General features: G+C 48.5%; 6 protein-coding genes and 1 long non-coding RNA gene across 21 annotated transcripts; 3 read left to right on the top strand and 4 right to left on the bottom strand.

The window, feature by feature from the left end:
- Window positions 1–21,436: 21,436 nt before the first annotated feature.
- LOC122387832 (sideroflexin-1-like) lies at window positions 21,437–39,206 on the bottom strand. 7 transcript variants are annotated; one of them, XR_006257686.1, is made up of 11 exons: window positions 39,095–39,196; window positions 38,474–38,636; window positions 38,108–38,275; window positions 36,361–36,459; window positions 33,984–34,059; window positions 33,505–33,590; window positions 30,857–30,984; window positions 29,077–29,156; window positions 27,932–28,036; window positions 22,582–24,290; window positions 21,437–21,752 (listed from the first exon to the last, which is right to left on the bottom strand). XR_006257686.1 is itself a non-coding variant. In XM_043378383.1 (10 exons), exons 2-10 carry the CDS (start codon window positions 38,620–38,622, stop codon window positions 24,231–24,233), a joined length of 951 nt encoding a protein of 316 aa, XP_043234318.1. In that variant the 5' UTR covers window positions 38,623–38,636; window positions 39,106–39,206; the 3' UTR covers window positions 21,437–24,230. The 7 variants fall into 7 exon arrangements, 5 of the variants coding, with proteins under 5 accessions (XP_043234318.1, XP_043234315.1, XP_043234317.1 ...); XR_006257688.1 differs by lacking the exon at window positions 30,857–30,984 and adding an exon at window positions 30,656–30,783; XM_043378383.1 differs by having other exon boundaries at window positions 21,437–24,290; window positions 39,106–39,206.
- A 312-nt stretch (window positions 39,207–39,518) lies between these two features.
- LOC122387831 (CCR4-NOT transcription complex subunit 1-like) lies at window positions 39,519–70,440 on the top strand. Of its 5 annotated transcripts, none has more exons than XM_043378376.1 (38): window positions 39,519–39,925; window positions 44,915–45,415; window positions 45,780–46,220; window positions 46,851–47,036; window positions 47,412–47,539; window positions 47,718–47,905; window positions 48,203–48,372; window positions 48,594–48,752; window positions 49,006–49,302; window positions 49,544–49,694; window positions 50,017–50,208; window positions 51,092–51,267; window positions 54,326–54,453; window positions 55,443–55,632; window positions 56,077–56,406; window positions 56,619–56,798; window positions 58,149–58,262; window positions 58,469–58,582; window positions 58,828–58,962; window positions 59,232–59,549; window positions 59,827–59,874; window positions 59,967–60,023; window positions 60,222–60,413; window positions 60,985–61,125; window positions 61,438–61,668; window positions 62,031–62,267; window positions 62,553–62,704; window positions 62,977–63,139; window positions 63,422–63,513; window positions 64,148–64,430; window positions 64,694–64,933; window positions 65,259–65,405; window positions 65,568–65,702; window positions 66,071–66,274; window positions 66,690–66,845; window positions 67,277–67,526; window positions 68,839–68,971; window positions 69,334–70,440. In XM_043378376.1, the coding sequence occupies exons 1-38, from the start codon at window positions 39,824–39,826 to the stop codon at window positions 69,578–69,580; spliced, it is 7,308 nt and encodes a 2,435-aa protein (XP_043234311.1). In that variant the 5' UTR covers window positions 39,519–39,823; the 3' UTR covers window positions 69,581–70,440. The 5 variants fall into 5 exon arrangements, with proteins under 5 accessions (XP_043234311.1, XP_043234310.1, XP_043234312.1 ...); XM_043378375.1 differs by lacking the exon at window positions 59,967–60,023 and having other exon boundaries at window positions 59,827–59,931; window positions 69,334–69,596; window positions 69,695–70,440; XM_043378377.1 differs by lacking the exon at window positions 59,967–60,023 and having other exon boundaries at window positions 59,827–59,931; window positions 69,334–69,607; window positions 69,705–70,440.
- An 83-nt stretch (window positions 70,441–70,523) lies between these two features.
- On the bottom strand, window positions 70,524–93,886 carry LOC122387830 (NACHT and WD repeat domain-containing protein 2-like). Of its 2 annotated transcripts, none has more exons than XM_043378372.1 (30): window positions 93,727–93,886; window positions 90,102–90,265; window positions 88,559–88,728; window positions 87,926–88,126; window positions 87,315–87,482; window positions 86,718–86,845; window positions 86,363–86,461; window positions 85,959–86,090; window positions 85,656–85,826; window positions 85,343–85,510; window positions 85,024–85,166; window positions 83,743–83,879; window positions 83,435–83,532; window positions 83,063–83,155; window positions 78,406–78,549; window positions 78,036–78,173; window positions 77,512–77,634; window positions 77,162–77,285; window positions 76,794–76,984; window positions 75,924–76,051; window positions 75,458–75,584; window positions 74,840–75,022; window positions 74,257–74,390; window positions 73,653–73,803; window positions 73,081–73,275; window positions 72,589–72,804; window positions 72,051–72,225; window positions 71,560–71,665; window positions 71,057–71,293; window positions 70,524–70,838 (listed from the first exon to the last, which is right to left on the bottom strand). In XM_043378372.1, the coding sequence occupies exons 2-30, from the start codon at window positions 90,164–90,166 to the stop codon at window positions 70,799–70,801; spliced, it is 4,185 nt and encodes a 1,394-aa protein (XP_043234307.1). In that variant the 5' UTR covers window positions 90,167–90,265; window positions 93,727–93,886; the 3' UTR covers window positions 70,524–70,798. The 2 variants fall into 2 exon arrangements, with proteins under 2 accessions (XP_043234307.1, XP_043234306.1); XM_043378371.1 differs by having other exon boundaries at window positions 87,926–88,159; window positions 93,727–93,801.
- Window positions 93,887–97,573: 3,687 nt separating this feature from the next.
- On the bottom strand, window positions 97,574–126,337 carry LOC122387827. Its single transcript, XM_043378369.1, has 4 exons — window positions 125,901–126,337; window positions 99,661–100,206; window positions 98,602–98,682; window positions 97,574–98,267 (listed from the first exon to the last, which is right to left on the bottom strand). The coding sequence occupies exons 1-4, from the start codon at window positions 126,025–126,027 to the stop codon at window positions 98,080–98,082; spliced, it is 942 nt and encodes a 313-aa protein (XP_043234304.1). The 5' UTR covers window positions 126,028–126,337; the 3' UTR covers window positions 97,574–98,079.
- LOC122387828 (C-type lectin lectoxin-Phi1-like) lies at window positions 100,721–101,867 on the top strand. Its single transcript, XM_043378370.1, has one exon. It carries the CDS (start codon window positions 101,018–101,020, stop codon window positions 101,573–101,575), a length of 558 nt encoding a protein of 185 aa, XP_043234305.1. The 5' UTR covers window positions 100,721–101,017; the 3' UTR covers window positions 101,576–101,867.
- On the top strand, window positions 118,433–120,827 carry LOC122387829. The gene is made up of 3 exons (XR_006257685.1): window positions 118,433–118,672; window positions 119,118–119,262; window positions 119,776–120,827. It is a non-coding gene; the product is annotated as an uncharacterized LOC122387829 (long non-coding RNA).
- Window positions 126,338–126,715: 378 nt separating the features above from the next.
- Window positions 126,716–132,029, bottom strand: LOC122387826 (EKC/KEOPS complex subunit Tp53rk-like). 4 transcript variants are annotated; one of them, XM_043378364.1, is made up of 3 exons: window positions 131,948–132,029; window positions 129,719–129,994; window positions 126,716–127,581 (listed from the first exon to the last, which is right to left on the bottom strand). In XM_043378364.1, the coding sequence occupies exons 2-3, from the start codon at window positions 129,903–129,905 to the stop codon at window positions 127,106–127,108; spliced, it is 663 nt and encodes a 220-aa protein (XP_043234299.1). In that variant the 5' UTR covers window positions 129,906–129,994; window positions 131,948–132,029; the 3' UTR covers window positions 126,716–127,105. The 4 variants fall into 4 exon arrangements, with proteins under 4 accessions (XP_043234299.1, XP_043234303.1, XP_043234302.1 ...); XM_043378368.1 differs by having other exon boundaries at window positions 131,927–131,956; XM_043378367.1 differs by lacking the exon at window positions 131,948–132,029 and adding an exon at window positions 131,917–131,947.
- Between the last annotated feature and the right edge of the window lie 8,875 nt (window positions 132,030–140,904).

Raw genomic sequence — 140,904 nt, 5'->3', positions numbered from 1 at the left:
GTAATAGTTCCACAATGTCAGCGGGTGAATTATTAACTTTCGTCCAAATGAGCGCAATTCAGTTCCTTCCCATTGACAGGTCGCAATAGGCCTGGCCTTAGGTCAGCGACATCAATATTCCGAAAATAAAATTTATAGGTGCATATGCATTATCACCCTGATCAAACACTGAAAGTTTCAAAGCCATCGTTTAACCCGGCAGGCGGTGGGACTCCCGGCCACCTTCCGCGCAGTGGGGGGTGCAATTTTTGCCCCCCCCCCCTTATCTCAGAAACTTCTGGACGGATCCGGAAAATTCAAACGGCGTTCGATAGCCCTGTCAAATTTGTCGAAGGAAACCAAATTTCATTGAGCTCGGTGTCACCGATGACGCCACAGGTCAGGTCAAAGATAAAATGTTTCACCGTTCACGGGGCTTCTAGGGAAAACGCTATAACACCGAGTAAAACGCATTTTATCGAAAATCAGCGATAGGGCGTCAGTTGTCTAGTACATATGTTGCTATTAGAGGTCACTGGTCATACCAGGTCAGGTCACAGGTCAGGTCACCATAGGTCACCAAGGGTCACCACATGAACCAAACTTTACTAAGGTTGTGCGATGCATGCTTTATGGCCAGTTTTTCATTTCCAACTCAATGGTGTTTGTTATAAGACCATCAGGTACGGTTTAGGTCACTTTCTGGTGGAGGTCAGGTCAAGGTCAGGTCAAAAAAGGTCAAATTTCAAAGTTGATATTTTGCATAAAATGGGTATTGATTCGATGCAGCTCGTCACGGGGAGTCTTATGGTGGTCTTTGTTTTGCGCTACGAGGTCTAGAATGGCTAAAAATTAAGTCTGAAAATTTGACGTCATCAATTTTGAACAGTTTTTTCGCTATAACTTGGCCAAAAAAAGAGGTATCGATCTCAAATTTTGTATGTAGATAGAAGGCGGTAGGGACTATCACATATCTTCCGTTTTTTTGAAATTCCAAAAACTTTTTGGATTTTTCGGCAATTATATTCACAAAATCTATTTTTTTTATTTTTGGGGGTCAAAATCCAAACATTTAAAAAATCCGAGATAGCAGGTTTGTAGCCCTTTAAATTCTACACCTTTTATGTCTGAAACATTTTTCTGTATCTCTAAAGCTGTAGACCTGACAGCTCTTCTCGCGAAACCTTTTTTGGGTCGAAAATGGCAGAAATGACGTCACTCTGACGTCATTAGCGTCCAACCTATCATAGCCTTTGGAAAAAAAATTGGTCACAATGTGCAATAGCTGTTCACGGGAGGGTACCGAAAGCTTGGTGACGATCGGCGCAGCGGTTCTCGAGATATATCGAAAAAACTAAAGGGGGGGGGGGGCAAAAAAAATGCCCCCCCCACCGCCTGGAAGGTTAATCGGAATGCCTATGGCGAGCATTGAAATGTTTCCGAGCTCAGAGTCAGGTCACTTGACATGACCCATGGTGACCTGGCCTTACATACATGACCTGGGGGGCGTTCCACGACAAATCGACAAGTGCCCTGCACCCTCATATTTTATTTTTTGCTTAAAATTGGGCTACTGGGTTGTCATGGGCGGGGAAGCCAGCTGAAGCAAGGATTTTTTTCTTCGAACAACGGTTTCCGAGACATAGCCTCGGGCAATTCCTGGGGGTCGCGCTGCAGCCCTATGTTTGGCGGCCTATAACTCAGAAACTATTGGTTTTCTACGATAAAAACTTTATATGGTTCAACTCACAATCAACCAACAAACATTTTGGCTATCTCGGATTTTCAATTTTTGAAAATTTTGATCACGTGACCTTTTGACCTATTTTTCGAAGAGTGACCTTGATATTTTCCCCACTGAAAGTTGCTATTTTGTCTGATGACGATTAAAGCCTTATCAATTGTCATTCATATGCGAAAATAAAAAAGTGGCTATCGCCCTGCGTGACCTCAGGTCAGGTCATTTTTATGACCTGTCCATTATTACGAGCGGGAGCGACAGCGAGATCTCGAGAATAAAGCAAGATAGCGACAAGCGGTAAACGGTGCAGGGTACACACGGATAAGGTCTATAATTTTTACTGAGGTCATTTTCAGGTCAGGTCAAAGATGACGTCACAGGAGCAAAAAGGAAGTCAAAATTGCGGCACTACATACATATATATGAAGTTTTTCTCGAATAACTTTCAAGGTATCCCAGCTAGGAACAAACTAATAGCACCATCATGATCCTCTCGTCGATCCGCATCGAAACATATGTATGTTGACCTCGAAAGGTCGAAAGGTCAAAAGTTGACCTTAGGTCACGTGACCTATGCTACCACTGGGGCCCTAAGGTAAGGGTGGGGCCCCTTGAGCAGGTTTGGCCTCTCCCTTTTCAAGATCCTGGATACGCCACTGGAAGCCCCTTACGACTACTTTTGAGGGCCCTTACGATGACGTTTGGTGTCTACTGCAGGCTCGAAGGGACTACTGATTCGTTCAGGCGATTCACGTGCCCATTTATGTCACTTATGGTGCAGGGGGCATCTTCCCCAACGCCAGGGGGCATCTTTCCCACCCTGTGGGGTAAGATGCCCCCTTTCACTTCTTCAGGAAAATGCTAAATAGCAAAAAAGTTATCATATTTCTGGCACGAAAGTGTGATATTTTTGGAGAAAAATTATGTCGGCTTCCGTTGAAACTCCACGTTTTTGCTTTCCGATCGTCATTTTCGAATAATATATGACATAGCAATAAGCAAAACCCTGGGCATCTTTCCACACTCTCCCCTACCGTATTGACCACCTACCATAAATGTACCGTGTATGTACAGTCACCAGCACTTGCTACTAATCACCTCGTTTTTCTTCAGTAGTTTGAAGACCGATCAATTCTCAGTCGCGCAAGATACGTCAAACGATCCGTTTGGTCCTCCGATTTTCGAATATCTAACTTGTTTTTGTATATTCGAAGCATTTTGGGATGAGGAGCCAAAAAACCTCTTTTCTGCCCTAAAGTGTGCCCCAAGAAGTCGTAGAACCTAGCCCCGCCTCTGATCCACAGACCCCTAGTGCCATCTCTTGTCAGCCGAACAAGTCGCAGAAGTAAATAATGCCACGTGACATTTGCACACGCTACAATTACTACGCAGCTGTAGTGGGGGAAGCGGGGCGGAGGCGTGGAGAGGGACGCGATCGGTCGGCTGGGGTCAGGTCACCGAGGTCAGAGGTCATCCGCCGGAGGGTGTTTGAGTGGTTGGGCCGTGTGGGCTGGGGCCTGCGGAGTGGGGAGCGCCTGGACCTGTCTGGAAACAAGCCCTACAGCGCTGTGACAGTCGAGAATATGGTGAAGAAAGAGAGAGGGAGAGGGAGAGAGAGAGGGAGAGAGAGGAGAGAGAGAGGAGAGAGGGAGAGAAAGAGAGAGAGAAAGAGAGAGAGAGAGGGAGAGCGAAAGAGGGAGAGCGAAAGAGCGAGAGAGAGAGAGAGAGAGAGAGAGAGAGAGAGAGAGAGAGAGAGAGAGAGAGAGAGAGAGAGAGAGAGAGAGAGAGCAAGAGAGAGAGAGAGGGAGAGAGAGAGCGAGAGAGCGAGAGCAAGAGAGAGAGAGAGCGAGAGAGAGACAGAGAGACAGAGAGACAGAGAGACAGAGAGAGAGAGAGAGCCAAGAAAGGCTGGAGGGAAGGGATAAGGACGGGAGGATAAAAAAGAGAGACAGAAAAGGAAAACCAGAGAGGGTAAAATGAGAAAGAGGGCAATGGGTAAATCAGTGAGAGGGAGCGAGAGAGGAAATATTTAGATTTAGTTGCGTCAGCTTGTTTCACATGTAAAATGTAAATTTGCTTTCCATCATTACAGCTTCGGGTTGGAAATTAAATCTTAGCATCCTTATGATAAACCCACGTTGACGGGATGCAATAGCGGCGGAACACCTTCAATTAAGGGGGGGGGGACTGCCGACTTTTGGTCCTATTATTTCCATGCAACGCTCATAGGGCTAATGTTGAAACTTGAAATGCCAAAATCAAAGGGGGGCGCGGTGCCCCGGTGCCCTCCCCGTTCCGCCGCCTATGACGGGATGGGGACGCTTTTATGGTCGTCGTTGGTAGCTCGGCACTAATGGGGTCTGGGGATGATGTTGAAGGTTTCTCAAATGTTTCATAAAAGAGATGCTATTTTTTGCACAACCTATTAAACATTTTCTTACATTTGCTATGAAAATGTTAGGCCCAGTTCCTTCAAGATCAGGTCCACGACTCCACAGCTTACAACAGGAGCTAACTAACATAACAAGTAACCCGCGCCGTGTTGGTGGCATGAACTTTCCGTCGAGTGCTGGGGGGGGGGGGGGCGTTTCACGCCCCTCCGTCTAACTCGGCTCCTGGGCCACGTAGCGACACGCGGTAAGCGGCAATCGAAAGGGCGTCAAAAATAAGGAGGAAAACACTCGGTTATTTTAAGGTCAGAGCAAAGGTCAGGTCACCAGGGTTCATCAAAGGTCAAATTTTGTTTATTTCAACGATTTTCAACGCCCGACGGCTAACTCGGGAACAAATAGAGCTACAGCGCCGCGGAAAAGCGCATTCGATAGCTCTTTTAACGCTCTTTCGCCAACATGTCCTCAAATTTGACCTCAGATCAACGGTGTAGCCCCCAGAGGGCACCGCTCTGATTGACCTCAAATTTGACCTCAGATCAACGGTGTTTTCACCGCTCTAGCACGTCTCTGTCAAAAGTAAAAAAAACTGCTGAAGACCTTTTATGTCCTAAAATGACCTCAGGGGCACACACAGGGGTCACAGGTGCAATTTTCCGATTCATTGTGTCATGTTTACCTATGGACCGATGTTTGAGAGGGTGTAGAGCGAAATTCGTCCAAAAGAGGCGCATTTCAATTTCTCCCATTGACTTATACCTAATGGAGCAGTCGCAAAATTGACCTGACCCTAGGCACAGACATAAAAAAATCCGAGGTATCCATTTTATACATACTGTTACCCTAGCAATAACTGAACGTTTTAACTTTAAGTGATCGCTCAGTCGGTGTAGCTACGCGAGCTTTCGAATTTTTTTCTGAGGTGGTCACTTGACGTTACCAGGTGACCTGACCTTGAATGACGCTACGCGTCGCGTCGCCATTTTTGAGATATTCGCGAAAAACTGAGGGGGAAGGTCGTAAAAACGCCCCCCTTCCCCAGCACGGCGCGGGTGGTCGACATAGCGACTCGGACTGAACAAATGCCTTTAACGTTTCAACGGTTGAATAAGGTGAGAGGATTGAGGTGGGCTTGTATCGGATACTCTTCTGCTTGTCGGTAGTTTAGGTTGAAGTTGATTTCGCGAGCTGTCCATGATTATTCAAGAGGGAAAATTCAGCTGCACATCGTTCGGGTCAAAGTAATACCAAACATTCTCAAATTTTGTAGTAAAGAGCCAGTAGTCTGCGAATATATTCAAAAAACAATTGGAAAAAGAATACGCGGACCGGTTTCGTCTTTCAAAGACTTCTTCAGCGCTTTTTCAAAAACGTATAAGAAGAAAACTAGCACAGTGACAATCGTTTGAAATAGAATTGGATTCAGTAAGAACTAAGAACTTCATTGTCCGAAAACTGCTGACAGTTGATAGCTCAATGACACTTAGAGCCGTGCATAAGGAGGCGTGAAAACACTCTCCTCATCTCGTTTTATTACGAGGACCATGTCATGGCGTGAGAAAGGTGTTCTCAAAATAAATGACACTGTATGTGAATAAATAATCCGCGCCCCCTTGGGCTATTGGCGGACCCTACCACCTGACCGGATGGCGCAGCCGTTTCGCCTTCCACCTGAGATCTCGGAAAATTACCGACCGATTTTGAACATTCAAAGAGCGTTCGATAGCCCCACCAGGGAACTACCTTGTTACCAGGTTTCGTTGACCTAGGTGCAACCCATGACGTCACAAGTCAGGTCAAAGGTCGCATTTTTCACCGATTTAGTCTAAGGAATGCGTTACAGTCAGTTAACACATCAAATAAAAGGCATGTTATCGAAAAACATCGATGGAGCGTTGGTTGTCTAATGCATATGTTGCCTAAAGAGGTCATTGATGCCAGGTCAGTTCACAGAGGTCAGGTCACTAAGGGTCGCAATATGGACCCAACTATGCTAGGGTCGTGTGATACATGTTTTATGGCCAATTTATGGCCAATACATTTAAAATTCAATGGTGTGGGCTAGACGACCACTGGGGCCAGTTTAGGTTACATTCTGGTGGAGGTCAGGTCAAGGTCAGATCAAAGAAGGTCAACTTTGAAAGTTGATATTTTGCATAAAAGGGGTAGGTATCTTTTCGATGCAGCTCATCACAGGAAATCCAATGGAGGTCTTTGGCTTGCTCTGTGTGTTCTGTAACGGCTAAAAATTGAATTTGAAAATTTTACGTAATAAATTTTGAGTACCTACCTAGTTTTTTTTTTTGCCATAACTTTGCTAAAAATGGAGCTATCGAGTTTAAGTTTGGCAAATTGGCATATCTAGAGCAGATAGTTCTATAACATATATTTCAGTTTTAATTTTGAAAGTTGTTGGTATTTTCGGGGTGTTATACTTCTATAGTTTTGATGGTCAAAATCAATTTTTGTTTGGAAATAAGAGTTAGCAGTTTGGTAGCGCTGTTTATTTTACATCTTTTTTTATCTTGAATATGTTTCGTTATCTTCAAAACTGTAAGCGTGACAGCTCTTCCCGCTAAACCTTTTATTGGGTCGAAAATGACAGAACATGACATCCCTCTGACGTCATTTGTGACTAACCTTTCATAAGAGCTCTGGAAAAATTTGGTCACAAGGTGTAAAAATGATGCCCGGAGGGGTCTTGAAAGTTTGGCGGCAACATTTGCTATACTTTAGGAGTTATCGACTGAAAAGGAGATGGGGGCCGTTTCGCGCCGCCCTCCCCCTCAACGGGGCTTTCAGTTGCTGATCTTACAGAACTCTTGGTTATATTACAACGTAGTTGAATTGCAAGTGGCAATACGTGTATAAGCTTCCTGCCAGCGCCGGACCAGAGTTTAAACATGCAGGCTGAATTTTAACATTTAACTTTTGAATTTTTAAACCGTTCAGCTTTTAGAAGTTGTATGAACTGTTCAGCTCCTTTTTTGGTCCATCACGGCGGGCTTGTATGTCATTTGTCAACCAAAATTGAATTAAAGACTTTTTATTTGGTCTGGCTACCTCGCCAACTTCTTAACTGGATCGTTTAGTAGCTTTTGATTGGGCACTGCCCAGTGCCCACGTTGTCTGTCTAGCTTTTCATAGTCACTGTCTATGACACGAGAAGAGGCTGCTGACATCGTTTGTCGCGGTTGGATAATACCAATCCACGTCCCAGTGGCTGCTCGATCGCACTTTCCCTGGCCCACCTCTCCCACCAGGCTAGACTTTGCCCGGCACAGCCGTCTCGCCTCAGTGCCTCGGGCGGTGACCCGTTCAAAGGGGCTCACAATTCGTATGGTGCCGTGGCTCTCAAACCAATACAGAACAGTGAAACGCAAAGGCTCACTTTCCATATAAGGCGAACGGCTGATTCTGGCGCCGGGGCTTCATTCATGCAAAGGCGCCCAATCACAGCGCCGCATTTCAGTTAGTGTCGGGCGCAAAAGCTACTATGCTCCGCCCCTCCATCACGTGACCCTGCCCTCACGTGGCCTCAGTCACGTGGTGTTTCCACTTCTTGGCGCATGGCGGCGCTAGTCTCGCAGGGGCGGTGGTAGCTTGCTCCCCCGCCGTCCGGGGGTGATGGGTAGCAACTGCTGGTGACTGTACTATTGGTCTCAAGATAAGGGTCCAGGCGGCCTGTAGGTTTGATGCGGTGAATACCCTCACCCTCGCCACAGCTGGAGTGGGGGTAGGGGAGGGGGTGCGTTCGGCCCGAGTCTGACAGCGGGGTCGCTCGCCGCAGTGTGGTGTCCAGCGGTGCAGTCGGAATCAGGCGGAATTATGCCGGCGGCGGTAACCGGTCGAAGGGCCTGGCTCAGTCGCGTCTCGAGACGAGTTACCGAGCAGGGTGTCAGCGATAGATGGGAGGGGTGTGGTCAGGGCGCTGTTTGATCACGAAATCAGCATGCTGTCAGTTTGCTGGCGTTTCTCATCTTCTCATTGGTCGTTGATGAACCACAACGTGGTGTGTGCGATTGACCAATGAGAGACTAAGAGACGCCTGTAACTGGCTTCCATATATTGGAAAACCGACAGCAAGCTGAAAACACGACAGTGCATGGGGCGCGCTAGCTTTGAAGGTGGCGCTCCGCAAAAGCATAACTTTCCATAGATGAGGGTGACCGGTGTTACCTACCCCAGACTTCTTGCGATTGCTCTCAACAAGGAAACCTGAAAGCTGAAGAATAGCACACTGACACCCGACTTGATTCAAGCTGATTCTCTGGTGACACCAACGACCAATTACATTTTCAATTCTTGTCGAGTCACTGACCTATGACGTCATAAAAGACTTCACTCGGTCCCAAAATATTGCGGCTTGGCAACTCCGCCATTGCTAGGTCAACTTCTGCAGATGAATAAAACTCACAGGACTTCATATTCTTCCGAGACCTTGCAACTTTTATGTCTCGTAATTTCTAGAAGTTCACGTAAAGCTAGGTCAATGACGTGACCTCCCTCACCATCATAATTCAACAAGGGAAATATTAAAATTTATGTTGATGACAAAAACAAAATGACTTAAGGCTATCGTTTGCACATGGAGGGCTCGTGTCGCTTCACTCCTTGCAAGATCAATGCTCAACTTTTGCGTTGTGAACCATGTGCAACATCATAAACGACGTCACATAGATATTGGAGTTTTTTTTGTCATTATCCCGCGCACCGTAGACAGTGTTTACAATTGCTTCACGTGCAAAGAGAGAAAATTGTCAGCAGATGTCGTTTGCCCCATTTGTTAAACGTCTAGACGTGTAACCACGACCACGTTCCGAACCGCGAGCAGGTAGAACAAATATTTTCAACGTCGACGATACCAACTTGGTATTTGGCGTTTTGAGGCTAAAACATTTGGTATTTTGTTGGTATTGTGAATCCTCGCTACTGTAAAAGAGACTGTGACTTTGGTAAAAAGTTGGCATTTCCCTGATATTCCCAAGTCGGCTCGGTTTCGGTATTTTCCTACGGTTCCTGTTGGTATTTGGTTTGGTATCGGTATCACGACTTTCTGTAATTGACATCACTATAGTTCGTTTTTCTTAAGTTTGCCCCTCACTGTAAACGTCTTTTTTAACACAGCACGAGAATTGCTAGCTGAATTACTGAGAAAACTGGTTGGCGCACATTGTATTGTAGATATGAATAATATTTTCAAAATAAGTTTTGAACACCGACGATTTAACGTTATGTTACGCGCCGTGCAATTTATTTATTAGTTCAGACATAATTCCTGAGAAGTCGTCTATCCCTGTAAGGCTGTAGGTATTGGCAAATACAAGCTACGAGTCTGTGAAATAGTAAATAAATTTGATCAAATTGATCGTCTGTCAAATCTGGTCAAATCAATGTGCGCCAACCAGTTTTCTAAGCAGAGGCCTCTTGCACCAAACTACCTAGCTAGGTAAAATCGAAAAACCGGTTTCAGAATAAGCTAATCAGACGGTGGTAAATTTGTTTGCAATAGCCCAATACATAATCCTACAGGTGCTTGGTAAATTATACACGCAAATTGTCACATATGAGTCTTGGATTGGGTATACGATGCAAAATAATCCAAGCATTGGTGCAAGAGGATTTTGGTGCAAGAGGCCTCAGGGCATATTTTAACATACTGACTGCGTCCCATTTTGGGACGCAGCCCCCTGCCTTTGGGACGTAGCCCTCGCGAAATTTGGACCACTGCGTCCCACACTGAAATGTCACGGTTTCAGCGGAAAAGTGCGAGCAAAAATAAGTAACATGCCTCGGTCTTTTACTGTGTAACGGATGTTGCCTCTCCAATTGCTTTGTGCCCTGATTTACTATGTACTATTTACTATGTACGAAGTATTGACGAACGAGCTGTTCAAGATATAGCGATTGCTTTTTCTGCGCCCTCCTAGCTGTCATAGCTTTTTAGATACCGGCGCGTTTTCGAAAAAAAAAATCGCATCAGTGCGAAGTTTGACAATTGATAGTGGCATACGGCCAGATCAGTGCCATCATGGCTGTCTGGCCATAGGAGGATCCAGAGGGGGCCACGGGGCCATCCCCCCCCAAAGCGCCCGAAAATGGCACAAAATCGACATATTTCTGGACATAATAAGAAAACAAAGGAACTTTTATGTGGAAAAGTTTGGTTTATATTACATGGTAGGCAGCAAGGAAACGAAATCTGAAGCATCCAAAGCATCCGTTCATCCAAAGCATTCATCTGTGATGGATTTTCTTTTTTTTATGTAGCTTTAAAATCCGATGATTTTTTGTCACAACTTAAGTGGTTGACCCTAAGTTACCTAATAATTCCAAACAAATAGTACTAGTATCTTCAATGCGAATTGGCAATATTTCACACGTCAAGCTCTATTTTGAATCGATTGATAGGGTTGAGAAACGTGTCAGAGACGTATGTACGAGTATCACATTTTAATCATGTGCATATTCATTTTTATTCTCTAAGCATAGGTACAATTTGGTGCGTCAAGGGAAGTCAAACACGCCCAACGCCGTTCAGGGAAACGAGTGACTAACAGCTATGTAAAATGTCATTAAAGGGACTATCCCACCTTCTAAAATGTTGTTAAAACCAGTTAAATTGTGCCCGACTTAGATTGGATGACCAGGAACACGGTTTTGGCATTTATTTTTCATTAAACATCTTAGGCTTCCCATATTCCAAACACAAACATTCAAATATGTGACGTCACAGCCCAAAATTACCTCCTTCCCCAGGCCACATTACTGTCATAAAGCTGATTCTTTTTACTCTGTAAGCACCACAACAAAGTTCAGACCAAGTTTTAAGCGATTTTTCAACGAACAAACCCATTTAAATCAGAATGACTAAACGAGGTGACGTCACACTAACGGTCGCTCCATGTTGAAGATAGGGCCTTGTACAAGGCCCATTTTCAAATGAAGGGAACGAATTTCTTCAACACCAAGAGGCCGCGGGGGTTGCAACCTAGATAGATAGTGGTTTCTGAACCTCGCCGCAAACTTGGCTATCTCAACTCGAACCCCATCTTAAAGGTGGGATAGTCCCTTTAAGTAGCCGGTCCGTTCTTTGAATGGGGATAAAGAACGCGCCACAACTGGGCGAATTTCGAGACTGGCCAAACGCAATCACAGCCCGCTCCCAATATCCCGCTTGCTGCCCCTCCACCAGCACAGTACACAATGGCACATGTATCTGTACATTATCTCACTTGCATTACATATATTTCGCTTGCAATGTGCCCTTTCCGATCGAAGCATGTGCCCTATGCCACCTTTGGGACGCAGTGAAAAATCCTTAAAATATGCCCTGTTTCTAAGTAATTCAGCTAGCAATTCTCGTGCTGTGTTCAAAAAGACGTTTACAGTGAGGGGCAAACTTAAGAAAAACGAACTATATAACACATCACTGTAATTGACATCACTATGACATACTCTGTTCCGTTTCAAGTTTGCAGCCGAAGTGCCCTGCTGAAAACAGTGCGTGATTTCTGTATATACAGCTCTAACATTTTAAGACACAAATTCTTGAGCGGAGGAGCGATCTGCCGAAGAAACTCCAACTGGGGAGTGTCTAAAAAGCAGACGAGATTAGCAGACGAGCCCATGCTCAGTAACTACTGGACCGATTTTGATAATTCTTTCACCATTCAATAGCAGGGAACTTGCATAGGTGCCGTTTTTCGTTTTTTGGCGATTGGTTCACTCTGACTGGACCAATCGGACCAAAATGGTCCAGAACCATACACCCCCTTAAAAGCAGGCGAGCCCATGCTCCGAAACTACTGGACCGATTTCGATGAAACCTTCACCATTAGACGCGCCGTGGTCTGAAACGGTGCCGTTTTTGATAATTTTTTGATTGGTCCACCCTAAATGGTCCAAATCCGTCCAAAACCCCTAAAATCTGTTGCAAACGAGCCCATGCTCCGAAACTACTGGACTGATTTCGATGAAACCTTCACCATTAGACGCGCCGTGGTCTGAAACGGTGCCGTTTTTGATAATTTTTTGATTGGTCCACCCTAAATGGTCCAAATCGGTCCAAAACCCCTAAAATCTGTTGCAGACGAGCCCATGCTCCGAAACTACTGGACCGATTTCGATGAAACCTTCACCATTAGACGCGCCGTTGTCTGAAACGGTGCCGTTTTTTTATAATTTTTTGATTGGTCCACCCTAAATGGTCAAAATCGGTCCAAAACCCCTAAAATCTGTTGCAGACGAGCCCATGCTCCGAAACTACTGGACCGATTTCCGAAAGACCGAAAGAATTATCCAAATCGGTCCAGTAGTTACTGAGCATGGGCTCGTCTGCTAATCTCGTCTGCTTTTTAGACACTCCCTCCAACTGCAAGCTTGATATGGAACAGACTATAGTCCATATATTTAAAAATGCCTTCCCAGGTTTCTTAAGCCATTGCGAACGTGAATACTGGACAGATTACTGAAGAATTGCTAGACTCTCTTCACCTTCGAGCAACTGAACAAGATCCCAGCACCCCTGGTCACTCTGCAGTCTGCCGATTTTTCCTGCTTGGACTTCACCGTTTAACCTCAAGCAACTCAAATTGCGGAGCGAACTCAATGCACGATGGCCGGCGATCATTTGGGGCTCCAGCGGGGGCTTACTTTACGTCATTCGCTAATGAACACCCTGCATTTGTGCACGTGACCTGACCTCAGAGGTCACATGTTGATCTGACACTTTTAACTTGATTGTGAATCGCTGGGTGCAAGGCTTTTAGCTTAATAATGGGCAAAACGGCGGCGGGGTCCCCCTCACACACACACACACACACTAGACCCCTCTCGGTATTCAGAAAGCCGACAGGTCCGACGAGGAATAACGGATACAACGACAACGAGATACGTGCACTCTTGAAATATGTTTGTTACGTGTGGATTTGATTTTTGAGAACGTTTCCTTGTCTTGTCTACAAGCTGAAATTCGCTAATCAGCCTTATGCATTACCTAGCTGCATCGCTTCGAGTCCCATCAGTGGGAATGGCTTCTACACTCTACACTATTAATGCTTTCTTGGAATGATATCACGTTTGATAGAATTATAAAGCGAACTCATAGCGAACGGGGCTAGAGCAACACTTAACATATTGTTTAATGGTTAACCCCACCGGAGGTTTAACAATGCAGTTATTAAAATGAACTGTTGAACACTTGTTCAGCGCCATAAATGAAATTATATGAAACAGTAGGAAATAAAAAGTTATGAAGGTTGAAATATGCAACACCTAAGATAATGATGTAAATAGTGACGTTCTCGGCGGTATGCCGATCATGACAACATTAATTGTTATGTCCTAAACAAATTGCCACGTCTCGCAGTCTAAGGTGAAACTGCAATGAATGATGCGTGAGCTACATGGTCCGGCACAAGTTGTATCCTAAAAAAATGTTCTCTCTAAGTTACTACATAGGGGACAGCGATTCTCTTTAGCGTTCAGTTTATTCCCCACGAACTTACATACGAACGCAAATTTGCATGTTGGCAACTAGGTTGTGCAGTAAGTACGGCTGGATTTTTTTATCATGCCCGTTTGAGCTGTAACGACAAGGCGCCGAGGTTGGCCGCCGGCTTCTGTTTGTCCAGGTCCTGCTGGACGACAGCTCGAAGTTCGTCGATCAGGATGAGGTCCGGAGGGCAGCCAGCTAGCATCTCTTTCCTTCAGAAGTCTGGCACGTTCAATTCGCACCACTGCTAGGCCTTGGCAGAGCGATGAGCTGGCGCGCCGTTCTGATTGAAAATGCATGTCAACATGTCATTGACCATGCGTTGGCTTAGTATTGGGCCGAAGGTAGGTAATGAGCCTTGGAGAGCTCTTCCAATAGCGTCTCACGGTCCTGTTTGGAGATGTGATAGCGCTTCAGCGCGAGCCGCTTGGCCAATTTTGTCGCCAACTACTGGCCCCTCTTCCCGGTCGCCTTTTTCAATGCGATTTCTGTAACGTTTGAAATGGTAGGCGCACACCGGCAAACTGGAACGATCAGCAACACTGCCAGCAGCCGTATGCTTATCCCACCAACACCGGACTGTGCAGACAGTTCGTCTATAATTAAGGCTTGCAAACAAAAGCAACAGGCAGATGTCCCAACCAGTCAGCAATGGCACGCTGTGTCAGTTCGGCCTGGAGCATGCCGGCTGTCTGTCTGGTTCAGCTCCCTTGATAGAAATTTCAGACATTCACGTAGCTACGCAGCCGTTCAGGTGGACAATCTCTGTGAAACTGGCCGTGGCTCGGTGATCCGTGACCCGAGGTCCGTTCGTCACCTCATGTTCTGCGGCCAAGGACCGTGCAATACAGGAGTGCAGCCTGAATCGTCATCCCTCAGGTGTGGACACGATTAGGAACAGGAAAGTGTTGTCATAGGTAGTGGACATAACTTTTGCCGAACCCTATATTGTCGCCCTGTAGTGTCTTTCATTGTCAGCGAGACGCTACATGGAGTTAAAATGGCGAGCGGCCCTCCCGCCGGAATGGTGAGCGTCCTTCTCTGTCAAACGCGGCGCTAGTTTCCGCCTAAGCTCCGCTGGCCCGCTCGACCGCTATGTCATGCGGCACAGTCTACAAGTACAGGTGACCGGTCGCGAGATCGGAGCTCCGTAGCACCGAGCGAGTGTGGCGAAGGCGGGGGTATTCACCGCATTAAACCTACAGGTCGCCTGGACCCTTATCTTGAGACCAATAGTACCTATGTCCCGGTATTGACTTCGTCGCGGCAATATGAGGTAGGTAGGTAGGGGAGACCCGGGAGGTATGGGCCCCCTGGAGGTATGGGCCATCGCAGTTTTGGAGAAGTGTTGCGTGTTTTTACACATTTGACGGCGTTAACTGGTAGCAGCCATTCCATTATACAACCCACGTGATTTTCAAAATCTTCCTCAATCTTCTTTGGCAATGAGCGGTGATAAACTGTTTTTGCCCTCTTCGAGTTAAATACGGTACATACAGAAAATTCATGATAAATTTGAACCAGGCTTGTTTTATGATGTCAGACCATCGCTAACATAAAGTTTAAACTTTAAAGTATGGAAATTATGACTGGATAGACAATTTGAAGCTTTCTAGCAAGATTATGAGCTGAGATGCTACGCACATTCTGGCGTCCTAACCGGGAGGTTCGGGCCACCCACCCCGTTGATCCTAAATAAATAAAAACATGCTTTCATTGAATGTCCCAGTCAATAGGTTTTAGTTTTGTCGCGCAAGGTCGAAAATTTAGTTTCAAATTTCATTCGAACAGAAAAAATATTATTGATCTTATTTCATGGTGCATGATTGAGTTAACCAAAATACATATGTGCCCAAGTGACCTTCATGAAGTAAGCTGTTGGCCGCTTATGCGGTCCCTGGGCTCTAAGAGAGATCAAGGTAGATAACAGCAACGAGTATTGTTCTCATTATCGAGAAAAGAATATGAAACATAGCGCCGGCTCATACCTCCCGAGCCATGGCCCATACCTCCCGGTCTATTTTGATGGATCGAAAAAGCACATGATGTATTGAAAGTTATTTCGAGACAAAATAGTTGATCCCCGATGCCTAATATCAGGCACACGTTGCAAGCGAAAGGCAATTTCACGTACACAGAGTGAAAAACCGGGTCTAGCCACTGCCCACTGGAAGAAAATTGTCTTTTCACAAAACCGGTCCATACCTCCCGGGTCTCCCCTACCTATGTTACCACTGAACAAATAGGAACAAGATTTAACGGGCTGTAATCTAGTATGGTTCATCTAGTATGCGCAATGTCAAGCATCTGCATTGGTGAGACATTTTCGACGATTAGCTTTGCTCTCGTGCGTCTCGGTCGCAAGGATACCTACACCCTCGTTGATCGTCCTCTTCTGGCTTCTCGTAAGCCGTAGGAACGCTTTGAAACACAGGGGGACAATGGCCGAGAAAAAGTGTCTAATACCAGCTAATAACCGGATGCCTCAGTATTGCACATACGCCTACTCACACTAAGGAAACCAGTGCCGCCCCCCCCCCCATTTCGCTGTCAATTTCTGCAAGCCGTAATACAGATCATATCACCCTCGGGAGAAAATTCAGGAGCGATAGGAAAATTTCTGTCCCCTTTCGCTGCCCCAGCTACCGTTGGGAACACCACGTGGATCACGGGTGGGGACAAAGGCTGCCGCCATCCCCTGCGCACGGGCTCAGGCGCGCGCGCGCCCAAAATGCGCGCGGGTATTTGGTGGGCCGAGCGACCACGCGCGGCGGCCAAGGACGCTCCGCGCCGCCGCCGCCGCCGCTGAGCTCGGCCCGGGCTCCTGCACGGCCCCACCGCCGGCGCCCCTCCCCCTGCCCACTATGGCCACCGGCGCGGCGCCGCCGACTGATGCGTAGTAGCCCCGAGTACTACAACCACTTGCGGTCCACAGATCAGGAATGCATAGTAGGAATTGCAAAAGGCCTCGCCAGAATCGTAGCGAAAAGTGATACGAATAAATTGTTGACAGCAGCAACTCAAAAGGCTTCTCTCTGCGATAAACAGCAAGGGGTGGGAGGACAGTTGCCGTTGCTATCGCATTGTTATAAATATCCCGGTAGCTGGCGGAGCGGCGCGGCGGTCCGTCGGTGGCCCTCGGCATGGGGCCGCCCACGGGGGCCGGGACGCGCACTTGACACTACGCTCCGGTGCGCGGGGGAGAAAGTGACCGCGAGTAACCCCGCCGACGGCCGCGGACGACGCTGCCGGTGCGGAGAAATCGCCACCTCGGCCGCAGTCGACTGTCGGAGGCGACGGGCGGCGGTCGTCCGGCGACACCCGTCCCTGCCCCGGCGGCACCCGTCCCCCCCCCCCCCCAGTCCCCGGGCGTCTGTGTGCTCCCCCAGGGGCGTCGCCGACGGGGGGGTCGGGGGGGTCGTGACCCCCCACTCTTGAAAACTGGGGGTGTCGACCCCCCCACTTTTTGCGATGCTGAGTATGCTTTTTTAGCTTTTATGTCAGTGAAGCAGGCGTCAGCAACACCAACAAATACATCAGATTCAGAATCGCTTCAAGAGCTCCCTAAAGCCAATTAGCCAATTACCTAAAGTTCAATTAGCTGTGGGCGGGGAACACCAGCACAACAATATTTTTAAGTAGCCACCATTCTAGTACCTTTTTATCCCTCAAAGGATTGGACGCGCCAAAACTGCCCCGAGCTTTCGTCTGATCGTTTAAAAAAAAAAAATGGTCGCAGTCGATTCGTCGGATCAGTACCTAACTACAACTACAAACTAGCCTCAGCCCCATGGCTATCGTCACAACTACTGTTAACGCCAGACCCCTTGAGACCCTAATTTTTCGCGATTACTTTTAAATGCGTGAAGGAATTTCAACCAAGCTCAGGACATGGCCGTTTCAAGACAGGCCGAAACTTTTACAATTTAGATATTTTATCGCCATTTCAATATTTCAGGCACTTGTCATTGACTCGTAATGTTAAATTTCGAGCAAGATTTTCATCCGGTGTGTAGAGGCTATCACCAGTCAGTCTGTGATACGTTATGACGTCACAGCTAAGCCCCGCCTCTGTGGTCTTGGCCTGCGGCGGTTTCGGGCCGGCGCGCGGTCACTCTCGCTGTGGCGGGGAGCGGGGACGGGCGACGGTCGAGCGGTGCCGAAAGCCGGCGGAGTTGTGCGTAGCGTCTTGGCTGACAGTGCCCAGAGAGCGACATGATGACTAAGGAGTCATAAATGCTCAATGCGCATTGCTTCTACAATGCTGATATGTTCGCTGATATATATATTTTTTTATAAGCTGCAAATGACGGGCAGATGGCATATAACTGACATAAGGTTAGGAAATATTCACCTGTATTTAAAGCCTATGCCGTTGCAGATAATGCGATAATGGGAAGTCGGATGTCACCAAGTAGCTGCCGATTTGTACATCGCTATGCAACCATCGAACAACGCAATAATAAGTTAATTGCCTGAGCTTCACATCATACGGCTCGCTCGTATTTCAAACAGATACCCTACATCGAAAATCGTATTTGTTAGGAATCGTTAACGTTTGTTCGAAGCACGGCTGAGTAGTAGGTTGAGGAGTGATGGTCCTCTTGGTCCTATATACAAGAGTCAACAAGAGCCTAACATTTACTTGACCGTCTGCTGCAATTGACTCATAGCACGTGAAGCGTCAGCGAAATTCATAGTCCTTCACAGATGGCAGGGGTGTCGTTTGTACAGAGGTCGCTGATGGGCACGGGTCAATGCCGCAGTCGTGGGCGGAGCCTAATGTCATATGACGTAGAAAGCCTCTATCCAGGATGGAAAAACAGTTAACATTACGAGTCAATGACAAGTGCCTGAAATATTGAAATGGCGATAAAATATCTAAATTGTAAAAGTTTCGGCCTGTCTTGAAACGGCCATATCCTGAGCTTGGTTGAAATTCCTTCACGCATTTAAAAGTAATCGCGAAAAATTAGGGTCTCAAGGGGTCTGGCGTTAACAGTAGCTGTACAGTGCACATGTAGGGGAAAGGGAGTCAGATGAAACCGTCTCGGGCTTTCGCAAAGAAGTCGCGCAAAACGAGCCGATTGCAACGAAACTTCCGGTGCGCTCGTGTTAATCACCTACTTAAAAATAAATCGATATCCGTGATTCAAATAAAGATGACCTTGGTTCACTTTTTCATAACATGCTTTTAATTTAGGTATAGGATAGTTTTGGAGCTGATTTTGAACTTAGCGCCCATCTGAACATTTAAGAAGTAGTTGTGTTGCTTATACATATGTATAACATGTTAGGAAGCAATCGGTGGTGGTCATCCACTATTAGGTACTGGTCGATCTGACCTGACCTGATCTACCCCAAATGCATGGAGTCATCATCTTCGTTCAAAACTAAGATAACATTCGTAATCAGAACCTCGAAAAACCATCACAACTTACATTCGCAAAGTTCTAGCAGGTCCCGAGTTTCCCTACGTATTGGCGATGACCTGAGTCCTGAGATGACCCGAAACCTTGTAAATGGGTATCATCGGCTTTCTCTCGTCACGGGCAGCATGCTCTTTTTTCCGCAAACCTCTAGATCGATCAGGGGTCGAAAGCATACATCAGCGTTACTTTAGTATACGTTATAAGTTAGCGTGGGAGCCCACCAATAGAAGGGCTACAGTGAAGCAGAAAACATATTTGATAGCTCTTTCAACGCTCTTTCGCTAGCTTCGGGTCAGATTTCATCTCAGGTCTATGTTTTGCCCATAGAAGGCAAACAGCTAACTGGACAGATTCTGCCGAAACATTTGCTTTGCAATAACTTTAGATTCCGTGAGTTTGTATGGTATTTACATATGTTGTCTTGTCACCACTGTGTTTATCTCTTTGAGACGCGTCACATGAGTTAAAATTTGACCATTCAGAATTAACGTTAAAACGACCTCAGGTCAACGTTATGTCCAGATCGAAAAAGGACCTCCTGCTGCATATGAATGGATCCGTGTTGTTGAGCTGAACTATGAACACCTTCCAGGTGCTGTCATCGCTCTACCGCGTCTTCGTCAAAAGTTGTAGAAAAAAAAATGCTGGTGGCCATCGATGGACATTTCCACTAATGACCTTTCGAGTCATCACTCGCCATCAGTTGCACCCTGTCCCTGGCAATGATGAGCTGATTTGTCATGGCTCCAAAGATATTTTGCGTTTCTGACGAACTTTTTCAAAGCAGGGGGCATTCGTGCTTTTTATAATTTCTCATTATTTTCTAATGATGAGGTCACGTATTTGACCTGCCTCCAGATCATAGATGTAAATCCTCAGCATCACCACCCTTGTGGCGCAGTTGGCAAGTGCGTTCACGTTTGGGGTGGGAGGTCCTTGGATCAAAGCTGACCTCTGGCAGCGTTTTCCTCGGCCGGCTCCTACCCAGGAGATGGCAGTAACTGGGGAGTGTTCGCTCGGTCGTGGGGATTAACGCTGTGCCAGCCAGCGCCCCCGGCCGCAGGTACACGGGCCTGATCCGCCTTTAAACAGATCCTTCGGTCCGGTGACATGTCCCGAGGGCACGGCCTCGCTTCATGTCCCGGAGCAGCCCTCTGACCTGCCGGGCCCGAGAAATCGGGATAGCCCCAGCGTGCGCACCAGTGCGGTGCCACCTGGGGTGCGTGACAGGAAGCGTGCGGTCAAGGCTGTCCCGCGTAGCGGGTGCCGAAAACGATTCGTACCACTGCCGTGTATATAGTGTACTAACCCAGTATGAATGTGTGCTACTAACGATAAAAGCCCTGGTCGGGCACCAAAAATATTAAAAAAAAAAAAAAAAATCCTCAGCATCATGAATTGCTGACACGTATAACCCCATACATTAGGTATACAGTGTACCAAATTTCGAAGTTATGGGAGAAAAGCTACAAGAATGGCGAGAGGGGAAAGTTTGATAGAGGTATACCGTATAACTGAACTTGACATAGCGACCTGACCTTAAGTGACCAGTGATAATTTTTACGCAAGTGATGTAGGTAGGTATACCTACCTAATAGGTTATACCAAATTTCGCGGCGCTGCACGCCGCTTTGTTACACGCGCACACATGCACATACGCACGCACAAAACTGGCAAGTGTGGCAAAAAAAAAAACACCCCTACCCATCGGGTGAAGACTAGAAACCCGACCCCCCCACTCAAAAATCCGTGGCGACGCCCCTGTGCTCCCCCATCGCTACTATAACTCTCAGCGGCGCTGTGGTGCTGGGGTTTAGCGACGGCAGTAAGATCAAACTTGAATAGAATGGTTATCGCATATCGCATATCGCACGCAGGCCTCATTTTTATCTTGGGGTACGTTGCTACGACTCGTAACCGTTTCTTTTTTTACACAGCCTCAAGGTGGTCGGCTAAAAATTCACCCATACTCCCAAGCCGACACAAAGGTCGCATGTACAGCCCTCTGCAGACTGCGTGGTAGGTATTCTTTTTTCGACAAAACCGAGAATAACGCGAATACTATGCTATCGGGCACTCGGAAATCGTAACAGCAAGATGCGCGAGACTCCGCAGCTTAGATTGGCGTTATCACCGTATGCATTTTCCATCCAGTCTGGCAACGAAACCCATAAGTTTATATTTGCCCCCAAAACGAAATTTTACATTTTGTTGCCACACAAGGCGTATGCTTTGTTTATTGATAGGCCCTTTCGAAGGAGTGGAGCATGGCGCATCTATTTGCAGTGAGTTTCGACCGACTGATAACATAACTTTTGAATTATTATCAGTTTTGTCGGAAAAAGAATACCTACCACGCAGTCTGCTGAGGGCTGTACATACTTAAGAGGCAGTCGAGTTCCATCGATCCAGATGTATTATTGCACCATTAGATAATCGACACAGATGGCAGATGGAACGCATGGCACGATGGAATACTAATAGCTGACGTCTACAAAATGAACTAACGGGTACATATCGTCAAACGAATACTTCCGCCGTGAGCGCTCCGCTGAGCTCTAGCCCGGGTCTGAGGTTGATACTGACTAAATCATGCATATCATTATATACACATCACCATCAACATGGAACAATCGATAGCATTTCCAACGTAATAACTGACGGATTAACCCTATTAGTGGCAGGCTCCTGGCTACCCCATATTAGTGGCAGGGGGGGCTGTTTACGACCCCCCCCTTGATATCTCGAGATCTAACGGGCCGATTTTCAAAATTCAAACGGTATTCGATTTCGCTCAACGAGATCTACATTTCTAAAAAAAATAAAATTAAAAAATGTCAATAGGGGGGTAGAGGGGGGTAAAAACGGGCAAATTGCAGATACATTTTAGACTGTTTATCACGGCCAGGTTTCTGAATCAATCTTAACGCAACTTTTGCCGATCGATAGAGAATGAACCAGGAATTCACATGGATCCTAAAAATATGCATTTTCAAAAATCATAGGCGGATACCATTGAGATTGGGGGTACACAAAAAGTATAGTAAATAAGGTTTTTGTTGGTACTGTTTCTAAAAAGGGTGGCAATGGTTTTGTTATGTTACAATTTTCTTATGAGAGAACGACTAAAATTGTATTGGTCATGCATAGGCGGTGTCAGGGCACCTATGTTGGGAGGTAAAAAATAACCCCCTTTTTGGACGCCTGGATCCGCCTATTATAGCAAAAACGTGTCAAAAGAGGATGCACAATAACTTTGTATATGTTATCACATGATACCTTTCATTCACTGTTCGTAAAACTGGTGCAGCATCGTGATCTTCGCCCAAATGACTCGCTTCACGAATAGGACCCCCCAATTCCCAGTGCTCTGGAGCCGCCCCTGGTAAAGTTATGAACTTGAAATTTTCAGGGAATGTGCCCAATTTAGTTTTAAGAAAAGTCAGAAAATTTCAGCATCGTAGCTTCAGCGGTTTCGGAGATATTCCCGAAAAACCTGAGGGGTGGATAAAAACACCCCCCCCCCCCCTGCCACTAATAGGGTTAAGACGAGCATCCGTCGCGGGTTTAAAAATCGCACGATGTGATATGAATGCCACCTGCTCTCGCTCTCAAATTACAAGTTGCGCATTAAATGAGTGCATATTGTACGATGCACATTGCACATATCAAAGAATGCATTAGCATTACGTTATACGTTTGCTGGCAGGTTTAGGCAGTTTTATAATGAATTCAGCGTCGAATTCCCACATTCCTGAGCTGAAGGTCCACAAAACAATCGTTCAACACGTCACGAACAAAATGGCACCAATCCTGACCTTCCGAAAATCGAAAACTAGACAAATACAAACCCAATGCCCAGGAGCTTACATCCAATCACTCAGTCAGCATTAGTCCATCCACGTCACCCACAGGCTCCCGCCACGCAGTACAGATGGTCCGACTGCGACACACTGCCACAATTACCGAATCGTTACAGCACAAGCAGCACAGCTAACTACCGGGGTGCCAGAAGCCCACGTCCGCACGAGCGATATGCTCCGCGTCCAAATTCAGGGATTGGGGTGTACCATCCTGCTATGGCACACTGGTGAACTCTACACACTCGAGCCGGTTATGTTCCAACTGATACACACCAGAGGCCGGCTAAAGTAATATACTTTGCCGCTAGACGAGCCATCGGAAGACTGAGTGCGTGTGCGTGCTGTCTAACCAGATCATTAGTTTTTAGTTCCCCGCCGGAACGACCAGAATCAGATCTTATACATTATGCTGACTAGCCACCGTTTTCACATGTCGTTTTCATCGTGCTTTTAGCACCACAGTGTTCATTTCCGTGTTCTCTCCGTTCCAGTCGATGCCCTCAGTAGCTGACCCTGTCTCTCGCCGCGCCACCTTCCGCCGCTGGGTCGCCCGCCACCACACCAACAGTTTCCGCTCCTCCCCCGGCGCCGTTCCTCAGAGGACGTCGCAGTCCTCACCAGCTCATTCAACAGCCCCGTCAGAGCGCTCCGTATTGCACAAATTCCGCGACACCCATCCTGCTCCTGAGCTCACCCACTAGTTCCCGCTACATCAACGCCCGGTTCCAGCCACAAGCATGCCCATCGGATGTGGCATTCAACACCCGAGAACAGCGACTGAACCAATCGTGAATCGCACCAAAATTAGACCATGCCTGAATATGTCATGGTCAGAGCCTTTGAAAGCCTACTGTGTGGGTGCCGGGTATCTTTACTCGGTCTACTTAAGAAAACTCGGTCTCTAAGAAAGTGCTTCACAGAGAAGCACTTTCTTGTGAATAGCTCCTCCTTATTGTCTTTTGATCGATTAGTGGGATGATTGGATTATCGGAAATGCCATTTCTGATTCTGCTCTATCGCAACACTAACAAGCATCCCTATGACCGACCAAGCCATCACGCCAACGGCCCCTCCTAGAATATGATTATATGGTATAATCCATCACATTTCCCGTCCAACTATACGCCGAGCGACTATCACCCTACGTAAACATAAGCACACCCCAGCCGGCTCCACCTAGCTACAGCCTACGCGGTGCGGGGAGTCCCACTCATTTCTCAGCTGCTCCACGAGTTGACACATGCACCGGGGCGCTGTTCAGTGCCAGGACACTCTGAGTCGGGGGTCTGACCGGGTCAGATGGGGTGAGCGCCGGAGCCGCGGCCGCGTCTACAGGCCCTTGTTGTAGTAGACCACCTTCGGCGCGTTGGGCAGCTTGTTGATCGCCTCCTGAGAATGAGGAACAGACGGGAGTCAGGGAAAGGGCTGAGGGGGAGCGGCTCGCCGGCCGTATTGTAGACACATATTGATGAGATTAGTGTCGAAAGGCGTCAGGAGGCTGGAATATACATGACACAGAGGTCCAGCATACATATTCGGCCATTCGTTAAGACTAAACGCAAACAAGCCAAACATGCTAAGGACATCGTGGAGGCCGGCAAAACAAAGCTAAGTGTGTGAACAACATGATTCAAGATCGTTCAACAAATAGTTCTTCAATATGACATGGCTTTACAATATCACTGATACGTCCGATATTCATCCGAGGCTCAATGCCATCTGAAATATGTAGAAGTGACTGAGTTGTGTTCTTGTTTGGTCATAGGCCGATTTTTTTTTTTTTTAGGTCAGGGAGAGAATGATGGCATTCAATGGATGAGCGAGAGGTCAACAGAACGTTAGAACTTCTCCCTAGCCGGGAACGACATCTCAAGTATCTCCCACGAGTAAACACATTGCACGAGGCCATCTTCTCGGTACCCGTTACTAGGATAGCCATCATTTCGCGCCTGTGTTTATTTGTATGCATGTAAACTGCACACCGCAAGGAAAGCGGGATGGCCGGCCGGCAAGGCGGCCATATAAATGTAAATACTCAAGCGTTTCAATACATACTGAAACCAAAGCCAAATGAAAGGACGATTAAGCTAAATCAATGCGCGATATCAGAGATGCAGGAAGCCAAATGGCGAGCAGCTAACTAATAAATCCAAGGTTAGATGATGGCGTTATGTTTCTAAAAGTCCCGTTTCCTTTGAGCGATTTCATTTCCACTCTCCAACTAATGAGACAAACTAGCAGTTGCACAACTCAGGGAGAGACCAGACAAATATAGCACACAAAGACCGGAAGGTGAGCATACGATACAATCCAGCAAAAGCTCCGGCAAAAACCAGCCAGCGGCTGAGCGAGTGCTATAATAATGTGTATACTCTTACAGGGTTATTATTAGTCAACCGTCGTCGGCGCTAGCCGAGCACAGAAAATAGTTACAGCACCAGACCATCCCATTAGATAACACCATTCACAGCACCTAATGGCAAACATATCCGCACGGTTCACCGCGGACTCTCGGAAAATCACCACCACTCGGTCCTCCACCCTTCACTGCCGCCCACGCAGCTCCAAAGTGCCCTCATTATACGCCAAAAACGCTCTCAGGCGTGCGCCAGGCCCCACGGCCCCGGGACGGGCACCCGTACAAAGAGAGCCAATATTCTGCCGGCGTCACCCGATCCGGCCGGGGTTCGTGCACGGTCGGCGGCGGGAGGTATCGATCTGTCCGTGAATCGCCGGCCGCGCCCGCGGAGAGATGAACCGCGCACGGTCGTCCGAGGGCAGCCGCACGGCGGGACGTTTTTGTCCGCACGTAAAAAGCACCGGCAAACGGCGTGGTGCTGCCGACGGTCTCGGTCAGTCAGTACGTCAGGTGCACGGCGGACGGTGACGTGAACTGACCCGGCTGCCCGGCTGATCACTACCCACACACAACGACTGCTAGAGCCCGTCCAGACGGGTCACAGGCCGGACCGACAGTGACGTATGACGTATGTGGCCTGACGATAACGGCCAGTCACGATAGTACACACGCACTCGAGCAGAAAGCAGCGGTGTGATCCGTGCTCAAACAGGGCTCAACAGTACAGGCTCACGACCCTCATACGCTCCGGATTTCTTTACCAACGCTACGTGTGCGTAGACCCAGACTGAGAAGCCTTGTAGTTAGAGTGGAGGGAGAGAGGGGAAGGGCGCGGCGAACGACCGATGTGGTGGCGTACTGGGGTGGGGAGGAGAAAGGAGGGACGAATAAGCACCGGCACAGCAACAGCCAACAGCGTTATCGAGCTCGCTGTTAGTCAATGGTTACTGGTTAGGGTATTTCCCGTCCAGTTTAGCGTGTGGCGGTAGAACTGGTCATACGACGCGTCACGACGTATCACACGAGGCCTGCGGGGATGGGTGCTGATATGAACTGAGACGGGGGAGGGGCATGACGTCATGGCTTTTATGACGGCTGCTTTGACAGCACAACTGCTGACGACAAATCGGCCAGACGAGATCGTTCCACAGCTGCAGTTCACGAACGATAAATCGAAACCAGAGGCAACAAAAAAGATGGAAAGATACGACACCGCCCATAGCACAGACAGAAATGGAGAAATACCCATAAACTTCGCACTATTCCTTCAGCCTTGACTAGGACACCATGCCACTACATTTACGGTTATCTCTGAGCTCAGGTTGCCGGGACACTAACCAAAGTCGGTCTGACAGACTGGGAGAGCGGCTTCCACACACCACTGAAATATTTACCGGGCTGTCAGCCTCAATGGCTGATGTCGGCCAGCCGCCGGGCCGGTGATTGTACCCTGTGCCGACCCTGCCGGACCACCCCCTCCCCTCCCTCAGCTGCAGTCACGTACCGGGCCGTAGCCAGGCAATCCCTCAGCGCTGCACCGCTGGGCCCGCCGAGCCGCCGGCTTCTGAGGTCATTAGTTCCCAATGAACAAATGATGCTGGGCTCGGGCTGTGCAGCTGCCGCCGGCCAGCGACCTCTGACCGACTTACCGACATACTGACATGCGGCCGACATACCGAAACACGTCCGACATACTGACATATGTCGTCCGACCTCTCACCGACATACGCCCAACATACTGGCACAGGCTGACGTACCGACATATGGCCGAGATGCAGACATACGCCCGTCATACCGACATACCTTCGACACACCGAAACAAGTCCGACATACCGACATGCGTCCGACATACCGACACGCGTCCGACATACAAACCTACATCCGAGTATATACTGACATACGTCCAGCATAACGACACATGTCTAGCCGACCACGATCGCGACCAGCGTGATCGGATACACACCGCCCCGCGGGGACCAGCGACATCGCCGGACCTCAAAAACCAGACAAAACAACGACCCACAACGGGCACTACCACACAAGTCCATTACCCGTCAGCTGATGCAGCCAACAACTATGCACTGGCTTACCGGTGCATGGTCACCAATCAATGGCCAGTCGGTGACCACCGACCAACGTGATCGATTAATGACAACCGACCAATGACCAGCCGGTGGTGCACAAGTGATCATCGCTCAAAGGCCGACAAGTGAGCAACGAAAGTCAGCGACTTATTAACCACCAGAGAACGCCGCCCAAGAACCGAACATTGTGACCCGCTGACCCTGGTTGGTAATTTCCATGTGGTAAGGTAACCACATAGGCTATTTTTGACAGTTTTACGGAAGCGTTATCATCAGCTATGCGGTGAGCCGCTAAGGAAGCAGCTGCTTTCAATTTTTATTTCTTACTTGCGCTTACTGACTTAAACAATTTTAGTTGTTATCGCTCTGCGCTATTCTAAATCCTGACCCAATCCTTAAATAAGAACACTGTGCCACATCTCGCGTCTAATTAATGAAAACCGCAACGGAAAATATGCAAGCGGTGTAATAATAAGATTATTACTTCAAACAACTCCCTCTGAAAGCGATGTCATGTAAACAATGTCGTGGCATGAATACGATGGCATATGATGAAGTTCACGATGACATAAATAAACAAAACCTACCTGCACCTCCGGCTCCAGTCGGGTCACGTCGACGGCCGACTTTTGCGGGAAGAGCGCACAGCACAGCGGCGTGGCGAATGTCAGGAAGAACCCGCACAGCAGCACCTGCGGGGCGGGGGTAGGTGAGGTCAGTGTCAGTCGGATGGGAGGGGGGGGGGGTGAGGCCAGTCACGGGGGTCAGATGGAAGTCGGCCTGAGGCCAGGTGGAGGTCGGTCGGGGTCAAGCGGGAGTCAGGCGGAAGTCAAATGATTCATGTGAGGATAGATGAGGTCAAAGTCAAACGGATATCGTATGGAGGTCAGATATGGGTAGCTAGTTTTCGAAGACTGATACACATCGTACTGGAGCGATGGCGGACACCCACATAAACATTCGGAGAAGACTAATACGAGACGTACCGACGCCATCCCGAAATGTAAATATTGTCTTCGCTCGCTGGTACTCTATGACACCCCACCAACATATTTATGGACTTAGTTATAAACCAAGCCATCACACAAACCACATGTTGAGCCTACTTATTGGAAACCGCGGCGGAAAATATCATACAAAAAATGTAATAATAGGGGTACCTACTTTGAACAAAGACATCTGAAAGCAATATCACGTAACCAAGGTTGATCCGGGCGAAACATGACCCCATAGTCCGAGAATAAAAATAAACAATATTGTTACATGTAACGACAACAGCAGCTGACAAACCGATACACATGGCCACACTTACTGACGCAAACAGAACTAGGAAACATTTCCAACTCTGGCGTCACCCTTCCCTCGGATACGAACTCAAACAAATATTTCCACCCGAGAACTCTGTCACAGTTCACAGTTGTCGTGCCAAAGTTTTGCCAGCCTCGAGAGTCCGCCGTAGCTGATCTATAACGAACAACACCGGGCACTTCGGGACTGGCATCGCGCTATCTCACAACACAGCTGGCTGGCAAAGGTCATCAGGCAGTGTAGGATAGGAGCATCATCAATCGACCGGCCGACCATAGGATAACCAAAACTTATATTTAGAAAACCTCTTTCGTTGGTAGAATGCATACATCACATTTGACTTGGGTTATGAGGACAAACCATTTGTAACATTAACCTTCATTATGACGGTCTGAACATGCCAGTCACGGCGCAGCTGAATTACCTGCAGCGGCGCGTTGAGGTAGGGGAAGCGCTTGATGAAGCCTCTCTTCTCCAGCTTAGTCATGATGATGGGGATGCCCACTGTCGACACACAGGGAGGGAATAATATCAGCTCAGTGCTGACACACTATACACACGTGCGCTTGCATTGATCGCAACTCGAAGATCGTCAATAAGCTGGGAAGTAGACCACGGCAAATAAGAGACAAAGTAGGACGTGTTGTAATAACATATTTCATACTTATATATTCATGGCAAAGGCAATTAAACCTGCATGAGCTATTACAATTTGCCGATGATGAGAACTTTCGGAAGCTTGAATGCTGCAGCCTACAGGCATCATCTTGTGTTCTCTGAATCGAAAATAGGAAACGAGACCCCAACTACCATCGGTAAATGCAGACACGCGATATCAAAACGAGTTCAGTAATCGAAGCACACATAAAGCAAAACTTCAGGATTAGCTATGAACGTAAACAAGTTCACACCACTCAACATTTAAAGAATGACGCATACCTGTCGCATGTTAGCACAAGACGCAATTAGCAACCATTGCAATACTGAGCATACACGGCAACATACAAACCCATGGATGAATGTCAATTCACAAAACCTGTTTTATGCTTACAAGCACATATATCACGCCATTATACAAGGGATACGGATGCATCCTAAAAACGTGCTCTAAGGAACAGCTAGTCATACACCGCAGGGCACTGTTTACAATGACTGTTGGTCGACTGCTGGACAAATGAAACATTTTCATTAACTTGTCAACTCAAGTTTAGAAGCATGAAACACACGTCTATAATTATATAAAACCCTTAGAACAAGCGCATTTGGATGAACAATGACCGCCATACACCCCAAATTATATAAACGAATTTCAAATGGACTGCGAAAAGCGGGAACGGTTGCGCAGCAGCTCCCATAATTCACGAAAGCTCATAAACTCCAAAGACACAACGGAACATTGGCATATACTATCAGAATGTGTGGAATGTGTGGTAAGTAGTAACTGATGTTCACGGAAAATCAATGAAATACAACACGATATTGCAAAATCATCTGATAAATGAAAATCTAAAACGATAGGCGGACTTGATGTATCCAATTCACGATGGTCTGAAAACTCGATGAGAAAACTCGTTGATCGATAACTTGACACTAAGTGAACGGCATGAAGCCCATGAACGTAACAGCTCATAAGGAAGACGCGGAAGCAGATCTTATGAAGATGAATTGAGCTGCTAATAGTGAAACGTAAAATGAGCTTAGCTAACTTAGTTAAAATAAGACTAAATCTCAAATACCACAAACGAAACGATGCCAAGAAAGCACGGGCTACAGGTAACATACATACATATTTCAACTAGCAGCCAAACCGACTAGCAACCAAACTGGGACATTCCTCACCAAACTCTTAGCTATCACAGAGGGACACATCAGAAGCGTGCTTCTTTTGCCACAATCGGAAACCAATATCAGCATGCTGCCGGATGGACCACCACAAGATCTCACGGCCCCGGTCCCGGCGCCGGGGCCGCCGGGGTTCGGCCCGCACTCAGACCGTCTCCTACCCATGGACGGTATGGCCATCCCGATTCTGGACACAGTCACCATGGCGATGGCCCATTTGGCCACAGACGGCGAGCGGCCCACGCACCGGCCCTCGGCGTCAAACAGCTGGATACCGTCGGCCATCTCCCTGAGGGTCGGGCGGGGGCGGGGGCGGGGGCGGTCAGTGGGGCGGCAGCGGCGGCGCGGAGGAGCACACTCACCCATTCCGGGCGCGGCCATCATGATCCTGCTGACCGTCACCATGCCGATGGCCTCGCGGGCGACCTTTTTCGACTTGCCCACGCGGTTGCCGTTGTCGTCGGTGAGCGCGATGCCTTCACTGAGCTCCCTGAGGAGGCGGCAGGTCGCTGCTCCGGTCAGACACGGCTACAGAACGCCAATATTCCTCTCAGGGACATCACAAAACGCTACAGTTATCTTTGAAGATCCAACGGGTCGTTAGAAGTTGTCTCAGGGATGCTACGGGGCACTGCAGTTCGTAATATCTCAGGAAACATGGCGGGGGCGAGCATCGCGACACTACTAAGACACTCGCTTCCGGTTGTGTGGCGGAAGTGGCAACTGCCACGGATCATCCATGACGCAACATACAACGAAAGGGCACAAAGGTTTGGTTAGATAGTCGACAACAGAAGTTACCCAAGAATCCCCGAGAACATGTGAGTCAAAGTGACTCAGTCTGACATCCCGTACTGGAACTGCCCCGCTGCGGCATGGTGTCACTGATAGGCGAAGTGGTGAAGGTCGAGTAGTTATATTGGGAAGCGTGCCGTATATGCGCCTAACAATAAACCCGCGGCGTAGTTATGCTACAAAAGGGGAAACGGCACGTGTACTATGCAGGCATTGGAAGAACATAAAAAATGCATGAAAAAAGCTGATAATTGCTTCTGCCCACCCCATAGCGGTGGGGAAGGCGGGAAGACAATCTTTCCCTGATAAAATCAAATCGATTCCAGCATATGTCTAGTTAAATGTCTCAAAAAGTATGCATTTCAGTTCATGTATAAAACTTCACTCCTGTATATCTATATCTATAACTGCTTCAAGCTGCGTAGCTATCACAAAAAAAAATCCCAACATCAATCACCTTCCGCACTTCAGCTCCTATAAATATTCGTCTGAGCAGTTTGCGCCATGTCATGTAGAGTACCAACTCGAGCGATCAGCACGCGCGCCAGATTTGTCTGAGCGCCGCCTTGGCCGCCGCCGATGCGATAATGGCGCGCTGGCGGCACTAACGGATGTGCCACTCGGGCCAATGGTGTCTACCGCGGCGGGTAATGGCCACGAATCAGCCCCAAGAGCGGCGGATGGGGCACCGCTACCGCACTCGTGACTGCACGGGGCGCCGGGATGGGCCCACTCACGGTGACACTGAAAAACCCGCCGGCCGGGCCGTGCGGACGAACCCGCCTGCTGTCTTATGAATAAAGAGACAAATTGGTGGACGGGAAATTAAGCGCAGCCGCGGAGATAATGATTCAAACGGACACAGCGTAATGGTAAAAATCGTACCCATCGTACGGACAAGCCTCTTAGCATCATTTACTGCCAATATCGGGCATCATGGATGAAGGTATCTTGCATACTATCATTGTTAAGATGACGATCTCTTATTTATGTGGGCAATCTAGGCATATAAACCGTATCGAGAGCTAATTAAGGTACGATTTCAATTGTTTAAATGATCTCACCAATAATCTACATTCTCGCTGGATGACTTTGGTGTGATGGCGGTAGGAGGCGTTCAATCTTTTTCCGGCCTCTCGGTCCAGGAAACAGGTAGTGGAATGGTCTTCGCGATATCGTGACGGTCATATCCAGCGGATTAAGGCCAAAGTTTGGGGCACATTTTACACGAATTCGCGGCTTGAATGCCACATTGATTTCGGAAATAGTGATCAGGCGAGCAGCATGCTGGGGATTTCGATGAACCTTTCAAACTCGACTGCTGACGACTGATTCAATTAGAAGAATGTGGGTTGTAGTTATTGTTTCTTATCATCATGGTAGATAAGTTCGTTCGTTCTAACTTCATTTGACCGATCTAATTCCTTTCATCACCACACTTAGGAAAATAAATAAATACTTACATAGCCGCTACACATCCAAACGGTAAGATAAAAGTAAAACGTTCGCCAAATATACTCCGATCATAACGCTAGTGGCGAAGGGACTCTATAATCCACAGCTCCAACAATGAAGATTTCGGGCCGGCTCTAAACCGGATGTTACCTCGATCATCCGCAGATGCCACTTTCACATAAAGAGCCATGATGACGAGAAAAGCGTTTTCTTAGCTGAATGAATGATACTTCAAAACTCAACAGCATCTGATAGGAGCATCAGCTAATCAGCCCCAAGCTGGACAAAGAAGACCATTGTTCGAAATTGCGGGGCCACAAAGCTATCCTTAAATGCATTCTTTCTTAACGATCTCGCTCGTAGATTGCTCTGTAGCAACGGCTTATTGACTTTGGAAAATGATGAGCAGATATTAAACCGCATCTACGCATCAGAAGCATTAAAAAGCACTCGCGTAAAATTTTGCAAAATATAAGCGAGCATGGTATAAAAATATCGCAATTAAAGATAAAACACGAATATTATGGAAATATCTTTTTTTTTTACTCTAGCACCCACGCTGATGCATGTATATCAGAAGGCGTCCAATCAAAACCCTCTTCACTGTTTTATAGACGCCGAATGCACAATTTTAGGCATAACAATAATAGCACTGCAAACCACATAGCAACCACATAAAACGACAGGGCAAACGACAAACAGAGCAGGACTCGACCCTGCCGACGCCGGGTGCCTCGTGGAGCCGCGGCGCGTGACTTACTTGGACCTCATCATGGGTATGTTGACGCAGTTGGCGGCCGCTACAGCAGCGAACGGCACCAGTTTGCCGACCAGCGGCGGCGCCGTCTGCGGAGGGGACACGAGGGGAGGTTACAGGCGGGTCGGCGGCACTTGAAGATACATCAGCAGCCAAAGCTGGACAGAATCGCCAGAGCGGCGATGGAAAACGCTTGGTGCATATTACAGTACATGCTGGGGATTGGGAAGCTACATCAATAGCAACTTAGTGTTTTATGATGCATAGAAAGTGCTCGTTGCATTATTCGTACTTAATTTCTCCGGTGACAGTATATTCTTTTCCACAACCCTCCACCATCACGTCCACTTGCAATAACAGTAAAAAATTGCGGAGCTGATAGTTTCAATCAGCCATGCCCAAACCCATGCACACTACACAAAACAATAACCCATTGCAACAAATCAGAATAGCCGCTCCCTCCCCACACTCCCGGAGCGCACCTTAACCAGGCTGTTGAGACCGAGTGCCGTGGTGAGCGCTCCTCCCGTGGCCAGCACATAGGATGTACCCAGCTGCCTGTGAAGCAACGTAGTGTGTCAGGCATAAGTGGTACATCATTGCCGGTGTGATAGATATACCGCAGTTGGCGATAGATATAAGGCGTGACCGGTGAATGGTCATAGGCGTATCCATGGATTGCATGGAAGGTTTAGATATTCGCAAAAAAAAAAAAAAAATTGGGAAACGGATTATACCTTTGTGGAGGCGAGTGTTACCACTATTTAAACTACCAATTCGTGACATTGAAAAAGTCCCATTTTCCGTTCTGTTCGCACATTCATGTACGCAGCAGTGACGTAACGTGGCAGTATTATCGACTCGACATACCAGTCCGTGCGCACTATGCAGTTATGCACTGTGCAGCCATACACCGCTGCCCTTATCGGCGTGACGCCCAATCCCGGCGCAGCACTGCCCATTACCATCGAGCCGTAACACGCCGCCGCTCACTACTTCGTTCGTCGTGTAATGGAGGTAATAGATGGCCCCGGGCGCTGGGCGATCAACCGGCCCGCGCGGTTGGCGGCGGATCATCGGAAGGTTAGGCACGATTGGCAGCGGTGGTTGATCGAATATGGTTCGGTACGAGAATCAGGTACGGTATACGCGTAAACAGCTATTTAGTCTAACGATTGATGCTTATGATGCAAACACAAAGTTTAGAACCAAGTGCCGATCAATGCAGTAGAGAAACAAGATAAAACCATTCGTGCATACAAGCCTGAAGTGGGACGCCAGCAAATCATTTATGAGAAAACGGATGGGCGTCAAACAATAAAACCGCAAGCTATACCAGCAGACACGAAACAGTCTTAACCCGCGCACCGACGGGGGGGGGGGGCGGATATCCGCCCCCCCTGAGGTTTTTCGCGAATAGCGGGAAAACCGCGGCGCGTAGCGCCGCGAAATTTGGTATGACTATAACCTCATCAATTTTACACATGGTGTGCAAGTTTGAACCTCCTACCTTTTAAGGTCAGGTCACCAGGTCACTTTGAATGACCCAACCTCAAGTCACTTTTTTGCAACTTTGTCACCGTGCCAGAGCTACAGTAGATGTCGGAGGCCTTTGAAAGTCGCAGGATATTATTAGGTCATTAGTAGCTACAATTTGTATATCTTGGAATTTTGATATCGGTGACCTAAGGTCAGGTCAATTTCGCGACCTCCCCATTATAAGTCAATGGGGGAAAAATCAACTCCCTGTTTTTGCCACTAAAACGGGTCGGAATGGCCCCATATACCATACATGACTTCATATACGATCAACCTTCACTACCTTGAGGTCTGTTTTGCTGTTGGGCAGCTGTGAGGTCATGTGACGTCATCAAAGGTCACCAAAGGTTTTTGGCCAATAACTCCGTACAGGAACAAGATACAGACGCGTGGATGGTCTCATTGTGTTCAGCTCGTCAAGACGCATCGAATGATATACATGATGACCTCGAGGTCACGTGACCTGAGGTCAACCTTTGACCTTGACCTTTCGAGGTCAACATATATATCATTCGATGCGGATTGACGAGAGGATCACGACGATGCCCTTAGTTTGTTCCTATCTTGACTAATTCGAAAGTTATTCGAGAAAAACTCTCTCCGTATCTAGCGCCGCCATTTTGACTTTTTCGACCCCTGTGACGTCATCTTTGACCTGACCTGAAAATGACCTTAGTAAAAATTGTAGATCTTGGCCGTGCGTATCCGATGCCGTTTACCGCTTGTCGCTATCTTGCTTCGTTCTCGAGATCTCAGGGGGGGGCGGTCATCCGCCCCCCCCCGTCGGTGCGAAGTTGGCGCAGAAGTCGGTGCGCGGGTTAAACTGACCATAACCGCCTATAAACCTGGGACCGATTCGCGTTGGCGCACTAAGGCCCTAGTGACACTTGATTTCAAGCAGGGTATATTTCAAGCGTCACTATGCGATTTCGGTTCGCGCTGAGCCACTAGCCGATTGGTGTAAAATACCGCTTAGTGTCACTACATTCAAGTGTCACTTGGCCGCCTAGTCCTACTAGCTTCCTAGTGCGCCATCTCGAATCGGCCCCTGGTCATGCAGGCATGTTGAAGGCTCTAGTGGGATGTCATTCATTGCCGGAAATTGACAGGAGTGTCAAGCAATAGAACTGCAAAGTATGTCAGGCACGTCTCGATTGTAAAAAACGAAGATTTTCCAACTGTCGCTGCGACAACTACGTAACAGAATACAGCGAATCTGACAGCTGTGCCTAAACTATATCTTTGCCCCTTCTACCCACACTTGCATACATGTCACCCCAAATAGGTCGCGCGTCCCCGAGGTCACGCGAGGTCACTCACTTGGGCGAGATGGGAGAGTCGCCGCTGCGGTTGGTGTAGTTGACCAGGGCGTTGAACGACTGGTTGACCCACTGCCAGAACACGACGGCCGGCGTCGTCCTGCAAGAGGGTCAGCGTAACTCTCATCACCGGCAAGCGTGTAATTGCCGACACGGAACGACGACTGATGGCACGGTGCCAGCTTGCCGAGCCCATGGCATATTGATTAGGTTGAACCTGCAATTATATGTAGTACCTCAAGCGGTAGTCATGGTCGGCCGCGACTCGTGCCAACCGAAGCGGCGGGATCTGTTTTCCGGGAGGGAGCGGAGCGGTGTACAATGAGCAGCTCGTGCACACTTGGTGCACACCAACACGGTCACGCGATCGTTTTATCACGAAAGCCGTTAAACAAACAAATCTTACAAAAACCATCCGTTACAGAAGAGGGCCAGACGAATCTGCTCTCATTTACCGGCGTTTCGGCGGTAATGTGATTCTATCCGTCTGAGACGGGCCACAGAGGTTTACAGCGCACCAGTTAAGGGTCATCTGGGCGCCTGTTTCACGCAGAACCGGTCATACGACGGTACCGTTCGCCGCAGAGGCGGCTGTACGGAGCCCACACAGCGAGACCGCCAGCCTGTTTCACGCGGCACTGGCCACACGGCGGCGGGGCTGACGACTGCACAGACTGCCGTACGGGGCCCACGCAGTCACACCGCGTGGGTAGATGCCCGACCAACGATCCGACATCCAAATACAGCTGGTTCCGGTGACTTCAGCGCGGCACAGCGGCCGGCCCGCCCGCGCCGGTTCTCACTCCCCAGCTCGGCTAACATAATACGCTTCGGTGCAGCAAGCTGGAATTACGCGCGTAGGAAAGATAGAACCCCTCTATCACTATCTCGAGAGCTGTTGGTATGATTCGAATTAGAAAACTAACCTGATGGCTGAATGCTGATACAACGTCAACATTATTACAATGTCGAACGAATTATTAAAGTTTATCATGCCATTGCTAAGAATGAGTGAATCAGAGAAATATGTCTATGGATGGCAACACTTTCGGTTGTCAATTGAAAGCCTAAACATAATATCCAACATGGGTCACACTCTGAATCAGATTCAATCATCGTGAATACTTTCTGATGACTGATTCTCATTCTGCGGTGGGGGGAGAATTCATTGCAACATAAAAATAGCAAGACCTTCGTCTAATACACTTCCTCCGGCGAAATATGTTTGGTAAGTACGTATCTATTTGGATTATCCCGTACTATCGTTCCGAACTATAATGCTCATTGCTCACTGAATATCACATAAATCAAAGTCCGCAAAGCGATGTAGGTACTACACACAAAAAAAGCATCATTTCTGGATCACCAGCATGCATCCTGCTTTAGCGAACTTTCGAGGCACTTTGATGAACTTCTAACCGAGCGTGACATTGGTGCAGCGCTTTGTGTGTTATTCCAGTCAGCTTCTGAGGTTTCATCGAGTAGATAACAGTAACGTTACGTTTTTTTCGTCGATTGAGATGCACATTGCACTGTCCATTCAAAAAGTTTATCTTGAATGACTTGAATAATCAATTTTTACAAAAGAAAAGCATAAACGTAGTAGCCGTACTTTTTTTACGGAACTGCATTCTACTGCTACCTAGCCTTCATAATTATTTCAACAAAACATCTGTGGATGGATACCGTCAACTCTCCAATCTTCTCACCACAGTCAGGCCCCTTAGCATGCACGGCCGCCAGCTCACTTGTAGAAGGTCATCATGCAGCCGGTGATGGTCATGTTGCACGGCACCTGGGCCGACATGCGGCCGATGAGGAGCATCTTCTCGCCCGTGTCCGGGTGGAAGGCCGAGTCGTAGAGCGTCTTGGCCCGCCACAGCTCGTCCTCAGACAGCTTCAGCGGCTCGCCAGCTCTGATCGGGACAGGAAGAGTGGAGTCAGCCCATCGGATATGCCCATAACACTCAACGAATAAAGCATTTACCGTCATTGTACTGATCACTGTACGGCATAACAGAATTATAAGTCATGCCACCTCTTAAGACTAACCATCCCTAAAAATCCAGCATTCAGAGCATCTCATCACATCTGAGTCTGACGGTGTCACCCACCTGTAGCGGCTGATAATGTCCTTGGCGGCATCCAGTTCAGCTGAGGTGGCGAACACGTTCAGTGGATTGGTGATGCTGATAAAGTGGCGGGCACGGCCCATGTACGTGGTCTGGTCCCATCGTGGCGACTCCAGGTTGATACGCTCCATGGCCACCACTGAATCTGCAAAATTGGTTCATGGAATGTTCATTTCATGGTCAATGTTCACTTGAAGTTGTGATAGCCGAATCACTCTCAACGTTCAAGGCAAAGCTTGAAAGTCATCCAGACTGCAAAGCAAGGAAATTTCAACAAGACGTTATAAGCGCAAGGGCATTCCACCGGTGCACAGCATGATGCGGAAGTTGAAGAATACTTATTCACTGCGAAGAGGTGCCGACTGCCGAACTGATTTGGAGCAGAGTGCGCCCAGCATGGCATGGTGCTTAATTACAGTAAAATTTGTGAGCTTTGTTTGGTGCACACTGGTCCATATTTCTAGCCTTGGTTGTATGATACAATTATTTAACTAAATAATGATATTTCATCAATAAAAAACAATAGAAAAAAGAAATGATAGTTCAGACAAATACTTTTTGTGTATGAATCAACACCATAGCTCAGTCGTGCACAAAACTTACTGAAAACTTACTGCAGGATAGACGTAAATACTTATACAAATATATTTTAAAATAATATGGAATAATTACTTATATTCACATCCGGAAGAGTAGCGCTTTCGTCGCAAATGACAGCAAGAAGAGAGGGTGATTGAACATTCATCCTTGAGTAAAATTCAGTGACGTTAATTATAAGATCGATTTAAAATTACTCCGTAAAGATAATTGCTTTCATGCATAACCCGACAATAATTAATCGTTATGGATGAATATATAAACACTATTTATCAATCCATTTTTTAAGCAATCAAGTGCAACAATTATGAGTTACGTCATATTTATCGGAAAAGTAAATGAGAACTTACCAAGAGCAAATAGCTAACCTTAATTGTGCGCGTCATGAAAGCCGCAAATATTTCCTTTCATTTCCGTTGCCGAGCGATTCTGTTGACTTTCGAGCGTCGACGCCATTTTTTCGCCTGCTGTGCTGGAGGATTCTTCGATGAGAGGAATTCTTGGGAGCTTTTCATCATATCAAAATCGGTGATTGAAGACGTTTTACCTATCTAATAGCCAACATGACCTGAAAACTGGCGTTATGTGTGGTGTTTGCTGTAGGTTCGAGCTTTCATTGGGACATCTGGCTCGTATGCTACGCATCCCGCCGTGGTTTCATGTTGTGTTAAGTAAGGAAGTGTTTAAGGAGACTTCCTCAGTAGAAGTTTCCTTTTTTGACGCCTTAATGGTACTATGAACCTGGATTCTTCTTCTTATGCACTGATTCAGATCAGTAATATTGTCGCAAATTTGACAAAGAAGAATTTCAAAGTCTCAAGTCAGGAGATACAGCAGGTGAGTCAGGCTAAAAAGATATAAAAATCAATTTTTTATGCTTTCCATCTTATGGAAATCAGCATGTGTCATCTTTTATTGTAATCTGAATTCCAGTTGCTAAGACTGTGGAGTAGGTAATTACCTAATTGGGTAAAGTGATCTATATTTCACTTCTGGGAAGAAATAGGCGCTCTGGTTGTTAATTATATCAATGATGCATTTCAACATGGATTTTTCATCAACCAGCGTAGAGGCATCGTAACTTTGATTCCAAAAAAGGGAGAGCAGTCCGAACTAAAAAATAAAAGACCAATATGTCTTCTGGACGTAGTGTATAAATTGGTAGCTAAAGTGATAGCTAACCGGTTGGGGCTTGTCGTAGAGAGATTGATATCACCAGAACAAACTGGCTTTGTGAAAAAACGATACATCGGTGAAAACTTGCGACTGGTGTCCGATGTGATAGAATACTGCCAAATGGACAAACGTGAGGGTCTAATTATTGCTTGCGATTTCCAATCTGCCTTCGATTCCATAGAACACGAGTTCATCATGGAAGCTCTTAAAGCATTTAACTTTGGGGATAATTTGAGAGTGGGTACGCCTTCTTTATTGTAATGCTTCGTTAACAATAATGAACAACGGTCACATATCCCGATGGATCGATTGTAAACGTGGGACGTTTCAAGGATCTCCCTTGAGTGGGATTCTGTTCGTCCTGGCGGTTGAAATATTGGCCATTAACATAAGAAGAAACCCGAATATACGAGGGATTACTACAAGTGGGATAGAAGTAAAGATAAGTCTTTACGCCGACGACATAACACTGCTTCTAAATGATAAGCAGTCTAGCGTACAAGCGTTGCAGACTATAGAAAATTTTGGCAAAGCTTCAGGGCTACAGCTTAATTCTGACAAATGTCACGCAATGTGGCTAGGTAAGGAAAAGGAAAGGAGAGATCCAATAGGAAGGATACAAGCAGCTCGCGAAATAAAAATCTTGGGAGCGTGGTTTAGCGCGTCAGAGAATTGTTTAAGAAAAAATACTGAGCCCGTTACAGAAAAGATTGAAAAAACAATTAATATCTGGAGCCAAAGAACTATCACCATTAAAGGCAGAATAACAATTGCCAGAACATTACTTGCCTCGCAATTAGTCTACCTCAGTGCTTTTACGAAAGTTCCAAGAAGAATGATGTGTAGAATACAAAGTAAAATCATGAAATTTGTGTGGCGAGGTAGGCCACCAAAAGTAGCCAAAGATACACTGGTTCAAGAGATCGAACATGGAGGGCTAAGACAAATAGACATAGAGGCGTTTATGATATCGCTAAGAAGTGCATGGACGTATGTACACAAATCAGTCATCAGCTTGGTGTGTGATATTGCAGGCAAGGATTGGTGATATGAGCGTTCGTGATTTAATCAGAAGCAATTTAAGCATAAGAGACATTAAAAGAATGAACATCCCACATTTTTATAAAGATGTTTTAATCCTATATCAGGACTACAAATGCAAGGAGGTAGAAAGCGTCAAGTCGATACAGATGGAAATGATATGGTACAACCGAAATATTCAAGTGCACAGAAAGACAATATTTATTCCATGCTTATACAGGCACGGAATTAAGTTTGTTGGTGACATAACAAGAGAAAATGGCTCCTTTATGAGCCTGCAAAATTTAAAAGAAAAACTGCCTTCTCTGCGATTAGACTTCCTAACATATGAAACGATACTGCGAGCAATTCCAAATCACTGGAAAACGATCCTTACAAATACAGCGGTCAGAACCTTGTCCCCTGAAGAAAGAAACGAAGATCCCATCATTCGTGTGAACGATCGCGAAATACGCATAACCGAAGTACGCCCCCGTCATTTATACAGATACGGAATGCCTTGTAAAAAGCCAAAGGCAGTTAAAAGGTGGGAGGAAAGAGGATATGACAGTATGGATTGGGAAAAGTTGTTCAAAATTCCGTATCAATGTACCAAATCGACTCAGTTGCAGTCTTTCCAATATAGAGTATTGAACAGATACATTCCGACGAGAAGATATTTATGCATTAGACAATTGATCGACAGCCCTTTATGTCAAGAATGTGGCTCGCAAGATGATTTGGAGCACTTCTTTTACGAATGTTTCACTGTTCACCATATCTGGGATAAAGTTTTTGAGGGTCTAGGTATGTCTGAACACAATAACGTAAAACATGTGCTTTTTGGAATAGAAGAGGGCCGTAATGCAGTAAATCTTATAATCTTGCTTATCAAACAATACATCGCTAATTGTAAGCTACGGCACAATCAGATAAAACCATCCTACGAAGGGGCTCGAGCCACGGTTGTTCATCAAGTGAGGGTAGAAAAACATGCAGCATTTGTCAGTGACACCCTTAAAGCCTTTATTGAAAGTGGCAAAACATATTCTTGTGCAGGGACATACATAGCATGGTGATGAATCGGTAAATAAGGATTACGATGCGTTTCAATCGGCACAGACGATCGCACAGTGCATCCTTTTGTAGTATGCATTGCTTAGTATGCTCCTCGCGCATCATGTGTATCTTGTATCTTGTGCTATGCATGTGAGTTGAGTGAGCTGTTGCTGATAAAATAAGCAGCATATGCGCACTGCCCGCCCCTAACCCAACCCGGCTAACCGGAGGCCGGCACTATTAAGGGTCGGCCGGCCGGCCGGGCGCGCGGCTCGCCAACCTATCAGGGTGACGGGTCGCGGGCCCGGCCGGCGGCCTGGGGCATCGCCCCAGCGAGGACGGGCATGTGTGTCAATCGCGGGGCGATGCGGGGCGGGGCAGGAAGGCATAGGTGTATTAAACGCAAATGGAAAGTGAAACAATAAGGTGTAAGTGTGCAAATATCGTGTGATTGTGAAAATATATGAACAAGTTGGGGAAAAAAAAGTGATCTATATTTTATCAATGTTGAGTCTCAGAGAAGGTTTTTACTTGTCTTTTCTTTGGTGTGGTGATGCACATTTTCAGCCTGGATGGTGTATGTTTTTCTCCATCTGGTATGGCTCATTGCCTCCACTGTTTTATCTTGGTAGCTGGCATGTTATACACTGTCACTATGACAAGAAAAGGTAGTCTTAATCCAGGCTTTGCTTAACCTTGTACAAAAACTGTATTTTACATGTCAAGCCTTTTCATCCCTTTCACACCTGTTTCAGATATGCTTTGAATAAATGTGATGCTTGTCATTGTCTCAACCTTAATACATAATAAGTCTATAAGTAAGGATGTGAAGAAATCAAGGTGGTGGATGGTTGGGCTATACCTACTTAAGTATTTTTACATAGGCAAATTACCTAACAGTGCAACTATTTTCATCAATAACAGCCTTGACACTTATGTGTCTCACTTATGTTTTTTTTTTAAGAACTCATGTTTTTATAAGAACATAAGAACTTTTGCAAGATTTTGTTTGAATGATGTTCACTGAAGTCATTTTTGTTATATCATATCCTTCTTCAATAACAGAATGTGTTGACTTAACCATTTAAAGACTGGGACAATGGAAACTATTTTATTCTGACAAGCCTTTTATGTAATTGGTCACAGCTCCCTTCTTTTGTGCCTTATAATGAGTAATATTTTGACTGCTATCAGGCTTGGAAAGATTTGTGCTACTTTTGCCACTCAAGCAGAATTTGAAGGAATAAATCCAAATCCCTAATATAAAACAGTACAGGTCGATACTGAAATATTTTCTTCACATGTCTATTCTTTATCCACCATACCTTATAGATATACCTATTGATGATAATTTGTCAATTCAATCATCCATATACAATCCAATCCAATCATAATAGGTATCAATGAATCATTCTAGATGTCTCTTGCAAAATAATTGGAAGTTGATACTTTTTATTGAATTCATCAAGTTTCCCTTCTAAATGTTCCCTTGTAAGGTAGGTAGCTTCTTGAAAAAAGGAGAAAGAGAAGAAAAATGTGCATCTTGATGTACAGTTGAACTCCTTGCTAAATACACTATTTTCATTGCTACAAACACTTAAAGATTGATTAATTTTATTTGTTTTCTATAAGATTAGAACTTTGTACTGTGTCTGCTAAGAGCTGTTAAATGTTTATCAAACTGAGGTGTTGGTTGTTAGACAACCTAGAAGCTTTTCATTTCTGTCAATGAAATTGATTACTTCTACCACCTATTAAGAAAAATGAGATGCACATCAGAGCAGGATATTCTTCACTGAAAAATGATCTTATGTCAGCTTAACTTACCTGACTTATGTCAATCTCAGCCTTGCAAATCTCAGCTAAAATGAATAGATCTGAAATATTATGATTGTCTGTAACTAATATGCTCTACAGATCCAAATTTTAGATCATTGGGGAAAAAATCAGCATGGAAATAGATACATCAAGGAAGTTAGATATGGTTTCCAACTATTGCTGGTGACAAATCCATGATTGATGGTTTTGAAATTTAGAGGTTCACTTTTCTGAAAGCGATTTTGCTGATGCTTCATGCTGTAACTATGTATGCTATGAAAATGGATCATTGCTATTTGCTGTGGTCATTCAATTGATCACTAGATCAAATTTAACCCTCCCTTTCCAAGGCTCGCCATTGGTACCTCCGCCCCTGACTTCACGATTGTTTGGAATGTTGTGGTGAAAGGATACTGAAAGATGGCATACATGCCTTTGAAAATGTTTCTTTTCCTAGTCATTGGCTTTAAATAGGTAGTTTTAGGTTGTTGTCATAACTCTTAAAACGAGATAAATCGTCATAACTATATCGATACATGATCAGCTCTGTCGCCGAAACCGTTAAGCTTTTCCCGACTTAACAAAATCGTTCGTTTAGACATGATCTTCGCTATTCCCAACTTCACAATATAGTTTATTGATACATGACCTCCCACCCAATTTCACGAAAACCAACCAGTACTGCTGTGTCTGTGTATAGTCGCGTGTAGCAGAAATACACCGTTTTTGGCACACCATGCCGCGTGTCCTCAGCTGGTGGAGGCTCACGGCTCGGACGCCCAGATCCACCTGCTGCGCTGCCTGTTCACACACGTCGACTGGGAGGCCGGAGGCCGCAGCGGCGGCCCCACCAACAAGGACAACCCGCAGCTGCAGCTCCTCCAGCAGCTGTGCGCCAGCCTCGCCACTCGGCCCAACTTCGTACACACGCTCTGCTACGCCGTCGACCACCGGACGTTCCGGCGCGGCGGACAGACGGCTCGGCTGCTACACGACCTACCGCGCACGCTCAAACTCAAAAAGGCCGAGGAGGTAGCGTTCGCCATCGCGCTCCTGCACTCGCGTGACCCGGAGACGGTCAAGCAGGCGGAGCAGTTTGTCCAGCAGCGGCTGCCGGAGCTGGTCAGGAACTACGTCGAGTCGGCCGACTGTTCGGGAGTAGCTGAGGAGGGCGGTCTACACGAGTCGTCCCCGGAGCTGCTGCACCGACTGGTCTCTTGGCTGCTGTACGCGCCGCCTGAGCAGCTCGACAAGGTGAGGAGCCGCGCCCACCGGGGATGTCCCATATCCACCGGGATGGCGGCTTTTGGCTTAGGGAGGTGTGATTCCTAATGCATATGGCGATCGCTATCGCCTTATTGATTCATGTAGAGCTGATCCGAGTGCAGATCTAATGTTTAACTTTTGCTTATCAGTGTGTAGTTGTTTGTGATAGCTCTATCAGTCACTTGGCGTCCTTTTCCGTTCATGAATTCCGGTTCCTGATTTTGAACCCCGTTGCGATGCACGTTGGCGGTGAACACAGATAAGGTTTGTGAGTCCCCCTGATCACCGATGACCAGCCCCGCCGATCGCGGCCGCCCGTATCAGCGTGTGTTCGTGCTGCTCTCGTCGACAGGCTGCCGACTCTCAGGAGGCTCTGGTAGAGGCGGTGCGTAAGGACCTGCCTCGCGGCGTGGTGCCCGCTGTGCTCGCGCCGCTCATCTATCCCGACTGCGCCGACATCCCGGTGGCCAAGATCGCCGCCGCCACGCCGGCCGCCATGGCCGCCAACCTGATGGACAGCTCGCTGGCCGACTTTGTGCTCGAGGTGGGCTACGTGCTGTGCTCCTCTGTGGAGGAATGCCGCCGCCACCTGGTCAACCACGGCGCCTCGGAGCTGACAGCTCCGGCCGTGGCCCGCTGCCTGGGCGCCATGGCCAAGACGTACACGGGTCTGCAGGAGCAGATTCCCATCCAGAGCCTGCAGTCGCCGGCCTCCATCTGGGCGTCCGACAAGACTACCGACGGCCCGCAGACCTGGAACGTCGAGGTGTTCGTCCAGGCCGTCCATGAACTGGTGAGTGGGAACGGGGTTTCCGTCAGCCCATGTATGTTGACTGTATTTGTTTATTTAGTTATTTGTGTCTGGTATGTATCCCATCACCGATCTTCATAACATATAGCATTATCAATAAACTTTTTTTTCTGAACGAAATTCGTTCGTAGTCAGAAAAAAAAAACTTGAAAACGTTCATTGGTCTCATATCACGTTTCTGGCAACTCGCGAAACTCTGTCTTCTTTGTGGGGTTCATCAGTGCTGGATAAGGCTCGTTGCCTGTCCGTGGCCGACTGTTGGCTCGATAAGTGGGGTCGCCAGCTGATAGCCGGGTCCCACCATATGGACCCGGCTGGCACGGGAGTCGGGACAGACGTAAACAAGGTCTGGACGGCCGTGCGACCCTCCGGCCACCGACCATGAAACCCGAAAACAAAAACAAAGGGAGACGTGGGACGGACAAGGGTACCGAGTGTGACGGAAAACCGTAACCGTTTTTTGCTCTTGCAGAAAAGGGATGCAATTTTCGAGGATATTTCCCACATCGGTGTTTCGTGCACTTGAATGGAATGTGGGTGGAAATTTGTGTAGATACGAGTAGAGATCCCCCTCACCCCCACACCCACGTTAACCTCGTTTTCTCTCGTCAGACTCCTGCGCTGCAGTGGAAGGAGGTGGTGTACCACCTGGACCACCCGGGCTTCCAGGTGAAGGACCGCACGGCGCTGCGTCTGATCACACAGGCGCTCCAGCTGGGCCTCCAGCTGCAGGGGGTCGGCGCCGACTCGTTCCCCGTCCAGGTGCTCTACCGGGTCTGGAAGAACGCCGACAGCCAGGTGAGAGCGGTCGATGTTTGTTACTTTGTTTGTTTATTTGTGTCTTAGGGCCCGCTAACGGTGGAGTCACTATTCGCCCAAGGCATAGAGAGCAGAGAAGGAGAGGAGAGAGGATGACGCTCGAAAGTCGAAAGGTTACGGCTTTGACGTGTTGAGTGGAAATTTCGTGCGCCCGATAGCCCGATGAGTGGAAGTGCCCGATAATAAATCATCTTGTCTACTTGAAACGTGAAAGTGAAAGTGAATAGCGGCTAGGCATACTTTGGAGATTGTAACTTTACCTTCACTAATTTAGCAATAATCATTGGTCTCGCTCGCTCATGTACTCACTTCTTGGCGCTCTCATCTCTAACTTTGCTCGCCTTTGTCCGGCAGCTGTCGTACATTGACCAGATCCTGAAGAACCCGGACGTGTTCTGTCTGGCCGACTACCAGTGCTACATGGTGGACGTGTCGCAGCTCAAGGTGCCGCCCGAAAAGGACAACAAGGAGCTCAACACATGGTGCGTTAACGCTGGAGGACCGCATGGAGGACGTCATTTTGCATTGTCGCTTTTATCTCACTGACCAGTTGATAACCACGTCTTCTTATGAAGGTGTTTTAAGAAGAAGGTGGGGTGGTCACTTTTTGCCCTTACCATTCCGTCCTCAGCTGTAACCCGCCCCTGTCCTCTGCCGCAGGCGTTGCACGGAGCTGATGCAGCTGCTGCTCCACCTGGCCGAGAGCGGGCACACCTGCTTTGTGCAGGAGCTGCTCAAGTACCCGCTGCAGCACGGACCCGACATCCTGGCACTGAACCTGCTGGCGGCCGGCAGCAGCTCCCACCTGGCGCAGGAGCTGCTCTCCAGCCTCTTCGTCGTGTTCCTCAGTGAGTTGACGGTCGGCCGGCTGGAATTTGATGGCACCCGCGGTGATGGGAACTTTGTGTTGGGTTTCAAGATGCAAAGTATCGGGCAGGTCTTCTGTGGGTACTTAGCGTTTTCTTCCGCATAAACGATGTCTTATTATCGTTCTCGATAATTAAGTTGCAAGTCCCATATAATCCGTTATTGAGAAGTGCGTAACCAGCTCAATCGTCTGCCACAGAGTCACATGCCCCTGCCGCGCCGGGTGGTATCACGTGTTTGCCGTATTTCATATCTGACGATGTCCCCTGCCCCGGCAGACGGCCACCACCCGAACAGCGCGGCGGTGCTGCACCAGGCCTGGCACACGGCCACAAACACCAGCGGAGTGCGCACCATGCTGATGCATACGATGGCAGAGTGGTACCGCCAGGCCGAGAACGACCAGGGGCGCCTCTCGCGCATACTCGACGTGGCCCAGGACCTCAAGGTGTGTAGGGAAACGGGTTGAAGGGGGAATGTATTCGGTACTTTGCACTGACTAGCTTTCCAAATTAATTGGTGACGTACAACGCTCATATAACTCGTTTAAGGTGCTATTCCAGACGTTATAGACAATTGAAGTTGGTTAACAGCGACGCACCACGACTTTATCATCCTCATGGACGGTTGATTCATAAACACTAACGGCGCCGCCTCCCTCTCTGCCAGGCGCTGTCGCTGCTACTCAGCTACCAGGCACTGCCATTTGTGATCGATCTCGCCTGTCTGGCCTCGCGCCGCGAGTACCTCAAACTGGACAAGTGGCTCTCGGACAAAATACACGAGCACGGAGAGCCGTTCATCGCTGCCACTGTCAAGTTCCTGCAGGTAGGAACCAACTCGATGTGACTGGGTTGACTCGATGTTGGATGCTTTCCGGATTATTATTGTAACACTTGGTTGAAATGATTAGAATTGTCTAAATTGTTGTTGTTGTAGGATGATGATTTTGGTACTGATCGCCAATTCACTTGATATGCTGTGAGGTTATTATGATTTAAAAGTGTCTCCACTGGCACGTCTATTATAGTCCCGAACTCCGTAGTATCGGCAGCTGACATCTCCCTCCCCCGTCCTGCAGCGCCGCGTGCCGCAGCTGTCTGGCGGCCCGCCGTCGGAGCTGGAGCTGCCCCCCAAGGCGCCGCTGCCGGCTGACCTGGTCACCACCGTACTCAGCGTGCTGCACGCGCGCGTCAACTCTGCCGGCGTGGGCCACGAGCTCAGCGAGGCCATCCTGACGATGATGGGTAACGCCAGCCAGCTGCTGCAGCTGGGCAGACAGCGGCCGCCGCCGCCGGGCGTGGCGCGTCCGCCGCCGGCCGGGCCGCCCCGTCCGCCCGACCCGAGCCCGTTCGGCGCCGGGCCGCTCGGCAGTCAGGTTAGTGGGCGCCGCGAACAGGGCGGCAGACTTGAGGGAGAGGAAGCCGCGAAAACTGTGGTGACTGCTATTCTGTTCATTATTTTCAGATGCAGCTCTGAATATACACGGCGGTCAGACGAAGCGCAGTGAACCGTTTTAGCCTTTTACAGCTCTCCGTTTGAGACTGCGGCAGCCTTCTGATGACATTATGTCTGCGTGATTTTGACTTAACCTCTGCCCCTCTGTCGCCCCGCCGCAGCTGTTCCCGTCGTCTGCCGGCGGCGACTCGCTGGTGGGCGGTCTGACGGCCACCATCTCCGGCCTGGGGCTGGGCGGACCGGCGGCCAGCACCCCGGGCGCCTCCACGCCCAGCGCCGGACTCGGACTCAGCTCGCCCTTCTCGCTGCAAGGTAAGACTGGAATCACACGCAACTCTTAATTGATCTACGTTTCTCTCGCATTGTAGACGTTGCAGATGGCCCCTGGTCTGAAACCGGAATTCCTGTCATCACAGTTCTCAAATATCATTGTTTCGTAACAATGGATTTTCGACTCATGAGATATTCAAAGTCCGAGTTGGTGAGCCCTAACAATAAAATTTATTTTCTCGTATGTTAAGTAGTTGAACACATTTGATGCTCACATTTTTTACCGTGCTAATGGGTTTATTACCTATCTTCTACATCGACAGTTCAGCGTGCTGACAATGCCCCGTCGTCTCTGTCCCTCCAGGCTCCGCAGCCGGCTCGGCGGCGGCCGTGGGAGGTGCGCGCAGTGCCGCCCAGGCGTCTCTGCTGGCCTCGCTGACCCCGCCGGCCATCTCTGGCCTGTTCGGACCGGGCGGCGGAGGAGCAGGGGCCGGCCCGAGCACCGCCCAACACGCAGCTGCCGCGCTACACGGCGCATCGAGGACCGTGTCTCACGGTCAGTGGGCGGACGAGAAGGAGACGGGGGACGGGGAGGGCGTCTGAGATACGTGGTGGCTCGGTTCGGGGAGGGGTTGATACGCACAGAGTCATACGTTTGAAAACTAGTAAATATCGACCAGACAGGAAATTGTTCCAAGTTTAATTTTTAACTGTTACTTAATTTTAACATCACACGATGCCGTTCGAGATTTTCGTGATTGCGAGAATTTAGACCTCGTTGCATTGGTGTGATTTGTAGTAATTTGGCGGCTTACTATCCTTAGGTTGATTGCGCGATTTGCTGTTACAATTTAACGCCGTAACCCATCACCAGCTGTTTATGCCGGGGAGTCGCTCCGTCTGCGGCCGTCCGCGTCAGTAACGTTATCTCTGCCCGGTATCGGTCTGTGGCTCGGCCGGTGTTGTGTCCCGGACAGGGTGGGATAGCGCCACCTGTGTGCTGTCCACACCAGCTGGCTGTGTGCGGTGGGAAACACCAGTGGCCGGCCGGCAGACCGGCGGCTAGACGGGCCGAGTGTGGGTGTGGCGCCGCGGCGGGCTGGTGCTGTGCCATCCATATGGCCTTTAGTTCACTGGTCACTTTCTCCCTGTTTCCTGTCCATGAAGCTCTGATGCATTTCTTGGCTTATCTGTGAGATCTCGTATGACGCTTTCTCCCATGTTCTCTTACATAACGAATTTCCTATCTCCTATAGGTACCTGATCTCTGTCCAATAAATGTGCCATCCACCATAACATAATGCTTTGATGCGGTTTATCCAGCGTTATTCCTGCCATCACTTGCAGTCCCTCGCAGCGCTCCATCCTCTTTTACAGCTGCATCCCGATCGTTGCCCGCTCGTAACCGCCCTGTGTTCTGTCTCACCTCCGTCCTGCAGCCGACGTGTCTCCGTTCCCCAACGAGTCAGCAGGGGCCCTATCCAAGGAGGTGGAGGAGGAAGCCAACAGCAACTTCCAGCGCATCTACAACCACCCGCCCCATCCGACGCTCTCCATCGAGGAGGTGCTCGACATGCTCAAACGATTCCAAGACAGCAACGTGCAACATGAACGGGTGAGTGGTCAGGGGGTGAAATGGCGGGCGAGGGTAGGGGAAAGGGGTGGTCAGACTAGGGTCTTATCTAGAGAAGGAGCCTACTTCTTAGGACAATGCGTAACCTCCGAAGCGATTATGAATTTTGATTCGCACCGTAGCATGACTTTCTGTTTGATTGTGTACCTAGTGAACTTTCAGCGGAGTCGCTTTCCTGGCTAAGCAATATTGACCATTAGCTTGACATTATTTTCCTCGTGATTGTTTGCAATGCACGTCAATGCTAGCGGATAAAATGACCACGACGCGTAACACCGGCATTGTTCGAGGTTTTCCTCCGATACATACCGCCTTTCCGACTCGTTTGGTGTTGACGGATGGAAACTATGTTGTAACTCGGAAAAACAAACGCAAAATATGTCTTATCCGCAAACCTCAGTTTGTATATTCTACCCACTGTAAACACAGCGGGTCAATTCTGATTGCCATGTGCCAGTGGCACATCATTTTATTCCAGCTGGGTCTGCGTGGCTTGATTCCAGCTGGGTCTGATAACCTGGGTCTGATAACAGACACCGTGATAAACAGTCACGTTTTCTTCGATACCTTGCATTGACATGCTAAACTGGAGAGGTATTCCCTGCTTCAATGCATTAGCGAACGAAGTTATTGTCGCTGTGGGGTAGAGGTGGCAAAATGTGGACCCGAGGACCCGGTCCAAAGAACCAGTCTGGACCCATATGAGTCCAGACCGGTTCCTGGAACTTTTCTGTGACGGGTCCAACCGGGTCCTACCATTAACTATACATCTTGCACACTACACATTTTCGCAAAATATGAAGTGAATGTTTCTTTGCACACAGTATCTCATGAGTATTCCCAGTGGGAAATAGGCTGTTTTACATGATGCAACTAATGATACCTACAAGTAGTTTGTATTAATTGACTTTTGGGGAACGGGTCCAACTGGTTCCGATTCCAACTAAGACCGGGTCCGACTGGTTCCAGAATTGTCCAGCCGGGTATGGTTCGAGTCTGGTTCCCAAAATTTTCATCTTTTGCCACCTCTACTGTGGTGTACTACGCAGTCGTAAAAATGTGACGGTTGCTATGGCGACAACTGTTTTGGAACTGTCGCGGCCAGCCTGAGCGGAGGTATAATGCATAAGTTTATTCAAATATTTGCTGTAAAGGTCGATCACTGTTAATATTAGTGCAACAAAAATGTTAAGCGTCATGTCGCACCATACGCTAGCGGCAGCGTTGTCGAGGAGCACCGCAAACTGAATGGCGAAACTCTGACGGCTATGGTTGTGTCGCGGCGAATATCATCGCAACAGCTTTCTGCAACTTAACTTCGTCATAACTGTGGGGAGCTTGCGGGGAGAAATTAAATCGGAAATATTTATAAATTACAGTCAACTGAATGGCGGTATTTGGAAGCCGAATTGCTAAAACAAACGCATATCATTATTTGTATCGCTTTGTTTCCGAAAGGAGGCTATCATGACGTGCCTTTCCCTTTGGGTAGGTATCGTCCAGTCATGTGCTTACCTGCCTCCAAACAGTCACAAACTGCACACTGAAAAATGAGTCACCCGGCTCCCCTTGGTACCGTCAGCGCGTTTGTCACAGCCTTCCCAACGATCACACTGCCGCCCCTGCATATCGAGCTGTGTCCCAGTGGACCGGCGCTGTCCGCTCGCCACCGCACTGTGGGGACCTTGCCCCTCCTAGCACGACATTACTCCTGCGACCGCAGTCAGCTGACCGCCGCGGCGCCGGGCAGCGCGGCGGAGCGCTGAGAGCCGCGCGACATCTTCTGCTTTGATGTCTCGTAGTAGCTGTTTGGGCAAAATTGGGCAAAAGATAAGAGTTGATTCCAATGCAGAATTTATGGGAGAATATTTTGATATGTGTTTCCACACTTACCACCGCGTATCAAACTTTGTAAGGCTATGATTTGCCGAGTCAAATCTCCGAGACAAGTGGCATAATAACATTTTTCGTATTTCATTCAAAAATCATACCTTTAGATTATTTTTCGAACTTTTCATGCATATGCTCATATTCCTCATTGAATACAGATTATAAAAACATGTCGCAACATAGAATTGGTGCTTGATGAAACGATTGAGCAGGCGTTTCGTTGTCATGTAATTTTTCGCCTTATCCTAGGAGCACGGTGCTAGTCAGCGCAACCCTTCACTTTGTGACATATTTTGATGTTTAAGTCATCATTTTTAAAGCGATTTAAGGTCGGATTCGGATACACTGGACAATTCTGCGTAGAAAGGATATAAAGAAAGTGGAAATCAAAATACTCATATTTGTCACTTATATCGTGCTAGGATCGCTAAAGTCCCCACGGTGCACCGGTTCCGGTGTAGCGTGGCCGGCCGTCTGGGAGGGGTGGGGTGGGGCGGGGACGGGCCGGTCGGTCAGTCGGCGTGGGACTGCGGTGCCGGGGGTCGGGTCGGACTCGGAGCGGCGACCCTCTCAGGTAGGATAACTAACCCTCTCATGCCCTATCGTAGCGGGTGGTCTCGGGTTAAAGATCGATCCCACCGGGATGAGCCGTTATCCCTGTCACCACGTGTTTACCCCTCCCCCTCCCGATTATTCGGAACACGTGGTCTGTCCCGCTATCTGGGGAGGTGGGGGGAGGGGCGCTGCGGGCTGCCCCAGTGCCCACGTGGCTGGCACACATGACACACCTTTCCCTGCCACGGTTTCCGTTAATGACAGGGATCTGTGGACCCAAGGTCGACCGGAAGCGCCGAACCCCCCCCCCCCCTTGTCCCTCCCCCGTCTCCCCACCTGGAGGTACCGCTACGCGGCGCCAGCTGTTTCCAAACACCGCGATACCACGTCATGGATGAGATGACCACGTGATACCAACGAACGACACACCGCCATGTCAGTTGTTTGCTGACGCCGACGGGGCAATGACGCACCGTGTTCATTCGCAGCGTCTGCCTGTTATATGCTGCATTTCTGATGACACACTGTGTTCATTTGCAGCGTTTACGTAGTGTGTATCACACCAGCGCTAACGACGAGCCGTGTTCGTTCGCAGGAGGTGTTTGCCTGCATGCTGCGGAGTCTGATGGACGAGTACAAGTTTTTCCCGCAGTACCCGGACAAAGAGTTGTACATCACAGCCCAGCTGTTCGGCGGCATCATCGAGCACAATCTGGTCACAAAGTGAGTGGATGGGAGTTACGTGGCGGGGTCAGTGTGATGTAGTGCAGGCGGCTAGGCGAGATGCGTTTACAGGCGTGTTATTCTCGTGTGACTATCCGTCTTCGATTTTTATTCTCATGGCGTGGTCAAATCAATGAAAAGATAAGATTTATGAGGTTTGCGCACAGCATCGATATTTCCTTGTTCGTATTTCGCTCCTTCATTTGGTGACTAATTTATGCGCGCAATTTCTGTCGGGGTAAAATTATAGTGCCAAGTGGAGCTATTCATTCAAACAGAGTCTCGGACCTTTCCGGCCGAAGCTTGTTTTACCATCTACACCCTCTCACAATGTCGAGCCCCTCTGAGTCACTGTGGTGTCATAGCGTGGTGTGTGCTCAGACGTGTTCTGACACGATCCAGGCTTACGGTATCAGCCACACGCTGCGTGTTGACGTAGCAGCCGGGGTGGATCATGTTTGCGCCCTGCGCCCTGCAAGTCAGCGGTCCCCTCATAGCCCGAGTCATGGGCGGCGGCGGTCGATCCGTGCATAGCGTGCAGCCGGTGCGGTTGATGAGAAGGGTTTGGTATTGATGATACTCGGGTGATTAGGCCTGAAATCGTTCGGCGATACTCGTACATCGGTGTATCGACGGCCGGTGAATGTGTACTTCGGTAAAGTGGGGTCAGTCTGTAACCCCAAAACGGATGTCATTGTACTAGACCGGTGTAATCGTGGAAAGGTCTTCGTACTAAAACTTTGCCCCATGAAACGTCACCGACATTCAATGATGTTATTTTTATCAGTGAATGGCAGAGTGTCAGTTTTCTATTGCCCCATCCACTTGGTCTCAATCATGCGATGTTTACATGACCTATCATCACATTTACTGTCATCTGTCATGCTGCGTCGGATAAGTGTGCAGGAGTTCAGACTCTTGCAGTCCCGACCGGCTTTCTCCCACTAGCCCCACGCACACCCATCACTCACGCCGCCGTTTCGTTCCAGCTACATGGGCCTGGGTCTGGCACTGCGCTACGTGCTAGACGCCGTCAAAAAGAAGCCCGGCTCAAACATGTACAACTTCGGCATCGTGGCGCTGGACCGATTCAAGCACCGTCTGCGCGAGTACCCGCAGTACTGCCAGCACCTGGCCACGGTGGAGCACTTCGGACAGTTTCCCAGGCACCTGGTGGACGTGAGTGGCGAGGGACGGTGGTGGACGTGGGAGGTCTGCAGGACTTGGTGAGGGAGCATAAGATGTGAGAGGAGAATGGGTCAAGGCCGAAGGGAAGCGAGCAGACTGATGAAGTTGTGGGTGAACTGGGCTGCTTCTAGGTGCCAGAGAGCTGCAGGAGGTCCGGTCGGGAATCCGGGATAGTTCACTGGTACTGTGAGGCTTTATGACGCCTTGTGGGAGACCTTACATCAGGGGGGGGGGGGGGGATTATTCAACATTTCGCTGAAAACGAACTATGTTATCATTGCTTTAGTACTTAAGCTGTAGCTGTTGTATCTCATTCCTAGATGGGCCTGTGTTATCTTTTTTGATGCTGCGTTTATAATCCTCGACATCCCAGTTTGTGTTTTACTCCCGTAATTTACTCGTCTGACGAATATCGTTCCTCCATTCTCTCTGCAGTACATCGACTGCGGGATGCGCTCCCAGGAGCCGCTGAACCGTCCCGAGGGTCCGGTGCTGCCGCCGCACCTGCAGGCGCTGGTCTCCGGCTCGGGCAGCAGCGGCAGTGCGGCGCCCACGCCGCCCGCCTCGTCCACTCCGGCACCGCGGCCGTCCTCAGTGGCCAGCAGCGCGGCGCCGCTCGTCTCCGGGAGACCCTCGATCGCCAACACGACCAACATCGAGACGCTGCTGAGCGCGCTGCCCGACGTGCCCATACCAGTGGAGGCCGTCCAGGACAAGGTCGGCTTCATCTTCAACAACCTCAGCCAGCTCAACCTGCAGCAGAAGGTGGGTGATGTGACGCTACCGAGGCTGATGGGCTTCTTCAGTGTGGCCTGAGGGATGGCGTCACTTTAACGTGACGGCATAACAATGTTTGACGATTAAACTGAGCACTATTGACCTTCACGAAGCTTATTTATTTCACGTCGTAGCATTCTCTGCGCTGTCTTCATCGCCATCAAACGCTCACCCCCCCCCCCCCCTCCCCCGTTTTTCAGTGTGAGGAGCTCCTGGACATCATCACCAAGGAGCACTGGCCGTGGTTCTCTCAGTACGTGGTAGTTCGCCGGCTCAGCATCGAGCCCAACTTCCACACGCTCTACGCCAACTTTGTGGACGCCACCAAGCGTGCCGAACTGATCGATACGGTCGTCAGGGAGGTGCATAGGAACATCCAGGTCAGTGAGGGCGGCGGGCGATGGGAGCTGGCGTTCGGAAGGGGTGTTCGGTGCTAGAGGAAGATCAGCTGGAATGTTTGTGCGGGCTCGGCTGTTTTTGGAGTAGGGTTGACGGGATGGTAGCTATAGATGATTGGTCATCTTTTTAACTTACTTATACAGGGTGGACCAAAAAGGATGGAAACATTTTAAACTCGTATAAAACATGTATCATTGCATGCATGTGACTGGGAATGATACCAAACAAGAGTACATTTCGTGGAAATTCATAATGGCATCACTCTCATACGCTTTCTCTCGTTTTCAGTCTCTCACAGCAGATGTTCGAAGTGACCACCTTCGCGAGACAGGCACAGAGCGACCAGCCTGGCTGCTGACACGCATAGCCCGCTTGTATGGCTCACACAGCCTTGCTGATCGCTCTCTTCAGTTCAGAGGCTTTCTGGACCTTCCTTGTAGACCTGGCCCTTGAGATGACCCCACAGTAAAACATCCATAGGAGTCAGGTCGGATGAGCAGGTAGGCCAGTTCCGACTGGCACCGCGGGATATCAGCCGGTCACCGAAGTTGTTTTCGATGCACTTGGGCGTCTTGGGCGTTGTTTTTGCGATGTGAGGAGTCGTACCGTCTTGCTGGAACCACATAAGGTCTATAATGAGGCTGCCATGCTTCGTTTGGACTCGCACTCAGAACTTCCTCAGCGCCGCCTGGTATGCGCTGTTGATTGACGGTCACGGTGTCGCCGCTCCCTTCCTCGAACCAAAGTGGACCCACGATTCCTTTTCCGCTGAGGGCACACCATTTCGGTGACCTTGCTGCTGTACAGTGACTTCTTTATCATCTTATCTCAAGGGCCAGGTCTACAAGGAAGGTCTCTGTGACCTGAAGAGAGCGATCACCAAGACTGTGTGAGCCATACCAGCGAACATGTGTGGTCGGGCTATCGCGTCAGCCACCAGACCGGCCGCTCTGTGCCTGTCTCGCGAAGGTGGTCTCTTCGAACATTTCCTGTGAGAGACTGAAAACGAGAGAAAGCAGATGAGAGTGATGCCGTTATGAATTTCCACGAAATGTACCCTCGTTTGGTACCATTTTCAGTCACATGCATGCAATAATGCATGTTTTATGCGAGTTCAAAATGTTTCCATCCTTTTTGGTCCACCCTGTATTGTGCGATGTGCATGATACATCGGCGCAAACTGACATTAGACATGTCCGGGCGCCCAAAAACCCCAATCCATCACCATCATGACATTAGACATCGGTTCACCTCTCAATTCATGACGAATACTATGTTTGTGATCACGTGATGTTATATCTGAGCCTCACAATTATCCATTTTCCCGGCAGGTACTGCTGCGTGCCGACAAGGGCGTGGAGAAGTTCAGCGACCGCACGATCTTGAAGAACCTGGGTCACTGGCTGGGACTCATGACCATCGCCAAGAGCAAGCCCATCCTTCAGGTCAGTTCCGACGTAAAGTCTGTGTGTGAAAGCTAGGGTTTCATGGCAATCCTATACCACATAGTGTTGACATTTTCATGCACTTTCTATTTCTAGTCGTCCTACGGACGATCTTTTTACAGTGGCGATTGTACTGGTCTGATATCGCTTGTGTTTTTCTCTATTCCGCTTTATTTCTTCGTCTGACCGTCTCTGTGCGTCCACAGGTGGACCTGGACCTGAAGGCTCTGGTCGTCGAGGCCTACCACCTGGGAATGCACGAGCTGCTCTACATCGTCCCGTTCGTCGCCAAGGTTCTCGAGTCGTGCGCCAAGTCCAAGGTGAGAGGGACGTTAGCCACATCCAAAATATTGCAGGGTGAGAATAACCCCACAGAGTAGTGCGAGTCTTCGGAAGGAGTCGAGATAGGATGTTCTATTGTTCATGGCTACTTGCGGTTATTGTTCAACTTACCCTATACGAGTATATCTCCAGTTAGACGTCTGTTTTGTGTAGTAGACCCTCGGCCGACTTTCTTGTTATCCATTATCCATGTCTGATCGTACCCTTCTGGTTCCGTGCTCAGATCTTCAAGCCGCCCAACCCGTGGACGATGGGCATCATGAACCTACTGGCGGAGCTGCACCAGGAGCGCGACCTCAAGCTCAACCTCAAGTTCGAGGTGGAGGTACTCTGCAAGACGCTTTCGCTCGACGTCAACGTGAGTTGGGTGATAGGGAAATTCAGGCTTCGTTTTTGGTTAATGATCTCAACAACTGTTGTTGCAGTCGATTCATAATGAAACTCTGAGGATCACGGTTGACCTCTGCATTTCAAAGCCCAAGCATTTTGAAAACTCAACGTCATTTTCAGCAGAGAAACTCTCCGTCCATGTTTGTCGCCCGATGCTCGAATCTGCGTATTCGCCGACTTTGCTGGTGACTCCCCGCATCCACTGACGGACTCTGACTCCTCCGCCCCCACCCGCAGGAGCTGAAGCCGACCGACTGGCTGCACGACCCGCAGCGGCTGCAGCGGCTGCCCATCCAGCTGAAGCGGCCGGTGCCGGCGCCGACGCCCGTACCGGCGCTGCCGCCGCCCACCGCGCCGCCGCCGACTGCGCCCTCGGTGCCGCCGCCGGCCGCGCCGCCGCCGCAGCTGTCGGCCGCCGGTGGGAGCGGGGAGGACACGACCACATCGGGCGGTCCCGAGCTGCCGCCGACGGCCGCCGCGCCGCGCTTCACTGTCGGGGACATCAACACGAGCAGCATCGCGGGCCTGGCGGCGCACATCACCATCAACCCCGCGGTACGCATTTGGAGGGGACTGGGACGGTCGGGGGCATGGGCCTGACTTACGGACGCTGCCATGGGAAAGAGGGAGCGTTTTGAATTATTTTGTTCTGCATCGCGTCTTCAGATGCCCTTTTGCTTGATTTTACCGTCGTTTTTTTTTTACATTTGCTGAGATCAGTGTAACACGTGATGCACCTTTTGTGGTTTTGTGATCGAGTCATTCTACTGGAATAATCTCTGGCCTCCTCCGAAGTGACTGCTCTGACCTGTGACCGGCGCTCTTGTTTCAGCTGCCGCTGTTCCAGACGCACCCGGCGATGAGGCAGATTGTGCTGCCGGCCGTGGAGCGCACCGTCCAGGACTGGCTGCCCAGAGCTGTCGAGAGAAACTGCAAGGTGAGTGTGAGGTGTGGGGTCGAAAACAAGCTGAGGCTGTGGAGCGCACCGTCCAGGACTGGCTGCCCAGAGCCGTCGAGAGAAACTGCAAGGTAACCTCGACGGGCGAACAGACCGCTAGAGTCGCGCTTGGATGTGAATCGCCTCCTTTTTCAAATGGTAGGACGTTGCAGAGGGAAGTGATTGCGTTGGGTGTCATCTTGACAACGGCACATTATGTTACATGTAAATGGTTCCGTCGTTTGTCCCCGACCCCACTAATAAACCCACACGATCTGTCTACCCGTCAGCTGGCTGTGAGCACAGCCGAACAGCTGGTCAAGAAGGATTTCTCTATGGACGGTGACGACCTGAAGATGCGCACGGCGGCCCACCAGCTGGTGATGAGCCTGACAGCGGGCCTGACGCTCATCAACTGCCGGGACCACCTGACGCTGTCCATCAGCAGCAACATCAGGGCCTCCATGCTGTCCATCGTGCGGGTCAGTAGCGCGGCAGCCGCGGGGGGAGTGTCTACCAACAGCAACATCCGGGCCTCCATGCTGTCCATCGTGCGGGTCAGTGGGGCGGCAGCCGCGGGGGGAGTGTCTACCAACAGCAACATCCGGGCCTCCATGCTGTCCATCGTGCGGGTCAGTGGGGCGGCAGCCGCGGGGGGGTCCATCAACAGCAACATCCGGGCCTCCATGCTGTCCATCGTGCGGGTCAGTGGGCTGGAAGACTGCTTAGGCTGTGAAGGGTGGGGTATCACTGATGTTAGTTGTCGGACTTTCGTCCCCGTCTTGAGTTGAGATGTTAAAACATCTCAACTCAAGACGGGGACGAAAGTCCGACAACTAACATCAGTGAAGGGTGGGGGTTGCAGAAAATTTGTTTGGCAGCGTAAGCCCATAGTTAGACCCGTAATTCGGCAGTTATCTTCCAGTAATGAGCTGTGTGTATTCTATTGCCCCGGTCCGACCATACCACGTCCTAGCCGGGATACTGGTGTGTGATATCCCCTCACTTACCGGACGACATTCACTGACCCTTCCGCTACCCTCCGTCCCCCAGTCGGCCACCCCGCAGCAGAAGGAGTTTATCGAGCAGACGGCCAACATGGTGGCGGCCGATAACGTGGAGCTCGCCTGCTGCTTCATCCAGAAGACGGCCATCGAAAAGTCCATCCTCGAGATCGACAAGCGACTGGCGGCGGTAAGTCGTGGTGCTGAGGTCGGCGGGTGGTCGCGTGGAACCTGTAATGTATGCTGTCTGTGCGGCTAGAGGCCACACAAAGGTTGGAGGGTGAATGATATACATATCAAGCTGGCTGTGTGCTTGAGGGAGTCCAATCATTGTAGGTATAACAGGAATCTTCTGATGAATCCTGCTCGTATTAGGGATGATTTTCGCGGGATTTCTATGATTCATAGTGCCAGGGTAGGCGCAACCAGAAGTGGATATATTTTGTCGTTTGGTTCATGATCTTATCATTTGTTTTATTCACTGTCTGTGCTTTACTCGCAGGAGTTTGAGCTGCGTAAGATGGCGCGCGCCGAGGGCCGCCGCTACTGCGACCCCTCGGTGGCCAGCTACCAGGAGGCGCGCATGCCCGAGCCGATCCGGCTGCAGCCCCTCTCCGGCCAGCAGATGAGCGTCTACGAGGAGTTCACACGCGCCGTGCCCGGCTTCGCGCCGTCCGAGGCGCCCGTGCCGCCCCAGCCGCAGCTGATGCAGATGCCTCCACGCTCCGCACAGGTCAGAGATGACTCGACACTGACGAGGCTGGGTATGAGAAGGTGGGATTTGAAGGGCGTCCGGCAAGTTGATGTTACCAGACGTGTTTTGATGAGCAGCTCCCGTGGCCCGGGTCGACTAGTTAACTTGAGACATTTTGGTTTCTTTAAATTAATACTGTGTTATGTTTTGCTTGTAATATTGTAATATTGTAATATTTTGCCCTAAGTGGTAGGTAAGTTATGTAATGCCCATCAAACGTTCAAACATTGTTCAGTTCATCAGTTCATGATCAGTTCAGTTCATGCAGGATACTCAGCATTTTAATGTTGTGACCGCCACTGCTCCCTCCTCTGACCTCGGCTCTCTCCTCTCTCGTGCAGCCTCCCCCGCCGCTGCCGCTGCGCGCCACGCAGCCGCCGCCGCCGCTCTCGGCGCCCGGTGACGAGCTGTCGCAGCTGTTGGAGAAGGTGTCGCTGGAGCTGCAGGCCCTGCTGCAGCAGCTGCACCCGGCGGCGGCCGCCAGTGCGCCCGCCCAGCAGCTCAGCCGACTGGCAGAGGAGGTCAACATCGCACGCGGATCGCGGGACGTGGCCGCACATATCCGACTGGTCAAACTGGTGAGCGGGCTGCCAGGGGTAGTGGGGGACGAGTCACGTCCGGGTGGCTGAGTTAAGGAGTGTTACGTGAGGTATTTACTATCTTGGTAAGTTTTCATAAGCACGACAATGCAAGTTTGTTACGCATAGGTTTATCGTTTAAAGCTGCTTTTCGGAAACGTTTCACCACACTTTTAACAATCGCCTGTCTCTAGCATCGATCTATAATTATCATTGTACAGTACAGAGCCATGCCTCGCTAAATGAGACCGCCTCTGACTCCACCCTCCCGTCTACTTTCCTCAGGCGGTGGACGGCCTGCTGGAGCAGTCTCCACAGGTTTCTCCCGAGGCCGAGCCGGTGGCGCTGCGCCTGCGCGACAGCCATCAGCTGGTGCTGCGCGCTCTGCAGGAGCCGCGCTGCTACGGGCCGCAGTGGGTCCAGAAATACGTCACCAGGTGAGCCCCGGGATGTGGTAGCGGTGGGGGACGTGCGATCGTGTCAGGTTTGAGCGAGAAGTTGGCGAACTACTACGGCTCTGATCTGGTGCTGGGGTGTTTGTGTTAACTATTAGGTATTTGATGTCATGTTCAGTTTTTATTACGAGTGATTGGCTTGGATGGAGGCAGCTGCTGATGTTGCAGTCGTCACACTACACTCCACTGAGTGAGCCCTTATCCGCGGTATATCCGCCGCTGACCCCGTATCCCTTCTCTCCACCGCCGTTCAGTTCTGTGGCCGAGTGGCGCGGGGACGTGCGTCTGAACGGCGACACGCTGGAGGCGCTGGTGCGCGCCCGGCTCATCTCGCTGCCGCAGCTGGACTCCCAGCTGGCGCTGGCCGTGGAGGCGGCCAACTACAGCAGCGTCTTCCTCGCCATGCAGCTGCTGCAGGTGAGAATATTCAGTCGCTATCAGCCGCGGGTGGACGAGGACCATGACGCTCCGATCTCTGGTTCGAAGGGTGAACGGAGAAAATAGATGGTGGCATATCTACAACTAAAGCCAGGAGAGCTAAGCCGAATTGGGGATGTTTATTAACTGGCTGTAGCCTGCAGAGGCAGTTCTCGTTCCAACTCTTGATAATAGATCAGACCGTCAAGCAATATGAAGTGCTGATTGTGATCTCTAGCTGTCGTCAGGTCTCGCTGACTCGGCATTTTCGTCTGTCCTCAGGTCTTCTTCATCGACGCGCGCGATTCTATCGTTACCGAGAACGATTTGGCCAACACCATCGAGGCTATGACTAAGGTGGCCCAGCAGCAGGGGTGAGTCGACTCTCCTCCCTCGCTTCGTCTCCCTCCTTTTCTCCCTCCGTTACGGTCCAAGGCGGACATGAGGACAGGTGGCGCCGCCGCCGCTCGCATAGCGGCCGGAATGTGAACTAACCTGTTTACCATAGGGGACTGTGTTAACGGCCGCCGTCGGCACCATTTCGGGCTTCTTTTTGACTTTGCAGCGCAATAAAAGGCTAATTTATAATTGAAAATGGACTAGCGAGAGTCGTTATGGAATCAGAATTTGATGCTCTACAAAACTAGGCTATTTTCATTGCGATGGCATCACAGACTACATCGCCAACCCCAATAAAGCAGAAATATGTCGCGTCATCGGTGATGACATAGCATGTTTCTTTGGTATAGACATTGAAAAGTATAACACTTTTTACTGCATCTACGGTGCGATGCTAGAGAAAATTGAATGGCCTACCTAATGGTACCCATTACTTACAATTTGGTGTAACACTTCGTCGCCAAACTCTCGTAGATTCGTATGTCCGCCTCACTATGGAGTTTGGACCGTAACGCTCACTCCATCTATGACTACGAGCGCCATACGTCCGCAGTTCAGAGTACATTCAACCTTCTCTGACCCGGCCTCCCCCCTCCCGTCTGTCGGCAGTTCTGAGAACATCGCCAACCTGCTGGAGGTGGTGCGCGGCGGCGGCTCTGGCACCGGCACCGGCTCCAGCGGCGGACACGACACGCCGTTCAGCGCTGCCGACCGAAACCCGGGCGGCCCGACGGCGCACATCCACAAGGGCATCTCTCAGGCGCGTGACTTTGACGACCCGCCGGGCCTGCAGGAGAAGACCGAGTTTCTGCTGAGAGAGTGGGTACAGCTGTACCACGCGCCCTCCTCCGGCCGGGAGTCGACCAAGGCCTTCTCACAGATCGTGTACCAGGTGGGTGGCGTCTGGGGGTGCTGAGTGCGGGGAAATGGGAATGATCGTGAGTGTGAATAGATGGGCGCCGATGTGCTACCGTGGAGTCGATGTGCGCAAAACCCCAAATCTCCCTCCTCCTCATCACCATTGAGTATGACTAATGTTCATATCTTCCTAAGCTTGTCGTATTTTACGCTTTTAGAAGACAATGTGATGTGTGCATTTCTTCTCTAAGTTAAAGAACAACGGATGACATACTTCTTCCTGTCGTCACCTTTCAGATGAACATGCAGGGCATCCTGAAGACGGACGACCTGATCACGCGGTTCTTCCGTCACGCCACTCAGATGTGTGTGGACATGTGCTACCGGACGCTCAACGACCAGGCAGCCATGACGCCCACCATGGTGCGCAACAAGTGTTTCCGCACGCTGGACGCCTTCGTGCGCCTGATCGCGCTGCTGGTCAAACACAGCGGCGAGTCGCCCAACGCCGTCTCCAAGATCAACCTGCTCAACAAGGTCGGTGGCAGTGGGTGGTGCCGGGGGCTGGTTGAGGGGTTCGGTATAATGGGTCGGTGTGACTCGGCACTGAATATTGTCGGTGAGATGTTTGTGAAAGTGCGTTAGATGGCTAAAGGTATTAATTGCAGCTGGGGTAAGTAGGTGACCCACGTTCTTTTCGCTGCTGCTGTGCTACCGCTGTTATATTCTGAATTATTTCAATGTGTATGTCGATCTGTGCTACCCTTCTGTTCGCTGTGCCCGCTTCTGGTTGCTCCGTCCATTGTCATTCACTTTGTACGACACCCTCACCACCAGCTGACGTGGTTTGTTCATCCGTCAGGTGCTGGGCATCGTCACCGGCGTGCTGCTGCAGGACCACGAGATCCGCAAGACGGAGTTCCAGCAGCTGCCCTACCACCGGATCTTCATCATGCTGCTGCTGGAGCTGAACGCGCCTGACCCCGTCCTCGAGGCCATCAACTTCCAGGTCAGAACGCGGACAGAGAGCTGTGGGGTGTTACAACTTTGGAGTCCTCGCAGTCAGGCTATGGCGAGCTTGCTTATGCTAAAATGGTGTTGATGAGATATTCTTCTGTTTTGCGTGATTTATCACGTAAGGTGTTAAGAGCTTCCTTCCCCGCTGCTGCAGGTTCTGACGGCGTTCTGCAATGTGCTGCACATCCTGCGCCCGGAGAAGGCGCCGGCGTTCGCCTACGCCTGGCTGGACATTGTCTCCCACCGGGTGTTCATCGGACGCATGCTGGCCGTCACGCCGCAGCACAAGGTACGGTGCTGTTTATGTTTGCCTCCACGGGTCGGCTCACCGCTGGCCGTAGCCCAAGGGCTCTTGGTGACTGAGGTAGCGCGGATCAAGGCCGCCACGGCCTCACCATCCTGAGTACAGAGCCCCGCGCCGGCCAAGCACGGGCACCTCAGCAGTACGTGATCGGCGTGTCCGGGCCCTCGCGGCTCACCAGGCAGCGCGAAGCTGGGCAGGCCAGGTCGCTGCACCGTTGACAGTCGATGTGATGTCTTATTTTTTCGGCAATATTGCAAGTGCACCAACTCCCAGCTTCACTTTAACTTCGACCCGCCGCCTGCGCAGTGCGCAGGCACCATTTTTACCTAACAGCACACCGTGTTTCTCGGCAGGGCTGGGGTCCGTACGCACAGCTGCTGATCGACCTGTTCAACTTCCTGTCTCCGTTCCTGCGTAACGCGGAGCTGGCCAAGCCAATCACTATTCTGTACCGCGGCTGTCTGCGCGTCCTGCTCGTGCTGCTGCACGACTTCCCAGAGTTCCTCTGCGACTACCACTACAACTTCTGCGACGTCATCCCGCCCAACTGCATCCAGGTGAGCTGCTGAGGGCGACATCGGCTGGGTCTGTCAACTTTAGATTACGTTTCACAGCCTTTCACCTATGAATTTATTCATTTAGCCTTGGTCATAGTTTTGCTCAATTTAGGCGAGCTTCTTCTCTTTAGGCTACGGTAATAGTGAGACCTTATCACGCCACTTCTCGTTCACCTTGTTAACGATGTACAGAGTCTTGTTTAATGATGCTACATGTGTTGTTGGTTTGCCTACATAGCATAGGATAGCCAGTAAAAATGCGCTCAGGCAACACATAACAAATGGGACGCAGGTCTCTAAGGAGGAAGTGGACCGACATTCTGGCCAGGCTGGCCAGGCTGTACTTCGTGTGTCAATATTCAGGCACCGTTCGAGCGCTGTCACACCTTTGACCGGTGTCTTTCCCACCCACCAGATGCGGAACCTGGTTCTGTCTGCGTTCCCGCGCAACCTGCCGCCGCCCGATCCGTTCGCCGGCAAACTACAGGTGGACATGATCCCAGAGATCCGCCAGGCGCCCATGATCCAGACCAACTACGCGTCGCTCATCCAGCCGCCATCATTCAAGAACGTGAGTGAAGGCGTGGCTTGGAGGAGGGTCTGGGGCGCTCTGGTGGCAGTGTCCGTGAGAAAAGTTTGTGATATGAGAACTAAGTGGAGTTATGGAAATCGGCGAGAACGGGCCCTACAGGACATCGTGCCTCTTGACCCGATCACACGAAGATGAGAAGATGAGATGAGATGATATGATTGAATTTAAACCTAGGGGCATTTTACTTCCCTGGTTGGTGCGCTGATGATCTCAGTTCTCTGATGATTGCCTAAATTATTTTGGCAATTTGATTAATTTCTTTCATGATATGCTATTTCGGAGATATCGTACCTCCGACACTATCCATTGCATTCGTACCGTGTTTAACAAAGACGTTACCATATTCTATCAGAACCTGACGGAGTGCGCAGCTATCTCCTCATGTAACCGATGACTTTTTTCTGTTCCAGGAGTTGGACACGTACCTGAACACGCGCACACCGGTCACGTTCGTGACGGACCTGCGCTCGACGCTGCAGGCCAGCGCCGAGCCCGGCTGTCGCTACAACATCCAGCTGATGAACGCTCTGGTGCTGTACGTCGGCACAGAGGCGATCGCCGCCATCCAGGCCAAGGGCCTGCAGCCCAACAAGCAGACCATCACGCACAGCAGCCACATGGACATCTTCCAGAGCCTGGCTGTCGACACCGACACAGAGGGTGAGCGTCTTGTAAAACTGATAATGTAGTTGTATTTACCTAGTATTTACCTTAAGTATTTACCTTAAGGTAAATACTTAAGGTAAATACTTAAAGGGAGATAATGAGCTTTCTTTTTTCTTAAATAAAAATTACTCGACATCTATACTATTTCTACTGTAGTTTCTATAAAATATGAAAATTTCCTAGCACATTTTCGTATGTGAAAAAGGTTTTTATTTTTGCAAAAAAGAAGCAGTACTTGCAGTACTTGTAACACCCACCGAAATGCGTTGTCCTTCTCTATAAAAAGTCGCAGTATATGGCGCTTTTGTTTCAAACAGCGACGCTTGGGTTTTTGTTTATGTTATCGCCTTGTCGTTGCTTGGTTGTAAGGATTCTAATTTGAATTAGAGTTAATTCGGTTTAGAATTAATTAGATTCTAATTCGGGGGTACATAGTGCCTACTCTTCTTTGTTTCCAAGTAGGTATTATTTTGCGCCACAAATGAACGGCATGCGCCAGAAACGCAGCCAAATCTTGCGATTGCGACTACGAAATTCATTATTATGGCGTCAGAGCCTGAAGCAAAAAATACAAGCATATTTATTTCAAAAAGACTTCAGGTTTGTCGAACGGTGTTATGAGAATTTTGATAACAGTACTGCATAAGTTTTTCAGTGATGCTGCAAAAGTGTTGTATCTATCTTCTTTTATTGTGCAGTCGGCGGGACCGATTCAAAATTGAGTCGTTGCTACTAAAATAGCAGCATATGGCGTCAGATGATGAACAGGAAAAATAGTTGCGTAAATTTAGACATAAACCACCCCCAAACCATGAATATCTTTTGAAGGCACTATAGACGACCATTAACTAACTAGATGTGATGAAGATCAAATGTAAGGAATACGCTCATTTTACAAAATTACATGCAAGTACCAAAAAGTGATGAAAGTACTTATTCAACGGTCATTTTCAGCGCTCCCCGCTAACGTCACTTCAAGTTGAGATATTTGCGGCAAGGTACCGAATTGAGCAAAATGGTTTTAATTTACATTATAACTTGTTGTGTTTTGTCAGAAAATGGTCCTAACTCAGATTTTGTGGAAAAAGGTCATTATCTCCCTTTAAGGTAAATGCAACTACATTATCAGTTTTACAAGTTTTACATTCAGTTTATAATGTAGTTGTGCCTAGCTTCAGGATATGTTATTGTTGACTAAGTGTATGGAGAATCTTAAAATGCTTACAGGCTTCGGTCCGGCTAACTTGAGTGACGTCGTCTTCGCGTAACATTCTGTGATGCACTTACTGTCTGTTCTGTCTCGCAGGACGCTACCTGTTCCTGAACGCGATCGCCAACCAGCTGCGCTACCCCAACAGTCACACCAACTACTTCCTGCACCTGATTCTGTACTTGTTCGCCGAGGCCAACACGCCCGCCATCCAGGAGCAGATCACACGGTCAGTAGCGCTGTCTCCGCCGCACACGGCGGGTTGTAAGGGCGTGGGATGGGACGGGTAGGCGATGGCGTTGTTCGTTGTCGGACCTCCTCTAAATTGACTGTCGAATGATGCGACAGCATAGGGTTTACTTCAGCCACAAGGTATTCCAGTCTGAGTCTGAGAGAATGTGCTTCCTGGTGATTTTAATTTTGTTCCGGCACTGATTCTTTTAGTATTGGTTATTTTGGTTGTATAATTGAATCGTGAGGTTAGAATTGTCCAACCCAGAAGACTGTCGCCTAGGTATAACGAGACTCACTAGCTTGTGTCGCTCTTTTCATGGCGTCTAACCGTGTTTCTCCGTGCCCGCTCTCGGCCAGGGTGCTGCTGGAGCGACTGATTGTCAACCGTCCCCATCCGTGGGGCCTGCTCATCACCTTCATCGAGCTCATCAAGAACCCGACGTTCGACTTCTGGAGCCACGAGTTCGTGCACTGTGCGCCCGAGATCGAGAAGCTGTTCGACTCTGTGGCTCGCTCGTGCGCCGCTCAGGGCCAGAAGGTGTCGGCGCTGCGCGCGGCCGTGGCCGGCCAGCAGCCGTCACCCTCGGTCGGCGGCGCCGAGTGAGCGGCGTCGGGCTCCTGCGTGCGGCCGGCCGCCGCCGGGCCGACGCTCCGTCCTGCCGGCGCTGTGCGGCGCGCTCCGGCCGTGGCAGCGCCGGCGGACGGAGTCGACCGGCAGGCGGCGGCAGCCGGACGGCGGCTCTGACGATAGTGACGGACGGCCACCGGCTGGCTCCGGCGGGACCGGCGGCGGAGGCCACTCCTCGGCCGCCGGGCCGACCGGAGAGCTCTGGACGGGACGGGTGCCACCGAGGTGCCCTTTCATAACGCGCTGTGACGTCTGAGAGGACATCCGATAGTTTGTTGACGGGCGTGGCGTGCAGAGTGAGAGTGAAGTGGCGTGTGGCCAGTGGCACAGACTCAGCGGTGACGACGAACCATGGACAAATCGCAACGCCACAGTTGTGTAACGCAAACCGCTTGGTGGATGGGTAGTGTTGTATACAAGGGGGCTGAACTTTGTGACATGGTTGGGAGTGTAACTGTAACATCTGTTTGTGTGTGTATCACCATATGTGTTTAAGGACAAAGTAAGCGATAACGACCTTACTGATCACTGTATCAAAGTTGTAGCGTGGCTGATCAATTGCTAGAATAAGTGAGGAGGGAACCGCGCGTATCGCGTACGGTCCCGGCGGACCGGAGCACAGCGCTGGCCGGCGGCCGTGGGAGGTGCGTGTTTCGTTGACCCGTTCGAGGCTCCGACAGCCGGATTGGTTCCGTTTTACGTGGTTTTGAGATGTGTACAAGGCTGTAGCGCGCCGGACCTCATCAACTGTGTATATCCGTGTTTGCCTGTCATCAATCCTGCTCTTGGTTAGTTTGTGTCCGCAGCTAATAAAGCAGCAGTTGCGCTGACCAGAACCCGTGTTTGCTGAACCTGCTCGTTGCAATGGCTTCAGACACAGTGCCACCACCGTATTCAGCCCAGTCCACCTGACGGCGTCGTTGTTTTGTGATTTTTATTTCAGTTCCGTTAACAGTACAACCAGTCACTCGCACAGCTGGAGACATAGAAAACTTGTGACACCGACACTGTGTGCGACAGACGGTACGGGCTCCGTGCGCGCTGCGAACTGCGGACTGCGGGCCGGCGCCGTTGCATATCGGCGTCTGCCGGCGCGCTGACGACGGGCGGGCGGCGGCGGCCGGCCGGGCGCACGGACCGGCCGCGCCGTCCCCCCTCCGACCGACGGTGGGCGGGTCACCGGCCGGCCGGCCCTCAGTTGCCCCACAGACTCTTGTCATTGTTGGTCCACGTTCTGGGGACGGAGCGGTCGGGGCGTGACTAAACGGACACGACGATCAGGCGGCTGCTCAGTTATGATAGCATGAGATGAGACAGCTCAACAGTCTGGGTTCAGAGCCGCGTCTTCGCGTTACAACACAGCGTTAAAAAAGGTTGTAAATATTGATACACAGGCCTCCTATCTCACGAGGCAATGCCAGCGTCTCCCCCTCCTCTCCCTAGTTCACTTACCCGGCCTGCGAGAGGTCGAACGTCTTGCCCTGGTTCTGTTCGCTGCCGTACTGTTTGACCTGCGGCAGCTCCAGGCCTTGGCCGTGGCACAGCGCCAGCGTCACGATGTGACTGCGGCCTTTGAGGGCGAATATGACGGCCCGCCCGTCGCCGGAGAGGTCGCAGGCGGTGATGGTCTGGTCGGGAGTGAACACGCCCAGGGAGTTGCCGGTCATCAGCTCCCAGACGCGCACAGACCTGCCGACCGGGAGATGGGGGGGGGGGTAAAGTTTGGCATGCATCGACCATCATGATCATGCAACGAGGAGGCGGGTTATGGGATGCTTTGAGATCCACAATGCAACAAATGGAGGGGGTGAACGGTCAGATGGACCTGATGGCGAGACTTGGTCTGCATGGGGAACGGATACCGGGACTCGGGAGGAGAGTTAGTGAGATTGGTAAGACTATCGGGTGCAGGACACGGCCACGGACTCCCTGATCACCCATGGCCTTCGACCCACCTGTCGCGGCCCTCGGAGTCGAACGTCAGAAACTTGTGGCCGCGGTTGTCGAACCTGATGGCGTCCGGCGGGGCCGTGTGACCCTTCAGGTTCCACCGAGTATTTCCTGCGCGACGCGGGGTCAGAGGTCAACGATCCATGCGTCACACTGGAGCTCGAAGAATGTTGCAAGCAATGTTTGCAAAAAAGGCGCAATGATGCAGCGTCATGACTGTCACAGGACTGGATCATGCAATCTCTTTGCCGACACATTTGCATGGCCAACGAAGGGTTTCTTCGACAGGTACTACAGAATCAACGCCTACGAAGCACTACCCACCTCCAAATACACATAAAAACCGCACTTAGTTTGATTACCTGTCCCTAACCAGATCATAGCGTGACACCACATATAACGAAGCACCATAACGCCCCACGCCTCACACAGCCCTCCATTACTAGATTGTCCACAATACCGACATAACGAGGCCCCCCACGTATCGTCGGAATACCTGAGATGAGATCGATTACGACCACCATGCAGTCCTCCAGGCCAACCACGATGCAGCTGCTTTGCGACGAGATGGCCATGGAGACCACGTTGACGCCCAGCTTGCACTTTTTGAACAGGGTGCCACTCTGGAGGTCGTACACTACGACGAAGGTGGGCGACGACGGCTCATCCACCTGGGGAAGACGAAACCGACGAGAGGGATGAGGTCAAATCGGTTGTTCGGCTTAGGTATGGCGTAGTGGTCACTATAGGCACTGTAATGGAGCAAGGTCATAGCATTCTGTCAAACGCAGTCTCCGAGCTAAGCCTTACAGTAAGCCATCGTGGTAAAACGTGAAACGATGTTACATTGTGACATCACAACAGTCGCGGTTTATGCTGGGTCCTCTCCCGGTTGCAGTAAAAGCATATGGGGCATTTCCCCCTCGCCGCCCTACAGCAGACGTAGCCTTGCACCCAGCTACTCACATCCGCGAGTGGGCCAGGAGTAGCACCCTATCATCGCCCTCCTTCAGACAAATCAAATCAGTACCCACCTCCCTGCAGCCGCAGCAGACGTAGTGTCCCTCTGAGGTGATGGCCGCCAGGCGCGTCACAAACTCGTGGTGCGGGATGCGCAGGTCGTACATCAGCTTCCTGCTCTGCAGGTCCCAGACCAGCAGCGGGAACGGCTTCTGCGTCTCGTCGCCGCAGACGCAGATTCGGCCGTCGTCGGAGACGATCAGCGAGTTCAGGAACCGGTCCTCGCCCACCTGGCCGCCAAGAGGAGGGATATCAGTCTTTGATGAGCATGAGAAGGAGATGCACCGATAGACTTAAATGTCCCTAAGAGTTGACCTAATGAGCCGAGGAGACGGACAGAGGAAAACGCCATTCATAATACATCCATGTAATATATCTTTTATCGAATACGTATCAAAGGTGTGCAATTAAATAAACCTGATTATCTTTTCGGAGAAGAGAGTGGCAGAGTCAAATTCGACATCTTCGGAGAAACACTCCAAGTGTTGTTTTTTACGGAAGCGTACCTTGAAGGTGGCGACACAGTCCCCGTTCTGCAGATTCATCATGTTGACGTACATCCTGTCCCTGGAGAGGGCCACCACGTGATCCTGGTTGTGCAGCCCGTAGTAGGGCATCTTCTGGTTCATTATCTGTTTCAGCTTCATCACGAACAGGCCCTCGTCGAAGTTGTAGATCTTCAGCTCACGACCGGAAAGTACCTGGAAGAAGAGAAAAACGGTATGCAAAAACAAAATGAAACCGGAAGCCAGATCACACGGGGCCGACGCGTCGTAGCCGCAGTGGGGATCAGGATTCTTAGTAGAATGAGGCATACAGGTAGGCGGCAGTTGCGATACGTGAACGATGCTGAAGGCAAGTGTACACTATAACAATAAATATGCAGTGAGCGGCTGAAGTAAATATCACTGTCTGCTTAAGCATGATCCGATAGATGACAAGACACGTCGAAGTCAATTCTAGCAGAAGTCAAACACAAAGCGTTATCAATTCACAAGACAAAAACCCGACCTCCAAGCCATCTTGCCCACCCTTCCTGGCCTTTCAATCAGTACATGAGCGAACACGCCATACGCACCAGACATCGGTACTCGTCGATCATTTTGAGGCTCTGCGGCTGGTGGATGCCCTTGAGAGTGCGCACCGCCTGCATGGTGTAGATGTTCCAGACGGCTATCTCGCCGCGCGTGTGAGACACCGTGATCACGTGGTGTGGGTTCTGCTTCGCCCTGTCGAGACACAGAAAAAGGCGGGATTGTGTGGTAGAGATGTGCTGATAAGGTACCCGGCGGCCGGCAGGGATAAATGAGCAGTGAGCGGTATGCTGCATAGTGCATAGAGCGCTTAGTTTGTGCGTGCTTAGTTGTTGCCTAACAGCAAATGGAAGGGAGCACTGACCATGCTTTACAAGCAATCGATGAAAGTCTTGCTTAATAAATTTATTAATTATTTACGTGCCACAGCCAGATAATAATATAAATGACTGAAAGTCATCCAGTGGAACATCCAAGCACCAGTACCGTTTGGTACGCTGCCCAACATAACACAAATTTACAAGCCATAAATCTAATTTTTACAACACATAGAAATGTCAGCCTTGTGGGTACAGTATCAGCTACGAGCTAGCACAATGTAATCGACCCAGCAGCGGTGACCCCCCGGGCCGGTACTGCGCCACTGACCGGTACAGCTGGTTAAAGTAGACGTTGTCATTGACGGGCGGCTCGGCCTGACCGGGCTCCTGCAGGATGAATCCCAGCGGGATCAGAGACGGCTCCGGCGCGCTGAAAGCCTTGTCATGGATGGCCTTCATCAGCTGCGGACGGACGCAGAAAAACGGTCAGACGGAGCCATCTCCGCCGCACCGGCTGCAGCCGCGGCCGGCGACAGGAGACAGTGGAAAATACCGACTGAGGCAGGCTCTGGCCGGATCAGGGTGGAGGCGATATTTTGAGCCTCACTGAATCCCGTTCGGAACGGGATGAATGTCGCTCATATGACCCCGGTGGTATACGGGTTACAGGTAGAAAGGAAAAACGTATCCTGTAATTGTCGGCCAAGAAAGGGTTTGGCGTCTTTGAAAAGATTGCTTGAATCAACGAGAAAATCCTCTTATCTTACATTAACGCATTGCATCACATGGATGACTAGCTTTCCCAGAAGACGGATGCAGTTGTCATTAAGCCCTACACCCTTCCCCGTTCTATCACAAGCCGACTGCTAATAGCCCGTCACCCTGGAGCAGCCACCGAGACAGCCGCTCACCGGGTACTGCTTCTGGTTCTCCTCCTCCTTCATAAACTGCATGAGTCGGCCGTAGAACTGTGTGTAAAACTGGCGTCCGTCGCAGCCCAGCGCGTAGCTGCTGAGCTCTAGCAGCTCGCGGAACAGCTGCAGCTCCTTGTTGTCCGGGTCCTTACTCATGGCCAGACTGACGTCCTCCAGCACCTGAGAAGGAGCGGGTCGGTGTGTGGGTGATGGTGGTGTGTTTTTGATGCTCTGAGGTAGGCTTGAGTCATCCGAGTACTGGAGGTTTTATTAATAGTGACTGTGCCATATACAACAGGTGCACACAATCTCGTGTGGCCATTTTTTTACGGGAATTATTAATTGAGTGGTTTCATCTTCCTTCTTATCAAAGCAAATTAAAGAGGCACTTTAGCACGCTCGCGAGCAAAAGTGGCGAAACCTTTATCAACAGCGTGCTTTCATACTTGTAAGAAGCCGAAAATGAAACGACCGAGTAAGGCATACATTTGCCCAGTCAAGTGACATTTAGCGAGCAAGAGCGAGCCTTGGCGGTCACAAAGAATCAGGTAAGCCTCTATTCAAAATTCAAAACGTCTGGTCAGCAGCCTCCGGTGTTCGGCACTCCGCACTCACCTGGTAGGCCGTCGAGCCGCAGAGCTTGTCGTAGACCCATTCGTTGTTCAGCACAAAGTCGTCCAAGATGTTTCCGGTGAGCTGGAACACCTGGTACGGCAGCTCATCCAGCCTGCGCCGGTTGTATCTGGACAAAACCGGAACGGGGCGGGGCGGGTTACCTTCTGGGATTCATGCGCATAAGAACAACTTACCTACTCATCGCTTGGATCAATGCTTTAATATGTATATTTCGCAAGCTCTGCGGCATCTGGCAAATGTCTACTTTCTGATTGTTTTAAATCGCCGGACGATCGGATCTCGCATAATTTCTATTTATCTTTGCCAAAAAATCGAATGAAGCTAAAACTTTGCACGGTTCGCAGCATACGGTGCGGAAACGAAGAAGCTAAATAAAGGATTAAGTTGCAATGCCTGCCGTACTATGGAAAGACTGAGTTCCCGATGCCTGTGGAATCCCCCATACCTGCTGCGGTATCGGATGGGCTGGTCCATGATGAAGCGCTCCAGCTCCAGCGGCTGGCCGTCGGCGTCCATGGCCTGCTCGCCGTTTGGCAACAGCACAGGCTTCTTTCGGCCGTTCGCCCACTTGCCCTGCACACAGACAGCAGAGAGATAATGCAGATATAACCACGGAGATTAAAACAAAACGGGTCACCTGAAAAGAAATGGTAGATCCAGGTTGGACAAAGGCGTCCGCTAGTGCGACAGGTTTACAGTGACAGAACAAAAGTATCGACTATCGATGACCGATTTCTATTCTGCAAAGAAGTCGGTTGAAATCTGGTTCCCAGTTCTAAATTAGTCAACAGCCATCCATCAATCACCACCCTCTGAGACATTGGAACTTTAACTTCCAATCCAATGCTTTCTCGGTGAACAGCGATACGCGTCATCTATGCCAGCACTTCCGACGCCTTTGTCCTGTTACTAGGCAATAAACCAGCGATTTCTGCGGCCAGTAAGTTCATTATCGATTGACCTCGAGCCCTGCGCTCCTGCATTCTATTGAGCTAATAGAAATTTCGCAATATTACTGAAACTGAGCTGCTGTAAATTAGTAGAATGGACAGTTTTGCCACTGCCGATACATTTTATAAATGCAACTAGATAATGTAGTTACCAAAGTACCTGCGCCACACAGTAAAATTGGCCCTGCAACTGTTAGAACTAGAACATTAGGTAATATAGATGAAACCCATTAGCTGTTTAATAGTCTCCGCAGTTCATGTGCCCCTTACGCTGCCTGCCAGACCTGTGTGCCGCCCACTGCCGTCACAAAACCGCTGAATTGCTCAGGAAAACCCATCCTCAGCCGGCCCGGTTGAGTTCTCACCGTGAAGTAATCAAAGAGCGCCATGCACGGAGTGAACTGCTGCTCCTGTTTGAAGTAGCGCTCGCGGGCCACCTTTGAGAACGTGTTGTCCTTCCAGGTGGTCAGGCAGAGTCCCGACACGATGGTCTTCATGAGGAACGGAGAGAGCCGAGAAGAGATCTGCGTCCACAGGATGGACGGACACCGGCGCACTGTCCAAAGCGGAAAGAGGCGCGTGATTCATCCATCAGTGTTAGCTAGAGTCTGAGGACTTTGATCAGCGGGCCAAAACAGAAAAAACTAACATTGGAACAAAGGTGAGGCCCATTATGGGCTAAACATTAAGTAAAACCGCAGTCCGAGCCAGTAGAGTAACTCAAACTTCTCACCGGGTGGCGTGTTGTAGACGAAAATCTCGTTGAGAACCTCCTCGTCACAAGAGAGGAGGTCCATGATCTCAGAGTCGCTGAGACCCTGCCTGGCCGCCGTTAAGTAGCCGAGAATTCGAGAAACCTGGGAAAAATGACGCAGTATAAGCAGCAGAAGATTATGGCATCCAAGTGTTCTAAAACAGTCAGAAAGAAACAATAATAAATACAATCATGAACGTTCTCGGTAAGCACAAACATTGAGGTCATATTTCGAGGTGACACAAGGACGTCATTACAGTAGGTATTGCGTTGAAATAACATTTACCCGAGATATACGTGGTGTGGTATGATGTGTATGGACTACGTACCGGCACGGCGCCGACCTCTCGCTCCAGCTCGTCCAGTACGACGTGAATCTGCTCCACCAGGGTGGAGCGGAGCGCCAGGTGCTCCTCGCCGCCCGTCCAGTTGCACGTGGTCATACCGACCGCCTGTGGGATAGGTAGTCCCATCAATCGTCATATAAACCATCCCACTCGTAATGAGGCCACACTCACCGTCGTCAATGTCAATATTCGCGGATTGGCGAAATCAACTGAATAATCGAAATATATGAAGAGGACTAAACCCTGGAAATATGCTACTTCCTGTCACAGAAAGATCAACTGTACATAAGGATTATAATGCTCGGCTCATAAGCGCTATAACTTTTAAGCATCTGAAGTCTCCTATAAGACCAGCGAGATAATACTCTTAGTTCTCAGAGTATACGAGCATTACTTTTATTCCACTCAGTGGCACCCGTTCTGACCGACCTGAGACAACTCTTCACTAGAGACCCACTCCTGAGCGCCTGTGACTGACCCATGCCCCTGTGAGACCATCCACTGACCTCCACGTAGAGCGGCAGTGGACACTCGGCGATGTACCGGTTCACCACCTCGCGCTGGCCCTTGTTGATCTTACGATTGTTGTCCTTCAGAATGTTGTCCAGAATGTTGGTGGCCTCTTCCGTCGTGAGAGGCCCAACCTAGTCGACAGGGTGAATGGGAAATCCGAATGCATACGGTGAATTAAGTCAAACTTCTACTCTTCGGGCCAACTTTCAGTAATCGTTTAATTTCACATAAACTCAGATGGTAATTGAAACGGATATCCGTGCAACTTAGCACAGAAGGTAGCTGCAAAAGATGCGCCATCGGTCCCGCAGGCATCGAGCTTCGAGTTCTATCCATCTGATATGCAGGATATTGTGGACCTACCTTCAGGAAGCAGGATTTGTCGTCGATCTTTTTCTCCAGATCGGCAAACTCCTCACAGTCGTCGGCCATGGTGAGGATGAGTTTGGTGTGCTCGGGCAACTCCTTGGGCACCCAGTCCATCTTCCGGGTGCTGTACGACCGGACCTGCCAAATGGCACAAACATAAAACAAACGTCAGGTAGGGAGACTGGCTACATTTGCATTTTTAGGTCGATTGGACACAATTTACATTCGCTTTCATCATGCTACACACGACCGAGAGACTGAGGATTCAATCAGGAGTGGATTTGCAGTACCTATTCTGATTAAAGATAAATTGTGTTATTTGTTTCGGCCCGTTGAAAGCGCTTCCCTTAAATGACTTACTTCAGCCCATAGCCCGGAGTAAGAAATTCTTGGTTGGTTGCTATAGTTGTGTAATTTTTCAAGCATCGGTCAACAGAAGACCGTTCCGACAAAACGTTATAACTGTAAGACCCGACGCCCAAGTTCGTGTTAGAATGGCTGGTGCGTGCTGCATCATATACTGGCCGACACCACCATCGCTAGATGGCAGCAGTAACGCACGCCTGAAGGTAGACGATTACGTGACAAAAGATCGTAAGACAGAAGATCGTATGGAAGAAGATCGTACGAAAATGATCGTAAGATAAAGATCGTATGTTGTAAAAGATCGTACGGTTAAAAGATCGTAAGCAAAAGATCGTAAAGCAATTGATCGTATGCAAAAGATCGTACGAAAATGATCGTAAGATAAAGATCGTATGTTGTAAAAGATCGCACGACAAAAAGATCGTAAGCAAAAGATCGTAAAGCAATTGATCGTATGAAAAAGATCGTAGGAAAATGATCGTAAGATAAATATCGTATGTCGCAAAAGATCGTACGACCAAGGATCGTAAGCAAAAGATCGTAAAGCAATGGATCGTACAAAAAAGATCGTAGGAAAATGATCGTAAGATAAAGATCGTATGTTGTAAAAGATCGTTCGACAAAAGATCGTAACGTTACGTTCGTAAAGTAAATAATCGTATAGAATAGTGTTGTTACGAGCGAGCGAGCGCAGCGAGCGAAGCGAAGTCTTTTGAATATAACGGGAAAATCTCAGTATGAGCGGCCCGGCCCGGCCCGGCCCGGCCTGTAACGCTTTTGAGAGGCTTATATCTCAGCAACCGCTGAACCGATTGGCCTGCGGTCTTTTTTGCTGGGTAGCCCCATCCCTTCTTCCCCGTGATTGACTACTTTTGATGCATCTCAGTGGCCGTCGTGGCACGTGCCACGTGAGAAGTCAAGGGTGTTCAAGCAGTTTTGCAAAAGTAATGATTTTGAGAGGCCCATATCTCAGCAGCGGCTTGAGCAATTGTCTTGCGGTAGTTTTTATAGGGTAGCTGCATCCCTTCTACCAAAGGTCGGATACCCTTGATCTATGTGAGTGACCCCCAATGCACGTGCAAAATACAAAAAGAAGAGGTGCCAAATGTGTTCCCATTTCAGTAACTCGGTAATTACTGGGGCGATTTCGAACCAATGATGGACAATTGACATCTTTAACTGGCCTTCAATAACAATGACTCCTATAACTAGGATTGGATTGAAACTAGGATCCTATAACTAGGAGAATTGCGACTTCGATAGTGATAACTGATAACGCGATAAACATCTGTTGATGACTCGTAAAGCGATGACGATTCAATATGAAAATGTAACAGTGCGAAGGAAAAAGTATTTTTAACGCCGTTTACTTCAGCCGCTTAACCCGCGAGTTACTGGGGGAGGGGGGGGGCGTTAAACGTCCCCACTTTTTTTCGCCGGGCCATAGCATAAAAACGGCGCGCCGCAGGCGCGGCAAATTTTGGGTACCTATAGGGAATTGATTGAAGTTTATTGTGACAAAGTTTAAAAAAAAATCAGTTGGAAAATTTTTGAGATATCGAGGTTTTAGTGACGTCATGATTTCTGAGTTTTCGACCAAAAACGGCATATGTTCAAAAAATCATATAAAATCACAGAATAGAGATACAGACATGCCGTAAACGCCATTAGACTGCCAATACCATGAACAATCAAATGGCTATCTTCGATTGTTGATTATCGTTCCGCATTTTCCAAAATCTTGAACTGAATCTTGGCAATTTCTCGTGACTACTTCACGACCATTATACATGCATTTCTTAAATTGAACTTTTTTAGCCAAACACGTACACATATGATCAAATGAATGTCACCATCGTGTTCTACGCCCCAAATTACCCATAAAACATGTGCCACAGGCTGCAAATATCAGTTTTGATTTTCGGGGATATGTGCCCACCCGGTTGACCTGACCTTGACCCTGACCTATGCTTGACTGACCCCTACATGGAGCTGACACTCTTGTAGGCCTTATATGATGGATTGTGCACCGTTTTGACAGAGTTTATGGCGAGAGGCGCCCATTGCGAATTCCCTGAAGTCCATGCTACTGAAAGTCCGATTTCAGGTGTTTGACCTGACCTTGACCCGACCTGTGACCTCAAAATTCAACTTTAAAGTACTCATCGGAAGCGTCTCGTCGCGTTCTTTCGTTTGCCGCCTCGTTCGTTTCGCTGCGCCTATTGGTTCTCGAGTTATTGGCTGGGGGCGTTTAACGCGCCCCCCCCCCCCAGCAAACGGTGGGTGGCGAAATACCCTAGCAACTGCCGGGACTATCCCACCTTCTAAAATGTTGTTAAAACCAGTTAAATTGTGCCCGACTTTATAGATTGGATGACCAGGAACACGGTTCTGGCATTTATTTTTCATTAAACATCTTAGGCTTCCCATATTCCAAACACACAAACTTTCAAATATGTGACGTCACAGCCCAAAATTACCTCCTTCCCCAGGCCACATTACTGCCATAAAGCTGATTCTTTTTACTCTGTAGGCACCACAACAAAGTTCAGACCAAGTTTTAAGCGATTTTTCAACGAACAAACCCATTTAAATCAGAATGACTAAACGAGGTGACGTCACACTAACGGTCGCTCCATGGTTGAAGATAGGGCCTTGTACAAGGCCCATTTTCAAATGAAGGGAACGATTAACGAATTTCTTCAACACCAAGAGGCCGCGGGGGTTGCAACCTAGATAGATAGTGGTTTCTGAACCTCGCCGCAAACTTGGCTATCTCAACTCAAACCCCATGTTAAAGGTGGGATAGTCCCTTTAAGCAACATTTTAACCTTCCAGGCGGTGGGGGGGGGGGGGAACATGGGTTTAGTTGTATTCACTTCAAATAGGTACCTACATGAAAACGGCAGCACATACATTCATTTATTCGGCACATATACAACGCGTTGCTTTTAGGTGTCATTGAGCCATCTAAGCTCTGAAATAACATCAATGTATGGTCGAGCTTACGACGGCCACTTACTACGCGAACACAGAAATTGATAAGCTTTGTATGCGCTGGAGTTGGGCTGCACCATGTGAATACCATATTTTGACAGTACGATCTTTATCTCATACGATCATTTGGCGTACGATCATTTTCCTTGACGATCTTTAGCGAATACGATCTTTTGTCCATACGAGCATTATGCCGTACGATCTTTATCCATTACGACTTTTTGGCATACGATCATTTTCCTTGACGATCTTTAGCGAATACGATCTTTTGTCCATACGATCATTATGTCGTACGATCTTTATCCATTACGACTTTTTGGCATACGATCATTTTCCTTGACGATCTTTAGCGAATACGATCTTTTGTCCATACGAGCATTATGTCGTACGATCTTTATCCATTACGATATTTTGCATACGATCAACTGCCTACGATCTTCTGCCATACGATCTTCTGCTTTACGATCTTTTGTCCGGTTACCAGGTAGACTGCACCGGAAGACAGTCGATATTATTGCCGCTAGATGACACTACCATTCAACGCCTGTACGTATACTGTACCGCACAGCACCCGACAGAGCTATCGCTAGATGGCAGCAGTAACGCACGCCTGAAGTTAGACTGCACTGGAAGACAGCCGATATTATTGCCGCTAGATGACACTACCATTCAACGCCTGTAGGTATAACTACTGTACCGCACAGCACCCGACAGAGCTATCGCTAGATGGCAGCAGTAACGCACGCCTGAAGTTAGACTGCACTGGAAGACAGCCGATATTATTGCCGCTAGATGACACTACCATTCAACGCCTGTAGGTATACTGTACCGCACAGCACCCGACAGAGCTATCGCTAGATGGCAGCAGTAACGCACGCCCGAAGGTAGACTGCACCGGAAGACAGCCGATATTATTGCCGCTAGATAACGCTACCATTCAACGTCTGTAGGTATACTGCACCGCAAAACACCCGAAAGCGCTATTGCTAGATGGCCGCAGTGACGCACACCTGAAGGTAGACTGCACCGGACTACAGTAAATGATTGCTGCTAGATGACGCTACCATTTAACGCCTGCTGGTATACTGCGCCGCACGTGATATTTCTGCCATCAGATGGCAGCAAGAGCGTACGCCTAAAGATATGATGTACTGTACCGGAAAGCACCATTTTAATGGCGAATTATGATTTCGAGACTGTGCAACCGGTCGGTACCTATCGCTGAAAGACGGTTGGATGCGAAATGGCAATGGAACATTTTTTATTGTGTTTCCGCTGCGTGACTGACCTGGTCGAGTCCATCTATGATGACCACCAGGGGACGCGCGGCGCTGGCCTTGCTCAGAACGCGAGCCAGATATGTGTTCAGGTCTCCAATACCCTGCAAAAGAGGCCATGTACCGGGTCAAGACAGCCAAGTTTTATGTAACATGTTTATGCATCGTGATGTTCAATGCAAAATGCATCAAATTTGCTTAAACTCTTTTTAAGAATAAACGTAAATAATTCAAAACTTATTTGAATTATCACCGCACGGATATCTTTACAACTTAGGCGCCCGAAGCGAAAACAAAAGCAATGATGAAACCCGACCGAGCCGACTCGGCTACGATAAACTCAGCGTTCCTCAGCCCGCGCGGAGTCCAGTGGACTGTCTAACCTTGCTGACGGTGGCCGAGTGCTCTCCGTACAGAACGCAGCACTGCTCGGCAATGCTGCGCAGAACCAGCTCGGTAGTGCTGCTGTCCGGTGTCAGACCTGTACCGCGGATAGGGAAGGCAGTTGCCGTAAACGAGACACATTTTCTGGATTGTGCGCGAAATTCAGAAAGTTGGACAGTGGACACTCTAGATGGACGCTTCATCACTGAAGCAATTTTACAGATGTCACGGTGCGATTTTCGTTTGAGTTTGTGATGAGCACAAGCGGTAACTGAGAGCACATTGTGTAATGTGTAATGATTCTCACCGATAAATCGTACGCTGAGCTGCGGATTGTTGAGCCAGTTGCCGCACTGTTCTGCCACCTTGGCCACGAGCGACGATTTGCCGCAGCCGGCCCTCCCGTGAAGAATCAGCGGCACGCAGGAGTCATTGTTCAGGTACCTGGGGAGACCAACAGAGCTCAGAATTATCCCATAGTCGCTGCTGAAGCTGAATTACCAGCGGACCTGGTATCCTAACCCGCGAGTTGCTGGGGGGGGGGGGGCGTTAAACGCCCCCACTTTTTTCTCCGGGCCATAGCATAAAAACGGCGCGCCGCAGGCGCGCCAAATTTTGGGTACCTGTAGGGAATAGATTGAAGTTCCTTGTGACAAAGTTTCAAAAAAATCGGTCCGAAAATTTTTGAGATATCGAGGTTTTAGTGACGTCATGATTTCTGAGTTTTCGACCAAAAACGGCATATGTTCAAAAAATCATATAAAATCATAGAACAGACATACAGACATGCAGTAAACGCCACTAGACTGCCAATACCATGAACAATCAAATGGCTATCTTCGATTATTGATTATCGTTCCGCATTTTCCAAAATCTTGAACTGAATCTTGGCAATTTCTCGTGACTACTTCACGACCATGATACATGCATTTCTTAAATTGAACTTTTTGAGCCAAACACGTACACATATGATAAAATGAATGTCACCATCGTGTTCTACGCCCCAAATTACCTATAAAACACGTGTCACAGGCTGCGAATATCAGTTTTGATTTTCGGGGATATGTGCCTACCCGGTTGACCTGACCTTGACCTTGACCTATGCTTGACTGACCCCTACATGGAGCTGACACTCTTGTAGGCCTTATATGATGGATTGTGCACCGTTTTGACAGAGTTTATGACGAGAGGCGCCCATTGCGAAGTCCTGAAGTTCATGCTACTGAAAGCCCGATTTCAGGTGTTTGACCTGACCTTGACCCGACCTGTGACCTCCAAATTCAACTTTAAAGTACTCATCTGAAGCGTCTCGTCGCGTTCTTTCGTTTGCCGCCTCGTGCGTTTCGCTGCGCCTATTGGTTCTCGAGTTATCGGCTGGGGGCGTTTAACGCCCCCCCCCCCCCAGCAAACGGTGGGTGGCGAAATACCCCAGCAACTGCCGGGCTAACATGACACGCCGATTGGAACGAAATTAGCGTTAATCCGGAAACAGGCAATAGGAGTTAAATTTCATAGATGAGAGTAAAAGAGCGCAGCTAAAGTCAGAGGCATCACAGATAACGTACTCGATAGCTGTATAATGGTTTACCTTCGGATTTTGACGAGCATCTCTGGCCGGCCGTGGAACCGGCTGAAGCGGTTTTTACACGCCAGCGACTGTTGCATCAGCTCGTGGAAAAGTCGCTTCTCCACGCCAAGGTAGGTCTTCAACTCTTCCTGAATGTGTGAAAGCTGCGGTGGAACATAGTCATTATTCATCAGCATCACGGCAGCTGTCACGATGGCGAGAAGTCAAGAGGACATAACTGCCACCTTTAACAAAAGTTCCGTTTTCACGTACCTATAGGAGTAACCACAATGTTTCGATAGTGAAAAATGTCTCCATTACACCGATGCCGAAGTCTCACCTTGGATTCGTCCTCAGACAGAACATTATCGATGACTGAAATGATGAGGGGTGAAAACTGTGCGCACAGGTCCTCCACGAACTGTTTATGCTCGCTGTGTTTCACGTCCATGCCGCCCGTGTGCCACTTGACCATAAATTTGAGCATTCGCGTTTCATCCAGCCGCTCCTGGCGGAATAAATGAGGCTCGGTCAAATATGAGCACGCTAATAACGCATCATTTTAAGCAAATTTATGAATTATTTAGACATGGTTGATTTTGACGTAATTAAGTAGCTCGCTGACGTCACTAAGCTTCTCCAACCTCACCCACCTTCAGCTCTGACTTGAGAATGTCGAGCCGTTTCTTTGATTCCGGCTCGGTGGAGATGTACGATTTGGCGTCCTCGGGAACGTTGTGTGACGGAAAGTGGGTGAACCGTCGGCACAGCCACAGACACCGCTTCGCCGACTGCTGGTTCAAAAATACTGCCTGCTTGATTTCCTGGAAATAGCGGAGGGGCAGTTACTACACATTGCATTGCTAGAACATAATAATCAACACTGTAGATAAATGTAAAACACAACACCTTTTAGACTTTTAGACCTTTTAGAATAGGTACTGCTTCCCCCTTACCTGTTCCATGACCGAGGTGAGATACTTTTCCTTTTGTTCTTGATTGAATGCCTTTCGCATGGTGTTCATCATTTCTTTGACGATATGCCGCCACTCCTTGATGGCGTCTGCCCTTTTCTCCGCTGTCATTTCCTGTGCGTACAAGTTAACACAAGACCTTTATATTATGTTCCTTCAGCGGATCATATAGATTACAGCTGACTGACTATATCAGCTGACCATTCCTTTTACTCTAACTAATGAATGAAGGCTCGGGTCAGAGAGGAAATTCAACATATCTTATGATACCCTCTGAGCGAAGCCAACAACCGTAGATCCCAACAGCCATGACTTCACCAAATGGCAAAGTTTGTTTCTGAATGAAATCGCACGAAACTAGCCCGCCGTAGCGACGAGGACCGTACCTTGATATCGGGGATCTGTGTGCTGATGGGGGCCAGCCGGTAGCACGGAGGCGAGGCGTTCTCGTCCCATTGGTACCACGTCCAGAGCAGTTCCCGGTCCTGCCAGAACACAAAAACAGCGAGCGTACGGCATCGGAATGCGGTCTTACGGTATAAGAAACATACATAGTGCCGACATTCATAAAATAAAGTTTTCATATTAAGCATATTGATTTACAACTAATGTATTCATTAGCTCAATTTAGAATGATTCATATTTCTTTTAAGCCGCTTACATCGGACATCACGGTAAGTAATGCGTTTCGCGGTGCCCTTTGCATTGCCGTCGTTCACATTGGATAGCTAGCTCAAGTACCTTTTCATCCTCTATCCGCGACACCGCCTGGTCGAAGTCCGGACCTTCGATGCACCGGGGCAGCAGCGGGTTGCCGAAGGTATCGTTCAAAAACACGATGGTCACCACATGTGAATCTTTGGCGTGACCTGGGGAAGGTCACAAGAATTTGCCATCGTCATTGCATGAAGTGAGATCGACAAAACTTTCATAATTAAATGCTTATGCAACTGTCGAAGCCTGCTGCTAAACACGGATATATTAATCGCCGGGTGTTCGACGCATAATCTCTTCTTATTGGTATTTTGTCTTGCACCTAATTTAGCGTCACAATGACGAAATTTTCATTTCGTATCGACATGCTTCATAATCCTACCAATAATCCATCACATTTCAAAAGAGCAGGCCAATAATGCTAGATGCAATCACAAAACCTATATAAATCGATTGAAGAATTACGGGCATCAAAAATATTATAGGCCGTTATATAACAGCCTGCTGTTACGTAAGAGGCCTAAGGTAGTACCTATACCCAAAACTACATAATAAGACATTAACCTCCACAATGTCTCCCGGAAATTGGTACAAAAATTGTACTTCCGTGTTCCTGGCACTCACTTTTAAGCTCGTTCAGGCAAAGCTCTTTGAGGGAGTGGTCGTTTAAATGTTCATCCGGTAGGCCCCAGTGCAAGTCGATCACGTTAAGCTCGTAACCTCTCTCGATGCAGTACATGCGCAGTTTCGGGTATACGTAGTCCATGAGTGATGACCGCTCCATTATTGTGTCTGACGGATAGAAAAAAATGACGTCATACTTCAGCCTGGAAACGTTTGGTACAGTCACGGACATATTCAGTAACATACTGCTAAATGTTCGCTTCTCTGGCAGCAGCCCACCGGAGCCGGCGCCGCCTGCCTGATGGGTAGGCTGTACCGCAGCGCTGCTAGGTGCTGCGGGTTAGTCTACTATGACAGGTAAGTTTATGTGTAGTCAATCATTCCTGGCCGTTTTCGTTGAGCGATCCGATGAATTGTTTTGATGCACTACATAGTGCATTCTCTCATCAGTGCCAGAAGAAAAGTCATTTCACAAGAAGATAAGAATAAGCATTGCATGAGTAAAATATCGCATGATTGGAATTTGGAAAGCAGAAACGGAAGATCCTGTTAGGAAGCCGAAGCATAATTCATAAAGAACGCTGGATCCGAAAGCAATCAAGTTTACTTACCTTGGAGATCGCCACATGTGTAGATGCAGATTTTCCGCGGCTTGAGGATCGGTTTGACGTAGTTGATGTCTCCGGTGACGAGGCTGCGGACGAGCTCACTGAGTTTACTGAGGTCGGGCAGGCCCGGATCGAGCAGCGGCTGGTCGGTGGACGAGGAGCTCTTGCTGACGGCCTGCTGTGTGGGCGCCGGCACGCGCATCGCTGCCGACATCAGGTGCAACAGCGCCGAGCGCGCTGAATGTTATGCGTGGCGAGCGCTGCCAACAGCCGCAGCGGTGCGAGACATAGTACAGACAGCGACCAGACAGCGGATACACGGGATACCGGGTGTAGAGTAAGTCTCAATGCCTCATATATATCTAGCAATTTGCGTAAGAAGGTACATTTTCACTTCAATAGAGACTGGCTATGCTATTTAAAAAGTACAAACGAGAGAGAAAAAACGATATCGGATGATCATCAGTTGGCTATCGCGTAATTTTTAGATGACAACACACATTGAATTACATGAGGCAGATTAAAAAGAGATGAGAGTAACTATGACATGGAGTCTGACGGGGTCGGGTCGGGAGACCCGGTCAAGTCTGGGCCCGGCCAGACCGGGGCTATCGGCCGCCGCGAGCGTCTGCTCACAGTTGTCCTGGTGTTCGGTGTCGACCGTGTCCACCTGACGCTGTCCGACGGTGGACATCGGGTGCTCGGTGCCCACGGCGGAGCCGGAGCCCCACGAGTGCAGCGAGCTGGGTGTGTAGGGCGGGCTGTCGGCCGGCGGCCCTTCGCGCGCCGCCTTCTCCGCCGCCGCCCTGCAGCGGCCACAGTGGACGGGTCAGTGCAGGGGCAGGGGTCCGTGGTCAGAACGGCTCAGACCCATATACCGGTTACAACATCTCACTTTTAAGAAAAATTACATCGGCAATTTTTGCCATTACATTGAAAAGGCGAGTGGCTACAGGCACAGCATGACGTAAAACACAATTAACCTGTGCGTATCATTTAGAACGGGCATAATAACCGAGCACACAATATCTATCATTACTTTATCTGCAGTTACGAAACTGTCCGGAATAGATAGCAGAGTGTCTATTTATTTTGTCACAGATACTAAATAATTAATGTTATTCTTTATATGTTCCTGCATTTCTCCCTTGTAAAACTGGGCAGACCGGTCATATGCAAACACTTAGGATAATGCAAAGACATTTAAGGTATAATAAGAAAAACTGATTGGCTCGCCTCAATTTATAGCATTAGTCTCCAGAATGGTATATCATGTGGCATGTTCCGCATAGAAACTTGGTTATAAAGGCGTAAGTCCGTTAAATAAAGTACTGGCTATAAGGAGACAGCATAGCTCATGAGCATTAATCGCTTCTTCAGTGGCAATTAATTGTCATTCTTCTTCATCTGAAAACTACTTAGGTTACTATCAAAAGCCATTACCTCAATCTCATTTTAATATTACGATGATCACATTTAATGACAAAGTTATAGTCAAGAAAAAATGAACATGAAATGTGTTGAAATTAGCTACTTGTCTCCTAGAAATTAGTCATGACCGTTGACATTTGGCAGTCGAGCAGGGGCAGCACGCCACCATCAGTCATCAGCCGCGGTACGACCCCCTGGACTGCGGAGGGCAGTCGGGGCGCGCCACGGAGGCGCCCCTCCACCGGACCAACATAATAATCAATGTCAACAGTTGAGCAGAGCACCAATAAGCGGGCCAGATTATCCGAAATCCATTGGGCGCCGTCTCATAAGGCAGTGTCGCGTAATGCCACTAATTCGTATGGGCGTGCGTTATGAGCCTGGACGCGGGGCCGGTCCCCAGCGCGGGAGCGGCGCATGGGGTCACAGAAACACGGAGACCGGCAGCGGGGCTGACGCAGAGGCGAGCGCCTCCGCCATCAGCTCATGAAGATTGAATAAAAACGACGTAAGTGCCGTGGATAATATCAAACTTATTTGCTTGTAATTATTTTGACTTTCTTGATAGTCATTAGATATCCAAATGTCTCAGCCGGGAAGCAACTTCTCATCGTTCTTCAATGTCTTTTTTAAATCGTGTTTACCAACATTTCATCATGCCATGACATTTCTTAAAATATTCAATTGCATTCTAAAAGAAATTTATCACAACTAAAACAGAAAAGCCACGGTTGCTCCGTGCGCTCACCTGTCTCCATATTTGTTGATGGACTCGTCCGAGGCGGTGGACGTGGTGGAGCAGCTGGTCCCCATGGCACCGACCGGTCAGCGACCACGAGCTCCGGGTGCCGGCTCGGCCTCTGCTGAGCTCACCATCACCTCAGGGCATGGTCGCGCCGCGCGCCCGGTGCCCTGCGGCGGAGGTCACACGGGAGGCCGTCAGCGCACCGCGCCTGCGGTGCCACACACCGTTCTAGAGTAGAGGACAAGTGTCTGTGCGCCGCCAGTGTTGATTTAGAGAGCGTATGGTAAATGACAATTCAGACGACCACGTTGTCTGAAGTCCTTTATCGGTCGCCTCGGCCACGCACACACGCGGTCTTTGACCTACACCAGGCTTGGAGGAACAAAGGAGGGTAGGTGTGACGTCAGCGAACGAGATGACGTCAACAGCTCGGTATCGGGTGCCCCATGGGCCCAAGTACCGCAGTGTGCAGCCGTCGACCGAGGCGCACACATCTGTCAAATCCCACCGCCAACCCCAGTCACCACCGCGTCACGTGATTGGTGTTGATATCTTTGCACCTGTATGACCACTTAAAATTGTGTAGTCACAGATAAGTGTTGTGCTGTCCTTCCAGTGTCTATGTGCATACGTTCTTGTCGGACTGTAACGCATATGTGGGCATGTGTCACCTCACCAAAAACCGGTCTAGCTGAATACAGTCCCAAAATCACAGTCCGGTTTTTGCGAGCACGAGAGCGACGGATAAATATGGTCAGCATAAGAACTGAGCAGCCCTAAGCACATAACAAATATCTAGGAAACTAATATTTGAGGTGCGAGGTATGAGTCTCTTATATTCGAGTCTCGATGGTCAGTTATATTCAAACGGTAGAGCGTCCAGAAAAAGATATCGAAAACGGACTTCATGATAATTGTTCCTGATATAATTTTATATGAAATAAAGCTATTGCCGAATCAATATAAGCAAGTACCAACCTAAACAATTTCACTTTTTCGATAACCTTTAGCAATTAACTCAAACAATAGATTTGTTATCAAAAATATTATTTTCCTATGATTAAACCAATGTTGAATCTTGCAGAAAAGTTGTATTGTAACTCCGGAAACGTTTTGGCATAGAGACTAAGATCCAAGAACTGTCCAAGAGACTTTTTACGCTAACAGTTTTATGCAACAATGCTTCAATGCCATCGTATGTAGTGTATAGTGTATCCAATTACTCTCGCTGTGCTTCTGTCGTCTACAGACACAGGTGTTAAATTTGGCCTAAAACGGTCAACTTCAAAAGTTGAACACAAGTCAGGGTAATATTCTGACCGAAAAAAGTCATTTTGTAGCTCAGTCTATCCGTATTGCTGAGGTAAACACATAACAGGTGTTTCAATGAATGGAGCATGCCTAAAAAAAATTGTCGAATAGAATCATCGAAACATGGCCAGTTTATGCAAAAGGTTTCCGTAGCTAAAGACGTACGGCTTCTTTTTATTAGCTGATAATAGGGAAGATTTAAAGTTTATTTAGTGAGACTCACGCTCGTTAAATCGGTTCAATAAATAAGGCATCGTCGTTTTTAATGACCGTCTCCTTTTAATAACCTTAATTTTAATAACGTTTTCGGGCTCCCCCACCGATGTCCCGAATCACGTCGGATTAATATATAACTTGCAAGTAGGTTTAATTGAAGCGCAGTGAGCTAAGAGAGCGGAGCGCGGGTTGTGCGCACACTGCAGATCCGATGGTGAAGTGAACCCCCCCCAAAAAAAAGACTGTACGCACACCTATTCCACGGCCTCTATCACTGGTGCCTGATGACAAACATCATGATAAAAAAATGACCTAAGGACGTCTGCTTTCTATTGGTTTCCTGTCTTCGAGCATTATGGGAGATGGAAATGATTCGTTTTCAAGATTACCTACCTACTTTGTTCGTTTTAGTATATCGCAAACCGAAACCTGAAATTTTAAGTCACAAGTCGTTTGCCGTTATTCTTTAGAATTTTAAGTCACAAGTCTTTTGCCGTTATTCTTTAGAACGGTTTGGAATCCGGACTGCAAAGAGGATATTTAAATGAATAGAAATAAGCCTGTTTTGATAAGTTATGATAAGCTTTTCTAATTTAACTTCATTAAGTTGAAAACTTCTTGATCTAAGCAAAACTAACTAGTTAGATCCGAAAACTTTCAGGTCTTCTCTATTCCCGTAGACTCGACCAGTTCCTACCAATCTGAATGCACATTCAAACGTGGCTTAAAATGGATCCGAATGATATTATATCTGAAGTCGGGCACACTTTGTCAAGGCACGGCTCTTCACACAGTCAACAGAACAAGACATTTCTGTCAAAGTAAAAAAGAAATTGCTGAACGGGTGGTGGAGACTGGAGAGGTAAGGTAGAATTAGTAAATAAGTAGGTATGAAAACTTTACCTAAATATAATACCCTTATTTATCATGGTTTACTCTTAGGACAGTAGGGAATCACCGATAGCACAACTAAGAAGCAGGGTTGTGCTCGACTCAAAAAAATTTGCCGACTCGATTCATCATTCAACTTCAGAAAGCCTTGCCTCAACTCTGACTCAAACAAGGAGCTGATTTTTCCCTTGACTCGACTCATGACTCAAGCGGCTCGATGAAAATATGAGTCGACTCAAACTTGACTCAAATTTTTTGTTGAGTCAAGTGAGTTGACTCAAAATTGACTCAGATAAAAAGTTGTTGAGCGGGGGGGGGGAGGGTGAAAAAAATCCGGAAGCAGGGCCAGAGCTTAGTTGTTAAGCGGGGGATGAAAACCTTATATATAGGAATTTAGGAATATAGGAATTATAGGAATATAACTTATACTTAGGAATTTGCAACGAATGGGCTCAGAACACCAGAAGTACATAAATAATAGATCTGAATTGAAAAACGAGCGGCAATGGTTTCATTTTTAAAAGTAAGCAGGAACTAGTCTGTATGTACTCCTGGAATGACATACACTGGAATGTTCCATAGTCCTTGTTGGTTCGATCTTAAAATAAATTGCTGGTGAAAAAGGTGCAGAGATTAGTAACAAGCCGGACTTGAGCAGTGGCTTACGAGAGCCTCGTGACTTATCGTGAATCTGAACTCAGAGTCGCCTTTGCTTCAACATTGCGGAGCTATCAGCTCATTACGAGACTAATAATCCACCCATCCCAACCGTCTCACAATTAACCAGCGACACGTTCCCGCTGATTCAACCAGTCGATAGCCGGTTATCAATGTGTCGGAGGCTGCAGACGCAACAGCGCACGGTGGGTGCCGACGAGCCACACGCATGCCCGGACCGATCCCCTGCCCGACCCCGAGACGTCGATAGTTCGGGATCGTCACACGCATCGGCGATCCACAATCATGAGCGACGGACTATAGTTGTAAGGAACTCAATTAAAATGGAGCATCGCATCTTTGTGCAAACAATGTGTGTAGCGTGTTGTTTATAAACGCCACGCTTCGCACGACGGCCAATGCAGAATCCCATCGTCAAATAAACCTTCCCACCCGGATTCAACCATCCCTCATGCGCCCTGCCCCGGTGCCCTGACCCCTGACCCGGTCACGGGCTGGGCGCCCGGCGCGGCGGCGTCAGCGTCGCCCTTACCTGGGTCGGCAGCGTGGCGCCGGCCACAGCGGCAGCGAGGTCCGGCCGGTGTCTGCCGCCGTCGCCGCCGCCGCCGCGGCCGCGCGGGCCTGACGATCGATCGGGGAGCCTCGCCCGTCGGCCGCCAGGCAGCGTCGGCGGCGAGCCGGCAGGGAGGGACGGCCACATCACCGCCGCCGCCGCCGCTCCTGCCTCCTCCTGCTCAGCAGCCGCTGTATTCAACGACTGGAATCAGCAGCATAAAGGTGCCATCCAGCAGACATTGGTTGCCGAGGGGACAGAGCCGGCCATGCACTCATGCAACAAAATTAAAGAAATTCTAACGAGACTTAGGTACTTATGCGACAGGTGTGAAGAAGGAGAACACTTTGATAAGACGGCGTTTTACAAGGCAATACGTGTATTACAACTTTTATCTTTCTTTGCTCAATTTTCTTTAACTTTTTCAGAACATTTCAGCCGTACACCCGATAATTATTTTTAGGGAGAGAGGTAAGGTCGGTCCGTTTTGATCTATTGAGACCATATCAAGACCGTAAGATGAAAAGACATGTCAGGAAGGGAGATGTATAAGATGGAGTCGCTAATTGATGCACCCCAGCGGTTTGACAGTTGGGACGGGATGAGCCCATGGCCCGTGGGGTGTGACTGGTCACCCCACCAATTAAACGGTCACCAGATGGTGACGCCATTCCGCCATTTGTCTGGTGGGATGGGCGTCAACACGAAACAGGAAGTGTCATATCATGGATCGTGAATGAGCGTTAAGTATGGATGCTCCTGAGAACGAGAGAACGGATGTGAATAAACATACCCATTCTAAATTATCTGCATCAGCACTAGTTATTAGTTAAACGGTAACATGGGTAGGTAGTCGTTAAGAGACACCGTGAGACACCGTCTATCCAGTCTTGTCATAAAGGCTAGTTAAAAATCGTGCTTCAATAAATAGCAAAGTTTATCTTATTACGGTGACAGTGGCGCGGGAACCGGGGGGGCCTGCGGGGGCTGAGCCCCCCCCAACATTTCGGCTGGGGGCTTGTAATGTATTCGAGCCCCCCCCCCCCAGCTGGAGGAATCGAAATCGGAAATCTACCAACATAAATTCATAGATTCATACATAGGCGCGGGAGCCGGGGGAGGGGGCAGTGGGGGAAGCTTGTCTCACAACTCTGGATCCGTGGGGGCGGTGCCCCACAACTTTTCATGGGGCCAGGAACCGTTGGGGCAGCTTGTCCTCCCCAAATTAGGGGTTATGGGTCACAAAGGAAAAAAGCATGTGTGAAAAATCCACCTCTTTCACTGGCTCGGCAACTCATTTGGCAGATTAAAACCTTGATTCCAGGTTGCCACTCAGCTGATATGGAATACCTCACTTTTTTGCAAATATTTTCGTTTTTTCCTTGAAAAGGCAAAGGTCTGAAAAAAATAAGTGGCCTAAAACCGGTGAGAAAACTAGATTTGGGGGTACCCTAGGTTGATCTTTATTATGGTTCAACCCCCCCGTCTGGAAGAAGTTCCCGCGCCACTGTAACATTGATGTAAGATAATCCCATAATTACAATGTAACAAATGCTTACCTTAGGTATACACGGTTGAAAACGGTGGTCATTGAAGTCCCAACACGAGCCGCGCCGCGGCGTAAAACGCCTGAAAGCTGGACTGTGCCGCATGACTCTGGTGTGTTGCGGTACAGCCTACCCTCTATTTGACGGCAAACGGACAGGCGGGCAGAGATTCCGTCGACTTTCGAACAGATTTTGGATTTTTTACAGCCAACTATTTGATGTAAAGCCCACCGCTTAAAATGTGCGTTTTTACCAATCACAGCGGATGGCTTTGACTGGCAATTTTTTAATGCGGAGTGATCGAAAGGAAGACGCCAGCAGTAAAGTTGCACAGTAGCGGCGGAACACCTCCAATTTTTGAAAGTGCGGCATTTGTTGCGCGCAAAGCAGCATATACCACCGCGTGCTACAAAACGTTTTAGTCAAACATTTAACGGACGTTCGAAAGCCTGATGACGTCATCAGATTCCCGTAATGGTTAAGAGATAGGGACCACGCTGGTCCCACCCTGCAAGTAAAGGGAAGAAATTTCTTGAACACCATAAAGCTGCGGGGGTTGCGACCAGGATAAATGGTGGTTTCTGAGCCTGGCCGCAAACTTGGCTATCTCAACTCAAAACTAATGTTAAGGTGGGAGGGTCCCTTTAAGGGGGGGGGGGGGGCACTGCTGACATTTGGTCCCATTTTTTCCATGCAACGCCCATAGGGCTAATGTTAAAATGCCAAAATCAAAGGGGGGCACGTTGCCCCGGTGCCCTCCCCGTTCCGCCGCCTATGAAGTTGCAGCTGCAAAGGTGACGATACCTACATGTAAGCTACATTCAAAGTTCCATTGTAGTCTGGCTAATCGTTCCTAAGCTTCAAAAGCAGAACATACTCATGACTGAAGCCACACATTACTTATGCTGTGGACTTTACCTTAACCCGCGCCCCGCTAGGGGGAGAGAATCTGCCCCCCTCCCGTTTTTCGCCAATAACTTCTAAACGCGTTACGCCAGCGACGTCAAACTTTCAGTACCTTACCATACATCAATGTTTCCTGAAAATATGAGCGAAATCCGTCGGATTTTTTTTTTTTTAGAAAATGACGTTTAAGTGATGTCATGTCCGCCATTTTCGCCTCAATAACGGCAAAATTTCAAACGCCGCTAACATCTTCATTTTTTAAAGAAATCAAGACGTAACAAAAAGGTTATACGTGATTTTACTTAGTCTATCAAATGGCTATCTCGGTTTTTGGAAAATTTTGGATTTTGGCCCATTTTTTAGCTGACTTTTTGGGGAAATAATTAAAAAATCGAAACTTTTGAGTGTATCGAAAAACCGGAATATATGTCAGAGAAGTGGTCTACGTGCGCCTACATACCAATTATTAGAAGAATCGGTTCAAAAATGTGGGAGTTATTCAAAATTTTATGACGTCACGACCTATAATTAAAAAAAAAAAAGTTTTTTTTTTTTGACGTTCTAGACATCGTACGGAAACAAAAATAGCACCATTCGATTCGCCGTGAAAAGCTGCATCAGATAGATACGTTTTTAGGTCTTAACAACCAACTTCAAAATTTGACCTCACTTGACCTGATCTTGACCTGACCTCGACCTGAAATTCATCCATATGTGGTCCATATCACTTATTGAGTGTGCCTATTGAATTCTAGGAATAAAATGACCAATAAAACATGCGTCGCACATGTCCTTTTCTATATTTCGCTTTTGGTGACCTGACCTGACCTTGACCTTGACCTTTGCATGATATTGAATGCAACGAATATTGTCTTGATAGCCTAAGAACGCGTTTTGGGCAATCAGTCTCAGTCCGTTCTTCGGAAACTACGGTGCAAGGCCGATACTGTAGAAACTTGCATTTTGTACCCTTGACCTGACCTTGACCTGACCTCTGACCTACTTAAGCAAAAAAATTGGGCTCTTAAGATCCGCCTTGTTGAGAGCTTTCGATTACCGTTTTCCCCGTCTTTCTACGACCATCGTGCCCCCCCCCCCCCTCCAGCACGGCGCGTATGGCTGAATAAGCACAGCGGGCGCGGGTTAAGTTAGAGTTAATATTACGTGTTACCAAAAGTGGCATGTCCACAGGCGAAACAAGCTTATTTTCTCAGACATTCGTTTGTATGAATTCACTAAGAAAAATAAGTTTAGCTTTATGCATCGGTTAGGTTGAAACCAGTCTGCACCGCAGGACATTCTTTGGATAAAAGGCATGACGACTTTTCGGATCATGCAAGGAATACGCATTATTATTAGTCAAAGTCCACATGTAGGTATAGGAAAAACAAAATGTATTCACGCGTGATACATTCATTCTGGAATAAATACTCATCAGACCGACCTCTGGGGTATCATGCCATTCATTTAAACCTGACACATAACATATCATCTTTCCCCATGGGGCAGCACCATATAACGGTGCACCCGATGAGATGACACGATAAGGCACTTGGCGAGTCATTAGGTAACAACAGTGAAATAAGACACCGCATGCATTGCTTATATCCAAATAGCTAAGACGAGCCACAACGGCATCATTCTTCCTGAATAAATACTCAACGGGTGGGAAATGACGTCACTCGGGCATATTTCCATCGGGTCCGTTCCACACCATCGTTCCCGACTCTGAGTCTCAGAAACTCCCAAATGACGTCACGTCTGGCGCCCCGGCCCCGGCAGCAAGCCCGCGCCCGGCGCCCCGTCGCTCCCTAATGACGCCTGTGACGTCACATTGACGTCAGAGGCTCGGCTCTGACGTCAGCGCCGGCCGAGGGGGTCAGTAGCGTCGTCTGCCTGCCGCGTTGTGGCGCGTGCTCTTGAGCTGGACGGTGGCGCTAGGGGCGGGTCGGTTGCCGCCGCCGCCACCGGCCGCCAGTGGACAGTAGGTGCGGGTGTGGGCGTGGTCTCCGGTCAGGTGACACAACTCACAGACGTGGCTGCGCAGGATCGGACACAACACGCGACCTGCCAGGACCGACAGCGAAACTGTGACCGGCTGTCCCGGCAGTCGTCTCGAATGTAAATATTCCAAGGAGCCGGCGAAACAAACCCAAGGAGAACCTGCGGTCTTCCAAAGCAACGGGTACTAGATGCTAGAAACCGCCAGACCAAATTAAAGAAACCGTTTAGGCCTGTCGTAATAGCATGATCGCTTCTAGAGTTCCCGGTCGCACTATGACAAATCAGTAAAAAAAAACATGTGAAAATATTATTCCAGTCTACGCATTGCGTGCGATATCGATCATATTGCATATTGCATCATATTGCATGGCAAGGGAATAAACAAAAATGATCATACCTGAAGAATCGCGAAGATCATGGGATGTGACGATTTCTTTGCTTTCCCCATTCTTTCGACAGAAGGCACATGCTGACTTTCCTGATGGCACGGAAGGTTAAGCTCGACTAAGTATATGATAGTTGGGTTGTAATTAGTCGAGAGGAGCAGAATTACGGTAGTCACTTAACATTAATTATGTACAACTCCTAGCAAAAGAGACTTATTTTTACACTTTGCGGCACATTACAGCTATCCGTTGCTATCTTTATTCATATGGAGCGTCGTTTAATGAATTAGGGTAGGTAACCACTAAACTAACCATCACCAAAATTTGTAAGGACATTTTACATACTGGTAGGAGCATGTTTGGGTATGTTGTGTAATGTGTTTCATTTAGTGAGGACTTACTTCTGAAACAATTCAGTAAATAGCAAAGTATCATTCGGCGGACAACATTCACAATCGCGGCAAGCACTGATGCTCAGAGTGGTTCAGCATTGCAGCGCCTCGAGCGCTGGCTCTATCAACTGCGGAATGCACCACTCCGATTCCCCCAGAACATCCCAGACGGAGCCGGTCACAGGAATTTCTTTCTACAATATACGGACAGCCTTTGATAATGACAAATGATAGCCCATGCCCTAATCAAGTTCAGACCAAAGCGTTCTACAATAATCGACGAAATGTTGAGGATTATCAAATGACAGATGTGACATATAATAGTGCATGTATGGGCTATGGCCTAAACTTTTGAATTCATTTTAAAAGGGGATAAAAACGCAAGAAATTACCCAACGTTTCATTTCACAATCGCACTCTAAGACCCATGACTAAGCAATAAATGCGAAACGTTGGGTAATTTCTTGCGTTTTAATCCCCTTTTAAAATGAATTCAAAAGTTTAGGCCATACATGCACTATCATATGTCACAAATCCACGGAATGTATGCGTCAGAACAATGTAATGCGTTATGCATGGAACAGATATTAGCCGTTTTCACAACGGCTATCTGATATACCTACATTTGGTTCACATTTGGTACAGATTGGTGCAGATTTGGTCGCTTGTCGCCCTTACCTGACCGTTTCGGCGCGGGGCTGCCCCCTGGTCGTTTGGACCGGGACCGCTGGCGCCGCCGACGGCGACAGAACAGCGCGGAGTCGCCGCCGGGGCCGGCGCCGGCCGCCAGCAGCGGAGCAGGGCGGCGGGGAGGTCGCTCTGCGCGCGGCACGACCCGGGGCCGCAGGGAGAGCGGTGACGGAGGGGAGCGGGAGGAGACGGAGAGAGGGGAGAGCGGCGGGAAGTCGCTGTCGGAGGAGGTCCAGGTCAGCGCAGGGGACTGGGGCTGGGACGGCTCCTGGTGATCCCAGCTGCGGGGGAAGCTGGCGCCCGGCTCCCTGGAGGAGAGTGAGGACGGTAGGGAGGAATGGACAGCTCCTAGGGGAGCGGGAGGGAAGCGGAACACGGCCGGAGGACGCGGAGCGCACTGTGGGAGCTGCGGTGGGCGGAGGTACCCCAGGACAGACGGAGAGGCGCTGCTAGTGGCCAGGGGCGGGGTCGGTGAGAGAGGGTGGGAGAAGCCCCGGCCGGTCAGGTACTCCCCGCGGCCCCGTACCGCCCGCTCTGTCAACAGAGGTCACAACAAACGTCCAGCATCGGAATATCGGATAGCACAGACTATACCTCCGTGACAACGTCAATCACTTATTTGATGCCGAGAGATGCCTTGAGTGAACTTTTCCGCCTGTATCATTCACAGTGGGGGCGGAATATCTTCAATTACGGGGGATCACTGCCGACTTTTGGTCCCATTCTTCCCATGCAACGCTCATAGGGCTAATGTTAAAATTTCAAATTCAAAGGGGGGTACGGTGCCCCGGTGCTCCCCGTTCCGCCGCCTCATGATCATTCACCATGGTCCCAGGTTTATGTCAAGTTTATCATAAAGCTTTTGACCCAGCCAGCGTTTGGACACATTATGGCTGCTAATTCAATCTCTGTCGTTTAAAGTAAACTTAGCGTCGCATATCATATTTCTCGGTCGACCTTCAGACGGCACCGCCCGAAGTGCGCGCTGCGAATGGCGCTGTGTTATAAACAGACCCTGACTGCAGTTCCTAACAAAGTTCAGCTGCTGGGCGGCGGACGAGCGGACCAAACGGACCAGCAAGCAGTCTCGGCCAGTCAGTCTCCGCCGTGTGACAGCTCAGCTCAGTTGGCTGGTGCCAGCACCACAGCAACACTAGCCACGTGAACTGAAGCACCGAATACATAGTCTAGCAGGTGAAGAAGAGTGACGGTCCAGAGAGAAGCAGACAGCCGATATAGCTGAGGCTCTGACGCTGCAATTTCGGCGTGGCAGTTGCATCGGACCTGTTCAGCAACGGACAACCGAAAACACAGCAGCACGGTGCAGCAGTGGGCAGCCGACGAGATGCTCCTCCAGCTACTGGTTAGCGCTCTGTTGCTGGCGCTCCCAGCCACTACCTCAGCCGCCGAGCTCCCTCCGATAAATGACACCCTGAGCCTCCTCCTGAGTAACCAGGAGCGGATCCTGGAGCGCCTCGCCGAGCTCCAGGCGGTGCCGGAGGAGTGTCCGGCCGGTTGGAGTCACCACAAGGACCGCTGCTACCTGGTGCCCGTCACCAAAGCCAGCTGGCACCAGGCGCACCGGGACTGCGCCCTGCTGCACCGTCGCGCCGGCCTGGCCTCGGTGCACCCGGGGTCCGCCGGCCACCTGAGGGACGTGCTGGCCGCCACCCAGGTGCGCGCCGCCTGGGTGGGTCTGACCCGACTGGCCGGCCGCGGCTCCGGCTGGGTCTGGAGCGACGGCTCCACGCTGGACACGGCCAAGTGGGCGCCGCGCTCCCCGTCAAACTACGGCAGCGGCCAGAAGCACTGTGTGCTGATGCGCGCGGACAGATCCGGCTCCTGGGTGGACGACAAGTGCGACAAAGTCGAGCACTTTGTCTGCCAGGTGTGGCTCAAGTGAGCGATCAGTGCTCGTGAATGGTCATTGGTCAATAATAGATGGGACAATGTGTGCTTCAGTTGCGTTTCAGCCTCGCCTTTTGTCACCAATCATGTCAGCCGAACTATTTCAGAGAAATATGATGTGACAAAGAAACACATCAAGAAAAAGTAACATGACTTATCACGTATCATGCTTCGAAGTCAATCAAAGTACCGTCATTTAAGGTCATTTACACCTGGCCGGACCTATTGGTTTTCTACAAACGCCCCTCTCGAGGGGGGAAATGGTTGGTCTGACCCCCTTGCCGTTTCACCCCTAATTGAGCTAGAGCCTCATAGAAAAACCGAGCGTGTGCACCGTTACAATACACAGCGATTGGTTTCCGATTTTAAGGTCTCGGGTCAACCCGTGACCTCTGAGGTCAGGTCAAGTGGCCCAAGGCACGGGCTCGGTTTTTGCTAAATAACTCCACCATAAATGGCTGCAGAGCTGCGACTTTGGTATCCGCGTATTTGCCTACCTCAGGCGCGTCGAATTATACATACGCTTTGTACACTTGAGTCAACTTAACGTGCTACACTCGGGTCAAGGTCAGGTCAGAGCCTCTCAGGTCACGAAATTGGTCGAAAGAGGTCATATCGCAAAGCATTCGATTTGACAGGTCTTTCCAAGTTCATTGGTGGCTTTTCCAGCTCAATTTTATCGGGAGTTCATATCAACAAGAAACTTATATGACCAATGAGTCAATGACCATAGACGTTATAAATAACGTCACGCAAGGTCAACAATGCAAAAGCGAAGCATCGGACTTTGCAAGGAGTCCATGGAATCATGATTCTGTGCGCTTAAGACAGTTCAAGATCATTTCCGGCGCCAAAATAACAGTCTCCATAGGGCCTGTAAGTCTCATCTGTCTGTCAAAGCCCCTCTGGCACCGAGGCCGAGGGCGTCGCTAGGTTGCGAGTTGCGACATTTCGGGACCGCACAGAGGTTTCTACTTATCACGCGCAGTGGAAGGGTTGCGAATACTACGCCCAGTGGAAGAGGGGGGGGGGGGCGGATGTCGCCCCCCCCCCTAAGATCTCAGCTCCCACTGGAGTTAGAAAGACGAAATTTGGAGGGTAGGTGTAGGCCATGGAGAACTCTGTTGTGTGTGAATTTCATGACCCTAGGTCAATATCTTCAAGGTCAAATGAGGTCAAATGTGGTCAAATCTGCCATATGAGCGATTTTTTTTGCGTTTACACGCCGATAACTCAAAAAGTTACCGGCCGATTTTCTTTTTTCTTTCATTATACGAAAGAACATACATTTGTGAGCATGTATGGTGAATTTCTAGTTAATCCAACAAACAATAAATATGGCAGTTGCCAGTTAGAAGCCTGCTAAGGGTAAGATGTCGCCGGCTGAAGCGGGATCGGCCGACGCGGGAAACGCGGCAATCACAATTTTGTGTTTACACACTCATAACTCAAGTTGTTACCGGCCGATTTTCAAAATTCTTTGACTACATATATGATTCATACTACATATATATGTATATGATTGCCTGTAGGGGAGAGAGGTCATATTGCGCCACCTTAAGGATATCGGCCTATTGCGGCTAAAGTTGACCAGCTGTCATGCTTGATGATATCTCAAATTGTACCTCAGTTATTTTGGCATCAAATTACAACTCCTAATTTGTATCACACCCATAAAAATTAACAAGAGAAAGGTTTTCCGACACACCTGCAAAGGGCGCATTTACGGACTACCCCATCAAAAAGCGCCCATGCCTCTCATGTAAAAGCGCCCTATTAAAAACAACGGTTTGCCACCTAACTAAGTAGCCTATTTGAACGTGTCAGCCCATTAACCATTTATGCTGTGAAGGCTAAGGCAATGTTAAGGTGAGCGCTCTAATAATCAAAGTGTTCAATGAAATGTGTCCCAACCACCAGATGCTGTTTCTCTGGGTTGAAGAATAGGGCGCAAATAGGGTGGGCACAATTACGAATGGAACACATTTTTCATGAGCTTCAAATATGGCGACGACAGCGAAGCCACGGTGGTGATAAACTTTCAAAACTACCATTAAACGAGCAATTAACAATTATTTTTGGTTGAATCACTATCTCTAAGATAAACCATGACACTAGCAAAGGTCGAAATAGACTGTTTCGCGTAAGAAAATAGAGGAAATCACAAAAAATGGTCTGCGAGAAAGCTGAGACACCTCACCTGCCCCCGTGGACCGGAATAAGAGCGAGTTATTGGTGGTGAAGTAAATGCATACATTCGAGTATTCATTCGAATCGAATTTTGGACAGGAGGAAGGTGTGGCGCATTTAAGAACATGGCGCAATATGACCTCTCTCCCCTACATTTCTCAGCCTTCTCACCAAATTTGACGCGAATATAATATAATCAGCGGTAAGGAGCGCGATGTAAAGACGGAACTACTATGAACGTCAAACCCCTTGAGACCCCACTTTTTTGCGATAATTTTTAAATGCGTCAACTTTCGCTGACAATATTCTGGCAATGTATGTTTCAGAAACTGCCGAAACTTTTATTACTAAGGTATTTTGACGCCAAACGATTATGGAAGGTACTTCTCATTCACTCGTAATGCTAAGGTCAATTCAGGCCCGGGCAGAGGCTTGCGCTCGGCCACACTCGAGCCCCGCCACCAGCGCCATCTGCTCTAAATGCCATCTACCAGCGCCCGCTACCGCTACCAGCTACCGCCCACCATCAAGCCTGAATGAAGCGAGAGACGCGAGTGACCGGTCGCCGGGCAAGGAGCGCCGGAGGGGTAGGGCGGAGCTTAGCGCTGACGTCATTACGTGACTCCGCCCCATGAGCGCGTAGCCTCTACCCAAACAGCAGATTTGTTCCGTGAAATTTAACATTACGAGTGAATGAGAAGTACGTACCTTTCATAATCGTTTGGCGTCAAAATACCTTAGTAATAAAAGTTTCGGCAGGTTCTGAAACACACATTGCCAGAATATTGTCAGCGAGAGTTGACGCATTAAAAAATTATCGCAAAAAAGTGGGGTCTCAAGGGGTTTGACGTCCATAGTAGTATTCTATGACCGTGGACGGAACCGTCCCGCCCCGGCACAGTCTACAATTCAGGTGCGCGTAACGGCTAGCGCCGGCCGCCGCGCCGCCGCGCCGCCGCGGCGGCAGGATGTTTGACTTTACACCGCTATTACTAGAAAAGTTGTGAACATATTTTCTTATTTCTTGCACGAGAAGATCCGCAATTCAATTTTGAACAGGTAGCCAAAATTTCACATTAATATTATGTTTGCGGCGCGAGTTATTGGCGAAAGACAGGAGGGGTGGGCGAAATCCGCCCCCCTTCCACTGCGCGTGTTATGGCGTGATACCTACTGATAGGTCAGTGACCTGACAGGCGGCGCACCGTGTTTTAACTCTGGCCAAAAACTGGCCAGGACGCGAAATATCGACTATTTTTAAACGTTTTCATTTGGCCACTATCGTGTGCAAAAATGATCAGAGCATCTTTAACGACGGAAACTTTTATTCTCTTTACTTTTGAAAACGTTGAAAATGTACAACAAAGTCAGACAACTCTCAAAAGCTAAACTTCGGCGAACAAACGCAGAAACAGTCGCCTTGCTCCACGTCAACATCTTCGAGCTTTGGATTGACACAACTACATAATTTGGGTACCAAACGATAGCGCGAACTTTTGGCTTTGTAATGAGTCATAATTTATACAATTATATTGCACATAGGTGTTGCATTTATTGATTTCCGTCAGCCCTTACATTGCCACACTTTTTTGAAAAATGTCAATGTTCTTATAGAGCTACAAAAAATTGTACGCTAGTGTACGGTCTCAGACTACCACCACACTGTGGGTCAAGGATTTGTCTACATGTCCTCAAAATTTCAGCTGCGCCTGAGTGCGCCGGTGTTGGGGGTGAACACTTTTTTGAATGAATCATGTCTGCTCCTGCTGAGCCATGGGACGGGTCCTAGCGTGCGTTAAGGGAAAATGCTAGTACTCCTCGTCACTGGCGGATCCAGGCTTGCGTTTTGGGGGGGCCAACTCATGCAGGAGCCAAACCTAGGGTACCCCCAAATCCTGTTTTCTCATCGGATTTAGGCCACTCATTTTTCGTCACAGCCCTGACACTATGAATTTTTTTTAACTAAAAAGAAAAATATATAAATGGTAGCCCACCCGACCCATGCCTTTATATTACTTTGTAAACACTTACCATTGTTTTTATCGACCAGTTAAAGGGACCCTCCCACCTCAACATTAGATTTGAGTTGAGATAGCCAAAATGGGGTCCCTGGCTCACAATTACCGGTTTCGGCACTCACAACATCGAGAAATGCCTTAAATCGGAAATATTGAATTTCAAAATTGCAGCATTTTGATTCAGAGGGGCTAATGCTTAGGAATACCCCTCTGAATGTGTGACGTCAGCGCAAATATCTAACGATTTTTAAATGTTTGACTAAAACGTTTTGTAGCACGCGGTGGTATATGCTATTTGCGCGCAACATCTGCCGCAAACGCCGCACTTCTAAAATAAAGTCGCTAGATACAGCGGAGGTCCCAAAAAAGTAAACAAAAGTAAAAGTCTAATATCTTGAAAACCGGTGAATATTTTTCGGTGAAATTTGGTAGATATTCGTTTTCGCTCTTTCTGAACCGAGCGACATCACTTTCATGCCAATTCATAAACTTTTTTGAAGGTGGGAGGGTCCCTTTAACCCTCGCCCGCACATGCCATTTTCCCATCCTAGAACGCACATGGGGGGGGGGGGGGTGGTTGCCACCCCCCCGCGCCATTTCGTTCCTGTTGGAGATAGAGCTTAGCAGTAAAGACCAAAAAGATTCTTTGGGAAGAGACGAATCCAATGATACCCAGTTTTACCTTCTCAGGTTAGCCATTGACCTTCCAGGTCAGGTCAAACTAAAAAATGTTGCTGTTTTGGGTCACCGTTGGATATCAAGTGCGCTGCTTAGCATATACCGATGACGATGCCGTTTTCTGGTGCCAAGCCAGCTAGAACCTCTTTGTAACACTATCCGACCAGAATTTTGCTGTTGAGGTCATTTCAGGTCAAGTTAGGTCAAGGTCAATTATATGTGTTTGTATGTCTGTGTGTGTCTGTGTGTATACTGATGTGTGCACCGATTGTTTTTGGGTCCATATCACATGAAATCATGATCTGAGAAGCTTTTACCAAAAATGCAGTCAAAAAACTTCACAAAAAGTAAATTCAGCTTGCCTAAAACGCAATTATCTTAGATGACCTAGGTTGACCTTGACCCCTGACCTTGACCCCTGTACATCGTCGAACAACATGTTCCATGATAGGTGGGAGGTAAGACTGGCAAAAAAGGCCGAAATCAGGGTGTCAAAAGCTCACAAGGCCCATGGCAAACGCAAGATGTTGAGAATTGGCCATTTGGGTCATGACATGACCTGAAAAACAAGGTCATATCTCCGAAACCAAAAATCACAGAAACTTGAAATTTTAAGTGGACATCAAGAAAGGATAGACGAGCAGCTATACGAAAAATCAGCCTTCTAGCTCTAAAAATGTTGAGTGCAGAGCAGAAAGACTGCCTGGGGTGGTGGCAACCACCCCCCCCATGTGCGGGCGAGGGTTAAAGGGACCCTCCCACCTTAACATTAGATTTGAGCTGAGATAGCCAAAATGCGCTTCGAGTCAGTGCTTGGGTCCCTTTGCGGGCCGGAGGTGGTAAAACAGCCCTGTCTAACTCGGCTCCTGGGCCACGCCCTGATTGAACTATGTTTCATTATCGTTTGGGGGAGGGGGAAAACGGGCCACTTTAGGCCTCTGGGAAGGGGGCATGGCCCTAAATGCCCCCTCCCTGGATCCGCCAGTGTAAGAAGAGACCATTGGAGCTGCAGTTGGGTACCTCAGACATCAGGGTACGCCCTCAGATGTATGTATAGGACTCGCATGGAGACCTCTTATGCTATAGTGTACTGAAAGGACCCAAAGGAGCCTGTCTATATGGGCTCCCGGAGATAGACGTGGGCCCTCAGGAGCCCGCCAGAGCCCCAATGAGGGATAAGTGAGGGATACCAAGTGCCTGCAATTGCATATTGCATAAGCCATAACGCCTTTACAAATCAATATATTATGCATTAGTGGCAGATCCAAGGGGGGCCACATGGGTCATGACCCCCTTGGTACCCGGGGGCACCACAGGCCTGTCAGGGGCACCACCGGCCTAGTAGGGGCACCACCAGCCCGCCAGGGGCACCACAGGCCTAGCAAGGGCACCACGGGCCTGTGAGGGGCCCCACAGGCTTGTCAGGGGCACCCCAGGTCTGTCAGGGACACCAGAGACCTGCCAGGGGCGCCGCCGGCCTCGCAGGGGCACCATGGGCCTGTCAGGGACACCAGAGGCCTAGCAGGGGTACCACAGGCCTTACAGGGGCACCACCGGCCTTGCAGGGGCACCTTGGGCCTGTCAGGGGCACCACAGTCCTGTCAGGGCCCAGGGGCACCAGCGGCCTAGCAGGGGCACCACAGGCCTGCCAGGGGCACCACCGGTCTAGCAGGGGCACCATGGGCCTGTCAGGGGCCCCACCGGCCTCGCAGGGGGCACCACCGGCCTCGCAGGCATCACGGCATCACGCAGGGGCACCTTGGGCCTGTCGGGGGCATCACGGGCCTGTTGGGGGCACTTTAGGCTTGTCAGGGGCACCACAGTCCTGTCAGGTCCCAGGGGCATCAGCAGCCTAGCAGGGGCACCCTAGGCCCGCCAGAGGTACAGCCCACCGCTAAAGTAATGTAGGGTTTTACCAAACTCAACGCAGGGCCTCGGCTAAGGAATTTTGCCTACTGGGGCAAATCGTCAGTGTGTTGGCGCCCTGCTGGGAGGGGGGGGGGGGTGTTTGAACACTTGCGGGTTTTCCTGCCGTTTTTCGCGGATATCTAAAAAACGGCGGCGCTCCATCATCTATCAATTCTACACGTGTTGTAAAAATTTCAGACCAAGGTCATTCAAGATCAGGTCACCAGGTCACTTCAAGTGACCTCACCTCATAAAAACGGGTTAATTATATTTCAAGCGACCGATGCCAGCCGGTAGCTTCCCGATACGGGACCAAACGCTGAAAATGGCAAGAAATTCTACCGTGCCGTTTTCGAGGGTATCAAGATGTCCAAAATCGCGGCCGAAACGCTAAACACCCCCTAGGGAGGTAGCTCAGGTTGGGATTTTCAAAAGAAAATCACAATTCTAAAGAATAGTGATAGTTCTTAATTGAAAAGTCCCAACCTTCGGATAAAATGTTTCAATGTATGCCGTAGCTACACCGAGTGACCGATCGCTTTAAAACTTTCAGCGATTGATAAGGGCAACGGCATGTATAAAATTTATATCTCGGAATTTTCATTTCGGTGACCTAAGGTCAGCTCAATTTTGCGACCTCTATTAGGTATAAGTCAATGGAGAAAATTAAAAACCACCTCTTTTGGACGAAAGTTATTCTAAACACTATAAAACATTGTGCGTGACTTTGACACACTGAACATGAAAATAGCGCCCGTGACCCTTGTTTATGCCCCTGAGGTCATCTCAGTTCACGAATGGTATCTAACAGTTCTTCGCGAATAACTTTTGAAAGAGGCATGCTAGAGCGATGAAAATGCCTTATGGCCGCCCCACACCGGACCTCGCATGCGGGTTGCGAGTTTGCGGGTTTTGATTTTACGGGCATAATACTCATTCATAGAGTAATTAGACTGTTCCCTTATGGTAACTTCATGAATGCAGTGAAGCCGGTACACCTTCAGAAAATTGCATATATAGTCGCAAAACCAGCACAACGAACCTAAATTTTCAACGAAAAACCCGCAAACCTCGCAGAACTCACAGACCTCGCAGCGAGGAAAATCGAAAGCTGACTCAAAATCAACTTTTGTATTGCGATGCAAGGTGGCTGGCAAGCTAAAAACATGCAGATTCGCTTGTTCGATGGTAGTGTGGGTCACTCAGCATATATTGTACTATTTAATTTTGAAGAAACCCGAAAACCCAAAAACTCGCAACCCGCATGCGAGGTCCGGTGTGGGGCGGCCTTTAGTTGTGTTTGGCTCGACGATGCAGATCGACTGATATGCAACATGACCATTTCCGGTCAGATCATGACCTTGACCTGAGGTCGAATTTTCAAGTTGACATCCAAGGTCAAATTGCAGTTAATTTGATGTGTCTTGTAGAGAGGAACACGATGTCGGTAAAAGAAAGCTCGTGCAAGGCATGAGTCAAAAGTTATTGCAGAAAAACTGTTCCCGAAAAATCGTCTATTTTGGTGGTTTTTGCCCCTTGCAGGCAAAATCGTTGACGTTAGGTCAAATCTAAGAGAAATAACCAGAAAGCATGCTAATATGGCTATCAAATGCGCTTTTCCGCGGTGCTGTAGCTCTAATTGGTTTCCGAGTTATGCGTCGGCATCTTGTAAACTGTCGATATTCGACCTGAAAATCGGAGAAATTTGGCCTGCACCATGACATGACCTTTGACCTAACCAAAAAAGAGGCCGAAGTTATTTCGTCATTATTCTTGACGCTCTTTCGAACGAAGATGGGTTATGGGGTGCAAAAAGATATGTTTGCCAATGCACGCCTATGTTTTTGGATGGAAATTGAGGGTGCAGCTCCACACCGTGCACTCCCTCTTCCACCGCCCCTGATTTCTTGCCACAAACGTCTTCAACTGCTCCCGAATTAAAGAATGTACGTTAATATTGATATATTCTCATTTTGTGGAGGTTGGGCAAAGCCTGACCACTACTGGGGCATTCCTCGACTCTACTGGGGCATTTGCCCCAGTAGTTAACATGTTAGCCGAGGCCCTGACTCAACGGTTGGCTTTGACTGGCGATTGTTTAATGCGAAGTGATTGAAAAGAATATGTCAATAGCTAAAGTTGCAGCTGCAAGGGTGACGATACATATAAGCTACATTCAAAGTTTCATTGTAGTCTGGCTAATCGTTCCTAAGCTTCAGAAGCAGAACATACCCATGACTGAAACCCCACATTACTTCTGCTGTGGACTGTACCACAGGCCTGCCAGCGTCCAGGGGCACCACAGGCCTAGCAAGGGCACCACGGGCCTGTCAGGGGCACCTCAGGCTCCCGTGCCCCCCCCCCCTTCCCCCAGATCCGCCAGTGATGCCACACCACGCGAAACACCGCCAACTACCAGCTGCCGCGCCATAAACACGTGCCAACAACAGTCTTTTTTTTAAGGTCGACTCCGCTCGCGCAACTTTTGACTGACCCTCACTGCTACTATATTGCTTCCATATTATGCTGTGGAAAGCTTTACTTCACCAAGTGGCTAAAAACCTCCATCAAGGTATATTTTCTTAGCAATTTTTCTGGCGTTTTGGGGGGGGGGCCAAACAGGCCACTTTAGGCCTTTGGGGGGGGGGGGGGCATGGCCCCCGTGGCCCCCCCTGGATCCGCCAGTGCTCCTCGTTCATTCTCTCGTCTGTTGTGACGAGTTGGTGGCCCATGGAAGGTCGCCGACCTGTGTGCGACCTGCCGTACCCTGGGGCGTAATCAGCTGACGGCACGACCCCCCACGACACGTGCCAGTTGCATTTTCATGTGTCGCGAGAAGAAAACAAAGGGTCTCCGGAACCAGAGACCAGACAATGTCGGTGAATGACAGTTGTTCATTCAAAAACTGCTAGCATTCCTATGAAACATACATTTCTTAAATATTAACAGGGGCGGATCCAGCCGATCCGTTTGGGGAGGGCAAAAGTTTCCGACCTATCCGACCACCCCTATCCGCCCCCGCACTGGGAGGATTGCAAGATAAATTTTTGATGGGATGCAAAAATTTCTCAAGGTTTTGGGCCCCTTTACTTTTTCAAGCTGTCAATCATCGATTTATAAAACCAAAAGTTAAGGAAACAATCCCTACAGAAAAAGTTATCCAAAATGTTTGCATATTTCAGTGAACCTATCAAAATCACAGCATACCTAAATAAGTGAAATGCAACAAGTTTTTTTTTTACTGGGTGATTTTTCTTATGCTAACCACCACCCGCAAGCCTCAAACCACTTTTCTGGATCCGCAGTGGACCTTTGAGAGCCCTACGGGTCCGCTCTTACAAGACCGTTAAAAAACCTCTGGAAACTGAATGATTCAATGGAGGCTCCTCCAGAAGCCTTTACGACTTCTCAGATTGAATGAGTCCCCGGCCAGGGTCGGTTCCTCAGAAGGTGCTGAAGGGTTTCAGAAAGCAGCGTAGGCTCGAGAGTCTGGAAAGTTCTCAAAGACCGGTATCGGACCCAAAAAGCCTGTATGGAGGCCCTCAAAAACCGGGATAGAGGCCAAAGGAGCTGATGTTAGTAGCCTAAAGAACCGGTGTGGAGGAAAGGGTAGGAGTCTGAGTGGGGCCTTCAGGGGCAAGCGTTAGGGCCCCAAAAGTATGTGTGAAGCTCCTGGAGGCAGGTAGGTCCCTGGAGCGTGCATGGGGTCCCAAGAGCTCGCGTGTGAGCCCAAAAATTCGGCTTCATGTCCGTGGAACATGCATGGGGATTCTTAGAAGCCGCTTGGACACATATTTGATGGGTCGTGGGTACCAAGATCGATGTAATGGTCCTAAAAGCCGGTGTAGGGCCAAGAAGTTCCGGTGTTAAGACTCTCAGAGGCCGGCGAAGGGGCACGAGGAGCGGATACAGTGTCTCAACAAGCCTACATGGGACCTGACAATCAGTGTGGAATCCCACCGTCCCACGAGCCTGCGTAAGCCCTCAGAGACCTTTGTAAGGCCCTCAAAGGTCGTTGTGAAGGGCCTCTGAATCTGAAATCCTCGCGGGCCTCGAGGCCAGCATGTCCCCTGCCTGCGTTAAGGCCCTCCAGAGGCCGTCGTAGGTTTCTTCATAGGCCAGCGTGGGCCCTTGGAGCCTTCGTTACAGGACTCTCAGAGGTCAGCATGACCTCTGAGATCTGAATCCTCGCGGGCCTCGAGGCCAGCATGTCCCCTGCCTGCGTTAAGGCCCTCCAGAGGCCGTCGTAGGTTTCTTCATAGGCCAGCGTGGGCCCTTGGAGCCTTCGTTACAGGACTCTCAGAGGTCAGCATGACCCCTGCAGTCTGCCTGCGTTGAGGCCAGATCAGAGGCCGTCGTGGGGCCCTCAGACGCCAGCGTGGGCATTTGAAGCTTGCATTGGGTCCTAGAGGTCGTCGTGAGGGCCCATAGATGATAGAGGTCGTCGTGAGGGCCCTCAGGGACCGTCTCGGGTGGAATCACTGTGGAAATCGTTGTGAGGGCCCTTAGAAGCCTTCAAGAGGACCATCAGAGGTCATCATGAAGATCTTTGGCCATCATGACGGTCTTTATAGGCCCTGGGCCCTCAGGTATCTTTGCAAGGCCCTCAGAGGCTGTGGTAAGGACATCAGAGTCCATCGTTAGGGCCATCAAGAGACCGTCACAGGTTCCTCAGATGCCAGCATAGCCCCTGCAGCCTGGTTGTGTTGGGGCCCTCAGAGGCCGTCGTGGGCCGTCTAAAGCCCGATGGGCACTCAGACCTGAGATGGGTCTAGGACCGTGTCACGAGGGCCATCAGAGGCAGCGTAACCCCTGGAGTCTCCGTGGGGTCCTCAGATGCCGTCATGGGGCACCAAACGCGGTTCGGGACACTCCTAGCCGGTGAGGGCCCAAAGACCAGCATAGGGCGCTCGTGACCAACAACTGGACGTCTGATGATCGGTGATCCCACATGATCGTTCGTTTCCCGATCACTGGTTTTTAGGATAAAATGCATTTGGTGGTGTGAGAGGCCTCTTATACGGCTTTTGGAGGGTGCAAAAAGCTATGTTTGCACTCCAATGTTTTCCATGGGTCTGGAGCTGAAACCTCTGCACCCTCTATCCGGATTTCCGCTGCCCTTGAGCACCGAGGTGACCAAACGACTTTACAACGCCACACTATCTACATGCAATCAGTTCAGGGAGTTCGATCTATTAACAGCATTCTGGCATAAATCATCAGCAGCGAGCGTCCAGCTCCTTCCTTCGGAATGGCCGTCACCGAAAGTCCTGCTTTTCGTCCAGATAGTCCTCGACGCCGTATTCAATTTTATCATCTCTATATGCTTTGGGAGGGGCAAAACGACAGTCTTGCCCACATGATTTAGCTTTGGGGAGGGCAAATGCCCATTTTGCCCTCCCCTGGATCCGCCACTGAATATTAACATTATTATCGGTGTAATTAATTGTGTATACTTATATATAGTACCTGGTCTATAACAGGAACTTTCCACCCCATGGCTATTGCAGCAAATTCATAGATGGGCTCTGGAGCTGTATGGTCGCTTCTCATGCTTGCTTGGTAGTTTATAAACATATTTTAGTACCTGATGGAGCGCAATTAAATATTCATTGTGCCCAGTTTGAGATGGGACTGTGAACTGAAAGGTGACTGTATGAGACCTGCCACAGCACGCATCGCTGATCACGATGATCGGCTTTTGATCGTCCATCACCTGTTTGCGTTCGGCAGGGTTACTATCGGCCTCTTCAGTCAGTATTAATACGTTCGATGTAGGTGGTATGGTATCATTAGTGCTGTCCAGTGTCCACCTTTATGAAAAAGTGTCCGTTTGCTAATTGCTGCAGTAATACGAGTATATGGCAATGAAGTGCTTTTACGTGCCATTGCATGGTACATAACGCACCATACAATAGGAATTGGTAAGATGTTTGGGATACATTCTACCATTTCACGTCATGCCATGGCGGATCCAGTGAAGGGCATAGTGGGTATTTGCCCTCCCCATAGCTGAATCGTGTGGGCAAAACTATCCGTTTGTCGCTCCCAAAGCTTTTGGTGATGATAAATACCTACCTATAATACGGCGTCGATGCCTATCTGGACGAAAAGCAGGTCTTTCCGTCACAACCATTCTGAGGGATGGAGCTGACCGCTCGCTGCTCATTATTTAACTCGGTATGCTGATAACAGATGGAACTCCCTGAACTGCACGCATTCATATTGCAGACGTAGTGAAGCGTTGTAAAGTCACCGGCGCGGCGGTGGGTCGGGGTCACCGAATGGGTCGGAAACTTCTGCCCTCTCCAAACGGATTAGCTGGATCTGCCCGTGAGTCATGTGACGTAAAACATACAAGACTCTGGACTTACTAAAGTGGAGACCGGGTTATAATCAAGTTGATATCAAAATATACGTTTGGAAATGTTTTTGAAATAAATATAAAGATTGTAGGTCCTACATATATGAATAAGTCCTATACCTATTAGAGTATTCAAGGTCACCTGAGGTCATCAACGCTAATTAACAAGGTCATGTCCTCAAACTTGACTTGCCTCGTCGATGAGCCTTGCTCAGACTTGCGATTACTCTAAATTTACAGATACCTAAATGTTCGTGCATTCATAGCTAGAACATGACAATATTTTTATATGTTTCGTGACACTTCTGACGTCATAAACAAGTACATAAGCATCTGGTCCGACACATTTTGCCCTTTAAATGATCGGTAGTCTCCAACGTTTCGTTTGAGCCCAAAAACATGTCTGTATCTCATATAGTTTCTTAGTTATGAGCCCTGGCCAGTTTTGGTCCCGAGTTAAAACATAGTGCGGCGGAACGGGGAGGGCGCCGGGGCACTGTGCTCCCCTTTGATTTTGGCATTTTAACATTAGTTCATGGGCGTTGCATGGAAAGAATGGGATCAAAAGTCGGCAGTGCCCCCCCACACCCTTTATTGAAGGTGTTCCGCCGCTACTGTGACCTGACCTGACCTAAAAATGCGGTTGGTGTCAAAAGATCCGCCTTGAATCAAAGGTCAGGTATGCCATGTTTCTGCCCTTTCTATCATCTGCATGCAGCATGTTCCGAGCTGTCGCGAAAAACCTGAGGGGGCACTCTCCCCCCTCGGACGGCTAGCCAGGGTTAGTTAAAGGGACACTCCCACCTTAACATTAGTTTTGAGTTGAGATAGCCAAATTGGTGGCCATGGCCTGCAAATACCGGTTTGGGCACTCACAACATCGACAAATGCTTTAATTCGGAGATATGGAATTTCAAACTTGCAGTTTTCGGATTCTAAGGGGCTAGTGCATTGGTATGCCCCCTTAGAATTTGTGACGTCAGCGGAGATCTAACGATTTTTAAATCTTTTACTAAAACGTTTGGTAGCACGCGGTGGTATATGCTGCTTTGCGCGCAACAAATGCCGCACTTTCAAATAAAGTCGCTAGGAACAGCGGAGATCCCAAAAAGTAAACAAAAGTAAAAGTCTAATATCTTGAAAACCGGTGAATATTTTTCGGTGAAATTTGGTAGATATTCGTTTTCGCTCTTTCTGAACCGAGCGACATCACTTCCATGCCAATTCATAAACTTTTTTGAAGGTGGGAGGGTCCCTTTAATTTCGGGTCAAGATTCCTAGGTAGGTATAGATAATGGGGATTAGGGTGTGTCATATCAAATATTTTTGTCTCAGATCAAGCGCTTCCGCAGATATTCCTTGTCCCTGGGTTCATTGAAGCCCATTGGCACTGTTCTTTTTTCGCTGCACCGAAAATTCAGGCGGCGCGGGCCCAATCAATTTCGATATTTCCCGTGGCGCCCGGCGTTGAAGTCTCCATACTGAACACAATGCGTACCGTAGCGCTAACACCAGCCATATGACTCGCCGTCGGCCTGTAGCGGCCAACACCGTTTGACGGTTAAAATTCGATTGCTATTTCTTGTTTAAGTGGACGTCGGACGAAACATACTGCTATCTTAATGTGTTAAGGCCATTCAGGGACCCACAGATGATCCATATAATAGGACATAGGCGGCGGAACGGGGAGGGCACCTTTGATTTTGGTATCTTAACATTAGCCCTATGGGCGTTGCATGGAAAGAATGGGACCAAAAGTCGGCAGTGCTCCCCCCCCCCCTTAATTGAAGGTGTTCCGCCGCTACTGTATTAAATAGGATCACGCTGCAGCCTTGGCAAGACTATCACGAGTGGGGCAGGGAGAATGAGAGCACGGATGGACAGAGGGCAACGTGAGCGGGGTCTCGGGTATCACCCCTCCGTCGGCAACACAACGTGTCGGCTTTCGAGTCATGTGCTGTCTCCCTGAGACACACGAGCTTGCAAAGAACGTGAGTCAGTCTGGTTTCAGCTGCAGCGTGAGCAGAAGTGCGTGTGGCGCAATCGAATCGGACTATCCGTGCCGCAGTGATGCCGTGGTGAAGCAAGGCGAAACATTTTGTTATCGGGTCTCCCAGTGTGCTGCGGGTAAATCATCTGCCTACCAACAGAGATGTAGTGAACTATGTGAGACTCTTGGCAGAGAATAGAAAAAGAGAGCAGACAGTCACTGCATGTTTACGTGAAGCAGCGGAAGTGGTGGTTGCAATGTGGTTGAGTGAGGGCATACATTACCAACGATACAAATGCACAATGTGGTTCGGAAGGTAAAGCAAGTTTACGAAAGATTTCGCCGATCGAACAAGGTGTCCGAAAGAATGTGGGAGAGACAAACGAAACAAAGTGTTTCTGAAGCGAGTCTGTTTCGTAAGCTTTTTGACATCGCCCGCTGCCGCTGTAAAGATCGGCGAAGCTTTACCTGTCCGCTTTCAAACCGGGTACCGCCAGCGGAAATAGCATTCCTTCGAGACCAGAGAGGAGTTTGGAAGATGAGACTGGTTGGTGTGGACTACGAGGAGACGAGGAAACGACGTAAGACTGCGAGCCTTAGAATGAGACGGGAGCGGAACGAGGGGAGGGGCGACGTGGGTCAAGCTGGTCCTTCCCACCTCCGTACCTATTCCAACGGCGTCAATATCGACGAGACAGGCCAGGTAGACTCGTCGGCAACGACCGACACCAACGACAGTAATGAAGACTTCACAAGTGAATTTGAGATGAAGGAATGCATCAAAGACTCAAACGATGATGATATGACAAACACTGCACTGGCAGCTGACTGACAGGTATGGTTTATCCAACCGTGCTGTAGGGGCCGTCATCAATGGTTTTTAGATGGATGTCGGTCGCGTAGCGAGCGGCGAAACAGAATTGCTGGTCGACCCGAAAAAAGTATGGAGAGAAAGATGCCGGATGAGACAAGCTGCCAGCTGCACTCGAATGAGCTTGTACTCAGGGAAGTTTTCCAGAACTTGGACGGCAAAACCAGTGGACCCGGATCATTCACGGGGCCGTTGGGCAAGGGAGCCGGCGCCTCCGTGCACCGTCTTTCTCCCGTGAAGTTCCCACCGGTGAGCGGCCCAGAGCTGGATCTGCCGGACAACATCATCGCCGACCTCAGCAGCGGCAAACTCCTGCTGTATCAGCTCACCAGAGCCGTGCGGACGGGCAACATCTCCGCAAAGGAGGCATGCAAGAAAATCGGTCCCCTGAACCATGTAAGGTAGGCAAATGCTAATTGAGTTGAATTCAGTTTGCTATTGAATGGCAAAGATGCATCTTTTCTGTGAAGCCGTTGTCTAAATAGAGGAGACCGCCTCGTTTGCATTGCTTACATCCGTATTGACAGCGTCTGTCGACGCTAACAGGCGAAGACGCGCGCGGCTGGTGTTAGTGTCATCAAACGCATTACGCCAAACATGGAGACTGCAACGCCGGGCGCCAAGATAAATCCCGAACTTCTTTCAGCTGGCGCCGATCGAATTTTCGATGCATGGGAAAAAGAACTGCACTAATGGGCTTCCATAGACACAGGGACAAGGAAAATCAGCGGAAGCGCTTGATCTGTTTCTAGTGACACACCCTAATGGGGATGTTCGGCTTATTTCCTCACCAGGTGGCAGCACTGCCTTCTTTGGACACAGAAACTGTGGCGGCGAATGCGCCACTGTGCTTTACACTTGTGGAGTCGGTGCGCGGTGTCGGTCCGAGGGACTGAATTTCGGTGAATTTGATAGCAATTGATTTGAATTTTGCTCAGATGGGTTGTGAATTTATATTCAGCAAGTGTCACAAACATGGAAAGGCAAGTTTACAAAGGACAGGAGACTTAGAAAGGCTTCAATTGACGTAGCCGAAGAGAGGCGAGAAGCCGAAGATAGACCGACTCCAAACGGTAATTCCATCGATGTAACACGTTTCCCGACATTTTTTTATGGCGAGCATAATTAAGAGTATAAAATAGTCTAACTTAACTCATAGCTGGATCTTGTATGGCCCATATGAGGTAATTCACCTCACACCTGTGTAAGTTTATGGGCATATCAATATAGGAAGTTGACCTGCCCTTTGAGAAAGGCATTAAAAGATGATACAATGATACATGCTGCTGAGAATGATGGTATAAATTCAATGCATTTTTATAAGATTCATTGCAAGCATTTTAGCAGTGTTCTTTTGTCTGATATCAAAGATATTGCATGCAAATAAAGGTTATGATGGTAAAAGACAAATAGGATCTATTTTGACACCAGTAACCAGGAGGTATATGTAATAGAACACTAAGCTACCTACCATTTATGAATTGTTACAAGTATTGATCATCCCACATGGTGTTCCAGGTGCCCAGTGCAATCATGCTTCTGGTGCGGAGTTGTCAGGATGGAGTCCGAGGAATCAAGGAAGGCAGAGGACCTGCGTATGAAGGAACCAGCCCTGTGGATGAAGATCTGAGGTGCATACAGAGGGATCCCACTGAAAGACCAGGTAGGAGTTGGTGAACAGCTTGTGCACTGCAGTATATCATCCAGAAGTAACTGATAGCCTTTCTTGCAAAATGTTTTTTTTTTTAACTCATCACCACCTAAAGCTACTCATTATTGATATAATATCTTAATTTCATCAGGTAAATAATTGTTTACTCTAAGTTTTGATTCACACTGAAGTGAACAATATTTTAGAATATTCACTCAGCTTTTTTAGCAACTAAATACGGGCAAGTTTTTTGTTGTTTTTAAAAATAAATTTTCACCTAAAATATTTGTATATGTAACTGCAATAAAAGTGCATTTCAAAATTGCAAATACTTTTCATGGGTCTTGATGATGTCACTGTATCCAGTTCATCATATCAGATTTCAACTGTGTTTAAACTGCAATGTTTTGCTAATTGCTTCAGTATATAATGTCCTTTTATCCATGCATGTGAAACATATGTATCTCATTATGACTTGCCAAGATCTTTCCCTACTGTCTTATGCCATTTTTCATTTATCCACAGGTGCAATGCTGCATTGATAAGATCCAGATTCAAGAGCATGGATGCTACCAGATCCTGTGATTTGAAGTTACCTACCAGTGTCACTGCTGCTACAAATGACATCAGCAACACTTCCTTCGGTGAAAGTTTAGAGGAGCAAACAGTTGGTACTCTGTGTAGTCAAGCAGTGGAGTTTTGCCACAATCATGAAGTTGATTAAGGTGTCAATTTTGTTTTGCTCTGGCTTCTGGGACACCTCGGATCTACATTGCAACCTATGCTAGTGTTCAACATTTCGTGTCGTAGTATCACTGATGCAAAGCGTGTTGCATCATACACAAATGAGAGCCAGCAAATTGGCAGATATTTTCTAGTGATAGAGAACTGCATAGGTGATAAGTGGTGAATGGTAGGGCTCAGCCACTCAGCTGCTTCCTTCAAAAGCTATCAATCAGCTCTAGAAGAGCTGTCGTCATAGCAATGCTTCATATGTGAAGGATACTTGCCTGAACAGAACATTGTGGATTTGTTAATTAAGTACCTCTTTATTACAAGTTTGTGCCCATTACAAGCCAAGCTTAGTTTACTTAGTTCGTTGCAAGTTTTCCAGGCAGCCTTCACACTTGTGTCGCTGAATATTAAACTTTGACTGATAGACCGACGAGATATTGTCCCTTTCGCATCAGATTGTAATCAGTCAGTCGTGTTGGTAGAAGGTACAGTCTGCCTTTAAAGTACCGCGCAAAGTGACGGTGGATCCATCAAGCCTGACCGAGGAAGGGCCTGCTATTATAATTTGAAAGTCACCGAACCAATTGACCTGGGGAACGGACGAGGATGTCATATAGAGCCACGCAGAAATCGCCGGTGATTCGTTGCCCATCATTACAGAATGAACGCATGCCGGATGAAGGGTTAAGTCAATAATCTGTACAAACTACAGGGATGTGATTGACTTATCTGACAGTGACGAGCGCTAGAGGTCAACTTAAGACCGTAGGTATGCGTTCTTGTCATGGAATGTGTGCTGTAAATCGATTGTTTCATGCGTGTGAATATATGTCTGAATGTAATAAGGTTTTTAATTTCAACTGTGTAAGTTAAAATATGTGATAACATCGTATCTTTCGTACTCCGTAGCTTTTGGTGACCATTCGATCAGCTCCCTTTCCTTCCGCTCAATGACGATGTAGTAGTTTGCCTTTCACACGCGTCATTGTCTTCCTATTATCGAAATCAACTGTAGCTACTCATTTTAGCAAAATGATGAACCTGAAAAAGACATGAAACGCAGTTTCCGTTCGCGGCGCGTCGGCCGCCGTCGCCGCCCGCAGTGTTATCCCCGGCCCGCCCGGCGCCCGGCCGGCGCGTTGTGTCCAAAGCATACCGTGCTGCCACCTGGCGAGACTTTTCGGAACTCTTAGCGCGAACATCCCCATTAGGGTACGACGATGCTCCGACGGGTAAAACGTTAGTTTGAGTTGACGTTAGACTTCTTCTTCTTCTTCTTCGTGGGTTAGGGCGCGTAGCCGTCAGGCTCAAGCGTCCAACGAGTTGACGTTAGACGACGCCCGCAGAAACCGGTAGTGTACAAATGGCCGTTGTTACAAATGGCTGTTCTCCGACGGTCGTTTCAACTTTCAATTTCTGACGAATATGATATGAGGAAGTATTAAAGGTAGTGTGCCACCTTTGAAAGATTTCCCATTTTATTTTTCCTAGGATAAGAAGCTTCTGTTTTTACCTAATATCGCAAAAAAAAAATCAAAAATGGGCCTGGAATAGTGCCTTTTTCGCCTAAAAGTTTTTCGGTTTTTAGATATGTATAACAACTGTAGTGGGCTCACCTGCAAACAGGCGTCGGGCAACAATCGCGAATGCGGCGCACTTGTGACAATAAGCAAAGGTCATTATAGTGTTACGACCATACGACGTACAGCCCTCTGCAAACTGTGTGGTAGGTATTCTTTTTTCGACAAAAACGACAATAACGCGAATACTATGCTATTGGTCATTCGGAAATCGTGACAGCAAGACGCGCGAGACTCCGCACCTTAAATTGGCATCATAACCGTATTCATTTTCCATCTAGTTCGGCAACAAAACCCAAAAGTTTATATTTGCCCCCAAAACAAACTTTTGCATTTTGTTGCCACACAAGGCACATACTTTGTTTAGTGATAGACCTAATCGAAGGAGTGGAGCATGGCGCATCTATCTGTAGTGAGTTCCGACCGATTGATAGCATAGCCTTTGAGTTATTATCGGTATTAACGAAAAAAGAATACCTACCACGCAGTCTGCTGAGGGCTGTACGGGAATGAGTTATCAGCTGTCTAATCGTAGACAACACAATGTCGAGCCTTAAACTGTAAGCCCGTATTGGTATTGTTTCTTTTATTTGGCTGTCGAACATTATTTATGGTTTGAAATATGATTTTATGTAAAATAATTGATATGAAAAAGCCGTCTTATAAGTTATGACCCCATTTCACCACACGCAAGTGGCAGAAATGACAATGATCAGCTGACGCATTTTTCTTGGCCGAAGTCAGAGCGCGCGGCCCGACGCACCACGCGTATTTGGAAATTCCGACCTCGACGAGCAGCATATTTACGTCTGGACAACGAGTTGCGTTGGAGAGGCCGGAAATAGTGGCGATTTCAGGACCGCAAGAATGGACCGTCATTGGAATGATTCTTTTTTAAACCGTGCACTGTTTTCGGCGGGAATTTAATACTTACTACAAAATATTTTGTAATTACGTTTCCACCAAGAATGAATGCCATCAGGCATGAAGGCATGAATTTTTAATACTATTGCATTTTGTCAAGAAGCATATAGTGCTGTTATATTGCAGTTTTAGCGCGTTTGTTACAAAATATGAAGCGAATAAGCGTCAGTGTAATTCATCAGTGCCAGTCCATCCACTCCATCCACTAACACTTAAAATCCACTAAATCCACTAAAATTTATTAAATATTTTGCTTTGTGTATTCCAAAAGGAGGGGGAACTATTTCATTTGTGCCTTCATGTCAGAATTGAAGGTGGATCATTAAATTTTCAACGCAGTTTACAAACAAGCATTTGGTCTTTCGCGTATATTGATATAAGCAGTGGCTAAGAAAAGGTTGATCAATCCTGAAGTTCAGTCATCGTACCTCAACTTGGCAGCAAGATCCCCCAAGGACAGAGGATATATTGTTTACATGTCCTGTAAATCAAAACAAACAAGCATTTGGTCTTTCTCGTATATAAGCAGTGGCTAAGAAAAGGTTGATCAATCCTGAAGTTAAGTCATCGTACCTCAACTTGGCAGCAAGATCCCCCGAAGACAGAGGATATATTGTATACCTGTCCTGTTAATCAAAACATTTCTGTGCCTGCAAAGGCTCAAGTTATCTGTGGTGTGTTCGGAGTTAGGCCATATGGCCGTTTTTGTTGTATGTTTATGTGGAGATTGAATATAACTGTGACCCTGTGCTTGTTTGTATACTTACTATGGTCAAACAGGGAACAGCACATTCACATAACATACTCACCAGTCACCTAGCACCTAACTCATAGCTGTACCCTGCAGGATCTGTACTTGTTCATGTCTCGAGCATTAACAAAGCACTAAAGTAGCTTAGTAATCATTTCCCACATTTTCTGAGCATCTAACATGACATACAGCAGTGCAGAGCAGCTTCAGAGAAGAAACACTTTAAATGCACAGACTCACACCAGCCACCCAATGAGCCAGTTCCTCAGTTGACTGTTTCCCTGGATGCAGCTTGGCAATGTGAGCTAACTTTTGGCAAGTTGAAGGTTAGCAGGTAAGATTATGTTAGGGTGAGTACCTAGTCCTACCTATAACTGGGTGCTACTGCTATGCAGGTCTTGGGTAGGCTGCAAATATGTGTGATGATTGAGTTTAGGTCAGCTGTCAGGTTAGTCAAGGAGAATGCTCATTGCTCAGGTCACATTTTTATGGACACTTGGCAAATTAAAAAAACTAACAATCTCATCTGAGCTAGCCCGACTAAACATACACAACTACTGACTATAGGAACTAAGCACCTACCTACTTCTGCCTACATCTCATACCATGTCAAAGTAGAGTTCCTTGGTGGAAGATTACCCTCAGTACTTTTTATCCCAGCCCTGTGAAGAAAATTAAAACTTCTAAGCTCTGAGTCACTGCTGGCCATCCGCAGGAAGAAACGCTGAGACTGAGAGCTTTGCCATTGTATATTGGACCAATAATCACTATCACGAATGACTGAACACATTATATGATCACATCGTTGCATGGATTGTCACATTGACAATTCTACTACAATCCTTTTTTCAAGAAATACAGTGATGATTAACATCAAAATCAAGATAAAGTGGATTTAGTGATCCAAGCTTTCTCCTCCAGTAGCAATGGAATGATGATCGCATGTTTCATTTGCCAGACACTGAGTACCTGATGCACATTACAATCTGCATAGCATGAAGCATCTAAGCTGCCCAAGTCCATTCATTCTAGATTTTTAACTTGAAAGTTAGCACTAATTTATCTTGCTGTTGTAAGTTATCATTCAATATCCATACCAATACATCAATATGCACTCATCTGTCATTTGTCAACATTTTCTGGCATGATCCTGCTCAGCGTGCTCTTCAGTAGGCATTGCTCCAAGGTCTGCAATATTATAGCTTGTTTTTGGCCAATAAGCTCTTTTAATTTTACTTTTTCTTGCTGTCGCTGATATATGAGCCCGACCACCTTGCGTTTATCAACCAAAATTTCATAACTTGTTCAACTTGATATTGATATTGCTCAGGAGTCAGGACCTCTGTCAGCCTCCTGGATACTTCGGATTGTTTTCAGTCAACATGCTTCTTAAATATGATATAAGTCAATATTCAAAACATCCAACAAAACGACGTACAAGAGTAAGAAAACCACCAGATAAACTAAAAAATGGCCTTGGAACAGAGCCAAGACGTGGTGCTCCATTTGTTTGTTTACAATGATCGTAGTGCTGATGTATTTTTAGGACTCTGAACGTCGGCTTATAAAAAAATGAAACGTTTTTACAAAAGTTGTAAGGCAGGTAATATTTATCTGAAAGAACTAAAATATTCAAAAGCCAAACACTATGAAATACATGAATCGGAACGAAAAAGTAACCCAAAAATCCAGCCTAATCACCGGCTCCTAAAACTGCAACAAAATCAGCACTTTTCCCCGCAACTCGTTGTCCAGACGTAAATATGCCGACGAGCATCAGAAGCCACCTAACAGGCGTGTTCGAAACCGCAGGAGATGATGATGAACGGGTTTATCGAAACTTGATTGGATGAGCATATCGGTAATAGCGATTTCAGTGTGTGCATTTATTGTTCATAGTGGTGTGAAATGTGGTTGGGGTACGACCGACAACCCGTCGGGGCGAATTTCGCACTGGGGTACTCAAAATTTGAAGAATTTAAGACGTTTCCATGAGTTTTGAAGGTATGGATAAGTTCTAAAAATCCGGTTCTCCTTATCTGGGCCATTAACTCCATACGGTCCAAGAAAGCTGGCACACTACCTTTAAGTAGGTGAACATTTCGCGAAACAGTAACATTGACATGGCTTAAAGGGACCCTCCCACCTTAACATTAGTTTTGAGTTGAGATAGCCAAGTTTGCGGCCAGGCTCAGAAACCACCATTTATCCTGGTCGCAACCCCCGCAGCTTTATGGTGTTCAAGAAATTTCTTCCCTTTACTTGCAGGGTGGGACCAGCGTGGTCCCTATCTCTTAACCATTACGGGAATCTGATGACGTCATCAGGCTTTCGAACGTCCGTTAAATGTTTGACTAAAACGTTTTGTAGCACGCGGTGGTATATGCTGCTTTGCGCGCAACAAATGCCGCACTTTCAAATAAAGTCGCTAGGAACAGCGGAGATCCCAAAAAGTAAACAAAAGTAAAAGTCTAATATCTTGAAAACCGGTGAATATTTTTCGATAAAATTTGGTAGATATTCGTTTTTGCTCTTTCTGAACCGAGCGACATCACTTTCATGCCAATTCATTAACTTTTTTGAAGGTGGGAGGGTCCCTTTAAATATAACCTACCGGCTTACAACATCAGGTAACATAGAATTAATGTAGACGACCATACCTTGTCGCTGGAAAGAGGCCGACGGTGTGTCGCCGAGGCTCCCGCCGCGTCTCAGCCCGGGTGAGACCATTTCCGGTTCCGGTTCCGAGCCAAACAGGCGGTCCATCTCCCGACCCAGCCAGTCCATGGCCCTGGCCTCAGTGCGGAAAACCAGCCGCTCACTGACTGCCGCTCCAACACAAACACCACTTCGGAACACTCTGCCCCGGACAGCACTGGCGCTCCAGGCGCGAACAACGCCGGGTGTCAACTGATCACTCCCTCTCCCCGACCCAACCCCCACGCAGCACCGACCCGCTGTCTCAGGCTGAAACGTGAACCCGCCGAGCGACAGGCGGCGCCTCGCCACCGGAGAGGCACTCCTGTTACCGGAGATCGCCGCGCGTCTCTCGTGCTCCCCGGGCTGTTGTTGTGGCAGGCTGATGCGGGGCTACACTGGGAGGGGACGGGCGGGGGGTAAACCGAAGGCGGGCGTGAGGGCAAACCGAACCAGTGTTAGTTCAGTAATTAGTTGTATTGTCTGTTGTCCAACAAATACGTGATGCGTCACATCAAAAGTTGATCCAAACAGCGCATTGTGTAATAAATTTCGCACATATTCTCGTCAATACATTATTGCAGAGCAATATTTTCCACAAAAAGAAGTCAACTTGAACGGTTAGGCCATGTAAGCCGATGACCTGCTGTTCCATTTGACCAGCCGAAAATGATTGCAAAAAAAAAGCAAAATGGAATGGCTGAACGATGTCAAATCAAAAGCACCTGGCCGTCAAATATCACATCGCAAAAACTGACAAGATCTAAAGAAAGATTCGTTGAATTCGGATGCCTTTATTCACTTTCATTAAATAGATGCCACATGTGATGCACTTCACTATCGAAACGGCGAATACGAGGGTTTTAAATATTCCATTATTACTTACGGTATTGTTCGGGTAATTTATATCGACGTAATATCAAAGTCGAGACCATTATTGTCAAAATATGCCGGTATTCTCATGACCTGTGACACTCTGCATAGGTGACGTTACATATCAGACCTACGTACAATGCAGAACTCTTGCAAGACGCCACAGGGAGCGAGCCGAATGGCAAATCGACGACGAACATGTCAGTTCACGACAAAACGACGAAACAATGGCTTGGGCGTAATCCCCACGTACAACAATGCCACATAGAAAACATCCACGAACGTCACACGCCACTCATCCGAGCATGAGTCGTTTTCTGCCGCGCATGCGCACCTGGTGGAGTTTGTCGAGCACGGCCCGGGCGCCACTCCACTGCTGCTCGTAGGCGGTGTACACGTGCTCGGTGAACGGTCCCGACTGCGGGTGGGTGCTGAGCACCGCCCGCTCCAGCACGTACAGGTCGACGGCCAGCTCCTCGGCGCCGCCGTCGGCCACACTCAGGCCGAAGTCGATGACGGTGATGTGCTCCAGCTGGTCGTCCACCAGCAGGTTGGAGGTGGTCAGGTCGCCGTGCACCAGGCCGGCCGCGTGCAGCGTGGCCAGCAGCCGGCCCAGCCGGCCGGCCAGCGCCAGCAACGGCTCGCAGTCGGCGCCCTGCGCGGCCGACAGCCGGCAGATGGCCTCACGCACCGTGCTGCACTCGGGCAGGTCCTGCATCACGATCCGGCGCCGCGGCAGGTCCACCTGGTACACCACCGGCGCCCGCACCCCTGCACGTGGGAACGGAGAAACGGGCGCCGCCGGTCACGAAGAGTGTAGGTATGTGTCTATAAAGCCTAAAATTAGCATAACATGACCATCGCTTTGAAACTTTCAGTAAATGGATAAGAGCAACAGTGTGCACATGTACCTATGTCTCGGAATTTTGACATTGGTGACCTAAGGTCAGGTCAATTTTTCGCCCTCTCCATTACAATTCAATAGGAGAAAATTGAAAAGCGCATCCTTTGGACGAACGTCATTCCAAACACCCTTAAACACCGAATAACAAGTAAGCATGACACTCTGAACCGGAAAATGGCACCCGTGACAACTACTCATGTCCCTGAGGTCATCTGGTCGCAAATGGTATCTAATAATTTTTAGCTAATAGGCTTTGTTTGAGGCGTGCTAGAGCGACGAAGCAATTAAGACGCGACGTGTTCAGCTCGATGATACGGATCGGCTGATATCATATGCAACAGGACCTTTTTCCGATCAGTGTTAGTGAAGTGAAACAGGCCAGATTTGTTAGTGAAACAGGCCTCAGGTCATAACGTTGACCTGAGGTAAAAGTTTCAAGTTGACATTTCAATGTCAAATGATAGTTCATTCGATGTGTCTCGACAGAGGAACACGATGCTGGTATAAGTAAGATCGTGCAAGTTTTGAGTAAAAAAATATTGCAAAAAAATCCACAAAAAATGTCTATATTGACAGTTTTTGACCCTAGCACTTAGCAGGCTAAGCCATTGACCTTACATCAATTCAGAGGAAATTCTACAGAAAGAGCGTTAACCCGCGCCGGGCCGGGGGGGGGGGGGTGTTTGAACACCCCCCCCCCCCTGCGGTTTTTCGCAGATATCTCAAAAACGGCGGCACACCTGTTCGTGCATCTTTTCCGCACATGTTGTGAAAATTTCAGACCCAGGTCGCCTTAGGTCAGGTCACCAGATCACGCCAAGTGACCTCACCTCAGAAAAAATAAGAATGCTAGGCATAGCTAAACCAACCGATCGATCGATTGCCTTGAAACTTTCAGCGCTTGATTAGAGCAACATGATCTATAAAATTTATGTCTCGGAATTTCGATATCGGTGACCTAAGGTTAGGTTGATTTTGCGACCTCGATCCATTATAAGTCGATGGGAGAAAATTGAAAGGCGTCTGTTTTGCACGAACGCTATTCTAGACACTCTCAAACATCGAAATATAGGTAAGATTGACAAACTGAACCGGAAAATGGCAACTGTGACCCCTCGTTATGTCCCCGAGGTCATCTCAGGTCACGAACAGAATCTACAGAAACTAATAGTTATTAGTTTTAGAAACTAATAGAAACTAGAAACAGAAACTAATAGTTTTTCGATGATAACTTCTGATAGAGGCGTGCTAGAGCGCCTGAAAACGCCTTAGATGTGTTTGGCTCGACGTTGCGGATCGACTGATATGCAACATGACCTTTTCCGGTCAGGTTGACCTTGACCTGAGGTCAAATTTTCAAGTTGACCTTTCAAGGTCAAATTATAGTTCATTCGACGCGTCTCGACGAGAGGAACACGATGCTGGCAAAAGTATTGTCATGGCTCCTTTGAGTCAAAAGTTATTGCCGAAAAAACGCTTTTCGTAAAAACGGCTATTTTTGGAGTTTTTGTCCTCTGGAGGCTAAACCGTTGACCTAAGGTCAAATCTGAGAACATTACTCAGAAAGGTCTGTAAAAGGGCTATCGAATGCGCTTTTCCGCGGCGCCGTAGCTCTATCAGTTCCCGAGATAGCCGTCGGCAGTTTCCAAAATGTTGAAATAGTCAACATTTTACCTTTGGTGACCTCTGGTGACCTGACCTTTGACCTGACCCAAAAAATGACCGAAGTGTTTTCGTCTTTATTTTGGACGTTCTTTCGATTGCCGCTTACCGCGTGTCGCTACGTGGCCCAGGAGCCGAGTTAGAAGGGGTGTGTGTGTTCAGACACCCCCCCCCCCGGCCCGGCGCGGATTCTCAGAGCACCGGCCCGGCGCGGGTTAAAAGAGCTATCGAATGGGCTTTTCCGTGGCGCAGCCCTATCCGTTCCTGAACATCGTGCCGGTTTGTCGAAAACTGTCGAAGTTCTGTTTCCTGAGCCCAACAGCAACTGTCATTTGATCTCACCAAGTTTGCAGCAGCGCACCAGAGCCCGAGCCTCTGCCTTGATGCGGTCGTTGGTGATGGCGTCGTCCAGCTCCGGGTGGCGGTACGTCTTCTTGAAGCGCTCTTTGACGATGGCAGGCCGGCCGCAAAAGGTGGTGCGGTACAGGCGCGCCTCGGCACCCTGCTTCAGCAGCTGAGGCGACTTCATACCACTGCTGCAATTCACTTATGCAAGGCCCACTTAATAAACAAATTATGTTCAGCACCCAGAACTAGATAAAAGTTCACAAGCTGGAGCTGAAAGAAGAGATACAGTTGAGAAATAATTGTCATAATAGGGTTTAGGCAGTAGCAATGCTGAATGCATCTAGGATTGGTGCGCATACTACTTCTGACTGATGACTTGTGTAACATTTTTTCCTTATTGAGGTTTCCAGATACTAGACAAGGCACAACTAAGCTGTAACATTTTATCCCTCGCCCTGGCAGGGGGGGGGGGGTCGATGCGACCCCCCCCCCCCTAAGGTTTTTCGAAGATAGCGTAAAAACGGCGGCGCGCAGCGCCGCCAAATTTGGCACAGCCTATGGGGCAACCTTTTTGCATATGACCTGAAAATTTCAGGTCCGGGTGACCTTGGGTCAGGTCACCAGGTCAGAAAAACCGGTACAAGGTCATGGTCAAATTTCAATTTTCTTTTCGCACCTGTCCAACTCACAGTTTTGCACTGATTTCCTTCAAACTTCCAGGATGTGCTAAGGTCACCGAGTTGTATAACATATAGTTCGGGTTTTTTGAGGTCAGTGACCTGAGGTCAGTTAGAGGTCATTACGTCGTAATGTTAAGCCTATGGGAAAATACTAAATTCGGAAAATACTGGAGATATCCGCTTCGTTCTATCACTTTTGTGCTTTGAAACCACAGTACTTAACAGCAGGTCACTTGGTGCTTCTTTGTTTGGATTACTTATCCATGGGTCAGGTCAAATGAGGTCAACTGAGGTCAAATGACGTTTTTGCCAATAACTTGGCACATAATGACGCTAGAGCTTTAAAATGGTATCATTGTGTTCCTGGTGATCAGCCGAATCGAATGATATGCGATATGATGCAATTTGGTTAACTTTAACTTCATTTATTAATTTAAGTTTACTTAAAATTTAAGAAAAACTTTAAGTACACTTAAGCAAGCTAAAAAGTATATCATTCGACGCGCCTTGACGTGCTGAGTTCACTGGTGCTTTTCTTTTTGCTCTATCTTAATCAGATCAAAAGTTATAAGCGAAAAACTTTTGACCTGTTTTTAGCGAAATTTTTACATTTATACCCCCCAAAAACCCCCTAAATATTGACCTAGAGCAACCAAATTTGCACAGGGGCGAGAACTCCATGGGGCCCACCTACCTACCAAATTTGGTGTTTCTAGGTGCCATAGGAGCCAATCGCGAGGGGGGGGGGTCGCATCGACCCCCCCCCTGCCAGGCCGTGTTATGAAAAATGCCCTGCCAGGGCGAGGGTTATGCCACTATGTGCAAATTACCTTTTAGCGACCCATTACAATTTCCATACTGATTCTTCATCAGGGATAAACTGATAAAGAATGTTGTTTTGATGCCTATTTTATCATGGTCATAGAGGTGCCAAATAAAATCAAGATTTTAAAATTTGAGATGAACAGGGGCATCTACGTACATTAAATCCCTTGGACTGCACCCACCAGAATGAAATTATTAATGCCTCCATTTTTGTCATTCATCCCGGAACCCTACAAATATTACGAACTATGAAGCCTAGTTTGCCCAACCGTCGTCAAAAAGGATGCGTTCTAGCAGTTATGTGTGAAAATCTCTCAAATATTAGATGCATATTGAAGAGACGACATGCAAGTCCCAAATCTTAGCTGGTACTGGTAGAGTATTCGGCTCTGTGTGGTGAGAGCATGTATCCTGGTTATGTTATAGCAGTCCGGGTTCAAAGTTGAAGTGTGAAGGGTGGTAGAGTGAGAGGGCAAGGCCAACACAACGAGCGTGATTTGTGAATCCTTCCATTCAAAGGGTCCAGAATTAATTTAAAAGAAAAAGACATCGGTCAGAATATGTTGATTATCTAACATTATGTTGATTATGTTGATATGTTGATTTGGTTACTAGGGCACGTAAACCAAAACTGAAACGAGAAAATGTAATAAAAGTCCCATAACCTCCTCGCCTCTCAACTCTCACCCATCCTAACCAACATAACCAACATGCGTACAAGGTATATAAAAACACTGCGTATGGCTAATAGTGTTCGCCGGGCGGTGTGCTGTTGTCAGTGATTGGGAGAGCACAGAGCAAAGCTTTCAATAATGGCCACCAGGTGGCAGCAAGGGCGTTACTGCCGATCCATTTGCTGTCACGGCCGGGGCCGGGTATCACAGAGCGCTGCCAACGCTGTTGGCGCTTTTGGTTTCATACTTGTTGCACACTACCCATAGTGTTGGAGATATAGGGGTAGTGTGTGACAAGTATGAAATCAAGGCAGCGCTCCGTGGAACACGGCCCGGGCTGCGTCCGCCCGGGTCGCCCGCGGTCACCCAAGTCCCAGCAATTATCGCGCCTCAGGCTGATATGCAACTGGCTGCTGCTGATGTCCAGCTGCTGGCAGACCAGCTTCAGGCTCATGCCGCCATGCCATCAAATGAACCCAAAGCTTTCAATCATTTGATAGAAAACTACCAAATGAACCCTTCCGTAACTCGACTCTTACTCAGAGCAAGAGTCACATCGCAAGGTCAGGTCACTGCCGAGGCGAGAGCCGAAACCAGAGGCACGTATTCATCCAATATTCTCGCTTCTAACGTCAGAAAAGAAACTATGCGAACAGATATGGCGAAAAATAGATGTGCGGATAATTTCGTTACACCCTGTAGGAGTTCCTTTAGACCATGCCCGTATCCTGTAACCAGCTGCAGACAGTACTCGTTCGTTTCTATTCATGCCAATGAACTCATGACTTATGAGCGTCACTGCGCGATGGCGAATACAACACATAGCTTTTGAAGCAGTGTCTGATAGTCAACAGCGGTGTATTTAACTGACATCGAAACATAGCAGAGTACCTACTAGCTAAACCACTTCGACAAGGCAAGCTCCAAAACTCAAAAGCATTCAATACCTATCACCGATTACCAAATAACATACAGCTTTCAAGCAATGCACTGTGCACCAGCATACACATGTAGCCCTCCAATGCACCATTCACAAATGTAGGCATGTATACAATAAACATGAGACGGTGAAGCTCAGTCTGCTAATGCTAACGTCCCAGAGCGCACACATCCCCGCCACCTGCATGAGCGATTTCTGCAGGCTACAGACGAGACACACAGGACGGAATATGTCTGAAAGAACAGGCACGTAACCGGCATCGATTTGCCCACTAAGAAACGAGTAAGTCTTGATCAGACCAGTCATACGCCCGACATGGATATGATCCCTCGTGATAGCGAGCGACTGAGTGCGTTCGGCGGGAGAGAGCTGGGACTTCACTTTAAGGAACGGTGGTGTTATGACACGTACATCACGACAGGCTAACAGATCTTGGACATTGAACCCTGCCTGGTGCTGATATTGACAGCACCATCAGATAGCCCCGCAGTGATGCAGCACACCCCCCTTCAGTGTCGCACTCCTCATAAGCAGCAACGTCAGGTGGAGGTGGAGCACTCTTCTCCATTTCCTCTGCCTGTTGAGCCCGTTCTTGTACCTGTGAAAACAATAAAATTTGTATTAACTGCTTCATACATACTGAATACAGCCTGACAAGGCATGAGATAGCCCATTATCAGAAACTTTATGCACATCTTTTACTACCACTGGTTGGTTCTGAGCAATTAACATCTGCCAAAAGGTGAAAACACTTTAGATTGAACATACAATTTGCCCAGTTAAGTATACTTTTGTGACTTGTCTGTGGGTTGTGGAATAAAAAAACAAACTTTCAAAAAAACAAACTGAGAAGTGATCCCCTTACATCTGCCATCCAAATCACAAAACAGAGAATCTCCTAGCCTGTCTGGATCTGACAGCGTCTGCCCATTGCTCAAATATCAATAACGATAAACAGTTCGGTATAGATAAATAGTGCCACAAGGCACAAACCTATTCATCTTATCTGCAGGTAAAGGACAGCATCTAAGCTCTGTACCTAGTTGTTTGCACTGACCAAGCTGTCCAACAGCTGGCCATGTTCCTTTTCCTTGCGCCTAGCCTGCCTACGAATTGCTGAAGCAGTTGAAGCTAGTGCTTTGCCCTGAGTAACAGATGGAATAACCCCCTTCTTCAGCCTCTTCTGCTGTTGTCTGGCCCTTGACAATGCACGTCATTGTTTATAGCACTGTGAAGTGTGTTTTCTTGCCTTAAACTTTGATGGATCATGAAGTATACGTACCTTACCTATGATGTTGATGTGAGATGTCTATGAAGCATGCAATAATTTGTACAAATAAAGGTAGTTGTATAATTCTAAGATTAAATGATTGTTGACCTCTGTAGCATTTAGGACATGAATATTCTATGAAAAGCAGACCCATTTTTCGTTTGATACTTATGGTGGTAGCCGGTAAGTGACTTCCCAGTTCCCCGGGTGGCAAATGATAGGGTATATCTTAGATACAAAGCTGCGCATGACCATAAAAACTTACCGTAGGCAGTATATTCCAAAAAATCATCGTCGGTGAAATGCTTCCGACACACAATCAAGTGTTTGGTGGGATGAAATCCGTTGCAGCCTGAGCCATACCTATCTTCCTCGGCCTCTTGTCGCGAGAAAATACAAACCCACCATTCTCCGAGCAGCCATAGACACAACACTGGGCTATTTTCTTCCAAATTTAGGTATTATGACACATGTGACTCACTACTTCCTCAATATTTCACTCACTTTCACCGCAAGGCACGGCTCCGAACGGCACCGGCGCAAATTGAATCAGCAGGAACGCCAACAGTGACACCTGGCGGCCAAAGTTCCGTGTTATCGGGAGTGTCTAAAAAGCAGACGAGATTAGCAGACGAGCCCATGCTCAGTAACTACTGGACCGATTTTGATAATTCTTTCACCATTCAATAGCAGGGAACTTATATAGGTGCCGTTTTTCGTTTTTTGGCGATTGGTTCACTCTGACTGGACCAATCGGACCAAAATGGTCCAGAACCATACACCCCCTTAAAAGCAGACGAGCCCATGCTCCGAAACTACTGAACCGATTTCGATGAAACCTTCACCATTAGACGCGCCGCGGTCTGAAACGGTGCCGTTTTTGATAATTTTTTGATTGGTCCACCCTAAGTGGTCCAAATCGGTCCAAAACCCCTAAAATCTGTTGCAGACGAGCCCATGCTCCGAAACTACTGAACCGATTTCGATGAAACCTTCACCATTAGACGCGCCGTGGTCTGAAACGGTGCCGTTATTGATAACCTTTTGATTGGTCCACCCTAAGTGGTCCAAATCGGTCCAAAACCGCTAAAATCTGTTGCAGACGAGCCCATGCTCCGAAACTACTGGACCGATTTCGATGAAGCCTTCACCATTAGACGCGCCGTGGTCTGAAACGGTGCCGTTTTTGATAACTTTTTGATTGGTCCACCCTAAGTGGTCTAAATCGGTCCAAAACCGCTAAAATCTGTTGCAGACGAGCCCATGCTCCGAAACTACTCGACCGATTTCGATGAATCCCTCACCATTAGACGCGCCGTGGTCTGAAACGGTGCCGTTTTTGATAAAAAAAAATTTATTGTTCCACCCTAAGTGGTCCAAATCGGTCCAAAACCGCTAAAATCTGTTGCAGACGAGCCCATGCTCCGAAACTACTGGACCGATTTCGATGAAACCTTCACCATTAGACGCGCCGTGGTCTGTAACGGTGCCGTTATTGACAATTTTTTGATTGGTCCACCCTAAGTGGTCCAAATCAGTCCAAAACAGCTAAAATCTGTTGCAGACGAGCCCATGCTCCGAAACTACTGGACCGATTTGGATGAAACCTTCACCATTAGACGCGCCGTGGTCTGAAACGGTGCCGTTTTTGATAATTTTTTGATTGGTCCATCCTAAGTGGTCCAAATCAGTCCAAAACCGCTATAATCTGTTGCAGACGAGCCCATGCTCCGAAACTACTGGACCGATTTCGATGAAACCTTCGCCATTAGACGCACCGTGGTCTGAAACGGTGCCGTCTTGGATAATTTTTTTATTGGTCCACCCTAAGTGGTCCAAATCGGTCCAAAACCCCTAAAATCTGTTGCAGACGAGCCCATGCTCCGAACTACTGGACCGATTTCGATGAAACCTTCACCATTAGACGCGCCGTGGTCTGAAACGGTGCCGTTTTTGATAATTTTTTGATTGGTCCACCCTAAGTGGTTCAAATCAGTCCAAAATGCCTAAAACCCGTTTGTACTTTGTCAGAGTCCGGATGGATTTCTGCAGCACAGAGGTGCCCCAAACCCATTGTCATGCATTTTGCTTTCCAAACTAGAGCAAAAATGCATGCTAATTGGGCCTGGGGCACCTCCGCGCTGCGGAAACCAGCTCATCGGTTGACTACGTGAAAACGTATTTTTGGGCTGTACTTGAACCGATTTGGACCACTTAGGGTGGACCAATCAAAAAATTATCAAAAAGCGGCACCGTTACAGACCACAGCGCGTCTAATGGTAAAGGTTTCATCCAAATCGGTCCAGTAGTTTCGGAGCATGGGCTCGTCTGCAACAGATTTTAGGGGTTTTGGACCGATTTGGACCACTAAGGGTGAACCAATAAAAAATTATCGAAAACGGTACCGTTTTACACCACGGCGCGTCGAATGCTGAAGGTTTCATCGAAATCGGCCCAGTAGTTTCGGAGCAAGGGCTCGTCTTCAACAGATTTTAGGGGTTTTGAACCGATTTGGACCACTTAGGGTGGACCAATAAAAAGAATTGCACCGTTTCAGACCACGGCGCGTCTAATGGTGAAGGCTTCATCGAAATCGGTCCAGTAGTTTTGGAGCATGGGCTCGTCTGCAACATATTTTAGGGGTTTTGGACCGATTTGGACCACTTAGGGTGGACCAATCAAAAAGTTATCAAAAACGGCACCGTTTCAGACAACGGCGCGTCTAATGGTGAAGGTTTCATCGAAATCGGTCCAGTAGTTTTGGAGCATGGGCTCGTCTGCAACAGATTTCAGGGGTTTTGGACCGATTTGGACCAATTAGGGTGGACCAATCAAAAAATCATCAAAAACGGCACCGTTTCAGACCACGACGTGTCTAATGGTGAAGGTTTAATCGAAATCGGTTCAGTAGTTTCGGAGCATGGGCTCGTCTGCAACAGATTTTAGGGGGTTTGGACCGATTTGGACCACTTAGGGTAGACCAATCAAAAAATTATCAAAAACGGCACCGTTTCAGACCACGACGCGTCTAATGGTGAAGGTTTCATCGAAATTGGTTCAGTAGTTTCGGAGCATGGGCTCGTCTGCAACAGATTTTAGCGGTTTTGGACCGATTTGGACCACTTAGGTTGGACCAATAAAAAAAATATAAAAAACGGCACCGTTTCAGACCACGGCGCGTCTAATGGTGAAGGTTTCATCGAAATCGGTCCAGTAGTTTCGGAGCATGGGCTCGTCTGCAACAGATTTTAGCAGTTTTGGACCGATTTGGACCACTTAGGGTGGACCAATCAAAAAATTGTCAATAACGGCACCGTTTCAGACCACGGCGCGTCTAATGGTGAAGGTTTCATCGAAATCGGTCCAGTAGTTTCGGAGCATGGGCTCGTCTGCAACAGATTTTAGCGGTTTTGGACCGATTTGGACCACCTAGGGTGGACCAATAAAAAAATTATCAAAAACGGCACCGTTTCAGACCACGGCGCGTCTAATGGTGAGGGTTTCATCGAAATCGGTCCAGTAGTTTCGGAGCATGGGCTCGTCTGCAACAGATTTTAGTGGTTTTGGACCGATTTGGACCACTTAGGGTGGACCAATCAAAAAGTTATCAAAAACGGCACCGTTTCAGACCACGGCGCGTCTAATGGTGAGGGTTTCATCGAAATCGGTCCAGTAGTTTCGGAGCATGGGCTCGTCTGCAACAGATTTTAGTGGTTTTGGACCGATTTGGACCACTTAGGGTGGACCAATCAAAAAGTTATCAAAAACGGCACCGTTTCAGACCACGGCGCGTCTAATGGTGAAGGTTTCATCGAAATCGGTTCAGTAGTTTCGGAGCATGGGCTCGTCTGCTTTTAAGGGGGTGTATGGTTCTGGACCATTTTAGTCCGATTGGTCCAGTCAGAGTGAACCAATCGCCAAAAAACGAAAAACGGCACCTATATAATTTCCCTGCTATTGAATGGTGAAAGAATTATCAAAATCGGTCCAGTAGTTACTGAGCATGGACTCGTCTGCTAATCTCGTCTGCTTTTTAGACACTCCCGTGTTATCTCCCTTTGCAAGGGGGCGGGCGGAAACGCGCGTTACTACGGCGGCTAGCATTAGCAGCAAACGCCGCAAGCAGCATTCTCGAATACAGAAAATTTATGATGGGTTGGTCGCAGTCGCGGCGTTTTTGTATAACTTTGTTACCATGTACGTCAATCTGGCAGCAGCTTGATATTCGCGAATTTGCTACTGGCAGTCAGACGGGGGACTATTAAAGCATCCAAGAGCGCAGCATCCAAAATACGCAACATCCTAAACCGCAGCATCCAGCGATCAAAACCTCCAAATAACATCCAAAATCGGCCCTTTTGGGTGCATTCAGAGCATCCAAGAGTGAAACATCCAAGGATGCAGAATCCAAAACCGTATCATCCAAAATGGCAGCACGAGAATACCTGAGAACCGTATCATCCAAGGACGGCTCATCCAAAAGCGAAACATCCAAGCATGCAACATCCAGAATCGTATCATCCAAAACAATACAGAAAAGATGGAGCCACTCAAGAGACTCAGTAGCGCCACCTAGCATATGTATTATAAACTATTAGCTTTAGGCTTGCTTGATAGGTGGCGAATGCGTCGTGTTTAGCGGCACATCGTCACAATATGACGTCACTAGGTAATATGACGCCACTAGGTATTCTACAGTGGATCCCCATGATATTCATATACAACCGGAGCCGACTGCCGGTGGCTGCTCTGTGCTCTCTCCGCCGCCGCCGCCCGCCACTCTGTCTCCCGCCAAATAGCTGGAAAGCGCGGGAACCAATAGCGCGCCAAATCGGCGCGCCGCGTGCTAGCTCTTCGCTCGCTAGGTGCAGCTGAACTTGGCGCCGGCTGCGCGCCACCTGGCAACTCGTTGCTCGGCCGGTACAGATGCACTAGCACTTAACAAAGCAATGAATTGCGAACAGAGCTGTTAGCTGTTGGCGCCTGGTGGCATTATCGAAAGGTTAGGAGGTCGATGGTATTTGGTTTGATTGATAACTAGGTAAGTTATTGATATTCGTTGAGGTTGTAGGCAGGGGCGTCGCCACGGATTTTTGACTGGGGGGGGGGACGATCGACAGACGTGAAATCTAAAAAAAGAACAGATAAATACTGCTCTCCGCTTTCTTTTCAAAATCGCTGCATCACATGTTAAACCCGCGCCTGACTTTTCATAACGTGACTATCTGAGGGGACAGGGGGGTACATTGGGCTAGGAGAATACACAGGCCTGTACCAGGGGAAGCCGGGGTAACCCCGGGCGCGGGGGAAGCCCGGCCACCCCGTTTCCGGCTAAATTATTCATAATAAAATGCTGAAGTGCTTGTCCCTTCAGCGTGGCAGCTGAGGTAACGCCAGCGTAAAAGTTAACGATAACAAAAATTGTAGGCATATTGTTAAAGTTAAAGAGCAAAAATGATATTTTAAGGGTTTTTAGCTAAAAACTGAGATATGTTGCACTGTTAATGTTATACCATACATCCCTAATATTTATACGAATGTTATGAAAGGATCATCTAAGTGCTTGTAGTGAGGGGTGACGAGGCCGGCTGGCATATTTTCCAAAGATCGCTGTTCTAAAATAAAATTAGCACATTGGGGTAACCCCGGGCGAGTGAGCGAGCTTACCCCCAACCGAGAGCAATGCCACTGAACCACTGTGTTATAAACGTTATACATTAATAAACGTTATACGTTATAACGTTTATTGATTACGTTATAACGTTTATTAATTACGTTATAACGTTTATAGATTAAACGTTATAAATGTTATAAACGCACTGACTTCATGATTGATTTCTAATTGATGTAATTTTAGTATATGATGTAACGAATACTAAAATTCCCCTGCAAACGTGTGAGCCGTGGGCACTGCAAATGTGTAAACAGCGGACGAATGTGCATCGCCCATAGGGCTAATGTTAAAATGCCAAAATTAAAGGGGGGCACGGTGCCCCGGTGCCCTCCCCGTTCCGCTGCCTATGGCTCAAGTGGCCACAATAAGCGGCTGGATTTATTATCCGAGGATTTATTAAGCAGATTCCACTGTACAGCATTAAAAAATAAGTCCACTGCAGACCTACGTTGCTAATGGATAGGTACATCGAATAGTGACTAGTTATTTGCTTAGGCTGGGGGGATCCGTGCTATCGTAAGTTATATCGGACGTGGCTGCGAAACTTCTCTCGGTACGAAACTTCTCTTGATCGGAAGAAAATCGGAGGGATGAAAAAGAAAGAGCGGCAAATCGGAGCTACGTTGTACGTAAGTTGTTTCGCAGCGTTTAAATGCCCGTTTTACTACGATTTAAATGCCAAGCAGATCAGCTGACCTCGTAGTACCATGTCGATAAGGTCGAATTCCCCATACGTCTATAGTGTAAAAGTGACCCCTATTGCAAATGGGCTGTCAGGGACATCTCCTCCTCTGTAAATTTGGAGGGATGATGTGTCGGCATTCCCACGTTCGTTTCGGAGTCCATCTTTTCCATTTGGAGCCCGTCAGTTGGCGTCAAGAGTTGGCGCAGCGAGCGCCCCGAAGACTGCGTCTGCGCACGAGGCTTCGCGATGTAGGAGTATTTTGACGAAATCGCCCTCGCTGCAGAAGAAATAGAGGGACTTGTTGAGAAAGAGGAGGCCGCAGTGTGCCGACGACTTTAAATTGTACGCCAACGCCAAGACCAAGGCAATCAGGGGGCGCTCAGATGATCGGGAGGTTTCAATTGATCAGGGACCCACCAGGTGACCAGGGAA

The sequence above is a fragment of the Amphibalanus amphitrite genome, unplaced genomic scaffold, assembly GCF_019059575.1.
Source record: "Amphibalanus amphitrite isolate SeventyFive unplaced genomic scaffold, NRLGWU_Aamphi_draft 000299F_arrow, whole genome shotgun sequence".
Lineage (NCBI taxonomy): Eukaryota > Metazoa > Arthropoda > Thecostraca > Balanomorpha > Balanidae > Amphibalanus > Amphibalanus amphitrite.
This window is presented reverse-complemented; position numbering and strand designations above follow the sequence as displayed.

Bases quoted from the DNA above. Each gene is read 5' to 3' on its own strand.
- LOC122387832 (XM_043378383.1), bottom strand. From the start codon at position 38,622: ATGGAGCGTATCAACCTGGAGTCGCCACGATGGGACCAGACCACGTAC. The intron at 36,460-38,107 runs GTGAGCTGGCGG...ACCCTCTTGCAG, and splicing joins TGCATGATGACCTTCTACAA to GACGACGCCGGCCGTCGTGT. The intron at 33,591-33,983 runs GTGCGCTCCGGG...TCCCCTCCGCAG, and splicing joins GTCTCAACAGCCTGGTTAAG to ACGGCGCCGCCGCTGGTCGG.
- LOC122387831 (XM_043378376.1), top strand. From the start codon at position 39,824: ATGAACCTGGATTCTTCTTCTTATGCACTGATTCAGATCAGTAATATT. The intron at 58,963-59,231 runs GTGAGTTGGGTG...CCCCACCCGCAG, and splicing joins CGCTTTCGCTCGACGTCAAC to GAGCTGAAGCCGACCGACTG. The intron at 63,140-63,421 runs GTGAGAATATTC...GTCTGTCCTCAG, and splicing joins TCGCCATGCAGCTGCTGCAG to GTCTTCTTCATCGACGCGCG.
- LOC122387830 (XM_043378371.1), bottom strand. From the start codon at position 90,166: ATGGGGACCAGCTGCTCCACCACGTCCACCGCCTCGGACGAGTCCATC. The intron at 72,226-72,588 runs GTGGGTACTGAT...CGTCTTCCCCAG, and splicing joins TCTGCTGCGGCTGCAGGGAG to GTGGATGAGCCGTCGTCGCC. The intron at 71,294-71,559 runs GTGGGTCGAAGG...CCCGGTCGGCAG, and splicing joins GACTCCGAGGGCCGCGACAG to GTCTGTGCGCGTCTGGGAGC.
- LOC122387828 (XM_043378370.1), top strand. From the start codon at position 101,018: ATGCTCCTCCAGCTACTGGTTAGCGCTCTGTTGCTGGCGCTCCCAGCC.
- LOC122387827 (XM_043378369.1), bottom strand. From the start codon at position 126,027: ATGGACTGGCTGGGTCGGGAGATGGACCGCCTGTTTGGCTCGGAACCG. The intron at 100,207-125,900 runs GTATGGTCGTCT...CTCTGTTGACAG, and splicing joins GGCCTCTTTCCAGCGACAAG to AGCGGGCGGTACGGGGCCGC. The intron at 98,683-99,660 runs GTAAGGGCGACA...CCGTGCCATCAG, and splicing joins CCCCGCGCCGAAACGGTCAG to GAAAGTCAGCATGTGCCTTC.
- LOC122387826 (XM_043378364.1), bottom strand. From the start codon at position 129,905: ATGAAGTCGCCTCAGCTGCTGAAGCAGGGTGCCGAGGCGCGCCTGTAC. The intron at 127,582-129,718 runs GTGAGATCAAAT...TCCCACGTGCAG, and splicing joins GGTGCGCTGCTGCAAACTTG to GGGTGCGGGCGCCGGTGGTG.